The 144,179-nt window shown below is 44.1% G+C and overlaps 2 protein-coding genes across 5 annotated transcripts; both read right to left on the reverse strand.

The window, feature by feature from the left end:
- Positions 1–19,395: 19,395 nt before the first annotated feature.
- Positions 19,396–25,169, reverse strand: MCM5 (Minichromosome maintenance (MCM2/3/5) family protein). 2 transcript variants are annotated; one of them, XM_078583489.1, is made up of 20 exons: positions 24,956–25,169; positions 24,299–24,413; positions 24,081–24,224; positions 23,555–23,734; positions 23,389–23,487; positions 23,187–23,314; positions 23,017–23,122; positions 22,821–22,955; positions 22,377–22,454; positions 22,170–22,274; positions 21,995–22,086; positions 21,792–21,924; positions 21,601–21,696; positions 21,446–21,537; positions 21,250–21,340; positions 21,025–21,134; positions 20,805–20,934; positions 20,628–20,729; positions 19,697–19,799; positions 19,396–19,592 (listed from the first exon to the last, which is right to left on the reverse strand). In XM_078583489.1, the coding sequence occupies exons 1-19, from the start codon at positions 25,111–25,113 to the stop codon at positions 19,716–19,718; spliced, it is 2,178 nt and encodes a 725-aa protein (XP_078439615.1). In that variant the 5' UTR covers positions 25,114–25,169; the 3' UTR covers positions 19,396–19,592; positions 19,697–19,715. The 2 variants fall into 2 exon arrangements, with proteins under 2 accessions (XP_078439615.1, XP_078439614.1); XM_078583488.1 differs by lacking the exon at positions 19,396–19,592 and having other exon boundaries at positions 19,594–19,799; positions 24,956–25,168.
- A 1,944-nt stretch (positions 25,170–27,113) lies between these two features.
- DCL4 (dicer-like 4) lies at positions 27,114–113,805 on the reverse strand. 3 transcript variants are annotated; one of them, XM_078582712.1, is made up of 25 exons: positions 113,641–113,805; positions 113,319–113,496; positions 112,888–112,995; positions 106,264–106,404; positions 106,118–106,190; positions 105,493–105,557; positions 72,173–72,316; positions 71,964–72,092; positions 57,362–57,494; positions 53,364–53,466; positions 52,063–52,249; positions 36,543–36,703; positions 36,250–36,453; positions 35,922–36,184; positions 35,537–35,817; positions 35,028–35,458; positions 34,366–34,466; positions 33,860–34,068; positions 30,753–30,962; positions 30,241–30,666; positions 29,288–29,560; positions 28,887–29,216; positions 28,523–28,760; positions 27,800–27,905; positions 27,114–27,383 (listed from the first exon to the last, which is right to left on the reverse strand). In XM_078582712.1, exons 1-25 carry the CDS (start codon positions 113,697–113,699, stop codon positions 27,233–27,235), a joined length of 4,704 nt encoding a protein of 1,567 aa, XP_078438838.1. In that variant the 5' UTR covers positions 113,700–113,805; the 3' UTR covers positions 27,114–27,232. The 3 variants fall into 3 exon arrangements, with proteins under 3 accessions (XP_078438838.1, XP_078438839.1, XP_078438840.1); XM_078582713.1 differs by having other exon boundaries at positions 33,860–34,065; positions 113,641–113,803; XM_078582714.1 differs by lacking the exon at positions 71,964–72,092 and having other exon boundaries at positions 113,641–113,804.
- Between the last annotated feature and the right edge of the window lie 30,374 nt (positions 113,806–144,179).

Raw genomic sequence — 144,179 nt, forward strand, 5'->3', positions numbered from 1 at the left:
CATATCAAGGTCTAAAGAACCCAATACATCCAAATTAGTTACATATGTCATCATATATATTAATGGTATATCATCAAAGACGTCTGGTGGACATATAATTGTACTTCGATTTCCACCTATAAATTCATATTCTTGGAATTCTAAAGAGTCTTAGTTCGGGTGCATGAACAAGATGGATCATGCACTCTCATTAAAAGATGGGACATCTCAAAAAAGATAATTTGATGCAGTCATTGGCCAGGGTAGTGGAATATTGGGGAAGAGTTCTACGATGATTTTTGACCGCATTACTGACTTGGATGAAGGATTAGGGCTTGATAGGTGACCATATCATAACTCATCCTAAGAGTGTTAGCAGATGGGGGGCTATACATACAAGGTAACTGACCACACTAAGGTCCCATGTGTGAGTTAGTAAACTCCATATCTTCTATTACACAAGGTGTAGCTTGGCACCCTATAAGCAAGAGAGTCAATTGTCAATTAGGCTAAACTAATACATTAACTGATATCTATAACTAATTTGGAAGGCCAAGAAAGGTTATTAGGCTACTAGAGACAATAACTAGACTGATACATTGGTTTAATACCATTCGGGGAATCACACGGATCAATTTAATGAACTATTTCTACTAAAGAGTTTGATGCCCGCCTTGATTCAGCGGGACTCGATAGTGTTATTCTATCTTGATATTCATATTTCCTTTTTGGCAATTTATAAAAGAGAAATAAATAGGCATATGCCTAAGTGATCTCTATATAATGATCTCATCATAATTCACTAATTCAAATAATTTATTCACGGAGTTCATTATAAGTACATTGTATTAAAGAATACATGTGTACTCTAATAAGTACATTGTACTAAAGAATAATGAATGAGATATGGACTCTGTGATTGTGATGGCACGGCGCAGCGCGAGCCCTCATAAACGTCTTCGGAGACGTCACCATCGTCATTGACATCACCGCCAGTTCACGTTCAACCCGCCCAGCACGTCAAGGCGACGGTACGTACGCCTGGATTCAAGTATTCCGGGTAATGGGCACACTATCTTCATTTTTTAGTTCATCGCTTTTGTTTTTAGTTCATCATTCATCGTTTTGATTCCCGTTACGATCATGTTGTAGCGAGGGGAGATCCAATCTATAAGGATCTTCCCCTCCACCTCTAAGGGGATGAACCATCTTCTTTCCCCCCCTTTTTTTTCTCTTATTTGGTTTGTTTTGTTTGTAGTTTTAGGGTTCATCCATGTTCCCCTATAAAAGGAACGATGGATGCCCTAAGAGAATTTACCCTTTGTTTTTGTTGAAGAAGAAATCTTACGAGAGCAGAAGAAGGGTCAGGATCCAAGAGGAAGGAGGAAGGAAGAGGAAGAGGGAGGGAGGGAAAGGAGAAGGGAAGCTGCACCACCAATCGCTGCCATCGCCGACGGAGCTGCCCGCGCGCCCACGCCGTTCAAGTGTGCACGCGTCGCTGAGCACCGCCTGCCATCGCGGATCCGCTTCCCGCTCCACCATTCCGCTCTCACGCAGTGTGAACCTGGCCATTGCGGCCGCTGCCTAGCCGCCATGCGACGTCGCCGCTCGCGTGCACGACTCAGGGACGCAGCCGACTGCAGTCGCCGCGCGCCGTGTGACCTGGCGACCGCCCGCTGTGGGTGCAACTCTGCCATGCCGTGGCTCCGCCATCACGCGCGGACTTGTCGCGTCACCTGCCACCGCGCCCACCCTTCCGTGCACGACGTTGGCCCCGCCCGTCGCGGCCCTTCCCGAGCCGTGCGACAACTGCCGTCCTCGCCCGTGGCCGTTGTAACGTTGCCGCTGTTGTTGCCTGTCGTGCCTCAGCGCCACATCCCGCGCACGAGCTAACGGCCAGACACTGCCAACGCCATTGCCACGCGCAAACTCTTGGCACGACCGACCACCACCGAGCGACTAGCCGTGCCAGCACCGCCCATCCGCACACAGTCAGCACCGCCTTGTTGTCTCAGCCATTCTTCCTGGCCACGAACTCATCCTCCGCGCCTCAGCACCATCGTCGTCGACGACGCCGCACCTGGCCGACGCACGAAATCGAGACGACCATCCCCCGATGTTGACGAGGTACGCCGCTCTGTCCCCATCTCTTATCTTTTTCAGTGCATTGTCTGTCTGCCTCCACCAAGCTCGGGTTAGACGTAGGCGAGCGAAACAGGTTGAGTGAATCACGTCGAAAGATAGAGCGTCTTACCTATTTGGTACAAGTCAGGTTCTCCCGTTCCATGATAGCGACGTCCAGCGGGGTCTCCCCGTTCAGCGCCGTAGTCGTCCTCGTCCCCCTAGATGAGGGTCGAAGGGTCTATCCTACCCTCCCTGTTGGAAGCTAAGAGGGGGGGTGAATTAGCTTATCTACTTTTAATTTGCCTAAATTACTTTTAAGATTCCTTGGATTGTCGCTCACCTTCTTTCTATCGAACACAAGATTTACTTGGTTCTTCGATCCGCTAGTGATCAAGTCAATCCAAGGCCCCCCCCTTCGAGTCCAAATTAGGACTCAAGATAACCTTACTAAGGATCCTCCCTTGTAAGGCACCCTAACCCAACTCACCGAGTTGCCTCTGCAGAGGAGTCTTCCGATGGTACGTCACGTCCTTGGGTGCACGAGCTTCACCCCCGAATCGCCTTCGGGTAGACTGTCACGAGCTCTTCCTTGTACGTCCACTTCCCTCATCACCGTCACATCCTTGGTGCCACCAACGTCACCTCCCTGCCTTCTCGATCTTCAACACCTGTTCAGATTAGTGGAAGAAACGATATACCGCTCCCCGTGATTGATCAAAGGTCAATCACCGCTCTCAATGATGTATGAATGATCAAACACACTAAGATTCAAATGTGATATCAAGATCAATTCTGAAAACCTGTCTCATAAGTACTTTCAAGATCAACAAATCAATTCCTCTTAATCACTTTGAAAAATAATATCAATCCCTTCACTATCCTTAACAAAATCTCATAAAAATCACCACTAACTCAATGATTGTGGAGGAAACTATCACCCTATTCAGTAAATGAATGAATGATGAAAATGAAAAACTTCCCTTGAGAGTCGAGAAGCACAAGCACACTGATTGCAGGGGAAGAACTTCACAAGAGGGAGCACTTTCTTCTTCAAAGAGGAGCTCAAGAGAGATGGTTTTCAAAGTGGATGCCTCAACCCTTGCTCTGAAGGGGTATTTATAGGGCTAGAGGGGTAGATTGTAATTTTCTGAGAATTTCAAAAAAAATTTGAGCTCAAATAGAGCTGTAATTAATTTTTTATGATCTTTCAAAGTTTTATAGAAAGTTTCCTTAATTAAAAAATTAATTATAGTAATTATTGCTAATTAAAGTAGTTAGGTTTAATATAGGAATTCCAAAAGTCGGAAAAAATATAATTTTTAGAAATGACAAAGGAATTTTGGAAAGTCAACCGTCGGACCCGACCTTTGGAATAAATCGAATTTCCTAATTCGATTTATCGGGTCCGAAGTGAGTTAAATATAGAACTTTTATTTCTATATTAAAGTGCACACGTGGCGCACTGGTCAAGCGCCATGTTGCCAGGGCGGAGGTCGCGGGTTCGAATCCCGCCCGCCCCGTTTTTTTTCTTCTTTATTTAAACTTTCTATTGCGGACCCGACCGCGGATAAGTCCGCCCGTCGGGTCCGCCACTAAGGCTAATGGGCTCCGCCCATTTAGGCCTTATTGGGCCCTTTATAACCCAAAATAAATCCAAAAAAAAATGATTAAAAAACCATTTCTCATTCAATAAAAATTCTTTTAATTTCTTTATTATTTTTTTTGACATTTTAAAATATAAATCAATGTTCTAAAGACATTTTAAACCTAAAACGCCCTTTATATTATTGAAAACATTTTCAAAACATTAAAAAACATTTTCAGAATATTTAAAAAGCATTTTAATTATACAGAAGATTTTAACAATTTCTTTAACAATTATATTAATATTTTAAAACATTTTTTTAAAGCATTCAAAAACCTTTTAACTTCAAAGAACTTATTAATTTATAAACTCATGATTAATATTTTAATTTAATGTACATTAAAACACAAAAACCTCAACACTCCCCCCCCACCCCTCGAGGCGACTTCGTCGACTCCCCGGGCGTCAGGATTTCTTGCGAGTCGGCACTTGCACGTACCATACTTTATTGCTTTGCATTCACGTTGATATTCACTCATTTGCATCCACCATTGGACGACTCCCCGCCGTAGTCCGAATTCTCCCTTTATCATCGGCACCGATTCCACACACTCGGTGTCGATTGGACGATGTCCCGACGTCGTCCTGCATCAGATTGGCTTGCTGCCACATATATTTCAATCATAATATTTATCAAGTGAGAAATATCAAAATGATGGAAACGAGGAGAATTTATGCGACGAATCAACTTGTACAATATAAATTATGCCATATCTACATTGACGAATAAACTCATACAATAAATTTATCCTAATTTAACGTTGAACCACATGATAAAATTATTTCCCATCGCATTGATCCCATGCATACCAGATGATGGATATTATGTGGTCGTAAAGCCAATCACACTACCATGTTTATTTGAGTTCATTGAATGAAATATTTACATTTATTATTATTCCGTGTGATGTTTATAATGAAGTTCATGAATACGTGCAATGACTTGTGAATTATGATGAAATCATGATACAATGATCACTAGTCTTTAAAAATATATTCCAAATATTCCTATTCGAGATATAGTCAAGATGGACATCAAATTATCCAGATAGAATATCACTGGCTGATCCTACTTATAGGATGCGTATAGTTGATCTTGTGGCTATTAGTGTGGTGACACTAAGGATAGATAGTGGGTGCTCTTTGGAGAAAGAATTCACTGGATTGATCCATACAAATCCCTGAATGGTATTATACCTAAACGTCAATCAGCTTGATTCAAGTCATAGTTGTATAAGTGATCCACTGACGTGAGACACCAAGGACATCTCGTGAGTGGACGACTTCATTTTGATTATGACTTACGAGCCTCTAATCATGGGATTTAAATAAGTTATAGATCGAATGTAGTAGGAAGATTACGGAGATGATTGAGTATTCAAGACATGATCATTTGTCCTTGGTATAAGAGGAGATTGACTCAACGAAGGTGATGCAAAAAACTCCCTGGCCAGCATTGTGAGGATATTAGAGAAGGTGTTATCCAATGATCCCCATTATGCATCAGTACTAATCGAATAAGGGATTAGGGTTTGACGATAAACCATACCCTAAGTCATTTGAGAGTCTTACGCGGATCATGGATTATACATATACGGTAACTGACGAAGGTAAAGGTACTATAAGAGAGTTTGAGACTACTCGGTATCTTCTAGAGCACGAGTTGTAGCTTGGCACTCCAAAGGTTGGAAACTTAACCTATCGATTCAGTTAAATCGATCCTTATTTAATTAATCTATATGTTGATATAATTAATTAATAAGGTTCGTCAATAAATGCTATTGGGTCACTAAAGTTATTAACTAGAATGATACATGGGCCTTGACGGTCACCACATGCACAAGGTCATAAGGACATTGGTGGATATATTTTACTTTGTGGGTTTTTCAGAAAAACCTTAAGTGAAATATAAAGCGGGAAAGGGGTCTCATTTTAAGCACCCATGCAAGCCTGATTCAAGAGCCCGTCCCTTCCTCCATTCTCTTCTCCACTCATCCAAGGGAGGGTGTCTTCATGGTGAGGAGATCTTCTAGATTTTCAAAAAAATCAAAGAAGCAGACGTGGAGATCCAAGTGTCGAGTGATCACGTGGATACTTCTAGAGGCCGGACGCGTGCATGACTTCGAAACAATGTCAAAGAGGCAAAGTCAAGGGTGGAACGAGTTCCCCACAAGGTACATTCAATATTTATTTTAAAGATCAATTGTGAATCGATCGACACGCTTTTGCATCCATGGAAACGTGTTTTCCATGGACAAATCAAGGCACCAAACCCAACACCAGATTTGTAGCTTTTTACGTTCAACTCCAAACATTAGAGCCCTTAATTTTGGTAGAGATTTGTCCTTCAATCCTAGATCAACTCATGTTATTTTTCTATCTATGTATTTATTTTGCTATCAATTCAATGAGTATAAGAACACAGTATGACTCAGTTTTTACACTCTTCAAATGAAAAAAACAATATAGTCCACCACTGAGAGTGAAAACAAAGGGGGTAGGCAGAAAATTATATAGCAAAATAATCTAGTCATCTGATCAGAATTAGATATCATTGATTAAGAATGTTCTTAAGAGCATGACGGACACATGGATATAATGTTTGGCCACATCACTCACTACCTAAACCTGGATTGACTCAGCTTGGGCTGAAACAACCCTAAAGACTCTTCATCTGGTTCACTTTGCATATCAGACCATTTATGCTTCTTTTGCCATCCTGTTAAACTCCTTCCAGTTCACAATTGTTTCCCAATTGCCAACTCTAAATGAAATATATGATTTGATCTTAGGCACATCAATATCTTAAGCAAAATATAGCTTTTCTTATGTTATGATAGTACTGACATAAAAGTTTTGATAGTAATTTTTTTATAGATATTTCTATATATGATATACATATATTTGAATGAAAACTCTGTGTTAAATTTTATTGTATATTTACCCAACCAGGTGCCTTGATGATAGAGGGGAGTACATTACCCCAAATTGAGTAATACAATTATCTTTTAGTGCCGCTTTAGATTTGTCCATCCTAAGAAACATGATGTGTTGAAGGGTAGCACTAGTAAACATCATTTTATAGAGGAGCTCTTGAATGATGAGACATCATGTCTCTTTCAAGGAAGGTGATCCTTGAGGGGTCGAACAGTAGAATTGATCAAAGACATCATTAGTCGGCTTAGCTATCAGATTGACTTACCGTGGCATTGGGTTGATACTGGTGCGTGGAAGCAGATGTGACAACACATTTCACACACTTCACACATTGTGAATATCACCATTCAGGTCGCACTAAAGAGTTTTGATTTTCCTTGTATGGTGCCCATAGTTGAGGAACAGTGATGTCAACATGATTTCAAACCTTTATGTAGTGATTTAGAGATGGTGGAAGGACCTAACAATGAAAAAGTGTTGTAGATATGCAGTAGTTCTCTAGGGGAAGTGGTGGCTAAAGTGAGAATAGTAATTTGGGCCATTCTTCAAATAATTAAGTGACAAATATAATCTATCGATCTTTGTAGGACACATAAATTAAAGCTAAGGTTATCTACACTTGATTGACTGATGTAGTATAGTAGCACTCACAATATGCTAGAGGAAGTTATTTCAACGCGAGATGTGATCGATGCATGGCTTGCATTCTTCACATCACAAGGGGGGACAAGATGAATATCTCTCATGAAGAGTGGGATCTACTCTAGAATTTTGCCTTCCTATTAGGTTTATTATCATACACAAAGAGAGAGTTGTTGGAGATGTCCTCCTTGTTCTCACATTATTGCAATACATGGGGGATGTCATGTAGTGGGTCTCTCAATCCACTTTGTTCACTGGAAGGAGATTGCCTCAAGATGAATGACCATCATTGACGGATGTATGCATTCCCATGTACTCAATAGTGGCCAATTATGAGAAGATTCTATGGGGCAATGATGACATATTCTCTGTCGTGCTACTTGATCTATTTCAAGAGAGGTTAATGTTTGATTAGGTATCCTACTCAAAGGTTGTATCCTATGTTCGAGGTACTCGCCCCTCTACACTAGTAGATGTATAGGTCAATTATGATACTAACATGCCTCATCGACAACCACCAACAAGGACATGGGTCCATCTGGCCCTTAGCATTGTACATACTACAAGAACAACACTGCCAACTCCTCTTTTTAACAAATTTGAGACTGATAACATGTATTTTTATTACCGTATATGATCATATTTACATGCTTATCAGCATTAAATTACTCATATTTGCATGTTATCAAGCTTAAAATGATTAAATCTATTTTTAGAATGAATTTCTGAATTTTTTGCATTTTTGGGATTTTTCTAACACTATATTCTAAAATAATATAATCTTTGAGACAGAATATGAATTTTCTGTAATTTTTTGACATTAAATTTGGAAAGATATGATTTTTTTGAGTCAATATATATATATATATACATATTTTTTGGGCTTTTATTTTATTTAATACGATTTTTAAGTATTTTAGCTTTTTTTTTTAGCAGGGTGATGTGGCACGCTCACATCTACTCATTTCAAACAAATAAAAGAGAAGAAAAATGGTGACGTGGCGCACTGCCACGCCGCCACGTCAACCTCGAGAAAGAGGGGTTTTATGTTTTTCTCTTTATTTTGATTTATCTTTTTTTCAGGTACACGTGGCACGAAATACAAAGGGTGCTCGCACGGAATACGAAAGGTACAGAATACCAAGTGCTTTGACTTCTTAACGGGATGGAAACCAACGACGTTGATGAGGAGAGAGAAGGAAATCAAGGGCTAGGATTGTTTCAACTTCAAACGGCCATAACGTTTGATCTACAATTCTGATTGAGCTGAAATTTTAAGCATTGCTTCATCTTTGCCTCCTCTTTTTATCCATACCCTCTGATTTATAAATAGAGGCCTGGACTGAAATTCATCTTGAACTTGCTTCCTACTTTTGTGGGCTGATTGAAAGATATTGAGTATTGAGATCCATCAAGAGTGTTCTTGGTGTCCTGAGTGTGTGGGGAGAAGCATTGGAGAAGAGGGGGAGCTTACCATCACTCGTAAATTACCGTGATCCTGGCAGAATGTATGGATCTAAGGTAAGTATCTTCGCCTTATGTTGTCTCTTTCCCGACATCATCGTTATCATAATTATAAATTTTTATCAACTTTTCACGTATCATTTCGCTTACTTACATCTCCATTATCTCATATTTATCTTTACCATCATATAGCTCGCGCATTCGATCACTAATCGTATCTGTCGCATTTTCTACCTTCGTGTAATTTTACTTATATCTTCTCGATACCACTACATCACACATCGTATCCACCATCTAACATGCCGTCGTTACGACCCCATCTCATTTCTCCATCCTCATCTATCCTAAACCCTAATCAGTAGAATCCTAATTAACCATCTCTCATTCACTCTCATCACACATTCACTACCATATATGTAAATTTTCTCATCTTCGAAGTTCACCCAATTGAGATTGCATTTTACCTAATATCCATTCCCCGTGAAGACGACCCGTACTCATCACTAACTAAGTATTCTTAAGTATGGATAAATATATTTTTATTGAATAATCTCAATTACCAGCGACAAATTATAACCCCTAAATCTGATATTATCAGAGACATTCCTATATACTACACACAAGGAGTGTGTGACAATATACATACCTTTTGGGGAAGTAAAGGTGTTCTTGTCTACACTCCACTAGCCAAGATTGTTTGTGAATTTCCATCAAATGTTTCCAACAAGTGCTCCATCGGAATAGTCGAGCAGTTGTCACCAATGAGCAATCACTACTAGAGGGGCAGAATATCAAAGCACTCATCTTTCTAAGGTGATGGTGTTGAGGGGAAAAAATAAAATGGTATGATGTTTGTCTTGATATTGACGTCAACATTGAACACAAAGATCATGTATTAGTTATCTTTAACTATGATTTATGTATATCATATGGATTTAGAATAATTCCCATATTAATAGTTTTGAAAAATTCATTGTAACTTCTAATGTCATGACGTCTGAGCGGGTGATACTACCTTAGGAAGAGGATGTATATTTCTTCTTTAGTCGGTGAAGCCTCATGTTAGAGATGCAATGTTATTTCTAATTTGGAATTTTAATCACCCCTTGGGCGCTGCAAATTATTCTCTATCTTTCATAGCATTGCTACAAAATATTTGTAGAATTTCTGTTATAGTTTAGACCTGGGATATTTGTTACTAGAAAATAAAAATTAAATTTTTATTTTTTATTGAAATGGTACACCAATTTACACAATAACTTGGTTATCTAGGATAATTACATAATAATATTTTTAATGAACCCTCTATATTAAGATTTAAATGATGTGAAGACGAGTAGTCCACAGGGAAGCATGGTTCAAGGATTTAGTTCAAGATAATTAGAATTAATTTTTAATAGATTTAGTATTGATTAGATACGATCTTCCCTTAACAATAATTGTTGGTGAAGAATGTAACGATTTAGAGGAAAGGAAGGGACATATAACTATATAATTTTAGGGTATTTTATGTCTAATAATAGATTATAATCATTAGGTAACTTCCTTCTTCAATCAAGTCATAAGCTAGTTCGTTTCACTCGAACCAAGGCAATTTAGAAGAACACAAATCCAGATCAATGAATAAAGAAACTGAAAATGAAATACAATACCAGGATAAATTTGATTCAAGGGGATCTCCCCTAGAGTGAGTACTATGGTTGAGCATTAAAGAATGAAAAAGAGAGAAAACATTAGGAATTTATATCTAGGATAGAGTGATGAGATAATTTCATTTTTGCCCCTAAGTTTTCCTTAAGTTTCTTTACATTTAGGACTCTGTTGGTCAAACCATCCATAGGGATGGAAAGAAGATACAACCAAGAATTAGCCCTGACAATTTGAGCTCAATCAGATGGTTTGATCTTCAGATATCAAGGTTTGAATTTGGAGAAATCTAAGGTGTTTGATCCTTTTGGTCTTCTCTCTCTACACAAAACTTGCAGAAAAATCCCTCCACTTTTGCAAAATTTTATTATGATGCCTATATTAGAAATATTTGGATATATGCCCCTCTACTCCTCAATCACCTTCATTATATCTCCTATTTCACCTGAAAACTGCAAAAACTTCAATGAAATTGGATATTTATGCCTGCAAAAACTACTGAAAGCAGTTTTGGAGCCCTTTTCTTATTCTTCACTCAATAATTTCCAAAAAAATACTGAAAAATCAGGAAAATTCAGGAGTATATACTAAATATTATAAACTAAATACCTGCTACATGCCAAGCAGTTAGGAAGAAGTGTAAAGAACAAGAGTTGTTGAAATTATCATATTGGGAGATCAATCGGCCAAAATAACCATGAGCAGCTACGGTATTGTAAGTTTCTTCCTCTTGACTCAATCTGTAACCTTTGTCAGCAGACTCGTTTTCAGTGGTTTACCTGATCAAACTACAAGTTACCAAGGAACCATGCACAACACTGAATAGGGAGCGGCCGAATACACTAGCTACACATATCATGTGGAATGGGTGCGTAAGAATGTTGAGTTATGCCTGGAATACAATCATGAAGTTTAAAGCACCAGAAATTCATAGAGGCATACCGTCAAAAAACCTTTCATGACCAATAGGATAAATCAAGAAAACATATTTCCTTTTTACTATGAAAACATGAAATTATAATATTTTTAATGCAAATATTAATGTAATATTTATGAAATTAATACTTTAAATTATATGTTATTACAAAGCAAGGATAAGATTCAAGTGTGCACATCATGAGCTAAGATTCTGAACCTGAGAACAACAACAATGACAGAATTGAATCAATTTGAGAAGTCACTGTCGGGTTCTAAGCTTTGGATCGTTCATGGAAACACGTTTCCATGGATGCAGAAGCGTGTTGATCGATTCATAATTGATCTTTAAAATCAAAATTGAATGTACCTTTTGGGGAACTCGCTCCACCCTTGACTTTGTCGCTCTGAGGTAGTTCTGAAGCTGTTCATGCGTCCGGCCTCTAGAAGTATTCACACGATCACTTGGCGCTTGGATCTCCACGTCTTCTTCTTCAACTCTTCTAAAAAATCTAGAATCTTCTCATCATGAAGACACTCTCCTTGGGTGAGTGGAGAAAGGGAGGGGCTGTCAAATCTGGCTCGCATGAGTGCTTGAAGTGAAAGCCCTTACCCTATTTATATTTCATTTCAATTCAGGTTTTTCTTAAAAACCCTAAAGCTAAAATATATCCACCAATCCCATTATGACCTTATACGTGTGATCCTCTAGGCCCATGTATCGTTCTTAATAACTTTAGAGGCCCACTAATAATTATTGACCAACCTTATTAATTAACTATATCAGCATATAGATTAAATGGATAAGAATCGATTTAACCCAATCAATAGATTAAGTTTCCAGCCGATGGGGTGCCAAGCTACACCTCATGCTCTAGAAGATACCAAGTACTGTTGAACTCTCTCATGGAGCCTTTACTGTCATTGGTTACTGTATATGTATAATCCATCATCTGTGCGAGACTATCGAATGACTTATGGTATGGTTTATGGTCAAACCCTAATCCCTCATTCGATTAGTACTGATGCATAATGAGGATCATTGGAGAACACCATCTCCAATATCCTCACTACCCTGGCCAGGGATTTTTTTGAAACTCCCTCCTTGAGTCAATCTCCTCTTATATCGAGGGCAGATTATCCTATCTTGAACACTCAATCATCTCCGTGAACTTCTTACTACATCCGAGCTATGATTTATTTGAATCCCATGATTAGAGACTCATAGACAAAATGTAGTTGTCCATTCATGAGATGTCCTTGGTCTCTCAGGTCAGTGGATCACTTATACAACCATGACATGAATCAACCTGATTGACGTTTAGGTATAATACCATTCAAGGATTCTATTACAGATCAGTTCTGTGAACTCTTTCTCCAAAGAGCGCCCATTGTCTGTCCTTAGTTTCACCACACTAATAGCCATAGGATCAACTATACTTATCCTATAAGTAGGATCAGTTAGTGCTATTCTATCAAGATAAATTGATGTCCGTCTCAATTATCTAGAAAGATTTGGAATACATTTTTAAAGACTAGTGCTCACTGTATTATGATCTCATTATAATTCACTAAGTCATTGCACGTATTCATGGACTTCATTATAAACATCACATGGAATAATAATGAACATAAATATTTTATTCAATGAACTTAAATAAACATAGTAGTGTGATTGGCTTGATGATCATATAATATCCATCAGTCACAACATCCAATGTTCTTCCATTTTGATCCTAGGGAATTGACCTGATTTGGGCTAGTATGAACCCGATCATTCAAAGCCTAATTCTTATTCTAGTTGACCCCACAATCAAGTTACACATCCCAATTAGCCATGATATGTACTCTGCTCGTGGAATAACTACATTTATAAGACCGTAATAAACCATAAATTAGGATTAAATATGTCGTCTAAGGTTTCTCATTTATACAGATTTTTTATATAATTTCCTTACGAGCATAGAGTGAGTAAAGGTCAAATACATAAAGAACAAGTATTCAATAAGTGAATTTTATCTTTAATTTCTCTTTTGGATTTTACATTTTAAGAATTAAATTAAATTTAAAGAAGGCAAACTAGAGAATTTATTTGGATATTGAAAAATGTTTTTTGAAATCTTAAAATAACTTTATGATAGGAAATACTAATTTGTTATAATTTAAAGTACATTAGCTGACACTTTTCGAGCACTAGCTGACGCTAAAAGGAAATCGGCGTACGTGGAGAGGAGTGGAGTGGATGACACTAGAAAGAGATACCATGATATTTGCGATGTAGATGATGGTGGATACATGCCGAGAAACGCCTTAGCAGGGTCAAGTAAAGATGATTTTACTGCCGCTGGTGAAACATAGATGGTGGAGGATGCACAACGACAAGTTGCAGAATTGAAGGTGGTGTATATGAGAGTAGAAAACTAGGCTACTGGGATGATAACCAAGGAAGAAGGACAAAAACGTGAGTTGGAAAAAAATGAAGAATACACTATCCTTGTTGTCAAGTGCCTAACAAGCTGAGAGGTGCTTTTTGCACATGGGTCTTGATCTGAACATCACTCCTTCATTTTTTTTCTCTTGGAGTACAAGAATTGGCCAAAATAAGATTTTGAATAAGCAAATCACTCTGCCAATCGTATTAGGAACATAATAAAAGGGTATCTTTTTTACAATGATCGGATATTCTATTTCTAGATCCAAGGTGGTTGATGGATAGAGCACAGAAATGCAGAACTACCCTCCAAATTTCACCCCAACAATCCTTTTGGATCATTAGATATCATCCTTTTGATTTCAAGCAATATGAGCCATCTAATTTTCTCTTTATTCCGATTTCCTTTTCCTCTAACTTGTATAGTAGATTGCTAGCAGGGCACAAAATTTTAGGAGTGTAAAAGTCAATTAATTTGTCAAAAATATTTAAATAAATTCAAAAGTATATTTTTATTACAAATTATTTTCATTAAGAATTTAACTTTAGAAAATTTAATAAAATATTAGGAAATTGAGAAAAATCAGAATTATCATTCTACAAATAAACGACATCTCTTAAATGTTTAACTAAAAATAAATAAATATTGTCTTCAAAAAATATTTAATTAATGTCAAATTTATGTTAAATACCATAAAATCAAGAAAATTTGGAAATTGATTCTAAAAATGCTATAAATGATTCAAGCATTAAGAACATGTCTTTATGATCATTTCAATGAAAATAAGCACATGAAATTAATGAAATTATTACTTAAAATAGCATCTAATTTATGATTTTTAGAGTTGTTTTAACTTCTCCCATACAATGATTGTGTTTATGTGGCATCATGTCATCTACAACCTCTTTTGAATGGTGCTTTCATCATGCCAAGTATACTACAGTGGTAATAGGTTTCTTATGGAATGAAACAACATGTGGCCTCAATCAAACCCTAACACGCCTATAGTATTTGATGGAAATATATGGGGCTGGCAAGCATATCACACATTCTACATCTTGTTCCATGTTTATTAATATAACATATTCATTATAGTGCACGTGTGATGCTTATAATGAAGTCCATGTACGGAGAATTATTATGACTTTGTGAATTATTATGCGGTCGTAATTCGGAGATCATTTGTCTTTAAGTATCTGTTATAAACATTCCTATTCGAAGGATACATGAGAAGGATATTGAAGTATTCGGATAGAATAACACTATCTAACCTCACTCATATGATAAGTATGGTCGGTCCTGTAGCCATTAATGTGGAGACACTAAAGGTAGATAGTTGGTGCTCTTTAGTAGAAAGAGTTCACTAACTTAATCCGTATGAATCCTTGAATGGTATAATACCGAATTGTCAATCAGTTTGATTCACGTCACAATTCTGTAAGTGGTCCTTAGACTTGAGACACCAAAGATGTCTTGTGGACAGATAGTTGTACTTTGACTATGATCTACACATCCCTAATCAGGGGATTCAAAATAGTCTTAGTTTGGGTGCATAAAAAAGTTCACAAAGACGATTGAGTGGTCAAGATGGGATCATCCACCCTCGGTATAAGAGGTGACAGCTCAAGGATGACGATACGATGAAGTCCTTGGCCAAGGCAATGAAAGATCAGAAGAAGCGTTCTATGATGATTTCCAAACGCATCAATACTAACTCAGATGATCGATTAGGGTTTGACAGTTGACCATACGCTAAGTCATCCTTGGAGCGTCAAGTGGATGAGAGAATATACATACACAGTAATCGATTGACGAATAGGTTCTAAGAACGAATCGATACACACTCCTTTGTATCTTCTCGAGTACAAGGTGTAGCTTGGCACCCAGCATGTTGGAGACTCGACCTATCGATCAGGTTAAATCGAACACACATTAATTAATCTGTATGATGATATAGTTAATTAATTTAGAAGGCCAATAAAGGTTATTGGGCCACTTGAGTCGTCAACTAGACTGATACATGGGCCTAAAGGGTCACACACAAATAGTCTTTTGGACGTCAAAAGATATACTTAAGTTTTGGGAGTTTTTGTGAAAGATACCCACTTAGTATAAATAGGGGGGCCCTGAATGAGATTCAAGTCGTCCAGAATTGTTCAGGGACCTTCCCCTTCTACTCACTTTCTCCCATGTCTCTTCTCCATACCCGATGCGATCGAGATGGAGTAAAGACGACGATGGAGGTAGAACGGCGTTCCTCAATAATAAGGAACAGATTGGACATGCCGAGAACTGTGTGGATACATCTAGAGGCTGACACTTGAGAAACTCGACTGGTCTCGCTTTGGGATCCAAGAAATCACGAATGCGATCCCTGCACATGTTCTTCATTTTAATGGTTTTATCGATGCCGTTTGATTCTATTCAAGTCTTCTACTGCAGAATGATTTGATTTGTTTATCCATATCAAAGCCTCTAGAACCCAACACTCCAAGCACTCAAGTCACCAATTTGATTCTCTAGGAGAAATAGTCACTTGAAGCATCATTTTTCCTTTGAACTTTTACATTTATTTTATGTATACTAATAAAGTCCCGAAACACTAGAAATAGGTTTGGATGGTATCCATTTAAATAGCTATTAAATACATTGAAATTTTGATTTATAAATTATCATAAAGGAAATAATAAACCTCTCTTATACAAAATACAATATTATAAATGGAGGTTCATTACTTACACCAGTACATGTGTTCTTCGAATGGGTATCCAAGTGATAATCAGATAAATGTGCACACAATTCCATTCATCTCACATGAGTTTTTAAAATAAATATTAAATTTATTATACCATTGACTAGAGTATTCAAACCTTACTTAATTTAGTATGAGCATCGTAAATTATTATTTTTTACATTTTTTACTGACCCTTGCTGATTTCTACATCAAATAATTTTACTAATGGCGAATAAATTCAAGTTCCATACATGTAAGAAATGAAAGGAATTTAATGGGACGATTACCAATGTGTTAGGCATTCCATGGGACTTTTAAATCATTTTGTTTGGGCTATTGGGCCATTGAGTCATATTTTATTGTGGGCTTCAAAAGAGTACATAGAGGACTACATCCTAGAAACTTCCATTAACCCCTCTAACTTCCCTTATGAAGAGGAGCACAAAATTCAAGTCATGGACCCTCAAACAATTAGAAAAGAGGAAGAAATGCCAACAATAGAAATTTGGAATTTATTAAAGGGCATTTTATTAATTATTCCCTTGTATAAATATCATTTCTCTTTCTCTTATTCTGGATGGGCTCTAGTTGTGGTAGATATAAGGATAAGGCTCTCTAAAATCCTGGCCATTCAACTTGGTTGATGCACGTATTTTGAAGTGTTCATCATTTTTTATCATTTTCTTACAGATAAAAATGCCTTATCCTGGAGAAAAGGATCATTTTTGAGGAAGTGCCATGGGAGGCTTAAGACATGATTATCTACATTTTAGGAAGATAGGTATTTGTTTTCTCCATCATAACCCTCCATTTCCTATACTTGAACTTTTGTTTCCTCCAATTTATCTCTATATCCTCCCATTTGAACCATCTTTTCCATCTGCAATTAACCCATTTTTCTTGTAAAGCCCACAATATATCTCTATTTCATCTAAGTAAATTTCGTATAAAATTCCTCAAATTTACCTTTAGAATATGACTTTTGTCGTCACCCACTATTGGTTTGCCATTGACTGCATGCTCATGCTCACACTTGGGGTAACCAGAAGATCCATGACTTCCGCAAACCCCCTAGACCTGGAAGTTCAAGACCAGGTGATTAGAATCTGGTAAATCAATATCAAAACATAAGATGTTATTGGTACTTTTGGTTTAGAACATATTCAATCATGACATGAATCAACCTGATTTAAATTTAGGTATAAAAGCGTCGTGGGGTTCATACAGATCAATTCAGAAAAATCTTTCACTAAATACATACCACAATCTGTCCTTGGGGTCTCCACAAAAATGGTTATGGAATAAAAACCGTTCCCATCGTAAGAGCATGCGAAGGTAGTGATATTATATCCAGATATTTTGAAGTCTTTTCTGAATATCTCGTGAACATGAATGTTTAAGATATGTGTTTTAAGAAAAGTTATTATTGTAGAATGATCTCTTCATAGTTCTCTCATCCCTCTACATATTCTTGGAGTCATTATGAACCTTGCACATGAATAATTATAAATATGATGTTAATTAATAAATTTTGGATATCTGAATGTGCAATTGTCTTGCATTACATATAAATTCATCAGCATGAAGGGACCTTGATACATGAAAAATTGTAGTCACAATACCCATAATTGTTGCACACTTCCTCCTTCCTCATCATGGGTAGCAGACATCATCATTTTAGAAGGATTAGGGATGATAGTTAGTGCTAAGGAAGAGGCAGGGTGTAGAGTGACACCTGTACTGATATGAATTGGTGTTGAGAAAATAGTGGATAGAGACAGATGACCATTTCCTGAAAGGATTTGGCATCATACTTTTCAAGTGTAGGTTTGGTTGAAGCCATTGAGAAATGACATTGCATAGAGCTCCCTGTGATATCACTTTAGGGTAAGCATGCATATGGTGGCAAGTTGGTAGAAAAGTAACTAAAAAATAATGGCCTAGATATTGTTAAAGTGATTTTCTCATTTGATAAAGATCAGCTCATTGATTTTGATCTTCAATCACATTAATGCAGATTTTGACCATGTGTGAATTGTTAATCACGTTTTTAATAGCTCTCAATGGTGAGTTCATTTAAGGTCTTTCTTAGAAATGACTTCAATCGTCTATAAAACTAAGTGCAGCTAAATGCCATTTTTTTCAAAAGCTATTCTGGGTTTCTTATAGATATTCATTTTATACTAGAATTAAATGTTTCATGTCATCTATCTTTTTGATTTTTTTGCCCCAGTTAAGTCTGGTCGGAAACCTTCCCATTTTGCTTAACTTCAGAATTCTCATCTTGTGGTCTCCGAACTAAAGGCCACTTCTGATGGATTATTGTGTCATTTTTATTGTCTTAGGGCTCTAATCATCAAGTTCGATGCGGCCAATGTATACTAGACTCTTGATTTTTATATGAGATCACCCTGACAGTAGAATGCAATTTTGTTGTTTCAAACCACGTTGTGCTGAGATTAGTTTTTGGAATACCAAGCATGAAGGAATGGAGCAGAGGATTCTACTCACCATTAAAAAACTTTGTTATTACCAATATAGACACTTAGTGATTAGACATTAATTATATCATAACATATTCAGAAATTAATTACTAACATTAACAGATACTAAATAATGTAGATCTTTATCATTTGTTTCGACAATTTACAGGGGTTCTTTCCTGTTGTTCATTTCCTTACTTGGTCTGGGGTTATCCAGAAACAAAGCTCTAGACAACTCTAGAGAAACCGAAATTCGAACCAAATGAGTTTCCTTTCATATTTCACAACCGTGTTCGAGAACTTAGTTTTCTGGATCCTGTTACATTTCTGCATACTTCACCACTTTAGGCTATATTTTAATGGCCATAAGGACTCAGCTTAATAACCTCGTCATTAAACTATTTAAATACCATGTTGTATGAAAAATGTGTCTAATAGTAAGGTATCATAACCTTAAACACACGGTAACAGAACGAGAGAACTTCTCACCTTAACTTCACCACTGGGATTCATGGTTTCATGTTTTCGCCTCCAGCAGCCAGCTTTGTGCCACTGAGCAGTCTTGCTGTTCTTGCTAAGAGGGGTTTATCCTTTTAAGTCGAAAAATATTAAAATATTGTTTGATTTCAAAATTCTATTTATACAAAAGCGAACGGTCTACACAACTGTGATAAAAAGTATGATGATTTCTTACTTGAATTAACGAAGGCCAATCAAGCTTTCCTTACTACAATGTGCCTCTCGCGCTTGTACTCTACCTCGTCTCTCTGGGCCATGATCAGTAGTGCCCTTCTCACCTGTTCACATACAAAACAAAAGTATGAGGGGATGGATGGGGTATAATAGTGGGCATGCATAGATAAATAAATAAATATAAGCTTGAGTAGATGACTTGTATGATGATATGGATGCATACATAGAGAAAGAGATAAAGGTACATGCAAATATATGTACCAATTGGAGGGATGGATGGGAATAATGATATGCATGTTCACACATTCATATATATAGAGAGTAAAAGTGTAAATATGGAGAGATCAATGGATGTGTGTGTATATGGTCGCTTAATATGGACAGAGAAGTAAAGATAACTAAAAGTTTGAGGGGAACGACTAAGATAAATATCTTAACGTTTATATATATATATATATATATATATATAAAAAGAGAGAAAAGGTAGTAAACGTGTATCTATGGAGAACGATATAGATGGATGTGTGCGTATATCATAGTTCAATGTGGACAGACATGCATAAAGATGAAGATAAATATCTGAACGTTTATGCATGTATAAAAGAGAGAGATAGTAAACGCATTTATATGGAGAGAGATATAGATGGATGTGTACATATATCATCACTTACTACGGACAGAAATAATAATGAGCCGTAGGGAACAAACAAAATAAATATCCGAGCCTTTATACGCATGTCTACAAAGAGAGAGAGAGATAGGTAATGTGTATCTATGGAGAGAAATACAAATGAATGTGTGCATATATCACATATATATACAGAGAGAAATAAATATGCGACTGGATTTCTATGAAAAGAGATAGAGAGAGTGCAAATGCTTCTTTAAAACGGCATATTTAGATAGATATGTGTGCATATATGATCACTTACGATGGATTCGTTCATGCCCATCCTGGTGAGCTCATCGATAAGGCGTCTTTCAGAGATGTGGCTACCGATGCCCACCCTCCTCTTGATCATACTCTCCGCTTGCTGCTCAGTCCAAATAAAACAGAGACAAGCGATTAGTAAAGTCAACATTGAACTGGAAGAGTCAACGTCTCTTACCTTGATCTCGTTGGCCATCTCTGGAGAGGGGTTCATATGATCATTGATTCCAGATCGTGCGGCGTCCAGCGTTGACACGGTGAAGAGCCGGAAGGCTTCTTCGACGTGCTCCTCAGTTGCCATGTGGGTCCTATCATTTCATCTTTCATAATTCTAATCTAGTCCTTGAGAAAAAATAAGAAATAAATAAAATTCTCATTTCCTATGAATTTTTACTCACAGCCTCATCCTTGCAAGGGACTCGCTCAATCTGATTATAGCTTCCAGCTGCCTAACAGTGATAGGCACTGCAGAAGACCTCCCCGATTCATGAGCTTGCTGTCTCATCCGCTGGAAATCCCACCCAGAATGGATAATCAGCTTAATTGGATCCATCTGTACTTATATAAATGCAGAGCTTGTTCGATGATTTATATAGTTTTTGTAAAATTAATGGAGGCTTCACCTGTCTCGTGCCCACATACTTGGTCCGTAACATTTCTGCTGCCTTCTCGGAAAGCCGAGGATGACATTTTGTCCTGCAGTACTCAATGTACCTGCGCCAGGATAAGAAGATTAGGAACCGTTGCTTACAATAAAGTTGCACCCTTGATATCAACGATAGCTTTAAGTGCAATGGTGAGCATTTCAAGAGGGAATACCTCTTAAGCCAGTTCTCGCCCTCGAGAGGATCGGCGTTCTTGGCGGCAGCAGCTCCACTGGTGTGAACTTTGATGATGTGACTAGCAATTAGCTGGAAATCAAGGTTGTTAAGACAAGAACAAAAGTTAATGGGGGAGATGAGATGAGGGGTCACCATGTCTTCATTGTAGCGTCTGATATCCTTGACGATGAAAATCAGATCAAATCTTGAAAGAATTGTCGTTTGCAAATCGATGTTGTCCTGTGCCGTCTGCAAGTGGGATAAAAACCTTTCTCATCAGCATTAAGTTTGAGCCAAATTTCTGTCTCGAAGAGAAATAATTAATACTGGATTAAAATCTTTACCTTGAGATCGTCGTAACGGCCTGATGGAGGGTTAGCAGCAGCGAGAATCGAGGTTCTGGAGTTCAGTACAGTCGTTATCCCTGCTTTAGCAATGGATATTGTCTGCTGCTCCATGGCTTCATGAATGGCGACTCTATAACAAAAAAATCAGAACAAAACATTTCTTGAGAAAGGTTCCACAATCCGTTCTAAAGAGGGCTGACCTGTCTTCTGGTCTCATTTTGTCAAACTCGTCGATGCAAACGACTCCACCATCCGCTAGTACCATTGCCCCTCCTTCGAGGTAAAATTCACGCTGGATAAAAAATAATAAACCGCTTGATTATCTTTTATTTTTTGATGATAAAATTATCAATCATAATAAGTCAGGGGTCTTACAGAGCTGCTGTCACGAATAACTGATGCTGTCAGACCAGCAGCAGATGATCCTTTTCCCGAAGTGTAGACTGCAACAGGAGCAGTCTTCTCTACAAACTTAAGAAACTTCACAACACGAAGATTTCAGTATTATTATTTTGAAGACTTCAGTACTGCACATTAAATATTTTAGAATGCAGAATCAACATGGAATAAAGAAAAGGGTACCTGTGACTTGGCAGTGGATGGGTCACCCAATAGAAGCACATGGATATCTCCCCTCAATCGAATCCCATCAGGAAGCCGCTGCAATAAAGAAAGAAGAAATTGCAAACGTTTATTATAAACAATTTTTTAGTTCAGGAAAGTATCTGTGGACGACTACTAAAAATTGTCATTGACATCCAAAAATCAATCATCTTGATTAAATGTAGCATAATCTGCAGTGTGATTGAAGATCACGATTTCATCGTCATCATCGTCAGCGGCAATTATAACGCCAATTTTGTCATCTAATCTGGCAATCTTAATGAGGTTAACAAAGGAAAGATGACGACACAAGATATTCATCGACATCACGGGGAGGACAAATAACGTGGGTGATGACAACTCACCATCATCATCGGAGACAGCAAACACGAGTTTGGAGGGACATGACGGAGTATAACATACCTTTCTAGACCCTCCAAACATCAAGCACCCAATAGCTTTCTTCACATCTGCGTGCCCATAAATAGAAGGACCAATCATTGCGCAAAGCCTTTGATAAGCATCAGGCCGCTGAGCAAATTCCTTGAATTCTGTTTCCTAATGAAATCAACAGCTGTCAGCTTCCGGATGTCCTCCCCGAGAAAAGAAAGGATATTACCTCGTCTATAGTGAAGGTCGATGAAGCCCCTGAGTTAGAGTCCCTGGCTTGTTCTAACCCTACAACTCTGATGTAGGGCTGCCGAACACCAACTGCGCCTTTTTGTCTGTAATAAATTTATCAAAACCACGTTCGTAAAAAAAAAACAAACAAAAAGAGGTTGTTCATACGAAGAAGATGCTTGAAACACACTGTAGATGCCCATGACTGTAAGCCTGGTTCCAGGAACAATTGTCTGGACAAGATGACGGTCCACTGAAAGAAGCATGTTCCTCGGAAGTTCCCCCGTAGGGACATCCTATAAATTACCAAAAAAACAAATTATCAGATGTAAAGGAATTCAACACCCGAAGAAGAGTGAAAGTGCATTACTTCAGGATTCTCCTGCAGCTTAAGTGTCTGCAAGTCAACATACTTGCTTTTATCTGGGGTAACGAGCCACGGATCAAGAGGGCATGGCTCCTCTCCCGCCTGTTAATTCAGATAATTAATTAGAGTTCGAGGAAATAAAAAAAATTAACTTTGCTCTGATTATCACCTGAGCAACGTGATCACAAGAACGGGGTATGATGGCCCCACCGAGACCAGGACGGCAAGCTACTGTTTTCATGCTCTTGCAGTTCTTGCACATCAAAGTGACATAAGTGGCCTTTGCTTTGACCCTTGATGCGGCGATGGCAATGCCAGATATCTTGACGAGCTTTGACATGACTTCGGCCTTCATACAATGACAAGTAAAATGTTAAACAATGAAAAAAATACAATAACAAGAACCATGATCATCATTTTGAATGATTGAATCCATCCAACCTATTACAATTATCTACTGGGCCAACTGGCTCGATTGCATAGATTTACTGAACCGATTGATCCTAGTAGATCGATCATCAAAGCCGATCGGCTGGCCAACCAAGATCCAGCCCACAAGACCAATCGAATGATTCAATCAGAAAGATTTTTCTACTTGTCCAATCGTTCGCATTGCCTGATCAAAATGTGATCCAATCTGATTCGATTTGATCACCAAAAGTAAAACGTGAAGAAGGGTGTTTTCAGCTACTCACCCCAAGTGATCGCATGGAGACGGAATTCTCTTTTGAAGAAAGAAATATTTGAACATCGCCCGAGACAGGCTCCTCCATTTCGCCAGAGTCTCCCGCAACTTTGGATTTCAGGCTTGCAAGGACTTCAGCAGCAGCAGTTTCAAGCTAGGCCACGAGAAAAATACAATAATTTGATGAGGCTTCCTGCCATAGAGTTCGTGATTAGATTAAATGAGTACCAGAGGCAGATAATCCGCAGGGGCCTTTCGAATCTTATCAGCGAGCTCGGCATCAAAGGCGTTGATATCCTCAATTGCGACGGAGAGATGTTCAGGGTTGTGAACCAGGCTCTCTCTGCCATAATTTCAAAAACATAAACGTCACATGCTAAAATGATTAAGAAGCTGCGTAGCATACTTGAAATACTGGTCAAAATATTCTCTGGGTTGTTCTTACATGGTTAAAATCCCGTCTTTTAATTACTGCCTCTAATTAGATGGTCAAAATCTCATTTACCAAGAGCATAAAAGTAACAACACAAACATGACGCGGAAGCAGCGCCTCATTTTGGAAATAATTGTGTTCTCAGCCTTGTTCTTGTATCGTTAAGATCCTGCCTTTCAAAACACACTTTCCCAAAGTATCATTTTTTCAACCACAAAACAAATTACAAATTACAAACTACAATAATATAGAAACAGCGTCGGATTATGAAACGACAGTCAAAGTGTTCCCCCCTAGATCTAACATCTTTAAACCATTTTCTTCAGACATATTTTTCTCATGTCTTTCAAACCAGATCACGGAAAACACATCTTTCTCACCACGGGTTAAAAATCATTTCGAAACCAACAAAATAGCCGACCAGAAGAGGGAGAAAAGGATAATCAGTATACCGATACGGATAGTCGCCTTTTTCGCCATGGAATCCACGGATAAACTCCTTGAACTTCCGAAGAGCAGAGTGACGCGTGAGATTGCCCTGATCGGGATCACCGCGTGGAAACTGCGCCTGGTCGCTGTAGAACACCGATCCCTCGTCCCAACCCGACATCTCTCTCTCTCTCTAACTCTCACTCTTACTATCTATCTCTCTCTCTAAAAGAGAAAGGGGAGTTCATTCAGTTATATAGTGATGTTCGATTTTTTGGCGGGAAGACGTCCGTTTGGCGGGAAACTGTTGTGGGTCGCGCTGTGGGCCGGTTGCGAACAGCCCATTAAGAAAGCCCATTAACGTAATGGGAATTTGGCCCATTAATTGTTTCGGATGGCGACGTCCTAGTATTCCATTACTACTTAAAATTGAATCATATAAGGGGTAAAAATAGTGACTCCAAATATTTATTTCTCTCCATTCCAAATATTTATCTGTCTGCCTCTCTACCTCTCTCTCTATCTCTTTCTCCTCCTGTCTCTATTTCTGTCTGACTCTGTCTCTCTCTCTTTCTCTCTGTCTCTCTCTATCTCTGTCTCTCTCCTCTCTCTCTATCTACCTTTTCTCTCTCTCTCTCTCTCTCCCCTCTCTTTATCTATTCTCTCCCTTTCTCTCTCTCTCTCTCTCTCTCTATATATATATATATATATATTAGTCCCTCTCCCTATGACTATGTCTATAACTCCCCCTCTGTATATTCATTTGTCTCTACATTTAACTACATATCTCTACTTCTACATTTGTACATATATCTCTATTTCTATCTCTTAAGATTCCTAAGCGGCCAAAAAAGTCAGTGTGGGAGATTGTGGCATTAAAATGAAAGTTTTAACGTTTCAAATTATTTTCAATTTTATTTCTATTTCTTTGACTTACTAATTCTTGCTATATTGTTTGGCTTCTATCAGCTTTACATCATCAATGAAAGAGTTGGACATGAATAATTCATTAAATTAAGTGCTTTGAATCATTCTATCTGTGCGAATATTCACACATTAACTTTATATTAATCACTGTTTTCAATTGTATAATGTGAAAAAAATTATTCATGTTCCCATGAAAATCAATGAGGAATTAGTAGCCAAGGTTGTTTTGCAAATATTAGTGACTACCATTTGTTTTAATATGCTGGATAATAATATACAACATCATACAAGGAAAAATAATTTTATGAAAAACTTTCAAATTAAAGAAATTAAATAATAAATTATAAATCAAGGACAGACAGCATTTATAAAGTGACAATCACTTCATCACTCTTTTAGACGAATCACTTGCGCTTAAAATTGAAAACAAAACAATGAAATAGAAGGTCAAGAGTAACATAAATATCATGCACTTCGTTATATACACAACATAAGAGGCTATATCATAATAGCCCAAAACATAGAACAGATTCTTAAACATGGTGGATAGTAATTGCAAAACAACATCTGATATTATAGTATCTTGACTTGAATCTAAAGAACATACATGCTATTATCTCAAAAACAATGCTCCTAGAACGAAAGAACGACTATTATCCCTAGCAAAAAATTCTCCTACACTACCATAAACTATTTGGAATAGACAAAAAACTCCTCTACAAATGAGCACGGATATTGTTAGATTCAAGCGCATACCTATTGTGCTAAAATTTGTAGCTGATAGCGAGGGTGTTACTTTTCATCTTTAAGCAGGATGTTGTTCTGATACGCTGCGCTTCTTCTCTAAACAATATCGAAGGAAGAAACACAGGCACGTGTGAGTCGACTCACACGTTGACTAAGCAACCTGCGGACTATCGATTTTGAGAAGTCAATTGCCGTCAGTGGCAGAGGCTGGGAACACACGGAGTATCCCCACATTGTCTTTCATATCTTCTACCTTCTTTTGATCTCTTCCCTAACTCTCCCTCTGATATTGAATGAGAGTGTTCTTAACATTTGCCTATCGATCTATATACGTTTCGTAGCATCGGGACTCCTAATATCATCCATATCTCATATCTAGATTGTGGATTGATATCATGTTCTTCACACTCCCCTATTACACCGGCTGCTGGTCTATTTATAGCCCAAGCATGCAGTGTGTAGATTTAAACCTGCCACGGGGCTATGATACATGTTAGATTCAAGTACGTACCAACTGTGTTAAAAGCTATAGCTGATAGCAAGGGTGCTACTTTCCATCTTTAAGCAGGATGTTGTTCCTCAACAGATATATAAAAGAAATACTATATCATCTGAACTTTCCTTCCTCAGGAGATCAAGTCCATGTTAGAAAGGCACCAAAGGGCGGCCTCAGAGGCACTATCCTTGGCCAATTGCTTCCTGGGCTTGAACTCTCCGAAGCATTCAATAACTGTTCCATTCCCCACGTCCACCTTGATAGAGACCTTACACCTGAACCTGCTGACACAAGATAAAATTAGGAGCTTTACTTCCTAAAAATACCCACGAAGAGAAGTCGTCGTAGAAATGATATTTAGGACATTGACAAAAAAAGTTTGAAGATGATGACGATTTTTCATCCTAAACCGGTCATTGTTGTTGCCACCGCTGATATCTTCTTTGTCCAGTTCTTCCTGTTGGTTTCCGACATTTGTTGTGTACCCAGGTTTTATATTAGATTTGAAGCACATTTTGGATCAATCTATATTTATTCGCTGCCTCCAACATGTTGATTCTAGCAAATCTGTCTGTATTGAATTTTGTCTATTCCAAATAATTCAATATAGTGGGACTTGCTAGCAACAACATGATAGGGTCTAAACATCATCTTATCACTCTCTTCGATAATGGTGAATGTGTCAGAGAGCCACTACCTTGTATTCCCTTCTGCATAACAAGAGAAGGTGGGTGGTTTCCAATAGTTGACAGCACACGCCTCGAACAGTCGTGCTGTCGGTGGCTTTTGGACTGGAGTGAGCTCTGAAACACCCAGCCCTCGTGAGAAATACGAGTTGTATTTTTTTTTTCTAGAGGTCAATGACACTATAGATATGGAGATTGGGATGGAGAAATAGATAAACATGGAGATACAGATCGGAGATGGAGCAAGAGCTATGAGATCGACACAGGTAGTGGGTACTGATAAAGACAGGAAGAGAAAAAGAGATCATGACAGGACATGAGTATATAGATATATACAGATGCAAAGTTGAAAGAAAGATACATTAATAAAGATAAAGATGGGATATACAGATAGAAAAAGAGATTGCGATACAGATGTAGAAAGAGGGAGAGGTAAAAACAAAGCAAGAAACGGGAGATAGAGATGGGAGATACAGATTCCGATAAAGTTCAAGATAGAAATGGAGACATGAGATACATATAGATAGACACGAGATGGAAAGAGAATGGGAGATAGAGATCCAGGGATAGTTGGGATACAAATACACAGGAAGAAATACTGAGAGATAGGAGATGGAGATAAAGATAGCAGAGAGAGTTAGACACAGATTCAGGTAGAGATAGAGAGAGTAGAGAGAGCATATAGAGTAGAGAGAGGGAGAGAGGGAGAGAGAGGAAGAGGGAGATGCTCATACTTGTGGAGGGAGTGATTTCTTCCTCTTTTTCTCCATTTTTGCACTTGGAGGCACCACTGGCAAAGATGAGCTTATGTGCCACGTCTGGAAGAGAAGATGGGTCCGATGGCTCCACCATCTCCTCCATGGAGCAGCCCAAAATAGGAGTTTCATCAAACCCAATCAACCCCGGAGACTTTTTCCTTGTATCTCTCACCATCTCCTCCAAGGACTTACTCTTTCCGCGGAATCCCAAAGCCTTCAGTCCACACAGGAAAATAAAACAGGATCCCTTGTTAAGATTCATGTAATTCTCGTGGTTTCTTTTAAGATTAACTTATATTATTTACAAATCTAATGTAACACGAAAATGTAAAAAGGGTACCTTGAGTTTGGTCAATGCTTTCTTCGATGCCAATGTTCTAGCAACCTTTGAGTTGAGGTCAATGGCAGAGCAAGTCAATGTCCTCTCCGTGGTGGTGACAGTGACTTCCACTAAAAACTTCCCTTGAACTGCCACTGGAGGAGAAAAAGTCAATCCCAAGTGGCGGCATTGACAGAGCTCACGAAGCTCTCGAAGTGGGTTAACTTGCATGGGGTTCAAAGAGAGAATCGGATTCAGGATCTTTAAAACAATTTCCCACACGCAGTTCAAGTCAAACCCAGAATCTAGAAGCACGGCAGCAATGCAGGATTCCACCAAGTCCCCAAGAACCTGAAAATTGCACAACAGAAGATATTAAGATAAAATAGGTTTAAATTGTATGGTTAAAAGATGAGGGTCACCTTTGGGCAACCCGGATCATTGATCGGATCCTTTTCATGTCCAACCAGGTCTGAAGAGAGCTGAAATTTCTTTATGGCCTCCGTCAGGGGAGGAGAGTCATGGATGAGATATTCATGCAGAGAGAGCGAGATTGCAACATGGGCGAAGGAAACATTGTTGACTGTGAGTGACTTTAGGTCACTCAATTGACCTGGCTTGAGATCAGGGTATGTAGAATAGAAGTAAGATATGATCAGGTAGTCCAGCACAGAATCTCCGAGGAACTCCAACCTCTGCCCAAAGGAGGATGAAGAGGCTCAACACAGAAACTGTCCCTAATGAGATTAGAATTTCGCGACAACAATAATGATGAAGAGTGGGGGATGACAATGATGAATCGTCATCCGTTTCATTATCATCATGTGTTCAGAGTTGTTATTGTCATCATGATTTGTCCAAGTCCAAACCTGGAAGATGATCATGAGATTTAAGGATAATGATGGCGATGAAGAATCTGTTCATTGTCCACAGACCATGGTACAGCAACACTGTTGTAGATAATGATTGGACAACGAAGATGAATTGTCTTCATCATCACCATTGCCATCTGTTTATCAAGAGACATCATCATCAACACCATCCATAAGTTGATATCACGTTATCATTGTCATTCATCCAAGCCCAGATGTGGATGATGATGACGAGATTTGGGGAAGGATGATGACAAACTTGTCTTCATTGTCCAGACTTATTCTGTCATGAACAGTGATGATGGCAATGTCATGATCAGCATCCTCATCACTTGTTTTAATGGCCAATCACTGTCATCATTGCCCATCAGTTGATAATGAACCACCATCGTCATTTGTCCAAGTCCAAATAACGATGACGATGATAAAAATTGGGGGATGATGATGATGAAAAATTCAACACTATCTGCCAACCCCAATTGAGATTGAGAGGAGAGAGATACCTGATAGCAGCTTCCCAGATGCTTGTTGAATGAAGGATGGATGAATGCCTGGGCAAGGATTCCTTTATACCGAAAAGTATAGCCGAGTATCTCCTCAAGAGAAGAAACATCTATGTTGTAGCTGGGTGACAGATTCTTAAAGCTCTCTTTATACAATCTGTGGACACTGGAGGCATCATTATTAATTGGCATGCCGATCCACCGGAGAAAAGCGCAGGCCGCTCTGAATCCGCTGTCAATAAGGAACGCTCCAACTAGCGCCTCCACTACATCTGCTATAGCTTTCTCCGTCAAAAAGCAATACATTCTCTTGCCAATTACTCTAACATCGTCTGTTTGTGCCTCTTCATTTGGGAATGTAGCTTCAGAGTAGGGACCCAGAGTGAAAAAATGAGATGGATCAAATGGCTCATTGTGTATGTACACCTGAAAATGATTGGCAAGTGTGGAAACTACAAAGAGAAGTACAAATGAAACTATTAAGAATGGAAAAGGAGCTGTGGAAAGTATACCTGGAGATTTTTCTGGATTGCTAGCCGGCACAAGTAGGAGTTATTTACAATGTTTGACCTCTTGGTAGACAATTGGCCTTCATCAACAGCACTATAAGAAAGGAAAAAATGCCTGCCGACAGCATATTTGAGGAATGCATCACCGAGAATCTCAAGTCGTTCAAGGGAGAAACCTTGTAAGCTTTTCTCTGTTGTCAATGCTTGCAGAACCTGCCAAAGGTTGTTCCAAAACCTTTTAGTGTTTGTTTAACAATAATATTAGTGGTAGATCATCATCTTAATTTGTTAAGCACAACATCCTGCTAAAAGAGGAAAAGTAGCTCCCTTGATCAGTTTTAGCTTTTTGGACGGTTGGTAAGCGCTTGAACTCAACATGGTATTAGAGTCTTCTGCAGGTACTATCTTTCTTCTCTCTCTGCCACAACAGGCTCAATACTCTTTGATTCAGTAATCTGTGCCCTCAATGATGAAGTCTGTCACCTTACTGTGTTCTTGAAAGAGAGTTCCTGTATAGACCCGTAGCCCTCTCTAAGATTGTTGGGTGAGTTCTTGGACAGAGCCATAAGCTGGAAGGAAAATGGATTAGCCACTAGCGCACCATTGATCCACACTTCCTTTGTTTAACGAAGTTGATTTCCCGTACCTTATTTGTTTTTTCTATAAAATGCTTTCATCCAATGTCTTCTGCTCTGCCAATAATATCACCTATTCCAGTCACACCTTGATATGATCCGCTAACGCATCTATGTTCGGAAGAAGCCATGGCAGCGGCCCGGTTCAGAAGCCCAGACCCAGCCCATTTCGGCTCCCATTTAAGCCCTCTCTATTGGGAGAAGAGGGCAGGAAGCATCGTTGTTTCTCCCCTTCTATCTCCTCTCTTCCCCCACAGGTCGTGACCCTCCCTCTCCATGCCTGCAGGTAGACGTTGTCATCCCCCCCCGACCAACGACCTCCCTTCATCAGCCATCGTTCTTCATCATTCCTGTTTTTCCCTTTCTCCCAACGAATCTCACACTCTCCCTCCCTCCTACCTGGGACGCTCTCTTTACTCATCCGTGGTCAATGATATCATTTGCTCAATTGAGATTAACAATTTACAGTTCAAAGCTTTCTACAGAGTTGATCGATCTGGTCTCAACCGGGATCGTATCACACTTTCAACTGAGTATGCCACAAAGTTATTGAACTTCCTAAAATCCCACAGATGTACAAATTAAAGGGCCCCAACAATCTGGAACGGTCCAACTATATTATGACGATATTGCCAGGAGGTGTGCATGCTCAAATACCTACCTGATGTCCCTCCGACTCCATCTAACCCTCTCCATGAAAGCAGGTTTAGAAGTATATTCAACTACACTCATGTAACCTTTGCTCATACTGATAGATTTCATCACCCTAAATGTAATATGTGATTTGTTGTTTTGTTTAGCGTGCATTTGATGCATGTGATCTCATAATCCATGAGCAATGGTAGTCAAAGGAGATGGCTGCGAATTTGTTGTTTTGTTTAGCGTGCATTTGATGCATGTGATCTCATAAATCCATGAGCAATCCGTTCAGGATTTAAGGGATTGAGTGCATCAAATGCACTCTAAACAAAACAAAAAATTACTTGTTACATTTGGCATGATGAAATCTATCAGCCTGATCCTAAGCGACACGCTTGAAGTCCAATTTGCTTCAGCCCTCTCGTCCTCAAATGCACTTAAATTGAAACAAAAGGTCACATATTACATTTCTCCTGATGAAATCTATCAGTATGATACAAAGTGACATGACCCGTTAAGAATCTGTTTCTGCCATGGAGTTCATCTAGAACGAATTATACTACTATTGACCCGTAAAGAATCTGGATCTGAGCAGTGGGCCCACGTGTTGGAATACTAAGTCCACAAATTCATTGTAGGGCTCTCACAGTTCTATACCTCGAAGACTGCACAGCTGAAAGGCCCTGACACAGCACTCCCACTTTTGCTGAAGATGTCAAGATGGTCCTGCTTGAGGAGAGTCACTCTGGCCACTATTGCTTTTGGCTACCGGTTCATTTGTCAGAACAGTCACTCCCAGACCCAAAACTTGCCTTGACAACCTGGCCAGTCTGGAGATTGACATCCCTCTGTGGGGGTTGGCACTCCAATGGACAATCCCAAGGCCATCCTCTAGTACTCACACTGATAGAAATCTAGACGTGTTAGAGAAACATGTCCTGTGTTCTCTACTCGTTAGACACATTGATTAAGTTACATATCATGTCGCCTTGACAAGCGTGAATTCAACACCTCACGGGACTAATAGCGACCAGTGCATCCTGGATTCAAGCACCATTGATCATGACCCTCTGAAGGAAGTTCTTTGTTCATTATATCCCTATTCTCAAGATAAGAATGTCCTTATAGCTAATGGCATTTTAGTTCTTTTCCTGATATTGTTTATTATCCTCAAAATTGGAAAATTTGTGAAAGTACTTCATGTCCCTCATTTATCAGCTAACTTCATCTCTTAGTCAATTAAGAAACTCAATCACCCATGAATTATTAATCACTAAGAACAGCTGTCTTCTTGTGAACAAGATGGCAGGGTGGCCTATTGAACTCTCTCTCACTCTCTCGTCTGGGAATTCAGAATTGACCATACACCATTGAAGTCAGAGATTCCAACATGGTATCAGAGCAGATGGCAGGTCCAAATCGCTGAATCAACACAATTTATGATTAGACCATAAAAAAGGCCAGCAGCAAGTGTTGTAGGGGAGTGTTGAAGCACAACATCCTGCTTAAAGAGGAAAAGTAGCTCCCTAGCGATCAGCTGTAGCTTTTCGCACAGTTGATAATCCTTGAGTCTATGTATTTAGTTCAGAAATAATGGCCTTCTATTTAGCTATAACTAAAACTGTTTAGGCTTAGCAAAGCTTCCTTTAGGCCCCAAGGTAAAATTTCCTATAAGAAGAAAGTAATTATCTCGTGAACCATGTTTACTGAATATTAATATAAGAGTATATGATGACTAATAAAATCACAGATTTGGTGCTTATTATCGATTACACATCTAAGATGGCAAGGTACAACATGCCTTAACTTTAGGATAAAAGCAATGAGATGACCTACATTGAAAGCTGAAACACCGGAGCCCTCTGGAAATGATGAAGCAAAGATATCCTTTAGTTGGGCAGCAAGAAGAAAGTTTTCCAAGCGATGCATGAAAGAAGGGAGCAAAGATAGGGCACGGCCAACGTCTTTTGAAAATCCTTTAATCTTCAAGCAACAAAGTTCTGGAGGTAACTCAACAACTTGCTCCTCTAGTACCCGGACTTCTGCTTTAAAAAATAATACAAAAGTCAATAGTTGAATCTCAATGATAATAAAGGGAAGACTTTCTGGTTACCGAGTTCAAGACAGTATACTTGTTCTGGATTTTAATGTTAAGGGTTTAGAATTGAGACTAAGGTAATTCGGAGTCAGGCATCAAGTGGTTTAGGGTCTAATACATCAGGTTTAGAGTTCAGGGTTTATAGATTTAGAATTGAATGTTTAAGGTGTAGAACATTCATTTTATGGATTCAGGGTAATGGAGTTCGCCCAACTATCCAACATTAAAAAAAAGACATAGGTACCTTTGCCATCACGGACATGATTGTGTAAGAGATTGCGAGTAGGAAAAAGCTCTTTTGCTTTCAGAAGAGGCTGTGTGGGATGTGCGAGATGTATCTTAAACCTGCAATGCATAATTCAGACAACTGAAACTAGAAGAGCTGAAACATGTTTTCATGTGCTTTGCAAGTATATGTTTCACAAAAAAGTGTTTTGCACGCCAGAAAAAGGTTGGTTATCTGATTTTTTTGGTTGGAGACTTGGGCGAAAGCTGAGGCATAAATCTTAGGACGAGTTCCTAGAACAATGTTTTGAATTTAAAACGTCAGATTTTCTCAACAAACGATTTAGTCCATGAAAAATACTTCATATTCTCTGAATTAAAACAGTAGTCATGGAAAATCTCTTGTGATGTGAAGAGAGATATACTGCAGGGTCCGTTCATTTCAACTGATAATGAGCAGAATTTTTCTGATAAATTTGATAATACTGATGTGACGGAGAAAATATTGCAGACAAAACATTCAGTATCTGATTACTAATAGATTATACCATCAGTCATCAAAATCAGAAGGAATAAAAATAAAACTAACCAATTTACTGCTGTGAAATGGATCTCTTCAATGATCATAGTGAATTTTTTATTGAGAACTTCAAACAGACACATGGAATGGAGGGTAAGAACCTTTTTATGTAGTGCGCTTCATAGGTCAATGAGGGACAGCCCCTCATCTGGTTATATGCATTTGTTTCATGAAGAATATCATCAACAAAGAATAATCTTTTGCTGTGTGGAGTGTAAACTAGGCTACCAATCACATTTTTCTTCTCCACTGGGCCATCAACAAGAGTCAAGGTCTCCACAGAGCTCATGGAGTCAAAATTCTTGTCAGGAACTGTTGAATGAAATACAGGCGAAGACAAACAACATTCCACCGATGTCCAATCGATGAATATTTCTCCACCTGTACCTTGGATAACTGGAAGAAGTAGATAATAGGGGCATAAACTTTGCTCAATGTCAATGTCACCCAAGGGGACATATTGGGCAAAGAACTTTGATCTATCAAAGATGACCTTGTGAAACATTTCTTGATACTTCTGTGCAGAACAAATCTGGAAAAAAAAAATATTAAGCACTTAATAATAATTTGGCGCTGGATTTTAGAGAAAAATAAAGTAGGCATTTTTTACCATTTTGTCATCAAATATGACACTTCCTGAATGCACAAGTCCTGCTTCAACTATTCTACGATGGGTTAGACAGAGCTCAACCTTCATACTTTCAACTTCATTTGTCAGAGATTTTGTGACAAAGAGACCGAATCCTTTATATTCTCTATCTGGAGGAATTGGGTTAAAGTTGATTAAGTAGAAAATGAATGTGACATGGTCTCCTGCGTACTTTTGTGGAACACTTAGCACCTCTGGCACTGCTATTTCATAAAAACTATTCCCCACGATCTGGTATTCACCTGAATTAAAAAATACATGATATGAATGTTTTTGAAGAAATACATGATTGAAAATAAATCAAATCGTTTTTGAAAGAGAAATAATCTACAGGACCATACACCACCTTCTTCAGAATCACTCTCCCAAAGACCTTCTTTGGGTACTTCTTTTTTGCCCTTTGTGGCAGGCAGAAGGTAGTCTGTCAAAGCACCAACAGAGTGCAGCTCAATACAAGCTTTTAGACATGCTGCTCTCTTTGCATCTTGCTTTGATGCAGAGGGAGGGCCTTCAACTTGATGAATGGGGCAGTTAGGAGGAAGATAAATACAACAGATGATCCCAGCTGAGTCCTCTCTGAAGAAGAACTTGGGTACCGGAATAAAGAACCTGTAGTTAAAAATATAATTGAAATAAATGATTAGCATCAACAACAATGATAATCATAGACTTACTCGTCACGTGGAAGCTTTGCACAGTAATGATGAAGAAGTGAAACACTACATCCAGTACTAATACATGCTCCTGTTTCAACCCTGTATGTTGTCTCTTCTAGATTATCAAATACTTCATCGGTTGATCTACACTTCACTTCCTCGTTCATGACCTTTTCACCAGACATTAAATTCTCCAACAGTTTCTCCTGCCGCTGGTTTCCCCTGAGACATGAAGTTTGCAAGATATAAAGTGACAAAATATGATGGTAGAAAAAGAAAGTTAATATACGTAAAAGGGTTAAAGACGACACTTTTCTACTAAAAGAACATATTCTGATCTCTGCATCCGAGCACGGCCTCTGGACTGGATATAACTGGCAACTGTTTCTGGCGGATCAAACCTCACAACAAAGGAGCATGTACGAATATCCAGGCCTTCTTCAGCAACCGCAGTTGCAACCAGAAGGTTGACCTGTGAAAAATGAAATAGTAAAATTCTAGATAGGATGACCTCACTGCAAAAGAATGGGCATCTGTAAACAATATAAGGGGCTGTCCACCGCAGAAAAAGCTCAAGACTCAAACAAGAGAACAATTCCAGTTAAAATGTGGTTTCAACATTTAATAATTTTTTCTATTGTCAAGTATAACAAGAGCTAGAAGTAAACAAAACAAGAAGATTCAAATTTACAAAAATGAGCAAAAAAAGCAAGCTGTTAAGATTTGATAAAGTTTGGTTCTATTATCATCCAATACAGCATAAAGGACATCAGTAAGAGTAGAAAAAAGGAGTTAAGCCATCACATTTACGACTTATTTCATCTGGATTCATGTATTGTTCAAGACCTAACTTCCGGTGTGCAGATTGACGAGAGGTTTCTGCAGTGGTCTATGACACCTGACTTGTACACCTCCAGTTTTTGCTACCTATATTACTGCATCACTCAGCATTCACAGTTGCCTCGACGACACGTCGTTGTCAAAGATTTTTCATCCAATATTATCAATGAAAGTCATTAGAAAGTAAAACATGATGAGTAGGAAATACACCGGCAATAGTTTTGGTTAGAGGTACCGTCGTTTAATGAAGTCTCCTTTTGGTCCTAAAAACCTCAACATGATGGACCTTGTAGGGTTCCTGGCTAGACTTGGTAATCTGTGCCTGGTTACCTTTATTTGTGAGCCTTATGCATGCTTTAAATTGATTAGTCTCTTTCCGAAGGAAATAACCACGTGTTCTCATGATGGCCAACTGGAATTAACTTCAATTGGGATCAGTCCAAATTATTCTACTGGAAATAGAATAGAGAAATACTCGAGGGACTAAGAGAAGAACAGAAGAGCTGAGATAGAGAGAAAGGTGAGCAGGTAGGAGGTGGGCTGATTCTTCTGGAAGACAGGAAAGGTCTTCGCAGATGAGAGAATGCTTATATAGCTGTGGAAAGGGTATGGCATGGACCTTCGAGGTTAAGGTGGCTGAGCTTTGTCAGATAGAGATCCTGATTGTTGACCCGGCCATCCTGAAGTCCACTAGACCATATTTTGTTGCTGATATATCGAGTGTAATTATCACTGCCATTATCTCTCATATCCCGAGCCACCTAGGGTGGCATGCTGTGAGGGAAGATGAAATGACGGCTCTTGAGAAAATTCTTCTTGGTGGTGATTCCACGACTTTTGCCTAAGCTGAGTCGTGAGCCATAAATTGTATATACTTTGAAAGCTGGCCTTCATGGTTAGTGGATCAGCTTACGGGGTACCAGCCTCTCGGGATTCCATGTAACCGTAAACTGAAGGTTTTTCTGAGACCTTTTCTCCTGTGGCGAAAATAAAATATGGTTAGATTATGTAACTCTCTCTTGTAACAATGATCAAATTTGATAGTAATGCAGTTCAAGAATTTCCAGAAATGGCAATGTCGATAAGAATCGATGAGAATTGGCTCGGATGGCAACGGCTCCTCCCTCCTGGTAGAAGCTCCTCCTGGATCTTTAGGGCGGTCTTCCCTCCTGATCGGACTCCTCCCTCCTGCGGCAGGCGAGATCCCCTCTCTGCAGCTCCCGAGTCCTCAACCTAACAGCCGAGACTTCTTTGCCAAGAAAAAGATCGGATGGCCATACCTGAGTGGATCACTCTTTATTTATTGAGTCGAGACGACGCGACTCTTCCCCTTCTATAGTCACTTGGTTTGGACAACAGTCCGTTGACCTGATTTGGGTACCCTACTCTGATATTTCTTATAATAACGTCTATCGATACCCTCCCCTTTGAGTTTCAGCTTGACCTCTAGTTGGAAGTCTGGAAAGGGCTTGTGGAATCGATGAACCTGTTCCCAGGAGGCTTCAGATGCTGGAAGGTTAGTCCACTTAACCAGAATCTCCTTCCCATAGGGTGTACGACAAACTTGGAGGATATCCTCTGGATACTGATACGTACCCGACTCTGGTCTCGTATAGTTAGGGGAGTAGACAGGCGAGGCGAGGTAGAAATTCCCGGGGTAGAGAGGTGAAATGGGAAGGATCGAAGAGGAGGCCAAGCAGAGGGGGGTAGGGATCGGCCGGGTACAAGCCACCTGAAGACGTGGTGAAGTAAAGACGACCACGAAGGACGAGGATCGTAGAAGGAGAGAGATCGACCAGACTTAGACGAGGAGAGGGAGACAAGAAGACCTTACTTCAATCAACTTCTTCTTGGCTGCCCTCATAAAGGGAGGGCATCCCTATTTGAAGGAAATACAATAACACAAATGACTAAAATGCCCCTGTAGGTTTTAAATGACAAAATTACGCCAAGGATCCTATCAGATACACCTGCCATTCATAGTCAGCAGTTAGATGCGGATGCACTGCTTTTGCAGCTTTTTGATGAGATCCCAGAGCCCTTTTTAATAAAGAGGCATGAAAAACAGGGTGTAAAGTGGCTTGAGGGGGCAATTCTAATTTATAAGCAACGGGTCCAATTTTTTGAGGATTTTAAATGGCCCATAGAATTTTGGACTGAGCATTTCACAAGAGTTTGTGCCAAGGACTTCATTCTATATGGTCTTAATTTTAAGTGAACCATGTCACCCTCCTGGAATTCTTCGTCTCTTCTATGTTTGTATGCTTGGATCTTCATTCTTGACTGGGCTTTAGCCAGGTGTTGCTTTAATAGGATGAGGGCCTGATCCCTTTCAATCAAAAGTTTATCTATAACGAATGAGTGATGGAGAATCTCTGCCATAGACTGCTCTGAAAGGTGTAGTTTTGATTAACATATGATACGATGTGTTATAATTAAATTCAGCCCAGCGTAACCATTTCTTCCATCGTTTTGGATTTTCAGAGGCAAAACATCTTAGATAGCATTCCAAGCCTCTGTTGGTGACCTCAGTCTGACCATTCGTGTCCGGGTGATATGAAGAGCTGAATTTGAGCTGCGTCCCCTGGAGACGATGTAACTCCCTCCAGAAGTGACTAGTGAAAAGGCTTCCTCTCTCCGATATAATCAAGGGATGCCATGTAGTTGGACTTTTTCTTTAGTAAATAATTCAGCAAAGGTGTCAGCTGAGAACGGGTGTTTGACAGCAATGTAATGGCTATACTTGCTTAAACAATCCACCACTACCATGATAGAGTCGAAACGCCTCTGATTTAGGTAACCCTTCAATAAAGTCCATAGTGATGTCCTCCCAGATCTGATTAGGCATAGGTAGCAGTTGGAGCAATCCTGCTGGGAATAGTGTTGATGATTTTTGCTGCTGGCACACCTGACACTGATTAACATATGATTAATAGTTCTTATCATACCTGGCCACTTGATTTGTTGAGATATTCTTTTGAATGTTCGTAGAAATCCACTGTGCCCCCCCACATTTGAATCATGGAACTCCTGTAGGATTTGTGGAATCAAGGATGAAGTTAGTGGTAAGATGATTTTACCCTTCCAAAGTAGTAGTCCTTGTTGAATCGAATAATGAGGTATATGCTTACAACCTGATTCGACTTTTTGATGATATCACTCAGATTGGAATCTTGTCTGATTTCTTGAATAAGCTTCAATTTGTCTAACCAATGTGTAGTGGAGAAGGAATTGCACTCTCCTTGGGATTCTTGTGGGAATCTTGATAAAGCATCAGCTACAATGTTCTTCTTGCCAGCTTTATATTGAATATTTAAGTCATACCCCAATAGGTTTGATATCCATCTGTGATACTGTAGTGGCACTTCCTTCTGTTCCAAAAAGAAATTTAAGGCTGAATCGATCAGTATATATGGTGAACTTGTCAAACATTAAATAGTGCTTCCATTTATGAACGGCCCACACAACACCCATTAGCTCTCTTTCATAGGCTGATTTGCTCCTGGACTTGCAAGGAAATGCTTAGCTAAAATACGCAATAGAGTGCCCTTCCTGCAATAATACTGCTACCACTGCTTGGACTGAGGCATCAGTTTCTATGCTGAAAGGAATAGAGAAATTTGGTAATTTAAGGACAGGTGTTTCCAACAGTGCTTTTAATCGGAAGGATGCATGATCAGCATCTTCTGTCCATTCGAAGGAATTTTTCTTTAAAAGAGCTGTCAAAGGTTGGGCAATGGCGGCATAATTTGATACAAATCGTCGGTAATAACCGGTCAGTCCTAAGAAATCCCTTAATTCCTTCACTGTAGTGGGTCTTTTCCATCTCTGGATAGCTTCCATTTTGCTGGGATCCGTTGAAACTCCTGCAGCTGATATGCCACGCCCCAGGAATTCTATATATTCACTCCCAAAGCAACATTTCATGGGATTAATATAAAGATGTGATAGGCTCCTAGGGGTAATCTCGTCATGTTAGCCCACAGGGGCGTTTTAGTCATTTGCTATTATGTATTTCCCTTAAAATAGGGATGCCCTCCCTTTAGAAGGGCAGCCAGGAAGATAGAATAAAGAAGTTCTTGCCTCCCCTCTCCTCGTCTAGGTCCGGTCTCCTTCTCTCCCTCTACGATCCCCTGCCCTTGTGATCGTCTCTACCTCACCATGTCTTCAGGCGGCTCGTCCTCAGCCGATCCCTACCCCCTCAGCTCGGCCTTCCCCTGACCATTCCCGTTTCACCTCTCTCTACCCTGGGAATTTCTACCTCTCCTCGCCCTCTAACGTCCTCCCGATATGAACCTAGATCTGGGTTTGTATCAACATGATTTTCAGAAAGTAGACCAAATACGATGGCCAGATGCTTCTCATGTTGTTGAAAGCTTTGGCTATAAATGAGTATATCGTCGAAGAATACGAGTACAAATTTGTGAAGGTACAAGCTGAATACAGAGTTCATGAGTGCTTTGAATGTAGCTGGGACATTTGATAGACCGAAAGGCATCACCTTGAATTTGAAATGTCCATGGAGTGTCTAAAAGGCAGTCTTATGGTGTCATTAGAATGCACTCTTATTTGATAGTACCCAGATTTTAGATCTATCTTTGAAAAAACGGCCATCCCATGTAGCTCTTCCGAGAGTTCATGTACCATTGGTATTGGAAATCTATTGAGTATGGTCATTTGATTCAATGATCTGTAATCAACACACAGCGGATATCCCCCATCTTTTTTCTTGACTAGCAGGGCAGGACTTGAGAAACAACTGTTGGAATGCTGTATCACATAGGTATCTAATTGTTCCTTGATCAATTCCTCCAGGATATTTTTGTGTATAACGAATATCTGTAGGGTCTTTTATTGACTGGCTTGGATCCCGGTACTAAATGTATCTGATAATCACAACTTCTGATGAGTGGTAGATTGGTCGATGGTTGAAAAATGTGTGGGTACTTATTTTTAATCCAATGTAAACATGAGTGTGGAAGTATTTACCTCAAGAAAAGAGATTGTAGAAAAGACCTTGGCTTCATTAAATTGGTAGATAGACTCCTCCCACTCTTGATGTGCACGGTCGACTTCAAATTGTGAGTATCTAAGAGAATTTAGTTCTTGATGTACGCATCTGCCCTTTCTGATAGGACTTTAGCATCAGGTGATGGTAGTTGCAATGGAACCAACCAAGGGACTTCAACCAAGGAATACCCAAAATCATGTCACAACTGCCCAGAGGAAAAGAAATAAAATTCTGTTCATATGTGAGCCCTTGGAATGATATAGGAATATTAGTACAAATCCCTTCCATCTGCCTGTGGTGTCCGTCGCCTAATGCAATTCTAAATTTATGGTAATGATGAACCTGAATATGTAATTTCTGAACCACCATGGGTCGGATGAAATTGAATGTGGCGCCCCCGTCTATCAGAATCCGTACTTGATGATCGAAGAAACTGCCCCTAAGTCTGAAAGAGCCGGGTTTGGGATATTGAAAAAGGCTTGATTTCTTGGATAGACATAAATTCCCCGAAAGTTAAGGGTCCTTCATCCAGCTGCATTTAATCCTCTTCTCTAATGGGCTGTTCTTCTTGCTCAATCTCCTCTTCGAGCATGTATATACTTAGCTTCTTCTGACAACAATGCCCCGGGGTATATCTCTCATTGGAACTATAACATAACCCCCTTTCTTTTCTCTGCATGAACTCCTCTGCAGATAATCTCATAAGCTTCTTCTTGTTTCCCTGCTGGGAATTTTTGTTTCTTGCTGGCACCAGATTTGTCCTCGGCTGTTAACTATGATCAGAACTCTCTCCACGGTGACTATCATTTGTTCTCCAGGAATTACTGTGGACTACAATAGCGGTTTGTGTATTGACTAAGTCCAGACGATCCTGCTCATCCAGTATTGCCAAATTACTTCTTTTGACCTCAATTGAATAGTCCATAATTTCTTGGATTCCAAATGGCCTTTATTTGTTCAATTCACCCTCACCTCAGGTTTTAATCCTCCGAGGTACGCGGTTTCTTGGACATCTGAAGGTATATGAGACAGAAAAGCAGCCAAATCCTCAAATTCAGATCTATATTGTCATATGGTACCTGTCTGTCTGAGATTTATCAGCTGTGTGCATAAAGATTGTGTAGAGACATTATATCTCTTTTCAAATTGTTGGCGAGAATGAGAAGGTGTCACAGAGAGGGATAGGGAGAGAGAAGGGAAGAGGGCTAGAGGGAGATAGGGAAAGGGGAGGCTCACAAGAGTATCTTCCCCCAACCCCCCCCCCCCCACCCCCACTCTCACACGAGTGAGGCTAAGACAGGAATCAAGATGTAAGTTACCCTAGCAGCCACTCTCTTTCTATCCCATGAGGTTATAACTTCTCTCTCTAGTGCTTGCAGTTGGACACTATACTCCTGTCAGACAGTGACCAGTTGATCAGTGATTCTCACTATCCTCTTGCCACTCTTGTCCTTTTCCCCCTGGAACTTCTCTCATTTATCCCTCCCTCTCAACCTCCACCCGCATGAATGAACATGGAACAGTGATTGAATTTCACGCATTTTGCAATCTGCTATTGCCTGATTATAGAGAAGACGATACAACCTTCAAGGAGCTCATTGTCATCTCTAACTGTCGAGGGAAGGAGGAAGATAATGACGTATGTCCAAGGAGAGTACATATGAGGGTATATATACCCTAAGAGAGAGAGAGAGAATGATAATAGGGCTAATGGGCTAATTTTTTTTTTTTGATGAGAAAAGGGAGTCACCCATAAATCGGTGCCCCCGTTGCTATTGCGATGTAAATCATTATAGTGTACGGCAAAAACAAGAAATCAAAACACGGCTACATGCCGCGATGCCACACTGAAGCAATAGCCCTGGCGTCTTGTAAGACCGCCAGAGCTGCCGGTGGGCGACTCCGAAAGATGACCTCACTTCTGTGAAGCCACAAAGCCCATAGGGTGGCAAAAAGTTTTTGCCATTCAGCTTCACTCCGGTATGGTCCTCCCCGGAGCGATGTCCAGAAGGACTCAACTGATCAGGTGACCACACCAGGGACGTCTTCCGTAGTCCACACCTCCCGTGCCAGGGGGCAACGGAAAAAGAGATGGTCACAGTCCTCAATTTCACCCATGCACAGGCTACACTCGACTGATTCCCCTGGGAGCCAGCGCTGCGATACAGAGCGCATAGAGAGGCGACATCTCTGCAGCAGCCAGCCAAATACCTTCACTATCAGGGGGATCTTCCGCTTCCAGACTAGACGGCACCCCCCTGGTAGATCTGGGGCAGCCGTGGACTGGGATTGACATAGTCGTGTGTATGCCATTTTTGCGGAAAAAGCGACTCCCTGCCATACGACTCGGTTGGCCTCGTCCTCATTGGGCGCAAGCTGCCCCAATGTAAGCCGCAGCTCTAGGAGGTCCCGCTGCCGTTGATCTGACAGCAGCCCTCGAAAGGTTGGCGACCATCCCCCGCGCCAGCACTCCCGGACCGTAGCACCCGGATCCTGCGCTAGTGCGAACAGACGGGGGTATGCCTCCTTTAGCCTCTCTTGCCCCGACCAATCATCGAGCCAAAATCGAAATGTCCTCCCATCGCCAATCTGAGGGGCATAGTACTGCCGAGTTACTTGGGCGACCTGTGCAACACCTCGCTAGAATGCAGACGGCCTGCGTTGTCGGCCACCCAGGTTGTGCCAATCCAGGCTGGTGCCGTAGGCATCTGAGGCGCTAGACTTTCCGATGGCTGGAGCAACCGGCATACCCATTTAGATAGGAGTGCCTGATTGGAGAGCTGCAGGTCTCGAATGTCGAGGCCTCCGGCTCTGGTAGGTCGGCATACGTCCTTCCAAGCCACCCGCACCGCTCCCTGGCAATCCCCTTGTTGGCTGCCTTTCCAGAAGAATTGCCGCATAAGGGACTCCATGCGGGTCTGAACAGTCCCCGGGACTTGGAATACTGACAAATAAAAGGTTGGGATGGCCAAGAGCACCACCTTGATGAGAACCAGCCGCCCCCCCTTGGACAACAGCCGTGACTTCCATCCTTCCAGGCGCCTCTCCATGTTATCAATAACTGGTTGCCAGTCTCGGGCCCGGATCTGCCCCCCGAAGAGCGGGAGCCCCAGGTAGCGGATGGGGAGGGTCTCGGTGGGGGTATCGAGGATGGCGGCACACCTTTGCTCCATCTCCGATGTCATGCCAAATCTCACAACCGACGATTTATGCCGATTGAGACGAAGACCTGCAAAATCAGCAAACAAGTCAAGTAAAGTGGAGACGGTCTCCGCCGCCTCAGCCGATCCCTCGATGAAGAATATCGTGTCATCGGCGTACTGCAATTGCGGGATTCCCTGGGCCTGGCTAGGAGATTGGAATCCCCGGAGCAGTCCCCTCCCACAGAGCTGCTGAGTGCATATGGCTAAGGCGTCCACAGCAAGGACGAATAGCAGTGGCGCCAACGGGCATCCCTGTCGAACCCCACGTTGTGGCTGGATCCATCCCCCTTCGGGTCGCCCATCAAGCAGAATGGAGAAGGAGTGGGTTGTCACACATAGTTTCACCCACCGGATCCACATCTCGGGAAAGTTTTGCCGATGCAGCACCGCCCACAAAAAACCCCAGTCCAAGGAATCATACGCCTTAGCGAAATCCACCTTCCATAGGAATGCAGTGGTTCCTCGGCGCTTCCATGCCGCCACCATTTCCCCCGCCAGGACGGTGCTGTCCGTCATCATCCTGCCCGGAATGAAGGCGGACTGACAGGGGCTGATGAGTCCATCAATCACTTCCCGCAAGCGATTAGCCAGTACTTTGGCCATGATGAGATAGATGGAGTTAGAGAGGGAGATGGGCCGAAAATCACCAATATCTTCCGCTCCTTGCTTTTTAGGCAATAACACGACGTGGGATCGGTTAAGCTGAGCCATGTTGGACTCCCCCCTCCAGAATTGTGCCATGGTTTGCATCAGATCCGGGCCGACAGATGGCCAAAACTCTTTGTAGAAGAATACCGGAATGCTGTCGGGTTCGGGGGCCCCTCGGCATTGAGGCCCCGTATAGCCGCCACAACTTCATCCTCCGTGAATGGAGTAATCAGCCCTTGTTTTTGGGGCTCCGTCAGCGTGGCTGCGCCGCGGCCCGACCATCGCCGTACATGCTTAGGTCCCTTCCGAGAGACGGCGAAGAAATGCCGTGCAAGAGCCTGGCCTATCTCTGTCGCCTCCGTGTGTATCGTGCCCCCCACACGGACTCTCGCAATCCGGTTCCTCCTTCGCCGCCCGCTGGCGCACATGTGGAAGAATCTGGTGTTAACGTCCCCCTCTTTGAGCCAAAGTTGCCTCGAACGTTGCTGCCAATCCATTTCCCGCTTGTAGTCCTCTTCCGTAACCACGGATTTGTGTCGGCGCCGTTCCTGCATCTCCGCCCCCGTGAGCGGCCTACTATCTTCGATGTCATCCCACTGCTTTATCTGTACCAAGGATGCATCTCTACGGCGGCTCCGTTCCCCTCTCCTCTGCTTTTGGGTCGCCTTTAGAAACGAGCAGAGGTCGCGCAGCTTGGCAGAGAGATCCCAAGCTACGACTGAGGGGTGCTGCCACGCCTCCCACCAATCCTGGACTTCGGTCCGGAACCCGTTTTCTCGTAGCATTGATCTATCGAGCTTGAAATAGGTGGATTGCCGGCCATCCGTCCGTGGCCGCCACACAATAGGCGAGTGGTCGGACAGCGGTCGTGGCAACGCCACAACCTCGGCCGACGGGTAGGCCTCCATGAGTTCTGTCGAGCAGAGGAATCTGTCCAGCCTCGATAGGGAGTGTGGATGGGCCGAGCTGCGCCAAGTATATGTGCAATCTGACGGGCCCATTTCCTGGAGCCCTTCGGTGGAGATGAAGTCCCAAAGCTGTTGTGACCCATAGTCGTGCCCCCCCCGCGCCATTCGGCCAATCTCCAGCTTCTAGGTGACATTGAAGTCCCCCCCGAAGAGAAGGGGGAGCCCCCGGAATCGCCCCGCCACCGACTCCAGGTCCTCCCATAGCTCTACTCGGTTGGGTGGAGACGCCGGACCGTACACCGATATGATCACCCATTGCCATCCGTCCGTGCGGCGTGTCAATTTTACAGCCACCAGATGACACCCGCTCCATCGATCAGCTTCTTCGTAAAGGTCCTCTGACCATGCCACCATCACACCTCCGGCTCGGCCCGTGGCCGGAAGTGCCGCGAAGCCCTGTAGATGCCCCTGCCCCACGGCATTCCAAGTGTGCGCATCACACGTTTCCAGCATTGTTTCCTGGAGGCAGACCGCTCTAGTTCCCCATTCTCGGAGATACTGGCCGATGATCCTTCGCCTTCGGGCATCCCGGAGACCACGAACATTCCACGAGACGCACTTCATGGAGAAACCGGTCGGACCTCGTCAAGTTGAGGCACTAGGTGTACCCCTGCCGCCTCTGCGATCTTGACCGCGCCTGGAGTTATTGCAGCTGGGACCGTGGTCCCGTTGATCTCTTCCAGGTAAGTGGTGACCTCCTGTCGTGACATGATCGTGCACGGCTTCCGGTTGCTGCCCATCCGTTTGTAGTGTCGATGCTGCGCCTCTAGCATGCGCTTCGCACGCCCCATGTTTACCGCCCGAATGACCCTGTTGCTGTGGTCCCGGTCCTCTCCGTGGAGGCATTCACCTGCATCGGCCGAGCCTGCTGGCTGGGTCAATGCGGGTCTCAGATAGCTGTCTGTCACCGGAGGCTGAGCGTGGTCCGGGTCCCCAATAGCAAGGTCTGAGCTTGGCCCCAGCGAAGATGTCGGAGGCAGCACTAGCGGGGGAGCCGCCGCCGTGCCCCCCTGCGACATTACTGTCCCCCTGGCAGCGATGGGGATCTCAATCTCCAAGGTGGGAGAGGTCGACAGACTCGTGACGGCTAATGGAGCGGGAGTCACCCTCCCCGCGTCCGTGCTATACTGCTGCACCACTTGGACGGGCGGCGACTGGTCCATCGCTAGTGGCGACGGTTCCGGCCAAGGTGTAGGGACTGCAGCCGCTGGAAATGAGGTCGCTGTTGTCGGGGATTTATGGGGCGACGCCATCTTGCTTCGATGAGTTGCCGCAGCGGTAGGATTGGTCCCTTCCCCATTGGAATGGGAACTGTCTGCCTCCAGCGACGGATCCTCGGGGCTGCAGTCTTGGGCTGCTTGAGTTAGATGAGACTGGCGACCGGGGCTTGACCGTGGCGGCGGAGGGGGAGGGGGTACAACAACCCGGGCCATGAAGACGGTCTCATCCCCTTCGAAGACGACAGCCGCAGGATGATCGCCCCCGCGGGGACTGCAATCTCTACTGCAATGCTGTTCGGGTCGCCTGACTTGAGGCCGGTAGAGATGATCCGTCATAGGGAGCCAATAGGCCGTGTAATCTTGTCTAGGTGCACCCATGCCCGGCGTCCGAACGGGATCCCCCGAAGTTCAAGAAACACGGTATGTTGGCTGGATTTGTTCGTGCCATCAGCAGGAGTCGGCTTGCGCCATAGGATTCGGCTGCCTCCGTCGACTTCCTCTTCCTGTCCCCGTAATGCCTGGAAGGTGGCCCTCGTCAGATTGCGCAGGAAGAAATCCCCCGAGGATTGTTGATGAAAATCAGCGCTCTCCGTGTCCGGCCACTGGGACTGGAGGTGTTGCAGCACTTGTTCCTCCTTTGGCCGGCCACTAAGCGCCACCCCAACCAAGCAGAATATAGGCAGGTCTGGTGGGGGCCAAATCGAGACAGGCGCTCGGTTCTCATCCAATGGAAGGCGGGATGAGGTAGAGTTATCCCCAAAGTAGGGTTCATGCTCGGCAAAGGTGACGCTTGCCGAGATGAAGAAATGCCGAGACGGCGGATGATAGCACCGGTACCCTTTTTGAAGGGAAGAGTAACCCACGAACACACACCGGAGAGCTCGGGCATCGAGCTTCGTGCGTGCTGGAGACGTGTCATGCACGTAGGCGGTGCAACCGAAGATCTGAGGCAGGAGTCCCGTCCGCAAGGAAGCATTCGGGAAGGCCACAGTCATCTGGTCCAAGGGGCTGGAGAACTCCAGGAGCAGAGTAGGGATACGGTTAACGAGATGAGTACTCGTCAAAACCGCCTCTCCCCAATAATGCCACGGCGCCTTGGAGTCTACCAGCAATGTCCGAGCCGTAGATGTAACATATCCGATCCGGCGTTCAGCAATGTCGTTCTGTTCGGGTGTGGCCACGCAAGAGGACTCATGGAGGATGCCCCGGTCGGCAAAGTATGAGTCGAGGTCGGCGTTGAAGAAGTCCCGGGCATTGTTGGAACGAAAACGCTGGATGCCCCGACCAAACTGCGTCTGCACCATGGCGCAAAAATGGCGAACATTCTGCGCAACCTCTGACTTCGCATTCAGCAGGTAGACCCACGTATAGCGGGTAGCTTCGTCCACAAAGAGGAGAAAGTAACGGTGCCCCTTCAGACTGGTCTGCGGTGCTGGCCCCCAAACATCACTGTGGTCTCGGAACAGCGGGGTCGAGGAGTGAGACATGGATGGAGCAAACGATGATCGACGTTGCTTGGCTAACTGACAAGCGTCACAAACCACAGTCTTAAGGTCCAAGCCAGAACACAACGACGGAAAAAGACGCTGTAAAGTCGAGAAAGGCGGGTGTCCAAGTCACTGATGTGCCATCAGAAGACGTCCCCGACGCTGCTCAGCCACCGATCGAATTGTCTGGTGCACCATGAAGCACTGGGAACGAACCCCATCGTCCAGCAGCAGCAGTCCGTTCTCCCGCCTAATCGGTGTAGTCCGGCCCATCTTGTTAGACAGAAACATTCCGTCAGGCTGGAGATGGAAGGAACAGGAGACGGCATCAACTAAACGCTGGGGAGACATAAGGACGGCCCGCAGGTCGGGGACATGCAGGACGTTGTGGACCACACCAAGGCCGTCCACATAGACTGCCCCGATTCCGGCCACACGGAGACGTCCACCCCTGGCCGTGAGGACAGTACGGCCACCACTATGCCTCTCGTATGATACAAACCGGGCATTGAGAGGGGTCATGTGTTCGGTAGCCCCCAAATCAAGTACCCAGGTAGTATCGGAGACGACAGGTGAGTGGAAGGCCGTATGACCACAGTACCATTCATCAGATGGAGGAGTATGAAACGCACCAAAACCGCCGAAATATGCCGTGGACGGGTTCTGCAGGGCAGCCATCTGGTCACGAAGACGGGCCAAATCTGCCTGAAGTTGGTCCATGGTCACGGAGGAGGTATTGGCGGAGGACGAATCAGACTGGGCCACCATGACCTTGCCTTTTGCGGCCTCTTTCTTCTTTCTCCAATCCATCAGTTGTTTCTTGCACTTGTTCTTCCCGTGGCCCGGTTTGCCGCAATACGTGCAAATCGTCGTCCCAGCTGGTGGAGCGGCGGAGGTGGGCGTAGGGAGAGTCGACTGCGGCTTTCCTCCTGAAGAGGATGCAGCTGATGCAAGTCCAGTCAGCAGTGCGGTCGACTCACCCGGAGGTCCTGAAGAGGGAGTCCCATGTAGGAGAAAGTGGCTCTCCTCCTCTTGGAGCTCCTTCAACTCTTCGAGAGTTGGAGGGCCATCCTTGCGGTGCAAGGCACGACGACGAACGTCGTCATACTCGCGATTCAGGCCATTGAGGAAGCCCATGATCCGCAGAAGAAGCACGTTCTGGTAAGTCTTGCACTTCGGGTCATCGGGCAGTAGGTAGTAATCCACTTCATCCCACATCTTCTTGTGGGCAAGTGCATAGTCAGAGATTGACATCGAACCCTCACGGAGGCTACTGGCCTGACATGCAAGAGTATAAAGGCGCCACCAGTCATTTTCCCTGCCGCAGAAGGACTTCGCCTGATCCCAGAAGCCTTTCATCGTCTTCTAATGGGGAAAACGGTCGCGGAACTCGTGGGACAGGGTGTACGTATACAGCCAGCCGAGAATAAACTGTTCTTCCACGTCCCAAGCTGCGTGATGCGGATGGTCGGCTGTCAATGGTTCTTCAGTGCAATGCTTGAAGAGCTGACGTGCCTTGAGGTTGGTCTCGACGAAGCGCGTCCACGGAAGGAGATTCGGGCCCCGTAGGAGTGTCACCTCCGGGACCGACTGAAGAGGATGGGCCACCTTGTAGGACAGGGACTTCTCCAGAAAATCAGTCTCGGTGAACGGCATGGTGCTGCGCGTGCGGCTGCGGCTTGCGGCTGCGCGTGTGGCTGCGGCTGGTGGCTGCGCGTGCGGCTGCGGCTGGCGGCTGCGGCTGGCGGCTGCGCGTGCGGCTGCGGCTGGCGGCTGCGCGTGCGGCTGCGGCTTGCGGGTGATGTCAAACCCTAGGCGAAGGTGGGAGAGCTCTGGAGCTCTGATACCATGTCAAGGAGGGAAGGAGGAAGATAATGACGTATCTCCAAGGAGAGTACATATGAGGGTATATATACCCTAAGAGAGAGAGAGAATGATAATAGGGCTAATGGGATCATAGAATAGGGCCCATTAACCCATGAGGGGTACTATCTCACTAACACTAACTCCCGCTCTAGTTTTTGCAGATAACCTTGCCTGAATCATTTAGCATGAAACTATCCTCTTGAATTTCAGGAATGGTCTTGCTGGGAGACCGTCTCCTCCCCTATTTACTCTCTGTCTCTCAGTATTCTGTCGCAAAACATTTTTAATTTCAACCAAGTTTATTGCATTCCAAGAAAGGAGCATTTCATCAAATTATTGATACCACACTATACATCAGTAATTTGAGTATCTTAAATATAACACAAAGTATTTAAACCATAAGGTCCAGGGGTAAAAAAGATCATGGAAAGTATGACGCGGAAATTAGAAATGAGAATAAAAAGCAAAGTTATTCTTAAATTCTATAATTAACATTAAGTTTAAAGAAAAAACTGTACCTAAAATATAGGATTCACCACATGCCACAAAAAATATTTAAGGATTGGAGAATAGAAATAGGAATGATACCTCTCCCCTACAGAATTTGTCAACAGTGTCATTTGTTCCTCTTCGTGTGACTGTTTTGGATCTAACACCCACGAGGAATTCACATTTCCAGAAATCCAGAGATTTCATGCTACTAAGAATGCGAGCAAGTGTACTTGCAACAATGATTCTCTTCACAAAAATTATGCATTTTGCATTAGGCCCTCCACTACAAAAAAGGATAACAATAAAATACAAGGAAATGTAATCTGGTGGCACAGAATTCTGATATCACAAAACAGGATTCTAAAGAAGAGACAAGGTTCCTAATTGATTTAATTAAAATCTAATCAGAATTTGTATTAGGCACCTAAGACTTCATAAGATTTGGAATCCACCCAAATTGGAAAGCGAAGGGTCTCTATGACTATTATTGTTTGAGGACCCTGGGCCTGCCATATGGCCCATGGCTAAACCTGCATCCATGGTTAAACCAGGTGCACTGACGGTGCTTCTTGATGGCGCACGCCATTGTTACCCCTCAAAGGAGTCATCCAAGGCACCACCATCGTCGTCGACAACCGGGTGAATTATGCTCACCGTTATCGCGTTTTTATTTCTTTCACCCTTCGCCTAGTCGCCGCCGTCGTATCGTGTCCATCATTTTGTCCGCGTTTTAGTGTCTGTGTCGTTATGTTGGGAGGGGTCCTTTCCCATGTGGACCGCCTCCCTTTTCCCCCTTACTTTATGTTTTATTTTCCTTTATTTTTGTAATGGGGGCCTATTATAAAAGGGCCCCCCTTAATGGACCACTTCTCCCCCCCCCCCCCCCTGTTGACCTCCTTGGGCCCATTTTGGCTTCCCTTTATAAGAGAAGAGAGTGCACCCTAAGGAGATTCAGACCAGGATTATCGATTTTTGAGTTTGTTGAATCTTGGTCTCACCTTGTAGAAGAAAGGAAGGAGAGAACGGAGAGGGAGAAGGGGCAGGATTGAGGGAGAAGACGAAGGAGATCTGGTGAAGAACTGCTTCCAGTCATCAGACAAGGGCTCCCCTTCGTCTGCGACGTCGTCCTGCATCACTTCTGGCTGCCAATAGTTCAGAAAATGCACTTATTTCAGTAGCATTAATAAACGTTGATATCAATTAGTACCAGATTTAGAGAATTAGAGACTTTGGATTAGCTTTGGTTTTGTGAACTGTCGATATGACAAAGGATTGAGATGCATCTGTATGATGTCAAATAAAAGAAAGTAAAAAACCTTGAATACGATTTATTTCAGGCAAAATAGAGTCAAAAGTAAGAAACCTATTGAGTCATAAAAGAGTACCAGAATACAAACCTAAACTCTTTAAGGATTTGAATGACAACAAACAACTTATTCGAGAAAAAAGGCTCCATAGAGGCGTCTGAAGGGCAGAAATTCCTACAACGAGCCATCTCACCTGAAGGGCAAAAACCAAATAGAAGAAGAGTAACTTGAAATTATATGGAATTGGGGAATGGTCAAACTTACCTACATCTTTTTATAATCATTTAGACATTTAAACCACTTTGTAAAATAAATCAATAGTTAATGTCCATCCGACTAAAGGAGAAATATAACCCAAGATAAGAAGATTGAAATCAAACAGAAAAAAGTAACTGGTAAAATCTTTTTTTTTGAAAGAAATGTAGGGCAGCCCACCCAGAAACCGGTGGACCACCTGTTCCATTACAAAAAGCGACCAATATGTACACATAATATACAGACTTGACCACATAAGGCCTTCCCTCTACCCCCCCCCAAACCCCCAAAAAGATATTAAAACTGCAACGTCCGAGATGATGTTTTCTACCGATGCCGTCCCTCCCTTGAACACCAAATCATTTCGATGCATCCATATCGCCCAAAGTACTGCGATATACCCATGTGACCAGTCTTCGCCTCCTCAGCAGCCACACAAATAGTCTGATACGAACCTACTGGTTCGTATCGGGGAGAAGACGAGAAGGGAGGATGGAGGCGCTGGGATGGTCGTCTGTGTGCCGGGATGGACTACAGCAGGTGGGGGCAGGCGGAGTGGACGTTCCCTACGAAAGGTGTCCGGCGGAATGGACGTCGCCGGAGGGAGCCAGAAACATTCTTTGTGATACTTCTTGGCTGGCTGCCCTCCTCAAGGGAGGGCTGATCTATTTAAAGGAATTACAAAGATGTCCAAATGACCTAAATGCCCCTACTGGGCTAAATGATGAAAAGCCCTAGATACGTCGGAGTCATATCACTACTTCCCCCCTGAAAACACAGCTTGTCCTCAAGCTGGTGCTAAACTTGCAGCGTGTCCACCCGTGGCTTGTGACAGGTCCGCGGGCGGCTCACGATACGAACCAGTAGGTTCATATCATTGGTATCAGAGCCGTTTCCCTGGAGGTTATGGAGTCGCGCCTTCAGCGCCTGGAAAAGCAGGCTATGGAGTCACGCCTTCAGCGCTTGGAAGAGCAGCTCGAGTGGGTGCTCCTTCAGCAGGAGCTTCAACTTCCGAATCCTTCGCTCAAGCCGGCACTGCCCTTGCCGTTCGACCCACCACCACCACTGCCACAGGACCCACCTCCAATGGTGCCGCCTCCACCGTCCAACCTGCCACCGCTGCTGCCTCAGGAGCCGCCTCCGGTGGCGCCGCCTCCACCTTCGGATCTGCCCCTGCCGCTCCCTCGGCGACAGCTCCGCCCGCATCGGCCACCGCGGCGACAGCTCCGCCCGCGTCGGCCACGGCGGCAGCATCTCCACCTCCACCCGCATCAGCCACTGCAGTGGCAGCTCCGCCCGCGTCGGCCACGGCGGCAGCAGCTCCGCCAGCGCCGGCCACGTCTCTGCCAGCATCAGCCACCGCGGCGGCAGCTCCACCCTCGGCATCTGTGGCGGAGGCAGTGGCCGCCGCCCCCCTGGTTGAAGGGTACCCAGGGCGGGCACTGGGCGGCGCCAGTTGGGGCTGCGGCCCTCAGAGTCGCGGCGGCGACCTATGGGGCAGCGGTCGTCACGGTCGCAGCCGTCAGGGCTGCGGCCTTCGGCGTGGTCGCCATCGGGACCCCGTTTGTTGACTGGGCAGCCGTCTGAACCGCGGTCGTCGGTACGGCAGTCGTTGGTGTCAAAGGAGTTGGCTCTTGAGGGAGCGGCAGGGGCAGATCCGAAGGTGGAGGCGGCTCCTGAGGCAGCAGCGGTGGCAGGTTGGACGGTGGAGGCGGCACCATTGGAGGTGGGTCCTGTGGCAGTGGTGGTGGTGGGTCGAACGGCAAGGGCAGTGCCGGCTCGAGCGAAGGATTCGGAAGTTGAAGCTCCTGCTGAAGGAGCACCCACTCGAGCTGCTCTTCCAAGCGCTGAAGGCGTGACTCCATAGCCTGCTTTTCCAGGCGCTGAAGGCGCGACTCCATAACCTCCAGGGAAACGGCTCTGATACCAATGATATGAACCTACTGGTTCGTATCGTGAGCCGCCCGCGGACCTGTCACAAGCCACGGGTGGACACGCTGCAAGTTTAGCACCAGCTTGAGGACAAGCTGTGTTTTCAGGGGGGAAGTAGTGATATGACTCCGACGTATCTAGGGCTTTTCATCATTTAGCCCAGTAGGGGCATTTAGGTCATTTGGACATCTTTGTAATTCCTTTAAATAGATCAGCCCTCCCTTGAGGGCAGCCAGCCAAGAAGTATCACAAAGAATGTTTCTGGCTCCCTCCGGCGACGTCCATTCCGCCGGACACCTTTCGTAGGGAACGTCCACTCCGCCTGCCCCCACCTGCTGTAGTCCATCCCGGCACACAGACGACCATCCCAGCGCCTCCATCCTCCCTTCTCGTCTTCTCCCCGATACGAACCAGTAGGTTTGTATCACACTTGCACCTTTAGGGGGAGTCTTTGCTTCATTCTGATATGGTATGTATTATCGGTAGAGATGTGGTCCCTTGCTTCCCCTCGGATTTTCAAGTATGGATCTTTTACTGAGAATGGCGGCCCCCCCCTACCCACCTGTCCCGGGAAGCTCCCGAGGGGCTGAGAGGTAGGATGGTCTCATGCATCCCCAACAACTCCACGAAACAATCCTCCGATAAAGTCCCAGGAAGGTTAGGGACCCACGCCCCTTCCCAACATTCACTGATGGCGATATTCGGGTTTCTTGCCAGCGCAAAGAGTCTTGGAAATTGCATCTTCAGGTGGCCGCGCTTCGTCCAATTATCAGTCCAAAATCGGAAACCTCCCCCGTCCCCCAATTGGGGGTCAAAAAAATCTGGGATGTGAGGAATGGCTTGCCTCAGACTACGCCAAAAAGGGGATTCTCTCCTCCGGTGCGCCCACCCCCTCTCCCAATCTAATGGCGGGTCATATACGTGTCTTAATACCTTGAAGGCCAGCCCCTCCGTCGAGGACACCAGCCGTTCAACCCATTTAGCAAGCAATGCCAGGTTCATGTATTCCAAGTGAAGAATACCCAGTCCTCCCTGTTTCACGGGTCTACAGACCACATCCCAGGCTACCAGGGGTATCCCTCCTCCATTCCCTTCTCCCTTCCCGCCCCAAAAGAAGCGTCTCATTAAACCTTCCAGTCGACTGGCCAAACCCCTAACGCCACCTTAAACATTGACAGGTAGAAGATAGGATAGCCGAGAGCACCGATCTCAAAAGTACCAGGCGACCCCCACGTGAAAGTACCTTGCTTTGCCAGCCCTCCAATTAGAAAGACACTATGATAAGTTTTTGATACGTTCTTTACAAGATGAATTATCCAACCAGAACACACGTGTGAGTCCTCGCACGTGTGAAGCAGTTAAAATAAGAGGTAACCTGTGCGGGAGGGGTAATCGGGCATTTCTTGAATCTGGGGCTGACGGTTACGACCGCCAGAAAGGTTTGAAGCAGCAGGAGCAGGCCTGCTGGTCCGGAGGGAGGATGCGCCGTCACGAAGGGAGGAGCCACCCGGCGAGCTACCTTCTATATTTTCTTCTCATCTCATCTTTCCTCTGTTCAACTTGGAATGCACCTTGGTGAATTCCTGATGATTTTCGTGAGTTCTAAGTCGAGAAATATTCATTGATACTGCAAGTTGTATCAGTGTTTTATCTACATGATAGCTTTCATGTAGTCTATAATGTGTTTTTATGTAATTGAAAGAAGCCTATATCTTTCTTTGAGTGTTTATCAACATTATACTGTATTCATTTAAAAAAATAACATCAAATTGAAATAGCTGCATAACTTGCGTAATTCAAGCAATATGCAATAGAAATAGTCCTTGAAATTGGATAAAGATATAACTCTTGTCATAAAATATTCTGAAATGTCAGCTTCACAATTTAATAAAACCATTTACCAATTAAGGGGTCAGAACTGAAAGCAGATGTGACACGCTCCAAATACAAAATGACTAAGCTGTTATCCGCCGAATTCTCTAGATCAGTACCAATGGTATCGAAGGTCTCACCAGTGAGGAGAGCACCGCATGCCTAAATAAGAAAGAATACAAGTAAATAAGAAGAGACGACAGAAATTTGCCGCCTTCTCATACAGTGGTAACTTGCACTACCATTTGTTAACTTATAATTTATGTTAGAAATAATTGAATGTTATGAGAAACCATTTAATGTCTACGTTTAAGCATGCTGATAGAAGTGATTAGTAAAAAATCCAAAAGAAAAGTAGTAATAAATGATAAAAGCGTACCGTAACAAATGGAAAATTAGGATTGAAATAATGGGTGACATTCCAAACCTTGCACATTTAATCATAAATGGTTCTTAATTTAGAGAAATCCACTGAACAAGGTAACCATTGAAATAAGAAAGCACACTAGAAAATACAACTGAAGTGCATACACATCCATTTCTCTGCCACCTTCATGGAGAACTACAACCATTCTAGATATTTTGCATTAGTAATAAATTTCTGCAATAAAAACTATGTTTCACATTTATGTTGCTCGTCAAAATCTGTGATCCTACTAATCTCATTAAGTAGTCACCAGTGATTAACTTTGGGTGGCCCCCACACCATCACATGTTGAGCTAGTTTTGTATACATTACTGGCCACCATGTCATCCTTATACGGGCCCTGTTCAAGGGTAATGGGCCCGTCCTAACCCTGGGAGGACAAGACGACAGCCCAAGGCAGCACAGACTCGGTTGACCCCGGCGACCGCGCACCGTTCATGACAACTGGGACGACGGGCCACGTCCTCACCCCGGCCCTTGTCGTCTACCTGCCATCCTTCTGCGTCACGACGCAGAGCCCGGTTGGGTTGAGGAGGATGACGAATGGGATCTGCGGTCAAATTCCTTGCGGCGTGTGACGCCTCGGGTGTTTCCAAGGGGTTGCCCTCCACCTTGCCGTCTACCTGCCGTCCTCCCCCGCCACGACGCAGGACCTGGTTGGGACGACAGGGATGAAGAGTGAGACCGTCGGCCGAACTCCCCATGGCAGGCACCGCCTCGGGGGTTTCCGAGGGGTCGCCCTGCGCGCCGGGACATCATTCACGACCAGGGACGCCCCCGCCACCGCATCGCTGAGCCTCCACATTTCTCGGATGGGGATCCAGACCATTGGTTGAGGCGCGTCCAGCAATACTTCATATCTACCCCGGTCGACGATGTGGAACGCCCACATATCGCCTCTTCGTACTTGGAGGGGAAAGCGTCAGCTTGGTTCTGCTATATTGATGACTGCACGGGGTTCGCGGATTGGGCGGATTTCAAACGGCAGTTCACCCGACACTTCGGTCTCCAACCTCACGTGGCATATCGTCGCCTCATTCGCCTTCAGCAGACCGGGACCGTGGACGAATTAATCGCATCTTTCATGGAGCTCGTGGGTTACCTACCCACTCTCTCTGACAACACTGCAATGCATGCCTTACACGCCGCCATCCGTCCTGCCGTGCATGCCGAGGTAAACCGACTCCGCCCCTGCACTACTGACGAGTTGATTGCATGTGCCTTTGAAGCAGAGTCAACCTTAGCCGAGTTACAAGATCAAGGGGACCAACTGCCGCCGCTTGTCCACGAAGGGGCGCCTCCTCAAATACCCCCTGCCATTCCACCCGACCCTCGAGCCGGGCGAGAACGGGCCTCGCCGACACACCGCCTGCAACTCACGGAGGATGAGCTCCTTCGTCGCTGGGCACAAGGTCTTTGCTTCCAATGCAATGAACGGTTCACGTCGGGGCACTGCTGTAAAAAGGACCTCCGGATCCACATCGTCACCTATCCACCGGATGACCCAGGACCACCCGAAAATGCTCATGCCGCCATGTAGGACGAAGACCTTCCAGGCCCATGAGCAGTTTATAACCCAGCTTGAGGACAAGCTGGTCATCGAACGAGGGAGTATTGATAGGATCCCCAGCCCACGTGGGGGCATTCTCGTCATGTTCGTTTTATGTTCCTTTAAAGAGCACAACCCTCTTCCAAGGAGGGGGGACTGAATGTTGGATCTTAAGTATTAGTGGCTTCTCTTCCTCTCTCGTCTCTCCTACATCTACGCTCCGTCTCCCCTCACAATCCCCGTCCTCGCGATCATCTCTGCATCACCGCATCTCCAGGCGGCTCGTCCCTGGCCGGTCCCTACCTCCTCTGCTCGACCTCCTCTCCTACCCTTCCTGTTTCGCCTCACAATCCCCGGGAATTCCCTTCTCGTCTCACCCTCTTCCACCTTCAGATACGGACCTCGACCAAGGTTCATATCATTGGTATCAGAGCCAACCCGCTCCGCCTTCCGCCACCACGTTCATGGAAGCCAAATCGAAGCCTTCTTCCTCAACGATCCTCGATCCTCGATCTAGGCTCGTATCGGAAGGAGGGTAGAGGACGAGGAGACGCAGAAGTTCCCGGGTAGAGAGGTGAAACGGGAATGGTCGGGGGAAGGCCAAGCAGAGGGGGAGTAGGGATCGGCTGGGGACGAGCTGCCTGGAGATGCGGTGAGGAGGAGATGGTCGCGGGGACAGGGATCGTTGAGGGAGAGAGTGAGGGAAACCCCGGGAGGGAGGTAGGTGAGGAGAGGGGAGACAAGAACTTCTTTCTTCTATCTTCTTGGCTGACCTCCTAAAGGGAAGGCATCCCTATTTAAAGGGAAATACATAACATGGAATGACTTAAATGCCCCTTATGGGCTAAATGACAAAACTACCCCTAGATAGGTTTAGGATCCTCTCAAGGATCCTATCATTACTCCCCCCTTGAAAAACCAGCTTGTCCTCAAGCTGGTGTATCAGTGGCTTGGGCAGTAGGTCCCCATAGGGCAGCCGTGGAGGCAAGCACGGTCGGCGTGGTGGACGGAGGTGACGAGCATTTGTTGCTGGCGGGGATGACGGCGGTGGTGACGGAGCAACCTGGCGGTGGTGGCTTGTGGTGAGTTCGCGGGCGGCTTGCAGGCTGACGCGGGGCAGGTTCCCAGGGCGTGGCATGGCCGGTCCGCGGCATGGCGCAGCGGATCCATGGGCGGTTTGTGGCGGGCCTTGGATGGGACACGGTGGATCCCCAGGTGGCACGCAGTGCTCCTCCGGCGGCATACGGCAGTTCCCCGGGTGGTGCGTGACGGGTCCGCAGGTGGAGCGTGGCGGTCCTCCCGCGGTGCACGGCGGTTCCCCAGGCAATACGCAACTGCTTCGCGGGTAGACCGCGGCGGTCCCCTGGCAGCGTGTGGCAGTTCCCCGGGCGGTGAGTGCAGCTGAGACCCTCCCATGAGAAACAGGCGGGCCAGGGGTTTGGTTGGGCCGGTCTCGGGTAGGAAACCCATGGCCGGCCCGTTCCCCGGGTCACCTGGTCGGTTTGGGTCCAGGGATGCCCAGGGCGGGCCCTTTGTGGGGAGATACCCCATAGTGGGCCCGTTTTCTGGGTAGCCCGCCCAAAACAGGCCCGTCTGGTAGCAGAGTGGGCCGGCCTAGGATGGAAAACCCGTGGCCGGCCTTTTTCCAGTTTGAGCAGGCCCGCTAGCTTCACACTGGCAGGCCTTCTCGTGGCGGCCTGGGCCGGCCCGGCCCGCCACCACGGCCCGAATCGCCCTAGGGCACCCGTCGGGGTCAAGGTGCCCCCAGGGCGAGCCCATGACGGCGGCCGTCAGGGCGGCGGCGGCCGTTCGGTCGGCGGCCATCGCGGCCGGCGGGTCGGCGGCCTTTGGGATCACGACGGCCGGCGGCAGAGCTTGGGCAGCGGCCGTTGCATCGGCGGCCGTCAGGGGCTGGGGCCATTGGAACCGGAATCATCCGGGTCGCGGCGGCCTTCGAAGCAGCGGTGGCGGCCGTCGGGGCTGTGACGGCGGCCATTGGAGCAGGGACTGTCGGGGTCAGGGCAGCAGCCATCGAGGCCTGGGCGGCGATCGACAAGGCCGCGGCCGATGAGGCGGTGGCAGGCCGGTCGGCGGTTGTTGGGGGTAGAGCAACGGCGTTCGCGGCGGCGGCCGTCGGGGTTAGGGCAACGGCCTTCACGGCGGCGGCTGTTGGGGCTAGGGCAACGGCCTTCGGGGCGGCGGCCGTCGGGGCTAGGGCAACAGCCTTCGCGGCGGCGACTGTCGGAGCTAGGGCAGCGGCTGTCACTTCGGCAGCCGTTAGGGCCCGGGCGATGGCCATCGCTGTCGCGGTGGTGGTCGTCAGGGTCGTCGCTGCCGGGGCGACAGCCGTCGAGGCTAGGGCAGTGGCCGTCGCGGCGGCGGCCTTTGAGGCTGCGGTCATGGGGGCTGTCGGCGGCGGCGATGCTGCTATCGAGACTGCGGCCGCCGTTGCCGTGGCTGTGGAGGCTCCTGCCGTTGGAGGCGTCCGGGTCGCGGCCGTCGAGGCAGCTCTCCTCGACAGCAGCATCTCCAGGGATGCCAAAATCTGCGCGGATTGCTGTTGGTGCTCTGTCCTGAGCAATTGAATCTCCGCAATGAGCGGCGCAATCTGGCGTTCCGTGGAGTCCCTTGAGGTGGTGTTCACGCAGGTGGCAGCGGAAGGAGCGGGTTGGCTCTGATACCAAATGATACGATCCTTGATCTAAGCTCGTATCGGAAGGAGGGTAGAGGACGAGGAGAGGCAGAAGTTCCCGGGGTAGAGAGGTGAAACGGGAATGGTCGAGGGAAGGCCAAGCAGAGGGGGGGGTAGGGATCGGCCGGGGACGAGCCGCCTGGAGATGCGGTGAGGAGGAGACGATCGCGTGAACGGGGATCGTTGAGGGAGAGAGTGAGGGAAACACGGAGAGGGAGGTAGGAGAGGAGAGGGGAGACAAGAACTTCTTTCTTCTATCTTCGTGGCTGCCCTCCTAAAGGGAGGGCATCCCTATTTAAAGGGAAATACATAACATGGAATGACTTAAATGCCCCTTATGGGATAAATGACAAAACTACCCCTAGATAGGCTTAGGATCCTCTCAAGGATCCTATCATACGTTTTTGCGTCTTAATTATAGTGCTCCATTATGGGGTTGTTTCTTGATACCCCAGTTTATCACAGAATAGGAGACTTTGTACATGTGTTGTGACGTACAGAATACTGTATAAATAAGGTTACCAAAACCAAATAGCATTATATGAATCTTGGCTGAAGATGGAGTCCCCACGCTGTCAACCCATCTTTGTTCCAATGATGCAGCTCTGGGTTCTTCTGGCCATTTTTGGCATGTGAAGGTATCAACCCAGGTCTGCACATTCAGGCACACTTTATATTTTTCAAGGATTGATAGGGGCAAGAATGGTGATAATTTAGAAAGAGATGGATTCCGTAAAGCAAAGATTTAAGAAAAAAAATAAGAAATAAAATATTGTAAAATATGCTCAAACAACTTTTGGGTCTGTATCTGAACAATTAGGCAGTCATATTTCCCAAGATATGCTCAGAATGATATAATTTGTCATTGCATTAAACCCATTTTGCAATTGATTGAGCTGTGCTCCCCACTTCAAAAGATAGAATGAAATTCCCATTCTTCCTGCCATTGATAAACAAAGATTTTCTCTGCATTCTTAAAAAAATGATTTATTCCGAAATTCCTTAAATGTTCCAATAGAAAGCTTTGATTCATGCATTCTTTGCTTAATTTGAACTAATCTCTCTTCATATTTCCCTCGCTTGGGCACAATGCTAGAAACAACCCTCATAGAAGCCCTTAAGCTTGCATCACAGACCTAATGGTCTGCGAGTGGAATTCTGAACAACAGCTGCCATCACAGACAAGTGAAGCACAAAGAGAGAGGATCCAAAAAAGTTAATAGTAATGTTAACCACTTCTTTTGTAATAAAATTCCGTAGGGCACTGCTGTAAGAAGGAGAATAATATTATCATCTTCACTGATGAACAAAACGAATATCCAGATCTATCAGATGAAGGACACCAATGGAGAAAAATTATAGTTCACTTTTCAGTCTACTGAGTGTCGGGTTCCTTCCACAATAATTCATGAAGCCCTGAGAGGGTATTTATGGTTTCTCAGGACATTACGGACAATAGACAAGGGCCTATGCAGGAATCTGAAGAATTATTCTTCTGAACATTTGAGCTGAAGAATGGTAGAAATCAATGTTCTTGTTGTGCCACCCGATCGGTAAAGTTAATTCCGCGACAAGACAAGTGCACTCTCGGAACGGGGGAGGAAAGTGATAGTGAGATTGAGAGAGTTAGAAGGATAGGATGAGAAAGAGGGACTCGGCAGAGTAGACGACACTGAGTGATAATGACCTTTGCTCTTCGCTTGCAGGGATGGTCGTTTGCGAGAGGAGGCACTGAGTTTGAGCGTAAGGTAACGAAGATACAAGGGGCACTCACATGGAAATCAAACGCCACCCTCCCTTTGGTGTGGAGGGCTTAAGGACTGCTGAGGCCTGGCCTGCCGTGGGCGGGGCCCGCTTGCGCCCTAAACAGGTATGCATGAAATATTGTTCCACACATCACATACAACTGCCGTGGGCGAGGCCAAAGTTCATATATGTGCCTCCGTATCATATCAAAGAATTATGGTATTTTATAGTAAGACAGGAATATTGTATGAGTTATTAACACCCGTAAGGTTGGCTGAGTTCAAGAGCATGAATTAATCATTCCAGACTACATATTGAAAGAATGGAGCAGTATTGATCAAATTGTGGGAGTTCAATGGTTGAAGACACCTGGTTGGATAAATACATACCATAAAAGCATTTTCTCTAAACATCAGAATAAACATCATACAAAAATATAAAATCTGATTCTTGTTAAATCAAGACTTTGTCAGGATTGACTTAGGATCAAGATGATTGAAGAAGATCTAGGAGGATCGAAGAGAAAAGATTGAATCTTGTGGGATAAAGAAAAATAGTTTGTTTCCTTCTTTCATTAGCTTCAAGGTATATATACTGATGCGATACCTGCCAGGGAATGTACCACGAAGGACGGACAACGCCAAGGCGGGACGTCTGAGAGGTAAACATGAATTGTTTTTTTTTTTGAAAACAGGTATGCATGAAATATTGTTCCACACATCACATACAACGCTCGGGATCCCCACGGAAGAAGACCAGAAGGTCGACCATATCATGGTGGGGTCTCAAAGGTGGCTGACCGGTACGTTCCTAATGGCCGCAACCAGGGGTTCCCTGAGGATGATAGAAATGCTCATTGTTGACGTTCCATTTGTAGTTGTCGACAGGGTGTACCTGTTCACACTCATCGCGAGACATGACCAGTGGGAGGTGAGCTGGTTGGGGGGAGCCCCTATGCTGGGCGTAATCATCAATGCAATCGCCCTTGCGTGGGCAGACACGAGTGTATGGGGTCGATCTGATTTGTCCGGCAGAGTGGCGACAAGGGCACATCATAAGGAGCTCCGAGCACGCGGGGCCACTCAGGCTGGGGTTGCTATGGTCGATGTCTAGCCCCTGCCACGCGGGCCCGTAAGGCTAGTTGACTATAGATAAGGTCCATGTGGTGGGTGCCACACCTGGGTGGTGTGGGCCTGTTGATTGGTGCTCATCTACCTTTCGGGGAAATTAGGGTTGCCAGATAGGTCCCTTGCAAGACTTGAACAGTGCCGATCGCCTGATCTGAGCCCACAAGAGCCAATGATGGTTCACCCCGCTTGAAGCTGTCCCCCAACGGTCCCTATTGGAGCAACGGCGGCAAATGATGGGGCAACAGCAGCGGCGGATGGCGCGAAGACACAGGCTGATGGAGGTACAATGATGGAGGTACAATGTGTTGGATGTGCCTTGCCGGCAGGGAAGGCCTCCGACGGTGGAGGGGTTGTTGGCGGCGATGGCTCTACAAGTAGAGGTGATGGACGTGTTGCCACGGCCACCCGTAGCTAGGCAAAGACAGCGACAACCAGATGACTGGAGACTGTGGCCACCAGTGTCTTGAACTGCTCCAAGGAGGCTTCCCGATTTCATTCCAAGCCTTCCTCGAGGGCTTGTATGATGGTGGCCTGGGCGACCTCGACTGCGACCACCTTGGCCACCAGGTCTTCCAATGTTAGCGCTCGATCATTGTTGGACCTTGGCCGACACAAGAGAGAATGCAGTGGGTGATGACCTACGGGCAGGACTGGTAGTGCCAGTGCGATGGAGGCAGTGCGCTAGGGCTCTGATACCAATGTCACAATCCCTGCCAGGCAACGTATCGGGAAAGAAGAGGGAGGAGGAGACCCTGGTGGGATGGATGACGCCGTGGTGGACAAGGGCAACAAAGGAACTGCCGAGCAGCATTGCTGGAGAGGATGGGAACCGACAGAGTGGACATTGTTAAGTGAGATAGTAGCTACCAGGAAAATACTACACCATAACTTCATGTCCTGCCCTTCAACAGGAGGGCTACATATCTAAAGGAAAATACAAGACAAGAATCCCCCTAGTGGGCAGACTAGAGGGAATAGATCACGAGATATACATATTATATCGGGCTCATAAATTTCACGGCCTAATACAATAGTTCACTGGCTATTACAATGGTTAGTCGGTGCCTCAATTTTGTGTTACACATGACCTATCACATGACAGCCCATTCCCTATTCAATAACTACCCTTCATGAGGGCGCAAAATTCAACTTCAGTGCTCAACATAGAGACAACTGATTTGCTTCAAAATACACGAGATGATGAGGTTAGTACATCAGAGGGAAAAATAGCCAGTAGTAGATTTGCAATCTACCTGGGTACCAGAAAAATCTGAAGGTGTAAGGGCTCACTGGTAGAGAATGTGAGTCTAAGGCCAATATTCCTTTACGTATCGACGAATCCAATTAGCTAACTGCCAACAGGAAACTTCAGGACAATGCATAAGTCACAAGAACAAAAACTAAATAAGAGAAGTCAGGCTGTGTACGAGCAAGCTTGATAAGTATACAGGTAAGACAATGATATGCATGAGGATCAATATTAGGACCTATGATATCTGGGTAAAGCTTAAGGTTTAATTCCAAGGAAGTTGAGAGAAGTTGGCACTAGAGATGGCCAGTTTCACTTAGTAGGTCATATATATTTGGGTTGCAATAGAGCATACCACTAGATGAGTGTTCCACCTCAATGCTGAGGACGCTTGTGAGTTGTCCTGAGCTCTTACTATCATATTATATTCCAAATTTATGGCTTAGCATTTCAACACCATTTACATTGACAATAAGAATCACAATGTTACTGGGGGACTGACAATATTAAAAAAAGGTATGATTGTTATTAGATTGAGGTAACCAAGTAGTTACGTTGTATGAGTGGGATTGTTTGAGCCCATAGATTGATTTCTAAACACGAAAGACTTCTGCAGGAGTGCAATTATCTCCAGCGGGGGTTTCATGTAAACCTATTTGTTGAATTCATTTTGAATATTAAAAGGGACAACCACCAAGGAGTCAATGACCCTCCCAGTAGAATCGTACATGCCAATCTCCATGTATCAAAACATGTTCAAAATATCCTCTCTCCATCCACGATCAGAAGATGTTATGCTTCGCAAAGAGCATGATATGAACCTTGTTCTAGGTTCGTATTGGGAGGAAAGTAGAGGACGAGGGTAGAATTTTCCAGGGTAGAGAGATGAAATGAAAAGGATCGGAGAGGAGGCCAAGCAGAGGAGGTAGGGATTGGCCGAGGACAAGCCGCCCGAAGACGCCGTGAGGAAGAGACGATCACGAGGGACGGGGATCTTAGAGGGAGAGAGGGAGACCAGACCTAGACGAGGAGAGGGGAGACAAGAAAACCTCACTTCCATCAACTTCTTCTTCGCTGCCCTCCTAAAGGGAATACAACTTCTTTTCAAGACTGTTTTGAATTCAATTGCTCTTTTCCATCAACTTCTTTTCAAGACAGCTTCACCACTTGAACAATTGCTCTTTTCAAGACTGTTTTAAATTTTGTTAGAATTGGATCTTTTCAAGAATCTGTTCATTGTCAAGAATCTCCGATACGATTGATGATCATATCAAAGGCCCAGGTCATTTGTCTTCTCCCTAATAAAAGCTAGGCAAAAATATGTACCTTCATCAGGACTTTCTGCTGCCAGATGAATTTCCATACCCGAATGATCGTCTGGTTCTCCTCTCGCCCTTCTCGGATCCTCGTGTAAGCGTTTAGGGCAGAAAAAGGGCCCTTGACCAATGTCAAGACATCCTGTTTATTGCATCCTGGGCTTAACAGTGTTAGGGACTGATCCATGTTCGAGAACTCTACATTTCTGGTCTGGCAAGGCACCAACTAGGATCGGGTTCCATGCTCCATCCCGGCAGTCTCGAACCCTGTCATTTGGGCTACATGTGAGCTCATATAAGTGAGAGAATGCTTCATGCAACATGCCTTGTGACAACCATTCATCCGTTCAATATTGAAATACTGAGCCGTCACCAAACATGGTGGAGAAGAAGTCCCATACCTGGGGGAAGATCTGTTTGAGTCCTTGGCAAAAGGGTGAAGTCCCTTGAACGGAGCTGTTTTTCTCTCCCAATTCAAACCCCTGACATAGTTGTGCAGCGATATTTGAATGGTGAGGTCGTCTTAGGGGTTCATAATCCTTTCCACCTACTTCGTTAACAGTGGGGTGTTCATACATTGTACGTGCCACACCCCCAATCCTCTCGATTTGAGGACCACACACATCGCAAGCCCATAACTTTGTTCTGGGCCAGATCCTCTCCATAAGAAGTATCTCATCATGACCTCTTCGTTAGAATGACCATGACGGAAGGCATTTTTGATATGGAACTGGCAAACGGTCCAATTTTGGGCTGCAACCAAAGAAATGATTATTCGTACATCATTCAATTTTGCCATGGGAGCAAAAGTTTCCATTTAGTCAACGATATGCTGATGGGTATAACCTTGGGCTATGAATCATGCTTTGTGAAGTTATAATGGAGCAACAGCACAGCATTTTGTTATACAGACCCATCAGCAACCAATTAGACACTTACCACAGGGAAGGGAAGTCAGTTCCCAGGTGTGATTGGTATGCAACGCTTCCATTTCCAGGTACATATTGTCTTCCTATTGAGATTAGACAAGTGCCTCATGAACAGAGCGAGGAATATTGATCAAGAGAAAAGTTAACTTCCCTGTATTGCGCTACATGAGAGGGAACATTTCTGGAGGTAGATGTTCATTGTCTGCAACTGTTGAGCAGAATTTGGACATCTTCTGAATCAACTACCCAAACTGGCACCAGAAATCAAAGAAAATGCACACTGACAAGTTTGAAGCCTGATATTTGTGTTGGGTTTTAAGGTATCACCCTTTTGGTTCGGCAAAAATTATGGATCTGTCGGTTCAAGCAGAGATCAATCTTGATGTTTTATGGTCTACACGACAAGATACTTCAACAAATCAGAATACTTGAACAAAAATATTTGCTTCTACAAAATATCGATGCACCACTGTGCACCTCCATTGGAATTTTTGTTTAATAGCCATCAAAATCTACCACAGAGAACCGCGAATCTCCTGCTACCCCTACAACTCAGGGACCTCATTTCCCAGCAAGATACACTATGGCAACTTGAAATTGACTGAAGGTTCTCCTATTGCCCCATTGTACTCTCTCATTGGCAAATGAATTCCATTTCCATTCCCCATTTTGAAAAGTGGCTTTCGCACCAAAGCAAGATATAATCATCTGCATTAGTCAGTTCGTCTATCTTCCATCGGTTGACTGGCCAACTCTGGGATTTTCTCTCTTCTCCATTTTTTGTCCTCCTCTTATACCCATTCCATGGAATTGTAACAGTAATGAGGTCTCAGTATCCTGATCGATAAAGCTTGCAACCTCAAACACATTCAGTGACACATGTTACAATCCACAAACCAGTGAGAGGGCCCCGTTTCATTTTTCTTTTACCTTATTTCTTTGCCTTTCCCCCTAATAGTTTGAATCTCCCTCTAATGGAGGAAGCAAAAAATCTTGATCTCTCTCTATCCCTTGTCTATCTTCCTGCAAGCATGAGGCTGAATTATTCTTGTCCTCCTTCAGGATATTGTCTGTCACAACTACCTCTTGTGTCTGATTTCCAAGAGGATCTGAGAGTATTCTACAACATATCACTCAAATATTTGATTCAGTCTTAACTTAGTCATGCATGATTTCTTTTTTGAAAGAAAAGAGGGAAGATCACCTGAAAATGGTGATCCAACCAAAATTAATATTAATATACGTGTCCGTGAAAATTACATGCCCTGCCAGCCTGGCCACTTTTCCCTCCTTTACTTCTTTCTGAAAAGTAGGATACACAATTCTCCACATCATGGAGCACCGAGTCCAGTGACACAGTCTTTCCCTTAAATATCACCTCATTACGATGAAGCCATAGCATCCAGAGCACTGTGCCGACCCGTCCCAATCTCGAATGTTCTCTGCCTGCATTCCCACAGTGAACTCCAGCATGTAGCGTCTGATGTCATGTCCACCTCGCTTAGCTTCTGTGATATCCAAATGGCCTGCACAAAGGACATTCAAAAAACAGGTGAGAACAATCTTCCTCTCCTAGGCCGAACATGGAACACACTGTTGACTTGTCCGCGATCACACGCCTTCGGAGAGCCAATGTCATAACTTGCCTGCTAATAAGCAACCTTCCAAAAATCCTCATTTTTAACGGGACTTTCTGCTTCCATAGGTGTCTGCATGTACAGATAATGGCTGCATCTTCCTTGATCTTCCTATAAACCTCGTGAACTGAAAGCAGTACGCCCTTCCATACCCAACTGTCCCGTATCCCAATGATGGACCATAGATGAACTATGTGGTACGATCAAGATATAGGAGCAGATTTCTCTGGACAAAAACCTTTTGAATCGAAAATAGTCCAAATAGTGTTCCTTGAAGACAATAGAGAAAAACAACACAATAGTTCACTAAAGAAGAGAATACGGGATGGTGAGAAGATGGCAATTGAAGAGCGGGAACTAACTCCCTCTCCCCCCTTTCTGGTTGCGGCGACTCTTCCGCTCCAGCCCCAGCTCCCTGCTGTCAGAAGTGCAAAGGTCGAAAACTGCTTTCCGTTGCTGGGGTGGGTCTTTATTTATAGGATCGCACGTGATAACGTCTCAGCATTGTCTCTTTGGGCCACGTCTCTGGTATGTTCTTGAAAAGAATGTATCACTATGGTCTGTTGCATGTTCAAGAGGTCTTCCAATCTCTGATCCGACAATGCACCCTGCATATTCGGATTCCATGTGTTGTCCCAACATTCTCACACCGAAGCTTGTGGACTCTTTGCCAAAGCAAAGAAGCGGGGGAAAGCTTCTCGCATCGAGCCTCAGGGTGACCAGTCGTCTATCCAATATCTAAAAAATGCTCCGTCCCCTAGTTTAGGTTCGAAGAACCCTTGAGTTTGCTGGTAAACCTAGCTCATGCCGTGCCAAAAACCGGAAGCCCCTTCGATTGGGATCGATCTCAGTTCCCAACTCTACTTTCTGTCGTACATGTTTCTCAAGACATTCGTGGCCATGTCCTCCTCCAGTCCCATAATCTTGGCCATCCGATTGATAAACAATGCCATGCCCATGGCTTACAGATGTGATACCCCCAGCCTGCCGCGTTCAACTGGTCAGCACACTACCTCCCATGAACCCTAGTTGATAACCATTTGTGGACCCAAGCTCATCCCAGACAAGGAGCCTCATCAAAGATCCCAAACGATGCCTGACCCCCTTGGCCATCTTGAAAACCGAGAGGTAAAATATTGGTATTGGTGAGGATACCAATCTCAATAATACCAGTCGACCGACTCGAGACAGCTCCCAGCTCTATCATCCCTTTAGTCTTCTCTCCACCTTCTTGATCACCGGTGGCCAAACCATGGTTGCCAGCCAACCCCTCTTTAGGAGCAATTCCAAGCAGCGCATTGGGAGGGTCCCAATAGGAGTCCCCAAAGCTTTCAAACATTGAACTTCCTCCTCGGGTGTAAGGCCAAACCCCACACAAGCAGATTTGGTTCGGTTGATTTGCAAGCCTGATAAATCTGCAAAGAGATCTAATAGAGTTGACAGATTTTGGGCTTCCTCTATTGAGCCTTCCATGAAGAAAGAAGTGTCATCCGCGTACTGGAGTAGTGGTATACCCGTCGGGAAGCTCGCAGATTGGAAACCCTTCAACTTGCCCTGTGTGCATATTTTTACTGTACAGGTGGCCAGGGCATCCTCTGCTAAGACAAATAAAAGTGGTGTCACTGGGCATCCCTGTCAACTCCCCTTTGAGGATGGATCCATCAGCCTTTTGGTTTACCATTCACAAAGACCTTAGCCATACATGATATTGCACCTGCAGATGATCAAATCAGGAATATTCTAGTGCACTAAGAATCACTTTGATTTCCTGTCGGAATTCAATTCATGAAATCACAGGATGCTTAATCATAGCCTTTAAGAACCCAAGATGAAATAACAATAATACTGAGAAATTTTAATGATTATTCAAATATAAAACAACCACGAAAAATTGGAATTATCTTTAGCAATATAAATCTTGAGATGCATAAACCATCAATGAATATTTATACTCACTAATACTGCACCATATAAGCCAAGATGTTCTAGGCAGAACACCAGATTAGCATGGGTCTTTGATAACAATCTCATTTTCCTCTTCAGACCAGTTAGATCAGAAATTTTCTGTCGTCCCATAGACGTACACTATATCAGATGAATGAAAAACAGTAAGACAGAGCACGTCAGATGCACCATGGATGATACTCAACAAGTAGAAAACTTACAGAAAGTTTTATCTCCTCAAGCCTTTTAAAGTGTCCACTGTGGAAGCATTGTGTATTAATACCAGACGGTTCATAATAGTACACCTTCACATCAGGAGAAGCTATTACACTCTCTAACTCAATATATCCATCAACTGAGCAGACCTGAAATTTTGCAGAAAAAAGAAGAAAATCATTTTCTGATGTAAAAGCTATCTCCCACCTCATTAAGAGATGGATATTACATTAGCTTTGCTGAAAGTAGTTAGTTTTGTTGAATATGTAGTTGGTTTTTTTACTTTTCTTATTTCCTTTTGTACCCCTGCGTTCCTCTCTCGACTTCTACTCTCTCAATATATACTCCTGGAAGAGAACCAAGTTAACCTAATGAAGTTTCTTCTCAACCCATCCTTCCTCTCTGGGTTTCTACATGGTATCATAGCAACAATAGTTCAGCTCGTCAACCCATTCTTCAAGACTCTTGCCTTCGGGATTCGTCCACAGGATTCGCCATCAAGATTCTGCTCTTCTTGGCAGTTGCTCTCTTTTCGGAGATTCTATCTTGACGGTCTGGGATTCTCTATTCGTCGTTCTTGAGCTTCGTTCTTGACGGCGTTCTTGGCAAGGGATTGAGCTTCGTTCTTGATGGCGTTCCCAAAGATTCGTCGTTCAGGCTTCTCTCTTGACGGCGTTCTCTTCGGAATGCTCTCTTGGCTTCTCTCTTGACGGCGTTCTTGGCGAGTACCTTGGGCGTTCTTGATGTTTCTTGAAAACGTCCTTGGCGTTCTTGATGGCGTTCTTGGCGTTCTTGGCGGCTCTCTTGGCCTTTCTACCTTGGGCGTTCGAGATTCTCTCCACTTGGCGGTAGTTCGATTCACCTTGGCTTCTCTCTTCCCACTCTATTGGCGGTCAAGGGCTACTCGCCCGTTTGTTCTTGGCGACTGTCAAGCATTCCTTGGCAGTCAAACTTCCTTTGGAGGTCAAGGGCTACTCACTGATTATCAAGCATTTTTTGGCCACCCAACTTCCGTTGGAGGTTGTTCTTGGCGAATCTTTGGGAATCGCCTTTGCGAGCTTCGGCCTTCTACTCAGACTTCGACTGGAGATTATTTGGCGCCGTCCTTCATCGCCATTACTTCGACCTCGTTCAATTATCTGTGTGGACCTATTAACTCAGATCAAACATCGTTTTTGGCTGTTCTCTGGGTTGGCTATTTCAGTTGTTCTTCGCGATTCCGTGTTAATCGGGCAGTATATACTATGGCCTCCACTGATTCTACTACTTCTACTGTCGCTCCTCCTCCGGGGGTACTATCTCACTCATCCAAATTGAGCTCCATACACTACTTGTTGCCACGTATGCCTACTGAATTCCGATTCACGGGGTTGAACCTTCTTCAATGGCGTCAGTATGTTCAAATTACGTTGAAAGGGAAGCTCATGAAGCATCTTGTGGAAGCTCCGCCATCTCCTAATGCTCCGCATTATGAGCAATGGCTTGATGTCTAAGGTGTAGTCCACAGGTGGCTGCTCGACAGTATCAGCTCCTCATATGCTGCCGAATTCCTGTCCTTAAACTCAGCGAAGGAGATCTGGGACACCGCTCAAGAATCCCACTCTAAGCGGAATAACTTGGCCATTATCTATGACCTCAAAACTCGCTCCACGAACTTGACCCAGGGTCCACGCTCTGTTCGGGCCTATCATTTGGAGTTGTCGTCTCTTTGGGCTGAATTGGACAACTACATGCCTCCCGACCCACATTCGGTTGACCGTGGATATGTTCTACAGCTTCGGGTGTTCAAATTCCTAATGGGATTGAATCCTGAATACGACTCTTTACGCGGCCAACTACTTCATCAGGAGAAGGTTCCTACCTTGAAGGAAGTCTTGGTGGAAGTTCAGATGGAGGAAACCCGCCTCGGCGATGGCTGTTAAGCAGCTCGGGAGCTCACGACCTACATCTGTTCCAGCGGTGTTGCCGTATATGTCCTCTTCTAAGGTGCTGTCACCGAACATGAACTCCCCGGTCCAACAATCGGCATCTACAGGCCATGGTGCTCCAGGTAATTCCTCCATTTTCTGCAACTATTGCAAGAAGCACGGTCATACCAAGGAGACATGTTACAAGCTCCAACGGAAGAATGCCCATCAAATCCACTTGGTCTCTCATCCTACTTACATGGGCATATCTTCTCAAAAATAAATCCGACCTCTCCCAAACTCTCATCTCTTTCCACGCTTTAATTCGAACTCAATTTGCTACCTCCTTCCAACGCTTCCACTCCGATAATGTCCGTGATTACGTTAATTCCACCCTTTCCAACTTCTTCACCACTAATGGCATCGTTCATGAAACTTCTTGTCCATACACTCCTCAACAATATGGGCTTGCTGAACGAAAGTTTCGACATATAGTTGACACCACTCGTTCCCTTCTTCTTCACAAGGACATGCCCAAATTTTTCTAGGGGGAGGCCTCTCTCACTGCCGTCCATCTCATCAACCGTCTCCCCTCTCATGTCCTCTCTCATGTTTCCCCGATTGATGCTCTCCATCACGCCTACCCCATGGTTTCCTTGAAAACTCACCTCCTTCCCCGGATCTTTGGGTGCACCTGCTACGTCCCTAACCATCCTACTCCCGACAAGCTTGACGCTAAGGCGCTCAAATGTGTCTTTATGGGTTACTCTTCTCATCAAAAAGGGTATAAGTGCTATCATCCTTCTACTAATAACTTTATTATCAGCAAAGATGTAACCTTTGACGAATCCACTCCTTTTTATGATTCTTCTTCGTCTTCCTCTCCTTCTACTTCTCCTTCTTGTGCTGACTCCCTGGATTTCCTTGTACCCCTTCCATCTTTCTCCTTGTCTCCACTTCCTGTACCATCTTCGACTTCTTCTCCTCCCTTGGTTCCTCCCTCTAAATTTGATGGCACCACGTACCATCACCGTCCACGTTCCCTCTTGCCTGTTCCTGCCCCGACACCATCATCATCCACTCCTGATCAGACCCCCCTTCCCTCGGGTGATGATCTTCCTATTGCCCTACGCAAAGCCACTCGCCAATGCACCTCCACTCCTTTATACCCATTAGCCAATTATCTTTCTTCCTCTCGCCTCTCTCCGTCCTACCGTGCTCTTCTTACCCCTCTGGATTCCATCGCCATTCCGAAGACTGTGGCTGAAGCATTGACTTCCTCTGACTGGTGACGTGCTATGGACGAGGAATTAGCTGCTTTGGAGAAGAACCGGACGTGGGATCTGGTGTCTTTACCGTCCGGCAAGCACTTCGTTGGATGTCAATGGGTCTACACCGTCAAATATCAGTCCGATGGCACTCTTGAGAGGTACAAGGCACGTCTTGTGGCTAAGGGCTATACTCAACAATTCGGTGTTGATTATTTGGAGACATTTGCTCCCGTGGCTAAGATGAACACGGTTCGTCTTCTTCTCGCCCTTGCGGCTCATCCCTTCAGCAATTCGACATCAAGAACGCCTTTCTTCATGACGATCTCCATGTGGAAGTTTATATGGCCTTGCCTCTTGGCTATGTGGCTCCCCCTTCGGCATCTCCCTTGGTGTGTCGTCTCAAAAAGGCTCTCTATAGCTTGAAGCAATCTCCTTGAACTTGGTTTGGCCGTTTCACGCACTCTATGACCCTATTTGGCTATTCTCAGTGCAATGGTGACCATACACTTTTCTACCGTCATTCCCCGTCCAGGGGAGTCACCATCCTTCTTGTGTACATGGATGACATCATTGTCACGGGGAATGACTCACAGGCCGCCGCTCAATTGGCGACTTATCTCGCTGGTGAGTTTGACATTAAACATCTTGGTGTACTGCGGTACTTTCTTGGCATTGAAGTCGCCTACTCTTTGACTGGGATTTTCCTTTGCCAACGGAAATATATTATTGACCTTCTTCAAGACCTTGGCAAGGCGGACTCCCAACCTCTTCCTACTCCCATCGAGGTGAATCATCGGCTCTCTCTAGGTGATCACAAGGAGGCTGTTGATCGAGGGCGGTATCAACGCTTGGTGGGGAAGCTACTCTATATCACTCACACTCGTCCTGACATTACTTATGCTGTTGGTGTCTTAAGTCAATTTATGCATTCACAAAAGGCCTGTCATATGCATGCTGTCAACCGTGTACTTTGTTATCTCAAAGGTACTCTGGATCTTGGTCTTCAGTTCAAGTGTAAGTGTGGCCTTCAGTTAGATGTCTATACTGATGCGGATTATGCTGGCTCTCACGTTGACCGCCGCTCTACCACGGGTTACTGCACCTTTATTGGGGGGAATATAATCACATGGCGGAGCAAGAAACAATCTGTTGTCTCTCGCTCTTGTGCTGAAGCTGAGTTTCGCGCTCTGGCACAAGGCATATGCGAGGCATTATGGATCACCAATCTTCTCAAAGAGTTGAAGCTGTCGTGTGATCAACCTACTCAACTATTTTGTGATAACAAGTCGGCTATCAGCATCGCCCATGATCCGGTACAACATGATCGTACTAAACATGCCGAAGTAGACCGACAAATTTACATATCACATGTTCCCTCCGCCCAGCAGTTGGCTGATATCTTTACCAAAGGCCTGTCTGCTCCGCGTTTTCAAGAATTGTGCGGCAAACTGGGCATGGATGATATCCACTCGCCAGTTTGAGGGGGACTATTGAATATGTAGTTGGTTTTTTTACTTTTCTTATTTCCTTTTGTACCCCCGCGTTCCTCTCTTGACTTCTACTCTCTCAACATGTACTCCTGGAAGAGAACCAAGTTAACCTAATGAAGTTTCTTCTCAACCCATCCTTCCTCTCTGGGTTTCTACAAGTTTCAATTTTTTCTGATTGGAAGAAAATAGAGGAAGATTTTGGGATGTTACTCATCACCGTGATAATTCTCAGGAATGCCATCCTTCATGCTCATCTCTCATTTCTCTTTTCATTTTTCTTTCTCATTTTTTTCTTCATGTCCATCTTTCATCTCATGTCCCACATTGTTTTGTCTAATATCTTCAGTGACGATGATGCTGAAAAATCTTTGGATGCAATTCCCCTCCCCAAAGAGTAGTTGAGGAATCAAGAATGGGGATAAAAAGAGGCCATGCACAATGTAGACCTGAAAGATGCAAGACGTTGTTGTGAGACAAGTGAGAAATAACCAAATGCAGATTGAGGTCTCCTGATAGAAGGAATTCCCATGCACAACCTGCTAAAATATGGCCTCTCGATCACAGAACTTCCCCACTCCAAGATTCCTCACAGAACCAGCCATCAATTCTTTCTTTAAAAAAACAACAAGCAGGGCATCTGATACGATCCTATACCCCAAAGGGTATCTTAGGAAGTTAAGCCCGCTAGGGGCATTTTAGTCATTTCATGTTGTGAGACCTGGAGATTGGAAGGAGATTTGGAAAGTGGTCGTAAACAGAAATAAACTCGTATTTTTCCTTATAGAAAACCTAATTCTTACACAGTGTATTACATTGGCTTTTATAGCCACTTAGACACGAAGAGAAAATACCCGTTGGACTCCAACGGTCATCTCATGACCGTGGGAGTCCAACGGTCACATTATACTTGGGTTTATTAGCAAGCACTTACGGGCCCAATGGGCCTGTGGAGCTAACACCCCCCCTCAAGTTGGGTATAGATGTTGAACATGCCCAACTTGGACACCAATGCTTGAAAGTGAGGGCCAGGAAGGCCCTTGGTGAAAACGTCAGCAACTTGCTCTAGAGTAGGGATAGTGTGGGACAATAAACCTATCATCGATGCTTTGCTTAATGTAGTGTCCGGCTACTCTGGCATGCTTGGTCCGTTCATGTTGGACTGGATTCTTGGCCATGGCAATGGCCGATTTACTGTCTGAATAAAGATGTATCCCTGTCCCAGGGAATAGATGTAAGTCTTGTAAAATGTCTTTGAGCCACATGCCCTCACAAACGCCCTTCTTCAAGGCACGAAGTTCAGCCTCAGCACTTGAGAGGGAGACTTCTTTCTGTTTCTTGCTGCGCCAGGTAACCAGGTTACCGCCAAGAAAGCTGCAATATCCCGAGGTGGATCGACTATCCTCAAACGAGCCAGCATAATCAGAATCGGTGTAGATAACTACGCTCGGGTCTCCTCCCTTCCGAAACAATAGACCTTGCCCAATAGAGCCTTTAAGATAAGCAAGAATTCGATCAGCTGCTCGTTGATGTGACTCCCGGGGTTCACTCATAAACTGACTCAGTGAGTTAACTGCAAATGCGATATCTGGACGAGTATGGTTGAGATATAATAATCGTCCAATAAGTCTCTGAAACGACGTCTTGTTGACGGGGGCATCTTTGTCATGCTGTTCAGCTTTCAGCTTAACATTGATGTCAACAGGGGTAGCAGCTGGACGACAGTCCAATTTACCTGTTTCCCGCAATAGATCCAGGATGTATTTGTGTTGTGACAATAAAATCCCCGTCTTAGAATATGCCACCTCGATACCGAAGAAATAGGTAAGAAGGCCAAGAGCCTTAATATCAAATGAGCTAGTGAGATATGTCTCAAGACGCTGAATTTCATCCACATCATTTCCCGTGATTATAATGTCGTTAACATAGACAATAAGAATAGATATCTTCCCTTGAGCACTATGCTTGATGGATAAAGTATGGTCTCCTTCACTCTGAAAGAATCCAGCAGAAAGCATGGTTTTGGAGAATTTTCCAAACCAGGCTCGAGGAGATTCTTTGAGGCCATATAGAGATTTCTTGAGATGACATACATCGCCCAAATTTTTGCTTAAAGAATACCCAGGGGGAGGTGACATATACACCTCCTCTTCCAACTCTCCATGTAAGAAGGCGTTTTTGACATCATATTGATACAACTTCCAATCAAACAACGCTGCCATTAAGACTCGAATTATATTTAACTTGGCAACAGGAGCAAATGTTTCATGATAATCAATACCGTATGATTGAGTATATCCCCGAGCAACGAGACGAGCCTTATATCTTGCAATTGAACCATCTGAATGATATTTGATAGTAAAAACCCATCTGCTGCCGACTAGCTTTTTTCCAGCTGGGAGAGGACCTATTACCCATGTTCCATTTCTCTCAAGTGCTTCCATTTCCTCATCCATAGCCTTCTTCCATTCGGTGGACGACATAGCTTCTTTAACAGATTGTGGAACCGACACGGTCATTAGTGCTTGAATTATTTTATTATACTCAGGAGAAATCTGAGTATATGAAACATAATTGCCAACTGGATACCGCTTTGGCTGTGTGCATGCCCGAACACCCTTGCTAATAGCAACAGACCAGCCATTGTTGCTGGGTATATCTTCATCAATTGCTTCGTCAGTGCTTGGAATACTCTCTGAGACAGCTGGCTGTTCCTCATCCTCAATATGACTGGAAGACGGATCTGCAGTAGGCCGTTGACTCATGTTGGATGGTACAGAGATCTCTTGACTCCCATTGTCTCCGAGCTCCTGAACCATGGGGTCAAGATTTCCATCCAACCTGCTCTCTGAATCATAGAACATCCTTGCCTCATCGAAAAAGGCGTCTGCTGTGACGTAGAGTCGTCTTGAGCTGGGATGATAACATCGGTATCCCTTTTGAGTAGAAGAATAACCCAGGAAGAAACACTTTAAAGCCCTGGGATCCAACTTTCCTGCATGATGAGCATGTACATACACAATACAACCAAATATCTTGGCTGGCAGATTAGTCCTTAGACATAAATGAGGAAATTCAGAAGACATAAGATCAATCGGGGCAGAAAAATTCAGGGTTCTAGATGCAGTGCGGTTTATGAGATGTGTGGCCGTCGCAACTGCTTCACTCCAGTATTGTTTGGGGCAATTGCCTTGAAATAAGAGGGCTCTGGCTGCAGACATGATATGGCCAATTTTTCTCTCAGCGAGACCATTCTGTTGATGACTCATGTTGGACGGCGGAGCCCTAGCCAGACAGGAGAGAAGGGGGAGCAGAGTCGGACGGCGCCCTAGCCGGACGGGAAGGCAGAGCACAAGCTGGACAGGCGAGAAATCGAGTGCTAGGGCAAGCAGCAAATTCAGGTACGCACCTTCTACTATCTTATTGTTGTTTCAAGGGGGGTCAGGAAGGTCAGGAAAAGCAAGCGAGTGTAAGGGGGGGGGAATTTTGATTGATGTTTGAATCACCGGGAGATCATCAACATGAAGGTACATTTTTCCTTATACTATTTATAGTTTCCGTGTTAGTATCTTGAGAAAAGTCTTGGCCGGAGTCTGGGGGCGAAATTGATACTCACAGCTGCTGTGCTTGGGAACGGAGTCAGCCGGAATCGGGAACAGAGCTTGCCAGAGCCCAGTTCACGGCGGGATTTTGGCTGCCGGAGTCAATAACTAGTTAGGAGAACCAAGCCGCTTTGGAGGGCGGCGAGGACAACTGGGGAAGAACACGGTTTGCACTGCGAGCAGTGAAAACAGAATGGCAATGGTCATCACTCTGTGACGGCCTAGGTGTGAACTAAAGGAAGTCAATTGGTCAGCGCTCCCCAACCCAGGGAGTGGGCATGCTGGGCGTTAGCAGTTAGCTAAACACCCAACTTGAAGCAGGCTAAGGCCCACACAGATAGTCATGAGGGGACGCGCGAGAGAGCTAGAGCGCCGATATGTGATCCCACAACAAAGATTAGGGCGGTACCCCACCAGGGACAGAGGAGAAGACTGCAGAACTCCAGACCATAGACAGGTTTCTTTTCAACTGCAACGCCAAAGCTTTCATATGGGGAATGCACGAGGCAGATCTCCAAGCGGTCCCAATGGAAGTATCTTTAACCGGGAAAGAAACCAAATGGGCTGGGGTCCTACATCCAGAACCACTACATTTACACGAGAATCCCAGAATCAGAACTTAGTCCCTAAAAGAGTTGGAAGGAGGGTCGTCACTCCAGCGGCTGGACATACAAGGACAGATGTGGGCAGGCTAAATTTCGAAGGGGAGCTTAGATGTTTCCAATGTCTGTTGCGGAGGCACTTCTCTCAGGAGAGTCGTGAGCCGGTCATTTGTCGAGGATGCCAAGGAGTGGGGCACCATCAATCAACGTGCCCCCAAAGGACAGTTAGGAGACAAGATCCGTCAAGTAGATCAAAGGGGAAGGCAAGCTCAGGACACGGTCAAGGATTGAGAGACTATCCAGCGGTGGGAAGAGGAAGTGAGCCTGAGTCGACACGCCTTAGTGGTTGCCTGCTAAGGGAAGTAGTCAGCGATTCTCCAAATCTAGCAGAGGTTAAGCAGGATCTTTGGCATCGATTTCCTGCAACGAAGGCCGTCGAAATCTGGAATCTAGATCCAGGGGTTCTATTTATTAGGGGAGCATCTATGGCAACATATATTGCGATATGTGGATGGGTACAACATCTCAATGGGGGCTCAACAGTCCGGTGGCGTCGAGTACTTCCCGAAGATGGAGCTTGGGAGGAAGGTAATAAAACCCTCATATTAGAAGCACAGGGAGTTCCGATGGGGTACCGAACATGGGAGTGGATGGAATCCACCATGCAATCGTTTGGACGTTTACGGTCTATCATTTCCACAGGTATAGTCTCTGGGGACCCAATCGTTGTTTTACTGGAGGTGGCAACCACGGCATCAAAGCAGCTGCCAAGGCACATCAGGCTCAAAAGCCCACATCGCAACTTGTCAGGATCCCTCTGGAACCTTTTTTTTTTTTTGAGAAAAATAAAGAGGGTCACCCAGAAAAGGGGCCCCCCGTTGCCATTGAAATAATGACTTAGAATACAAGTCATGCATTACAAGGGGAACGAAATCAAGGTGCCACAGCCACCTCTCTGCCAAAAATTTGCTAGTCCCCTAGCGTCGTGCAAAATAGCATCGACGGAGGGAGGCCTCCCCTTGAAGGTGACTTCATTTCGGTGTAGCCAGATCGCCCACAGGTGGGCGAAGATCCGTTGCCACTCCAACTCCCGACGGAACAGCCCACCGCTGATGGAATTCCAAAAAGCCTCTTCAGTAGCGGGGTCAACGCTACCCAACCCGGCCACCTGCCACACAGCCTGGGCCGTCGGGCATCGGAAGAACAGGTGGCCACAATCTTCCACCGCCCCGGAGCATAGGACACATTCGGCGGTATTCCCCGGGTACCAGCATTGTCGGAGCTGTCGCGTCACCAGTCCTCGCCTCAGGAGAAGCCAACCGAAGATTTTCACCTTCGGGATTCGCCGCCTCCACAATAGTCGACTTCGGGGTATGATGGAGCGACCTGTTGGACTTCCCTGTCCCCGCAGAATGTGGTATGCAGCTTTGGCCGAAAAACTGGCTCCCCGCCACTCCCAGGTGTCCCGCGCCCCTTCTTCCGGCTGCAAAGGGGCAATCAGCTGCTGTAACTGGAGGAAGTCTTCCATTCGTTGCTCGGAAAGCTGGGCAGGTAATGTTGGACACCACGTGTTGTCCCACATCACCCGAACCGGGGCACTGGGGGCGGACGAGAGACCATATAAGCGAGGGAATAGGTCTCGCAGGGGCCCAAGACCGGTCCAATCGTCCAATCAGAATCTGAGGCTGGTCCCATCCCCTAGCTTCGGCCAAAAGAGAGGATGAACCTTGGCAAAGACCCCCCTCAGCCCCCTGATGAAAGCGGAATCCCCTCGGAGCGGTGTAGCCCATTGCTCCCAGTCCATTCCCCTTCCGTAGCTGTCGTGCAGGACCGTCGTGACCTGATCTGATGGAGGCTGCATCAGTCGACGTACCCATTTGATCAGCAGAGCCATGTTGGTGTGCTGAAGGTGCCTGACACCGAGGCCCCCCTGTGACGTGGGGAGACATACAGTGTTCCAATCGACGAGGGCCACGCTCCTCGATTCCCCTTGACTAGGCCCGCTCCAAAAGAATCGCCGCATGCAGCTTTCAAGCCGTCTACGAATGCTCACCGGCATCCTGAAGACTGACATGAAATGTAGAGGAATCGCGGCTAGCACAGCCTTCACCAAGACCAGTCTCCCTCCTCGAGACAGAAGACGACCCCGCCAGCCTCCTAGCCGCTGTTCAACCCCTGTAGAACTGTGGAAATTCGGAGGAGAGAGAAAGTAGAGAGAGAAAGTAGAGAGAGAGAGAGTGCACAAGATTGGGGCCAAAAGGATCATCTTTGCTTCACCAGAGTTCCCCTTTTTATACATATATTTTTTTATCAAAAAAGTCCTTCAGAAAGTAAAGTTAGGGGGCTTACTTGTAAAACAAGTAAGCTTACTTGTTTTACAAGTAGGCTTCCAACGGTCCTCTTTTTAAAAGGGACCGTTGGAGGGCCTGTCCAACGGTTATAAAAATAACCGTTGGATGCTGGGCCTGTCTGGAACAGGCCCAGACAATATCAGACCCACTAATGGGCCTGATATCTCCGCCCCTAGAGGGCCTGCACTAAGAAACCAGTCTAGGTTTCTTAGTGGGCCAGTAATGGTCCTTAAGGGACCATTACTGGGCTGCTAATGGGCCTGCAGAGGGTCCATTTGCAGTCTACTATAGGAGTTAGTAATTTTATTATTCCCCTAGGTTAATCTATTACACATTACATGGCTTTGGGTCCATGGTTAGTATAAGATAATCTCATCAAACCCTATCCACCACCTGTTGCCATTCCCGCGCTCCAATTCGGCCATCAGTGAGAGGCAAGCCCAAGTACCGAATGGGCAGGGAGCCAATCGGCGTAGATAGAATTTGGGAGCACTGACTCAAATCATCTGGAGATAGCCCGATACCGACGAGTGTAGACTTGGCCCTATTCAGTTTGAGTATGGAGAAATCTGAGAAGATGTCCAGCAAGATCGAGAGATTCTCAGCCTCCTCCACCGATCCCTCGATGAAAAAAGTAGTGTTGTCGGCATACTGATGAAGTGGGATCCCGCTTGGCCAGCCAGGGGTGTGGAAGCCTCTGAGCAGCCCCCTTGCACACAGCCGTTCCGTGCACCGCGTCAAAGTGTCCGCCGCCAATATAAATAAAAGCGGTGCCAATGGACACCCTTGTCGGATTCCACTTTGGGGGTGGATCCAGCCCCCTTGAGGCCGGCCATTGACTAGGACTGCAAAAGTGCTGGTCGCTACACAGAGCTTCACCCACCGCACCCAAACCTCAGGGAAACCACGCCTGCGCAGCACATTCCAGAGATATCGCCAGTCGAATGTATCATATGCCTTAGCGAAGTCCACTTTCCACATAAATCCAGTGGTGCCTGTCCGCCTCCAGGCCGCCAGGATTTCCTCTGCCACAACCACACTCTCCTCCATGTGTCTGCCCGGGACAAAAGCAGACTGTAGGGGGCTCACTAAGTTGCCGATTACCTCGCGGAGTCTGTTGGCGAGTACCTTGGCGATGATCAGATATATCGAATTCGAGAGAGAGATGGGCCTGAACTCTCCAACTTGTTCCGCTCCCGGACACTTCGGGATAAAAACAATATAAGCTTTGTTCAGCCGGTCTATCTCGCAGGTACCATTACGAAATTCTTCCAAAGTTGCCATGACCTCCGGACCCACCATATCCCAGCACTCCTTGTAAAAGAAAACTGGCATACCGTCCGGTCCCGGAGCCCCTTCAGCATTCAGCCCGTGGGTGGCCAACTGAACCTCTTCTGTCGAGAAAGGCTCGATAAGCTGTGTTCATTGCGCTTCCGAGAGCCTGGGGGCGCCGGCCCCAGACCACTTCCATTTGTTACGCGGCCCCCGATGGTAGAAAGCCCAAAAGTGGATAGCCAATGCACGTCCAACCTCCGTCTGGCCGCTGAACACTGTCCCCTCCACCCGTAAATGGTTGATCCTGTTCATTCGTCGTCTTCCACTTGCTGCTTGATGGAAGAAGTGGGTATTTGCATCCCCTGCCGCCAGCCAAAGCTGTCGTGACGCTGTCGCCAGTCCATTTCAGTCTTTAAATCCACCTCCGCCACCGCGTCCCGTTGGGCCCTACGCATCGCCAATTCCTCCGCTGACAAAGGGCGGCTGTCCTCTTATGTGTCCCATCGTTGTATCTCAGCTAGAGCAGCGTCCCTGGTTTGGTTCCGATCCTCGCGAATCTTCCGGCGGAAGTCGATGAGGTGTCGCCGGAGCCCTGTCAGCTTAGTAGCCAGCCGTGCTGACGCCGATCCGAAAGCAGGAACGGTGCCCCACCACTCGGCAACCCGCTCATTGAACCCCTCCTCTCGTAACCAGGAGCGATCTAGCTTGAAATAAGGAGGCTTGGCAATTCCCATTTGTGCCTGCCAGAAAATAGGAGTATGGTCAGAGATAGGGCGGGGTCGGGACGTGACCTCTGCGAGCGGAAACATTTCCAGCAGCGCGATGGAGCATAGGAACCGATCTAGCCGAGAGCGCGCCAGAGGGCCTGCTGCGCTTCGCCAGGTGAATCATCGGTTCGAGGGCCCGCAATTGGCCAGTAGGTTCCTGAACTCCGCCGACCCTGGGTCCGGCCCCCCCAGGCCATTCGGCCTGTCGTCTGCCTCCACAGTCACATTGAAATCCCCACCGATGAGAATCGGGAGCGCCTGGAATTTGTGAGTAAGGGAGTAAATATCTTCCCACAGCTCCCCTCTTCGCGAGACCGGTGGTCCGTAGGCAGATGCCACCACCCATATCCGCTCGTCCTCACTGTTGGACAACCGGGCCACAACCACATGCCGCCCTTTCCACTCCTCCAGCTTGTCAAAATCCTCCGCCCTCCAAGCCACTGCAATACCCCCCGATCGGCCAATTGCGTCACCGGTTACGTGTGCTCCATCACCCCCCCGGCCGAGGGCGCCCCACACTTGGGGAAGATCCTGCTCTAACATAGTCTCTTGGATGCAAACAACCTTTGCCCCCCATTCATTGATATATCTTCCCACTACCCTTCGCCTTTGCTCGTCGCGTAGGCCTCGCACGTTCCATGAAAGACACTTCATGGGGAGGCTACCGTGTCACCCTTGGCTGTCGAATCCATCAAAGCTCCTGCTGCCTCCGCAATCATTCCCGTCTTGGGATGCCCATTTCGGTCTGGTGCTGTCGCCTGGACGTTGGCCTCAGCAGCGACAGAGGCAGCTGGAGAAATGGCCCCTTCGTCTGTTAAGACACCCTCCCTTGTCGCCCGAGTCCATGCTTCTATCCCCTCCAAAGAGTCGCTCTTGGCCGATTGCTCGAGAGCTGCATCGCGCAATGCTGGAGGATTCCGCTCCAATATTTGATTGAGCGACAAGGCGCTCTCGGGACCGACCGTGGACACCGCCGCAGACTTTTGCCTCCACATTGTTCGGCTTGCCCGAGGCCCTGAGCTTCCCTTGGTAGACCGTCCGTCCCCTTCGGTGCGTGTGGGGGGGTTCCCAACCATCACAAAGTCGGCCGACCGAGGAAGAGGAGGAGGCGGTGGGACCACCAAGAGCTGGACAGCCGGGGCCCCTGGGGCCGCCTTGCATAAGACTGATCGAGGAAACATGCCGACGTTATGAGGTTCCACTTCCAGCACTGTGATCAGAGGGTCTCCGCTCTCCAGCCCGGTGGATACAATCCGGCGAAGGCGGGCAAATTTTCGCACCATATGGGCTGCGTGATCCACCGAGCGATATCCGAAAGGGATGCCATGAGCCTCCACCAAGATCGTACAGTTCTTTATCTTGCATCCTCCGTCCGTCTTTTTGACTCCCCGCCATATGACTGTTCCTTGCGCCGGGATTTGTTGGTGCCATCTGCAAATGTTCTCTCTTGCTGCCCGAGGCAGTCGTCTGAGTAGGAAGTGTCTCTCGTCCACAACTTGTAATTCCGCCTGGAACAGCGGGGCATAATGCTCCGCCAAACCTTCAGGAACTGCTTCCAATGTCGGAGCACCTCTTTGGACCTCTCCGATGAGGAAGGTGACTCTGAAGTCTGCGAGACTTCCCGATTCAGCAAGACCCCCCCGCTTTAGATTCATGGGGCACGCGAATTGACGGTGACCTATGCGTCGGCATCGGCGGCAGATTACTGGATCTCTGCATTCTTTTGCCAAATGTCCGCGACCCAAGCAACGGAAACAGCAGTTCTCATTGATTCGTCCAAAACGCCGCTTCTGTTGTGTGGGATGCTCTTCTCGCTGGGCGAATCGGGCTGTCAAAAGGTGCGCGCCAGAGCCAGCACCACGCGACGCTCCTCGTAGTATGTCTGCAAATGTATCCCGTTTGCCAGCGTCGGCCTCCGACCCCGCACCGCCTGCTTTCTGCCTCTGGACCGCCCGATCAGTCGGTCCGTGGCACGGGAGGCCCCGCCAGGGGGGGCTAGACCCAGGGTGTCCAGCCCCCTGAACAGCCCCTCTTGAAGCCTCTGTCCCAGTTCCGGAACCCCGACGGAGGAGCCTTCTCAGAGGGGGGCCTAGCCTAGGGTTTCCGACCCCTTGGGCCTCTCGTCGGGATGGCACGTGCTTACCCTTACAAGGATGTCGCCGGAAGTTCTCCCGAGCGGCTGGCTCCCGGCGAGAGGAGTTCCTCCGGGGGGGGCCGGAACTAGGGTTTCCGGCCCCCGGGGTTGTCTGTCGGGGGTTCCTTCCCCCGTACGGCGGATTTCCGCTGCCGCCCGCACCTGCACTCTGTGAGAGCGGCAGTCGGGAGCTCCGACGGGATTGTTGTGTCATACTCCTCGCTGCATAGTTTTCGATAAATTTATCTTTCATCCCTCTGGAACCTGTAATCTCCCTCTCTCACTCCTGGCAGCTAGGGTTTGGAAGAAGAGGAAGACAAAAAGCCTCATCTCATTAACTTGCAGGATCTGTATAAATACAGATCCAGTAATAGTTACATTCGTAATGGGCCTGGCCCAGTAATGAGAGAAACAGGAAATAGTAAGAAATAGAAAGAGAGGAATAGGAAATTCGAAATAGAGAAATAGGGAAATAGGAAATAGGGCATATGCTAACACCCCCCCCCCGCAAGTTGGGTATGTATGTTAGTCATGCCCAGCTTGGTGACTAGCCTGTGTACTCCTCGGCCAGGTAGTCCCTTAGTAAAGATGTCTGCTACATGATCAGCAGATCCAACATAGTCAATAGTAACAAAACCAGCTTCAATCTTCTCCTTTATAAAATGTCGATCAATCTCAATATGTTGGTTTTCTCATGTTGGACAGGGTTGTTAACAATGGCAATTGCTGACTTATAATCACAATACACTTTAATTGGGTCTTCTTGCTTGATTCGTAGCTCTGTCAAGATGCACTTAATCCACAGTCCTTCACATATGCCCTGGGAAAGTGCTCAGAGTTCTGATTCTGCGCTCGATCTCGCAACAACCTGTTGTTTCTTACTTCTCCATGTTACCAGACTTGCCCCAATAAAAGAACAATAACCAGAAGTTGACCTTCGATCAATCACTGACCCTGAAAAATCTGCATCTGTATAGAAATTTACTGATATATTACCAGTCCATCGGAACAGAAGTCCTTGCCCCACTGTCCTCTTCCGGTATGCCAAGACTCGATGAGCTGCCTGTAGGTGAATCTCTCTTGGATCATTCATATGTTGACTCAATACTCCCACAGCAAAGGCAATATCCGGGCGAGTGTGATTGAGATAAATCATCTTCCCAATAAGTCTTTGATAAGCTTCTCGATTAACGGGTGCACTGTCCTCTCCTCTTCCAAGTTTCACATTAGAGTCAATGGGATTAGCTGATGGTTTGCAGGCAGTCTTGCCCGTTTCCTTCGACAAGTCGAGTATGTACTTGTGTTGTGAAAGGCAGATACCTTCCTTGGAGTGAGCCACTTCTATTCCCAGGAAATAACGTAGGGTCCTAAGTGATTTAATTGCAAATTCCTGAGATAGACATCGACCCAGTCTTCTAGTCTCTTCTATGTCACTGCCAGTGTCTATGATATCATCAACATATACTAGTAGAATATCAATTTTCCATCTGTACTGTGCTTGAAAAACATAGTGTGATCTGCATTACTTTGAAGATATCCCAGCTGCCTCATAGACCTTGTAAACTTCCCAAACCAAGCTCGAGGTGACTGTTTTAGTCCATATAGAGCCTTCTTCAGTTTACAAACCATTTGTCCATCAGTAGACAGATTATATCCAGGTGGAGGGGATATATACACCTCTTCATCAAGTTCACCATGCAGGAATGCATTCTTCACACCGTACTGAAATATTCCCCAGCTGAAATGAGCTGCCAGTGCAATAAGTATCCTGACTGTAATCAATTTTTCCATTGGTGCAAATGTATCAAAATAGTCTATCCCATATGACTGAGTAAAGCCTTTTGCCACCAGCCGAGCCTTATACCTCTCCAATGTTCCATCAGAGTTGTACTTTGGTGAATACACCCATTTGCATCCCACAACTTTCTTTCCCGCAGGTAAATGTACTAGATCCCATGTGTGGTTGTCTCCCATGGCCTGCATTTTGAGGCCCATTGCTGCTTTCCATTCTGGCATAGACAAGGCCTCCTCTACAGATCATGGGATCACCACATCCACCAGGTTACTCAGGAAAGTCTAGTACTGAGGTGACAATCTGTTATAGGCCAAGTAATTGGACATTGGGTAAATAGTCTTCTTGGTACAGCTTCTTACACCCTTTCGAAGGGCTATAGGCCAATAATACTGATCTGCTGGAGTTGTTTGATCACTTGCTTTCTCAGGCTCAGGTTGTGGATTATAGTTACCTTCTTCAACTTCTCTGACGCCATCGTCCACCGATGTAATCTCAACAGGTTCAATCTGGCCAATATCAGCCTTAACACGTCCAGTCTTCTGGCCCACCACCTTATCATAGAAATAACAGTCATCATTGTCAAGTATAAATCTGTAAGGAAGCTCTTTAACTAAAGGCTGAGGTGAAATTAAGTGTGCCTTCAGCAGTGGAACGTGTAATACATTCCTTAGCCTTCCTAGAGGATGAACCTCTAGATCACCGATACCTGTAACCTGCAATGCTTCTCCTCCAGCTGTTAACACCCTCCTTTGACCATCAATAGGTCTATCGTTAAGAAATTTAGAGACATCAGGGGCCTTATCGTTAAGAAATTTAGTGACATGGAGCTCAACATGCTCTTCAGTTTTTCAAAATCCTCCTCCAACTTCTCCAGCTCGCCCAGCTGGCCAGAGGAAGTAGGCTTCACACACTCAGCTGCTGAAGATTTTTGGGGTTCAGTTTGTGAATGAGCGGTTGTATAAGCCTTCCCCTGTTGAGTTGGTTTCCCATGCAGCTTCCAGCACATGTCTTGAGTATGTCGCCGGCGCTTGCAGTAGGTGCAGAATAGATCATCCTTCTCATCTCCTTTCTTCACACGTCCCTGCTGAGTTTTGAATTGGTTACCCTGCTGGTTGGAGTTGCTGTTTTTAGTCTCTCATACAATAGGGCGTGGAAGAACTCCATCTTTTTTCTTAGTCAAGAAGGCTGTAGCCTCTCCCTTTCCAGTCTCCACCAGCTGCTGTAGCCTCATCTCTTCATCTAGAACGATACTGATTGCCTCTTCAAGATTTGGAACTCTCTCTCTGTGCAAGATCTGGCTCCTCCACGCCTCATACTCCATGTTGAGGCCCATGAAAAACTTGTAGAGACGATCCTTCATCACATACTGCCATTCTGGTGACTCAGGATTCAGAATTGGCCTGTAGTGGTCGATCTCCCGCCAAATTGCCATTAATTCAGTTGAAAATTCGTCCATGGACCGCTCTCCCTGCACCAAGTTAGCAGCACGAGTAAGTAAGCTGTAGATGCGCCAGTCAATACCTCGTTTAGAGCTACTCCTCTGTGCATGGTCCCATAATCCTTTTGCAGTCTTCAGGAACAGACATTTCTTGAATCTTTCCCCAGCCATGCTGCCCAAGAGCCAAGCATGAACCAGGGAGTCCTCTTGTTTCCAAACTCTGTAGTTCGAATCTTCAGAATCGACCACCCTAGTGAGGTGGTCAAGGAGTCCCAGTCCATCAAGAATCAACTCGACATACTGACTCCAGTGAAGTAGGTTTAAGCCATCATACTTCACCGACTCCGGAACTTTGAGAAAAGTAATCTGTGGAGCTCTCTCCCGGTCTTGAAGAGACACCATCTTTCCTGATGAAGCTTGGCTTACTCCAGACCTTGTCCTCATCTCCGCATTGGCCATGACCAGGCGCTCCTTCCTCCAGGCAGGCCGAAATCACTGCTGGTGAACACAGCAGAATGCCCCGGATTAGGGCTCTGATACCATGTCAAGATCCCTTCTGGAACCTGTAATCTCCCTCTCTCACTCCTGGCGGCTAGGGTTTGGAAGAAGAGGAAGACAAAAAGCCTCATCTCATTAACTTGCAGGATCTGTATAAATACAGATCCAGTAACAGTTACATTCGTAATGGGCCAGGCCCAGTAATGAAAGAAACAGGAAATAGTAAGAAATAGAAAGAGAGAAATAGGAAATTCGAAATAGAGAAATAGGGAAATAGGAAATAGGTCATCGGCTAACACAACTTTATGATCAGTTTGAGGGAGCGGCTTCCCCCGACAGCCCCAAGAGTCATGAGAAGCTCGGGGGCACAATACGGAGACCAATTGACCTCTGCTCTTAAAGATAAGCAAGTGGAACAGGAGACGAGCTTCAGCTCACCGCCTTCGCACAAACAAAGACCCCAATCTGCAGCACAAGAGAAGGTATCACAGGTGGAGTACTCAGGGGAGCAATCGTGAACCAATAAGTTAGACAAAGGCAAAGGGCAGGATGGGTCCTGTAGTGGCGCCCACAAGGCTTCGAGCGCCCAGGAGAGTAGTGTCCAAGCATCACCAGCGACGCCCCTGCCAGTGGAAGAAGAAAGCGGCCAGCCAGGGCTGACAGGGCCGACAACATCCGGGATCAGTTCACTGATAAGGGCAGGCGTGGGCAGGATGTTGCAACAGATACAGAGTAAGAGGCATGGCGAGACAGCGGATCCCCATCCCAATGCAGATCAAAAGGGGGTCCCCATCCAACCTAGAACAAGACTAGGGGCACCACAGAGGTTGCGTAAACTCTCCATAGGAGATATAAGAAGAGATAAAGGGTTGGTTTACAAAAGAGGAAAACTCCTCTTACCAGAAGATGCAGTGGGAAGAGCTTGGATTAAGGTGGGGAAGAGCGGAAAACTCTCGCTCGTGGAAACAGAAAAGGAGAGGGCAGATGATACCTCCACAGGAATTACGGCCGGGAAGGAGAGGCCGAGGATCACACACCAGCACACAAGTGGAGAGCGGAGCATGGAAGACGGATCAATGGGTTAAGATATGGTTCAGGGAGAGAGTCACGTGGAGAAGGAGGTGAGCGATCCAGTCATGGCCCATAGGACATGTGTGTTGGCCATAGACGCAGAGTTGCGGAAGAGGCTGACACAGTGGGGGGGAAATGGAGACCAAGAATGAATTGCATCTCATGGAATGTACGTGGGCTCCGAGATGCTCGTAGGCGTAGCATAGTGGGACGATATCTTCGAGAATGGAGCGCCACAGTGGTATGCCTGCAAGAAACCACAGAGGAGTGGGAGACACAGGAATGGCGTATGGTGGGGGAGGGATATCTGGATGGGTTCATAGCAGTGAATGCTGTCGGGCGAACCGAGGGCCAAGTAATTGCATGGAACGGGACAGTTCTATCGAAAGAGGCTGAATGGTTGGGTCAATTTGTGGCAGGAGTGAAGCTACGACAACACACTGATGGATATGAGTGGGTTGTAGTTTCGGTCTATGGCCCTGTATCAACGCCCAAAGAGCTTCTCTATGGAAGGAACTATACGAGGTGGTAGCCGCGTTTGCAGGACTCCCACTATTAGTCGGCGGAGATTTCAACGTGACGCTGTGGACAGGGGACTGTCCAAACGGTCGTGGTGGTCTAGACCAGGGCTCTGAGGATATTCGGACGTTCATATCAGAGGTGGATCTTCAGGAAATCAGTCCTCAAAATTATATCTAAACATGCCGCAGCACAAAATCCCCTAATGCGCGCTCGCGTCTAAACAGATTCCTCTGTTCCATGGAACTGTTGGAACGATTTCCCCTGGCAGATGTCATCGCACTGCCACGTCCTCTGTCTGACCATACACCAATTAAGTTGCAGAGCCAAGAAGGCCGAGACCGATCTACGTACTTCAAGATTGATTGCTCATGGTTACACGAGGAGGGATTCAAAAACAAAGTAAAAGAATGGTGGGCATCTCAGGTCATACCGGGGTCAGGCACATTTAGATTGGCATCGAAATTGGAAGGGCTTCGAGCACACTTGCAAGTCACCCGGAAGAGAATTCAGATGGAGAGAAACAAACGTCGCTCGGAGGCATTGGAGGGGATCAAACACTTCGATAGCCAGGAGGACACTTATCTCATATTGGCCAAAGTACTGGCGAATCGACTTCGTTACGCCCATTACTAATCCTAAATAGAATGTCACGACATAGGGATCCATATGTAAACATAGTATCTATTTACATACGATCAAATGACCCCCTCTCTCTCATAATGAGAATGTACATAACCCTATTAAGGTCTGGTCCGGCATGGAATGAACTTATAATCTGATGATCGAGTTGATTCTATGACTTTAACCTTTATTTTCTCGAATCCTTGGGTTTAAACATTACTTTGGTGATCTTACTTCTTTGAAAATGGCAGCAACATACCTTTTCTAGGAAAATGATACGAAAAAATCATTCTCCTGTAATACACTTTTGATCGAAATAGTTTTACCTTATTTGGCAAGTGATTGGTGATTTGGTGGGACCTTTCCAATCTGCATTCATCCCGGGGCAACAGCTGATCGACAGTGAGGCAGTTGCAGGGGAAATCATAGCAGCTTGGCAGAGAGAGGGCAGGAAAGGATTCATGTGGAAAGTTGACTTCGCTAAGGCATATGACAGACTTGATTGGGAATTCTTACGGGCTTCGCTTAGACAATGGAACTTTCCGGGGGAGTGGATACAATGGGTGCGAAGGTGTGTGACGTCACATTCTTTTTCGGTCCTCGTGAATCGTAAACCAGAGGGAGGTTGGATCCAACCTCAAAGAGGGGTTAGACAAGGTTGCCCATTGGCCACGCTCTTGTTTGTCCTTGTAGTGGATGCCATGGCCATCTGCACGGTAAAGATATGCGCACGGGGCAAGCTAAAGGGCTTTCAATCTACAAGCTTCCCAACGGGTATACTGCTACTTCAGTATGCAGATGACACTACTTTCTTCATAGAAGGCTCATTGGAGAAGCCCGAAACCTGTCAACGCTATTAGACCTCTTCGCGGACTTCTCTGGCCTACACATCAACCGTTCCAAATCCGTATTTGTGGGGGTGAGCCTTAGACCAGAGGAGGAGGTCTAGTGTTCAGAAGCACTGGAGACTCCCATTGGAACACTTCCAATGCGTTATCTGGGTTTACCCCTGAAGAGGGGCCGCTACAGATTGGTCCCCTCGGATCGAGAAGGTGGAGAAGCTACTTGAGGGTTGGCAGAGTCGGGTGTTATCACAAGCGGGACGTCTGATTTTGGTGAGGTCAGTCCTATCAGCAATATCAATATTTTATCTCTAAGTCTTCATGTTAGTGATAGACTATCCCTCATGGGCTAATGGGCCCTATTCTATAAGCCCATTAGCCCTATTATCCTCTCTCCCTCTTAGGGTACATATACCCTTACATGTACTCTGTTCAAGTTATGTCATTATGTCATTATCTTCTTCTTCTCAAACCCAACATGGTATCAGAGCTCCAGAGCTCCTTCCCTAGGGTTTGACATCGCCCACCTATAGCCGCCGCGCACGCACAGCAGCCGCAGCCCGCAGCCGCCGTGCACGCACAGCAGCCGCAGCCAGCAGCCGCCGCGCACCCACAGCAGCCGCAGCCCGCAGCCGCCGCGCACGCACAGCAGCCGCAGCCGCAGCACTGCCGTAGCAGCGCCGTAGCAGCACCATGCCGTTCACCGAGACCGACTTCCTGGAGAAGCCACTGTCCTACAAGGTGGCTCATCCGCTTCTGTCGGTCCCGGAGACGACACTCTTACGGGGCCCGAATCTACTCCCGTGGATGCGCTTCGTCGAGACCACCTTGAAGGCGCGCCAGCTCTTCAAGCATTGCGCTGAAGAACCCCTTACCGTCGACCACCCACATTATGCAGCGTGGGACGTTGAGGACCAGTTCATCCTCGGCTGGATGTATGCGTACACCCTGGCCCCAGATTTCCGCGACCGTCTTCCGCATCAGAAAACGGTGAAAGGCTTCTGGGATCAGGTGCGCTCCTTCTGTGGCCGGGAAAGCGACTGGTGGCGTCTTTATTCCCTTGCAAGTCAGGCCAGCAATCTCCGTCAGGGGTCGTTGACGATCTCTGAATATGCACTTGCCCACAAGAAGATGTGGGATGAAGTGGATTACTACCTACCGCCCGACGATCTGACGTCCAAGACGTTCCAGAATGTGCTTCTTCTGCGGATCATGGGCTTCCTCAGCGGCCTGAACCGCGAGTATGATGACGTACGTCGTCGTGCCTTGCACCGCAAGGAAGGTCCTCCTGCCCTCGAGGAGTTGGTGAAGGAGCTTCAAGAAGAGGAAAGCCACTTCCTCCTCCATGGGACTCCCTCCTCCGGCCTCCCGGGTGAGTCGACCGTACTACTTTCTGCCCTCTCTTCAGGCGGCAAGGCACCGTCGATCCTCCCTACGCCCACCTCCGCCGCTCCTCCAGCTGGGACGACGATTTGCTCGTATTGCGGCAAACCGGGCCACGGGAAGAAGAAGTGCAAGAAGCGCCTGAATGACTGGCGAAAGAAGAAAGAGGCCGCAAGAGGTAAGGCCATGGTGGCCTATTCTGATTCCTCCTCCGCCAGCCCCTCCGCAGTGACCATGGACCAGCTTCAGGCAGATTTGGCCCGCCTCCGTGACCAGATGGCTGCCTTGCAGAATCCGTCCACGGCCTACTTCGGCGGCTTTGGTGCGTCTTCCTCTCCTTCATCTTCAGATGCATGGTACTGTGGCCATACGGCCTTCCACTCACCTGTCGTCTCCGATACGACTTGGGTCCTTGACTCGGGGGCTACCGAACACATGACCCCGAGCAATGCCCGGTTTGTATCATATGAGCGGCATCGTGGTAGCCGCACTGTCCTCACGGCCGGGGGTGGACGTCTCCGTGTGGCCGGAATCGGGGCAGTCTATGTGGACGGCCTTGGTGTGGTCCACAACGTTCTCCATGTCCCTGACCTGCGGGCCGTGCTTATGTCTCCGCAGCGCTTAGTTGATGCTATCTCCTGCTCCTTCCACCTACAACCTGACGGCATGTTTCTGTCTGACAAGGTGGGCCGGACTACACCGATTAGGCGGGAGAACGGACTGCTGATGCTGGACGATGGAGGCCGCTCCCAGTGCTTCATGGTGCACCGAACTCTTCTCTCGGTGGCTGAGCAGCGTCGGGGACGCCTTCTGATGGAGCATCAGCGACTTGGACACCCACCTTTCTCCACTTTACAGCGTCTTTTTCCCTCGTTGTGTTCGGGCGTGGACCTTAAGACTATGCTTTGTGAACCTTGTCAGTTAGCCAAGCACCGCAGATCCTCCTTTGCTTCATCCTCGTCTCACACATCGACCCCGCTGTTCCGAGTCCACAGTGATGTTTGGGGCCGCCCGCAGATCAGTCTGAAAGGGCACCGCTACTTTCTACTCTTTGTGGACGAAGCTACCCTCTATACGTGGGTCTACCTCCTGACTGCGAAGTCGGAGGTTGCGCAGAATGTTCGACACTTTTGCGCCATGGTACAGACACAGTTTGGTCGAGGCATCCAGCGTTTTCGTTCCGACAATGCCCGGGACTTCTTCAACGCCGACCTCGCCTCCTTTGCCGACCGGGGCATCCTCCACGAGTCCTCTTGTGTGGCCACGCCCGAGCAGAATGGCATGGCTGAATGTCGCATCGGCTATGTTACCTCGACGGCGCGGACATTGCTGTTGGACTCCAAGGCGCCGGGGGGTTATTGGGGAGAGGCGGTTTTGACGAGTACTCACCTCATTAACCGTATCCCCACCCCACTCCTAGAGTTCTCCAGCCCCTTGGACCGGATGACTGTGGCATTCCCGAATGCTTCTTTGCAGACGGGACTCTTGCCTCGTATCTTCGGCTGCACCACCTACGTCCATGATACTTCTCCCACACGCACGAAGTTTGATGCACGCGCACTCCGGTGTGTGTTTGTGGGTTACTCTTCCCTCCAAAAAGGGTACCGGTGCTATCATCCGCCTTCTCGGCGGTTCTTCATCTCGGCAAACGTCACCTTTGCCGAGCATGAACCCTATTTTGGGGACTACTCTACCTCATCACGCCTTCCGCTGGATGAGGCTCCCTCGGCCCCCCCTTGGGGCCAAGTCCGATCGTGGAGTCCACCACTCCCACTCCACCCTCCTCACTTCCGGATCTTTCTCCCCTTGATTCCTCTTCCTCACTTCCTCCTGTGGGGTCCTTGGACGTGTCCTCTACCTCTTCTTCGTTACCTGCCCTTCCCCCTTCGGCAGCTCTCCCTCTCCCATTGGTCTCCGTTCCTCCTTCCGGCCCCCCATCCTTGTCTACCCCGGTCGCCACCCTCCTCCTCTCTCGGTGACCAACCTCGTCACCCCTCCCGGTCTACCCTCGCCCTCCGGTGAGTCCCCTCCGACTCCCGGTGTGTCGTCTACTGCTCCTCCCGGGGAGTCCCCCATTGCTTCCGCTCCTTCTCCTGTCGATGGTGACGATCAGTTGGGGTGGCCTATTGCTTTACGGAAAGGGGTCCGTCAGTGCACTAAGGCCCCCCTCTACCCTCTCTCTCATTACCTCTCCTTTGACCGGCTAAGTCCTCCCTACCGGTTGTTCCTCACCCGCATCGAGTCGGATCCCGTTCCTCGACGCTTAGCCGATGCTATCGCTTCTCCCCATTGGAAAGCGGCGATGGACGAGGAGATGCAGTCTCTCCTCAAGAACCACAGGTGGGACGTCGTTCCACTACCTCCGGGCAAGAGGGTAGTGGACTGCAAGTGGATTCATGCCAAGAAGCATCATGCGGACGGTACTCTCGAACGCCTCAAGTCTTTGCTGGTGGCTCGGGGGTTCACTCAGTCCTATGGCGTGGACTACTTCGAGAAGTTCTCTCCCGTGGCGAAGATGGAGACTGTCCGGCTTCTTCTGGCGCTTGCAGCGCACTTCCACTGGGCCATCCGCCAGTTTGACGTCAAGAAAGCATTCTTGCACGGCGACTTGACGGAGGAGGTGTACATGCAGCAACCCCCGGGCTACTCACTCGGCCCCCCCGGTCACTTGTGCCGACTGCGGAAGTCCCTCTATGGACTCAAGCAGTCCCCGCGCATGTGGTTTGGGAGGTTCTCCTGTGTTCTGAAGACCGAAGTGTACACTCAGAGCAATGGAGATGCCTCTCTCTTCTTCCGTCACCGCCCGACCGGTGTCTCCATTCTTGCCGTGTACGTCGACGACATCCTTATCACGGGATCTGATGCTGCCGAAGCTGTCCGCCTCAGCACTGCCTTGGCTAAGGAGTTTGAGATCAAGGCCCTAGGCCTTCTTCGCTACTTCCTTGGTCTTGAGGTAGCCTACTCCCCCCGTGGGATCTTCGTCTCGCAGCAGAAATACGCCGTCGACTTACTGGCACTGACAGGGATGACCGATTGTGCGCCGGTGAGCACTCCCATTGATCCCAATGTGAAGTTGGGCAAAGGGGAGGATTCGCCGCTGACGAATTCCCACAGGTATCAGCTGCTGGTGGGGAAGCTCCTCTACTTGACGCACACTCGGCCCGACATCGCCTTCGCCGTCAACCTGCTCAGTCAGTTTATGCACTCCCCACGGGAGATTCATCATCAGGCCGCCCACCGGGTCCTTGCGTACCTGAAGGGCTGCCCCGGAAAGGGCCTGCTCTTCCCTCGCAGCACTGACCGGACAGTGAAAGTCTACACTGATGCTGTCTTTGCCGGCTCCGTTGTGGATCATCGGTCTACCACGGGCTACTGCACGTTTGTTTTTGGCAGTCTCGTCAGCTGGAAAAGTAGCAAGCAGGACAAAGTCTCCCGCTCTAGCGCCGGCCGAGTACGCGCACTCGCCGATGGGGCCTCTGAGGGCCAGTGGATCTACGGCATCCTTCACGATCTTCGCGGAGTATGCTGGCCCGATTCACTTCTTCTGCGACAACAAGTCGACGATCGCGTTGGCCAAGAACCCTGGACAACAGGGCGCATCAAGCACATGGAGCGCAACCGCTACTTCTTCAAGGAGCGAGTTGGACGGCGATCTTTGACCTGGACTTTGTTGCATCCGCCGACCAGGCAGCGGACGCCCTACCAAGGGACTCTCCTGCCCTCTTCTTCAACGCAGTGCCGTCTCCAAGCTCGGTATGGAAGATATCCATACTTCGCCATGGGGTGTTAGTGATAGACTATCCCTCATGGGCTAATGGGCCCTATTCTATAAGCCCATTAGCCCTATTATCCTCTCTCCCTCTTAGGGTACATATACCTTTACATGTACTCTGTTCAAGTTATATCATTATGTCATTATCTTCTTCTTCTCAAACCCAACACTTCAAGTTGCCTATGGGGATTGGTCAGCGGTTACAAGCTCTGATGAGGCGTTTCTTCTGGAACGGGCCTGGATCGGCAGTTGGCTGGGTATCGACAAGGGTGTCATGGGAGGTGGTGTGTAGACCAGTTGAATATGGCGGATTAGGTGTACCACATCTGCAGTCCATGAATGTAGCACTGCTAACTAAATGGGCGGCCAAGATTATGGGTTCGGAGGAGGACATGGTCACAAAAGTGCTCCGAGATATGTACGGCACGAGTTTGAATTGGGAACTGCGATTGAGGCCAATTAGAGGGGCCTCCGGCTTTTGGCAGGCCTTGGGCCAAGCTTTCCAGCAAAGCCAAGGCTATTTATACCCAAATTGGGATATGGAGCATATTTTCGCTATTGGCCTGGACGACTGGTCCACAAGAGCTCCGATGCAGGAAGTTGTCCCCCGACTATTCGCATTGGCTAGGAGCCCACAAGTCGGTGAGAGACTGTTGGGATGGCACATGGAATCCATGCTTGCAGGATGCACTATCTGAACAGAGAGTGGAAGATCGCTTGAATATGCAACAGAAGATAGCAGACCTAAGGCCCATGTATAGAAAAAGGGATAGTTGGGTATGGAGGGAAGCTCACTGGTCAGTTCGAGAGACGTATAAGCAGATTCGGGGGAGTACGTCAAAAGATGCAGGACTTATACACACATGTAAATACCTATGGAAACAGAAGGTACCGTTGAATATCAGAATTTTTGGTTGGATGCTTATTAGGCGTCGAGTTATGGCACGTACTCTCCGAAGGCGCATGATCCCCGACACGCCAATCGCGTGTCCCATGTGCGACCTCGGAGAGGAAGTTTGTTCTCACCTGTTTTTTGAGTGACATTTTGCGCAGGCCATTTGGAGAGCACAGCAGCTGAGAGAGGTAGATGTGACGTCAGATGAAGCGTGCTGGAAGTCCCTAAGGAGGAGGGCGGGTAGCGGATGGACGAGCTGGGGAAAGGTTCTTGCGGTGCTTTGGTCGTTGTGGCTTCACCGCAACAAGGTGGTATTCAAAGGGAAAGCTGCGTCGCTGGAATCGGTGCTACATGATATAGGGAAATGTATATCCTACTGGTTTGGTAGGACATAACAGGGGAAAAGGGACCTGGTGGACTGGGCATGTACTATGTCACGATCACATATGTTAATAATAGTTCTGGGTTGACCACCGAGTTCCGGGTGGTCTTCCCTCTTTTAATTTTAAAAAAAAACAACAATAACCTCCACCTGACTAATTTGTAACCTTATCTCTCATGCCAGGAAACTAGACACATTATTCCCATTGCCAGAAAACTTGATACATCACTGCACGTGCTGGCCACTCTGGCCATCACTGAACCTATCTATCCTCTTCAGGCTTCTGTCTTCTTTTCATATACAGTTCAGTTGTGGTATTGTAACACATTCATCAGCATTGTTTTCTCATCATGCTGGCATTCATGAGAACAAAGACAAGTTAAGGACATCCTCTACAAAATGTTAGAGATCACGACTTGGACAAACCTTGCAAGCAGGCTGCATCACTTTTGACATCTCCACCAACTAATTGAGATATACAAACGGCTAGTTGGAGAAATACGTGCCGTCCATCATATCTTCACTGTCATTCCTCTTCTACCATTCGTGAGTAGGTTCACTATCTCCCATTTCTTCCCTTCCAAGTGGCAGTGGAGCTGGCAGAAGGAGATCTTGGAGGTCCAGGGTTTTAGGGTGAAAAAATCACTTACATAGTGGACGGAACCCAATTATAGGGACACATATGGGCCAAGCATAAACGAGCCAAGCATACATGAAACAAAAAGGCATAACACAACAGGGAAATATGTGACGATAAACGATACACTATAGAAAATATGTGATGAGGTTTCCCTGGCTGTGACCCTCCCCTCAACCTGGCGAGCAGCTGCATCTGATTCCCAGCTTGCTAAGTAGCCAGTCAAAGAATGTCTTCACCAATTCCTTAGTAAAAATGCTGACAACTTGGTTTGTTGACTTGATGTGTGTGAACATAAGATGTCTCTGGTCAATCATCTTCTTGATCCAGCACGTGAGAGAGTTTGAATAAAGGCAGGAAACGAGCAACCAAAGAGAGGCTATAAATAAAGCTCGGGATAATTTTTCCAGGCCATCAAGAAGTTGTTGATTCAAGAAGGGTCAAGGCTGTAGATTACCCCCCCCCCCCACGGAGCAATTGTCGTCTGATCCAGCCACCAGACTCCATCTCGCTTCAAGATCATCGTATCTCGTCGATCCTTGTATCATTGCCTACATACAAACTATTGTATGTGACTTCTATTACCTGTTGAACGTTTGGATCTCTATTTCATCGAATTGGTAAAGTGGAGATCAACATTCCAATTCCGTAGCAGTGTCAGCTCTAATACTTCAAGATCTAGTTTGTTGATGTTACTATAGTATCTTAACAAATGATAGTAACCTCATCCATGGATTTCAATAGGTAAACCCATTTCAGTCGTGGAGCTTATCATAGTCCTCAATTTTTCATTATCTTCTATAGGTATATTTCCTCCACCTTCTCTGTATCCTTCCCCAGTTCCAGATTCAACTTTTTTCGCATCAGCCACTAACAAACATTTGCATCTTCCACGTTTTGTATTGACAACTTTGAAGATCCAACAAGAGAGGATGACAGAGGTAGATAAGATAAAAGAGGTTAACACTTTCACTAAAACGGTAAAATGTAGGAATATTATCAGTACAGCAATTAGCAAAATGTAGGGAGTATAGTATTCTCTTTGATAATTTGGATGCTTATTTATGTCATAAGGAGCTTGGGTGGACTGGACTAGCTAGAGTCCATCAAGGACTTTACTACTTACCCATAGAATGCCCAGGAGATAAATCCAAGGTGGCCGCAGTGAAGATATCTCCTGAGGAAACGATCATAGAGACTCACCAACGAATAGGTCATCCGTCCTATCACCTTCTTAAACATTTGACCCAAACCTATTTGAGAACATTCTTGTTGAAAAATTAGTTTGTGAAGCATGTCAATTAGGCAAGTTCAAAAGGGGAACATATTCCCCAAGTCATACTTGAATGAAAAGGCCTTTTCAGATCATTCATTGTGATGTCTGGGGGCCATCCCCTCGAACCAACATACTAGGAAACAGATATTTTCTAGTATGTACTGATGACTACAGTAGATACAGATGGGTTTTCCTACAAAAGCATCAGTATGAGGTTACTAAGAACCTAAAAGGGTTATGTAATATCATCAAAAGACAATTTGGTGATCAAGTCCAAGGGCTGAGAACAGACAATGCAAAGGATTTCCTCAATAGTGAACTTGCTGAATTTATCATGACTGAAGGAATAACACATAAAACATCATGTCCATACACTCCACAACAGAATGGAGTGGCCGAAAGGAAAATAGGGGACATTGTAGATAAAGGAAGAACACTCTTAATCCAAGGGAATGTTCCTAAGAATTTATGGGGTTTTGCTGTCATGACTTCTACACACCTTATAAATCAGCTTTCGTCAAGTAACCTGTCCTTTAAAAGCCCACTTGACTTACTTGAGTCCTATTATCCAAATGTGAGATTGAAAACTGGATTACCTCCTAAAATCTTTGGTTGTGTTGGTTATGTGTATAATCATACACACAAACAGAATAAATGGTCTACCAAAGGACTAAAATGTGTGTTTGTGGGATATTCTGTTACACAAAAGGGATATAAATTTTATCATCCTATCACCCACAAATACATTGTCACCAAGGATGTAATATTTGTTGAGAAATCATTTTATTACAAACCAAGAGGAACCGAATCACATCTAGACACTAGTTCTATACTCAATAATGAGAACACACTACTTGAGCCGCAACATGAACTTGAATCTGAACAGCCTAGGTACCCGATATTTGAAAACGAAGTAGAGACATTTTTTAGGATAATTTGCTAAGGACAGAACAGGGACACGAATCTGTAACAGAGCATGTAGCTGAAAGAACCGGAGAATCATCTCAACTTACACCATATCCGAAGTATTACCAAAGGAAGAACAAGGGTAAACAGTCGGAAGTCATGGATTTGGGTGAAGGGGGAGAACAACCTAATGAGGGGGAAGGAGTATCCACTGAAGGGGGAGTAGTATCTGAAGGAGCAACTAAGACTTCCCCTATATCTGAAGAAAGTCATTGGCCAATTGCTTTGAGAAAGGGTACTCGAAAATGTGTGAAACTTCCACCATATCCAATGACAAATTACCTAAATTATGCGGAAGTGTCACCCAAATACCAAGTGTTTCTGACGAAAATTCAAGTAGTAGTTATTTCCCGAGTCCCCACAGGAAGCACTGAAGAATATCAGCCGGAAAGAAGCGATGGATGAAGAAATGAGGGCCTTAATACAGAATAATACCTGGGAAGTCGTGGATCGACCCAAGGATAAGAAATCTGTGGGCTGTAGATGGGTTTACACCATAAAGTGTAAATCAGATGGAAGCTTAGACAGATATAAAGCAAGACTTGTAGCTAGAGGATATACTCAAACTTATGGGATTGACTATCAGGAAACATTTGCCCCAGTTGCGAAGATTAATACTATTAGAATCCTAATATCATTGGCAGTTAATCTAGACTGGCCACTAAATCAATATGATATCAAAAATGCCTTTTTACATGGCGACTTAAAGGAGGAAATCTACATGAATATTCCTCCAGGATATGAAAATCAATACAACAGAGGAAAAGTATGCAGACTTCGAAAGGCCTTGTATGGGTTAAAACAATCACCTCGGGCATGGTTTGGAAGATTTACCTAAACCATAAAAATGTTAGGATATAAACAAAGTAATGGAGAACACACTATGTTTTTTAGACATCATTCCAAGGATTTACTAAATATTTTAATAGTATATGTAGATGATATAATAATTACTGGGAACAATCTAGAAGAAATAAAGAATCTGGAAGAACATTTGAGTAGGAATTTTCAGGTTAAACAATTAGGACCCTTCAATTATTTTCTAGGCATAGAGTTTGCAAGATCAAGAGAGGATGACAGAGGTAGATAAGAGAAAAGAGGTTAACATGTATTTTGAGTGACATAGATCCACCTCATGTGCAAGGTGGTCATCCAACCATCTGCTCTCAAGGACCATCTCTACATACTTCAACCAAGTAGATTGAAGCCACTGAATTTGATGACTTCTGGTACAATAGGGAAGATCACCTTATAAATAGTCCCCGTCAACTTTCCTTGATCTGGGAGACGACTCTCTGGCTCCCTTCATCAGCCATATTGTATCCAAGCACAACTGTCAAGTCTTGGTCGTACCTCCAAGCCTCAAGACTTGAGACAGACTAAATCTTCCTTAAGCCATTTTCTTAATATGGACTTTCTGGCCCAATAGGTCGGTCACAACTGATTTCATCAGGCCTTTGTTGCCTTTGCTTTAGCTGAGGGCCACCGTTACCAGAAACCCGTCTCCCAAGTACCATCACTCTTGAACCTCTGTAGCCACAACAAGAGTCCATGTTGTCATTGATGAATGCAGGAGGAATCTTAATTATAATTGAGTTAGGCATGTTCCTCATTCGTCTGTCCAACTCCTCAAGCAGTGGCCTTCTTCTCTCCTCCGTTTACTTCTTTCATCACAAATTTGAAAATAAAGTTCCATTAGTGACATCCTGCATGGATGCAATCTGGAGCATTGATTCAATTTGGAATTTAAGAATAAACTAATAAGAAGCGTATAACAATAACTAACATAAATTGCAACAGTTACTAGCTGAACTCGGAAATAATCACCCACCTTGGCATCTAATAAAGTTTCAAGGCTGTTGACACATTTTGCATAGTTAGACTTGTTTGATCCACCTGTCAACATTTGAAATAAGCAATACGGAAAGAAATTATTTATTCAAGTTCTTCAATGCATCTTTTTCTTTGAACAAGTTCTTGAATTTCTTGAATGCGTCTTAATTGAGTCTATTTTATTTTATGAGATTATCTCACTTTTTCTTCAAAAAAATGAGGTTATCTCAATTCAACATTGAGAAACTACACCACCAAAAATCAAATCTAGTCATCATTCTTTTGATTTTTGTGCAAATATATAACTTGATGCCCTAGATCCCCCTACAACCTGCGTCACTATATGATCTGAGATACAGGAAAGCTTTAAGTTTCAAAACAGGACTTAGATGAAAGCTTTTTAGCTGATAATTAGATACCAAAGGCTTGATAATAAATCTTTTGACGCCTCTTCTACTAGTAATAGATAACAAGCAATAGAATCTAGTTTAAAAAGCTTAGTCAGGATCATTAAAATAATGAGAGTTTCAGGAAATGAGAAAAACAGGACCACTAAATACCTTGAGATTGGGAGCAAAAAATTAGGGTAGAAAAGAATGACGTGAATGATTTAAATAATTCACCTTTGCCAATAATAGGAGAAGCAGTCATTCCGAATATGCGAGGTCTCTTTCTGCTCTCAGTCTCATAAAACTCCTGAAAGCAAACATGCAGATTTGGTAAAACATTTAAAATGGCATGTTAGCATGCTGAACAGATGGCGGCGAACCTTCATGATTTGTGCATAAGGATGCCTTTTATCCAGTTGTGCATGATGACATTCGTCAAATATCAACAGTGCAACCAGCTCCATTTTTATGAAACAATGTCGCAGCTTATCTATAAGTATTTGAGGTGTCATGACAAAGACCTGTGAAATTCAATGATACAAACATTAATAATCAAAGAAGAAAACAAATGCATGAAAGACAGATGCATCAAAACAAATGTTTGGCTGGCTCATCCTTCGACAAAGACTAGTGACAAAAAATTGTCAGGAAGAAGTGGTCCCAGAAGCTTCAACGGAATGTGTTATAGGTGCAAGCAGCAAAGAAGTAGGCAGTAGGACTCCATAGCTGGATCACACTTGGACAGATTCGGGCCAACGAGAAGTTGTGATACCACATCCACAGATGTCACTGAACTATTGGAGATATCAGAGCAGGTTCTACACTCCCAGAAGGAGTTCCCACCAGTAGTTCCCAGAAGTAGTTGAATCACTCCCCGATAATATGGTGGGTGCATGGGGGCCAGAGCATGTCCACATATCATCTCTCAGAAAAAAGAGACAATGGAACATGAGTGCAAAGAGGTGGTGGCAAACGAAGAAAGAAAAAAAATGGAACCAGATTGGAGATAGCAATCAGGATAATAGTGGCTAAAAGATCGTGACCATAGGGAAACGGCTCCATGTTCAGACAGCTTTCTATTGCGCTTGGTGCTGCTGCGCTTTGTCCTTTCCACAATACTGATGTTCTACTGCTCAGACTATGAGATACCTAAAGGTGTCGGAAAGTATCTGGAAGGCTTGACAAGGAGACCTTTTTCTAAAAGATTCGAGTCGATTAATGAGGGTGAATACCGTTGGTCTCCTGAACCTGATATGCAACCTGTTGATCAGGGGCTGGGGGTTCTTCAATTTACAATCAACAAAACTGGCACTGATTATAAAATGTGTTGGTAGAATTATGAGGTCAGAGGAAGATCTGTTGGCAAGCATCCACTATCCTTCACATGTATGTGGGACATGTGTGTGTAAATGGACTCACATGCCAATCATCGTTCAATCGCTTGTTTTCCCACCTGAGAATAAGTGACTTAAGACAACTGGGCCCATCTCACTTTTTTGTATTGGCTCTTAATTAAAACAGTAAGAAGTTTATTATGTAAACCATACCCACACAAGAAAAGGTTAGGAGGAGATGATTAAGAGGAAGAAACAGAGCTGCTTAGGGGGAGCTAAATCCAACTGGATCTGGTCTTGAACATCTGGAAGGACAGTTATGGCTCGGGGTTAGATTGGGGAAGGTCTACTTTGAAGGGAATCTACCCTGTAGCGTGGCATGAAACAAATCTTCCTTGAACCCCGGAATATTTTGGCACCAAAGTCAGTAATAACTCCTCATTTGATTTTGGTTGGATGACTGGTGGACTAGAGGATTGCCTCAATTTACAGCATTATTCATGACGTGGAGAGTATTGCTTCATATTGGTCTAGAAGGAAGTGAGGGAGATGGGCATTCTGGTCATTGTGCACATTTAATGCATGTATAATTTCGTAACATCAGGTTGACCACCGCTCTTGGGTGATCTTCCCTATTTTCTTCCAAAAAATAAGAAAAACATAATCCTAAAGTATCTAAGATTCTGGCCCTACTTTTGACCCTAATCAGACCTCAGTTTGGAATATAACGTTGCTGAACTCGAAATGCAAGATTGATTTTTAAGCCCTTTAGTTTCTGTATTTTTAATTTTTTTTGAAACAAATAAAAGGCAGTCACCCGACGAGTCGATAACCACCCGAGAAGTACATCGACCCTAGAGCCCGTGCGATACATACTTAACCACTCCTCTCTCTATTCCTACCCCGCGGGAACCATGCCGCAATGAGGTTGTCGACCTCATGGGTGAGTCCGTCCAGTGAGGCCTGCCTCCCCCTGAAAACCACATCGTTTCGATGTAGCCATATTCCCCAGAGCACCGTCAGTGCTCAGCCCCTTTCCACTTTTTGTCTATTTCCATTTATTTGCATGGATTCCCAAAAGGCCTCAGCTGATGTCGTATTGATTCCCAGATGTGTTTGAGTAGCCCAAGTTGATTGTGCAAAAGGGCATGCAAAGAACAGATGGTCACAGTCCTCTTCTCCTTTCATGCAAAAGATACAAATCGTCGGTATCTCTGGGTACAACCGTTTCAGGAAGGCGCGAGTTACCAGTCTCTTGCAGTACAGTAGCCACCTGAATATCTTTATCTTTAGGGGGGTTTTTAGGCGCCATATAGCTCGGCACGTCAATATAGCCATTTGGTCCTCATTCCCTTGGCGGATCTTTGTATAGACATCTTTGACTGAAAAGGGGCCATTATTCCAAACCCAACCGTCCTTTGCTCCTAAACATGGTGGGATCTGGTGCAAGGCCTGCTGCATGTCCATGAATTCAGCGACCCGTTGGTCTGACAAAGCGCCGTCAATTACCGGGTTCAAAATGTTGTCCCAACATTTGCCTACTGTGGCCACAGGATTTCGGGCGAGCGCAAATAACCGCGGATATGTATCACAAAGGGGCCGCATGTTGCCCATTTGTCTACCCAGAAGAGAAATATAGCACCGTCTCCTAGCATGGCTGAGTAAAACTCATGAACTTCGGAGAAAATTAGGCGAAGGCCTTGCCAGAAAGGTGATACCCCTCTGATTGGGGTTGTTTTATCCTCCCAATTCAAACCTTGACCGTAGCTATCCCGCATCATCTGGATGACGAGGTCCTCACTGGGTTGCATGAGCCTTGTCACCCATTTAGTTAGTAATGTCGTGTTCATACTTGGTAAATGCAAGACTCCTAGCCCTCCTTGACTGGTGGGTCTGCAGACCGTGTCCCACGCCACCAGTGCCAAACGCCGCTTACGGTCTAATTCTGCGCCTTTCCAGAAGAATCGTCTCATCAGGCTTTCTAATCTTTGACTAATGCCAACTGGCATTTTGAAAGTGGAGAGATAGAAGATGGGGATTGCTGACAGTACTGACTTCAGAAGAACCAACCAGCCCCCCTTAGACAGAACCTTGGCTTTCCAACCTTCCAGACATCTTTCAACTTTCTCTATCACTGGCTGCCAGTCTGCTTTTGACAACCTCCCATTGGTCATTGGCAAGCCCAAATATCGCATAGGAAGACTGCCGATTGGTGTACCTACCGCCCCAGCGCACTGTGTCTCCTCTTCCTGAGATAGACCACTGCTCAAAAAAACTGACTTGGCTTGATTGATTTGCAGACCCAAGAAATCTGCGAATAAGTCGAGTATTGTGGAAAGATTTTTTGCTTCTTCCTCTCCGCCTTCTATAAAAAAAGTGGTGTCGTCCGCGTACTACAATAGCGGTATCCCCTCTGGAAAGCTAGGTGTCTGGTATCCCCTTGGGAGGCCATGTGCGCAAGCTAGATTCGTACATGTGGCGAGTGTGCCCGCCGCTAACACGAATAGTAGAGGTGCAAGAGGGCATCCATGTCTCACCCCCCTTTGTGGTTGTATCCACCCACCTTCCGGCCTTCCATTCACCAACACTGAAAAGGAATGTGATGTAATGCATCTTTTCACCCACCTGATCCATTCACTAGGGAAGCCCCGCCATTTCATTGATGCCCAAAGAAAGCCCCAATCTAGTGTGTTGTATGACTTAGCAAAATCAACTTTCCACATGAACCCTTTGGTCCTCTGCCTTTTCCATGCCGTTAATATCTCTCCTGCTATGACTGCGCTATCGACCAGTAAGCGACCTGGTATGAATACTGATTGGGAGGATCCAAAGAGATCCCCGATCACCTCTCTCAGCCTGTTCGCCAGAACCTTTGCAACGATTAAGTATATGGAGTTGGACACGGTGATTCACCTGAAGTCCTCAATTCTTTCTGCACCATTCTGCTTTCGCATTAGGAACAAATATCCCTTGTTTAATTTTTCCATACTACCTGACCCATGTTGAAACTCATCTAGCGTGGCCATCACATCAGATTTCACCACCTCCCAAAACTCTTTGTAAAAGAAAACTGGCAGGCCGTCAGGGCCTAGCGCCCCTTCACTGTTGAGGCCAAAAATAGCCTCCTTGATTTCTTCTTCCGCAAAAACCGAATCAACTCAGCTTGGTGCGCGTGTGCTAGAGTCTGAGCTCCCTTTCCACACCACATCCATCGGTTGCGTCTACCTTTCTTATAGAGCTCAAGAAAATGATCCACGGCTGCACGACCCACTGCTTGTGGCCTATCGTGGACTTGGCCTCCCACTGTTAGTTTCCCAATATAGTTGGACTTGCGCCTCCCATTTGCAACTAGATGAAAAAATCTTGTGTTAGCATCTCCGGCATGTAGCCACAACTGTCTGGACCTTTGTCTCCAGTCTGTCTCTAGTTTCTTATCTTCCACGGCTACCACCCCTCTCCATTTCCTTCTATCGAGAGCTTCCTCTGCTTCTAAGCACCGTGTATCCTCTAAATCATCTAGTTGCTTGATTCTACTTAAAGCCTCGTTTCTAGCCTTCTTTCTTTGCATATGTATACATTTTTGGAACTCCACAAGATGACGTCGTAGCCCGTGGCTTTTTGCAATTAATGTTTCTGTCACTGATCTGAGTTTGGGCTGTGACCTCCACTTTTCCATCACCTCGTTTTTGAAACCAGCCTCTTGGAGCCACAATTTGTCTACCTTGAAGTATGTCGGCCTCTTGATCAACTCATTTGCAGTCCACACAATGGGCGTGTGGTCCAAAATCTGGCGCAGAAGTGACCGCACGTCTGCTAGTGGGAATCTTTCCATGAGCTCAACGAGCATAAAAATCTATCCAAGCGCGACATCTTGTTTTGGCCCGATGTGCTTCGCCATGTATAAATGCAGTATGTGGGCCCCATTTCTTGAAGTGTTGACTCCGAAATGAAGGCCCAGAAGGCTTCCGAATCGGCGTCTCTCCCTCCAGTTTCATTTGGCTGATCTCTTGCTTCTAGTGTCATGTTAAAGTCCCCACCAAACAACATGGCGCACCCCTGGAATGTGTTTGCAAGGTCAGCGAGCTCACTGCATAGTTCAATTCGTCGTTGGACATTTACAGGACCATATACCGAGGCTATAACCATCTCGAAATTGTCTTGCAAGCGCTTTAGCTTCGCTGCCACAGTAAATCGCCCCTTCCACGCGGCCACTTTTGAAAACCGTGTTTCATTCCATACTATCACCACTCATCCAGATCGCCCAACCGCATCTACCGCAAGGAACCCCTCCAGGAAACCTCTTCCCACTACATTCCAGTCCCTTAATTCACAGCTTTCCAACATGGTTTCTTGTAAGCATACCACTGATGCCCCCCATTCTCGTCTTATATTTTATGGCAATCATAAACGTACCAGAGAAGATCTGCACAGGGATTGAATTTAAGGATTCTAGACTCCTAAGCAAAAATAAGAAGACTTTTGTCTATTTGTCTATTGTGTTCTGCGAGCAAGGAATTGAGTAGGCAAACCAGAAGAAGAATGAGAATCAGTCTCCAACATACCAGAGATTGTGTTACGGTTCCATGATTGAGTTATGAATAGAAAAGAAAGAAGTCATCTTCAGTGTTATGGGCGTTATGGCTGCACAGGAAAAAAATCATCTTTGATGAAGAGAAAGCATCGACAGATGCTGGTACAAACAGCTGCAGGGTTGTACCGTTGCATGGTGTAAAAGCCCGGGGCCAAGTCCCTGCCTGCCTTGTCTTTTAGGCCCTACATGTACTTAACAATTAGATATTTTCATCTCATTGGGAGGATCACTGACTTTGTGTGATCTTTCCCATCTTTCTTTCAAGAAAATGAATAGAGAAGAAAGAAGAGTACGCAGTAGACGAGGAGTGGTCCAGCAGAAGGGAAAGCAGGTCAGCACGTGCAGTAACATGTGCTGACCGAGGGGAATAACCACCAACTTTTTTACCACAAAAGGGGGTTTTCAATAAACCCTGTAACAAGGACAGAGGGAGAGGTGGTTCTGGCACCATTGAAATTATTGAGCTGTTCTTGACACATCAAGAACCACAAATGTGAGAAACTGGATGGGTCAGAACACATGGTACTGATAAAATCAGCAGCCAATACTCTCAAAGGATATCACAAAGGGCCCGTCAGCTGGACTACTCTCCTTCCCAATTTCTTTCTACATCATATTTCCATCATTTCTAGTTCTTATGTTTATTATTTGTTACCTATTTCCTTTTTAGACGAGTGGGCCTAAATATTAGCCCAATATGTGTATCTCATGACCTGGTATTTAGACCAACGCTCGTGCAGTGAAAAGTGTGAGGGTTATTGTGAAAACCCGAGTTTCTTTCCCTTCTAGGGTTTCTATCGAAGTCATCAAGAGACACCTGTCTCCATTGACAACAGCCCTCTGCCAATCAATTCTACTGCTATATGAAGCAAAGAGTCACAAATCTGAAAATACCAGGAGCAGTCTTTTTAGTGAAGACATGGAGGAGAAGCCCCAAGCTTCTTGAATCCTTTCCCGTGGTTTTCTACTCTTTCTCTGCTAATGTACTCAATGGTTTTTTTATGATGAGTCGCCATGCAACAACAGATTTGAAAAGATAAAAGATTCAGATATTTTCTGACGAAAATGATGAGTCGAACCTCTGTGTCGTCCATCTCCTTCTTCCAGGAATCATGAGTCCACCTCTTAGAATTTCCAGAGCAGCATCTCACCTTAAAATTGGTCGTATTCCGGATGTAACTAGCTTGCTGCATTATACAGGAAACGTGAACACAGTGGAAAAGAAAACTACATTCATAGAGATAATTTTTCATTGAGAAAAATAAAAACTCATTCATTTTTTATGAAACGAACCATACGCCCAAAGAATTCACGATAAAATCAATCAAATCAACGGCCCATCTATACTACTCGGATCACATCATACAACAAGTATGGCATTGGCCAGTCCACATACCTTGTCAAAATATGGCGAATTTGAAAAAAATTTCAGCACAAATACAAGACACGTGGCTCTAACCTCACAAGAGTAGGCAGAATCCACACGAATAAGGTGTCATGAGATTCAAACCTGTTCAATAAGGGGCAGAGTCGGAGCCAAGAAGACGCAAACATCCTTACTCGGCTTCTTGATCGTGTGCCTGAGCTCGTACATGAGAAGCACGGCAATATGCGTCTTCCCGCTGCCCGTCCCCAAGTGCACTATGATGTTCTCCTCCACTGCTCTCTTACTCAAATCCAGCTGATACCTAAACGCAAATCAATCAACAGACAACACTCAACCTAGACAAAAACCAAACGAATACAGACTGATTCCACGGAGAAAATTAAAACCAAAAAAAGTGATCAAAACGCGAAATCTGGACTGTTTCAGAAGTCCGATCATCGAATACCTCCTAGCGATTACTCTGGGATCCTTAATCATCGTAGAGGACTCCGTCTCTTCGGCCATCTTCCCTCTCTGTTCTTCCTCAATCAAATGAAAAGTTAAAAGCACGCGCGGGAGTCGTTTATAGAAGGTCGTTTTAAAGCAGAGAGTACGGAAAGGAATATTTTCATTTTTAACAGAAAGTTGTTTTATTCGGACAGATGTAGCAGACAATTTGATAGGGTTCTCGGGTGGGCCACCCCTAAAGACTGGCCCACAATTGTAAAGTAGGCAAGGGGGGCCCATCTATGGATCTTTCCTACCTATAGATGGAAAAAAAAGTCACATAAAAAGATCTTAGAATAATGTTGGAAAATTCTTAGACATTCAGGAGAGAAATCACCTAGAGATGGGAAAAAACGAAGTCACATAAAAAGATCTTAAATATATTGAAAAAACTCTTAGACAGTCAGGAGAGGAGTCATGTATAGATAAAAAAAAAAAAAAAAACAAGTCACATGTAATGATCTTAAAATGTATAGAAAACCTCTAAGACAGTCAGGATAGAAGTTGCATAAAATGATCTTAAAATGTATTGAAAAGCTCTTAGACAGTCAGGAGAGAAGTCACATAAATATATCTTAAAATTTATTGAAAAGCTCATGGACAGCAAGGAGAGAAGTCACCTATGCATGGAGAAGAAAGAAGTCAGATAAAATATCTTGAAATACATTGAAAAATTCTTAGACAGTCAGGAGAGAAGTCACCTATAAATGGAGAAGAAGGAAATTCAGATAAAATATCTTAAAATACATTGAAAAATTCTTCGACAGTCAAGAGAGAAGTCACCTACAGATGGAAAAGAAAGAAATGGCATAAAAGGATATTGAAGTATATTGAAAAGATCTTAGACAGTCAGGAGAGATAACCCATTAAATGAGTATTGCATATCATGTCTATCTATTGGATGATCAGTCATATTACCTTCAAGCATGTCAGCGCTCCATGGGAACCATTTTATCAACATGTCTCATTACGAATATTGTAATACTTTTTGGGTTCAGGCCCCTTCAAAAAATTCTAATCGATTTATGAAACAGAATAAATATGAATAAAATTATACCTTCTAAAAAGACAAAACCAAAATGTAAAAATGAATTAGTCACCTTGCGCAGAGTCAAATTTGGTACCATTTGATTTGGAATGAGTTGTCTCAAGCTACTTGTGTTTGTCCTCTGAACATAAGCACACAGTCATATGCACTTAAGATCTCATTGTCTTCTTCTTGATCAGCATTGCTATAGATCCAAGAAGGATCTTCACACCAATCCAATCACACTATGTGGGGTGGGTGGGTGTGAAGCTTCGCCGATTGAGAAAACCTTTGTGAGACTTCTTCGATTGAGAACACCTCAGTGAGGCTTTCGTCGATTGAGAATACCTTGGAGGCTTCGCCGATTGACAACACCTTACTGAGGCTTCGCCGATTGAGAACACCTTGGAGGCTTCGTCGATTTAGAACACCTCTAGCTCGTTTACTAAGGGTTAAGCAAAACCCTTATTTTTACAAGGGCAAGCTTCGTCATTTAATCAATATAACTTCGGGTGTATCTAGGAAATATGCTTGCCGAGAGACTTAACAAAAGTAATAGGGAAGCTTAATGAGAGACTTGCATGGATGTTTCTCAGTGGGAACTTTTGGTCTGAGTGGGGGAAGTGTTATGGAGAAACTTGACAGAGTTTTTGTAAAAATCTTGTAGAAAGGCATATGTATCCCTCTGGGGATATGTACTTGACTTTTTAATCATTCCCTAAGCCAACTAATTTTTTTTGTCTAATGAAAAATATTTATTTTGAGTCTTCATCATTTATTATACCCAACATATAGATTAATTAACCATATTTGAGTCTTCATCACTTAAGGTGCCGACAAACTCTATTTGTTTCATTAGATGAAAAGGATTTCATCAACTCATTCATACAACCTAGAATATACATATAATCCCTAACTTACTAAACTCCTAGAATGACTCAAGCCATGCTCAACTATCAAATCCTGATTGCCCATCCTAAATAGTTTCTATGCATTTAAAAAAAATTGGAAAAAAACCTTTTTGATATTTCTTCCATTGTCCAATGACTACATTGCATCATACTCCTTGAGTCTGCATTCTCTTACATTAAAGCTAAGATATTTTTTCACATTACAGTGGTTTTTATCGAAATACAACCACAAATCCACAATATGTTCTCGATGTCTCAAATTTTGAACCGGTTACGTAATTTTGACATGAATCAGCATGGTTGACAATCAAGTATAAAAAATCTAGGGATTCATGCAAATCATTTATTTGAAATATTATCCTAAAGAGCACACTGTCCCTCTCTAGTGTCTCCACATAAATGTTAATGGGATCAGTCATCCTCGACAGATGAACATGAGTAGATAACATTATTATGTCCACATATTTAATATCCTTATAAAATATATTATGAATAGAAATTTTTAGGATACGAGTTTAAAAATATGTGATCACTGGATTCTCCCTCATCATAATTCACTTATTATAACACAGATCATTTTACTTCATTAGATATGATTAATAAGTCACATAAGTGTATTAATGAATTTAAAACAATGCATGGCTTTTTTCTTCTATCCCATAAAATTCCATCATTAGGGTCACTGCCCCTAATGTGTTAGACGACTATGCACAATATAGTGCATCCTCATTGTATGTCAAGCAAGGGACCATGCATCAAGTCATGGTGTGTCATGGTGACAATAGAATGTGCCACAATGACCATGGTTGTACCCCTTTGGGTTATTGGTGCATCAGGATGGTAGATATATCAAGGCAGTCAAATCAATAACACTTTCCCTATCAAATAATTACATTAAAATAAATATTTATTCATATTATTATCGTGTTTATACTGCAGTCCTTGCTTATTAGTAGGCTTTGACATTTTGGACCGGGGACCGGTCAGACCAGACTGAACTGGGACCGAACAAGACCGGACTGGAACTTGACCGAACTTCAGGTAAGGTTTAGGTCCATGCCAAAAAACTGGACCAGACCAGACCTTGTCCCACGCACTAACCATCCCCCTCACCGTCACCCTTCCCATCACCTGCCCCAAGCGCTCATCACTGCTGCTCCACGCGCACAATGCCTCCGCCACCCCGTGCTCCTCTGGCACCCCCCCCCCCGTACTGAACCGGCCCGGGACCGAAAAAGACCGGACCGGGACCGAAAAAGACCAGACCGTAACCGAACTGGAACCGGACCGAACTTCAGGTAAGGTTTAGGTCTTTGCCAGAAAACCGGACTGGATTGGGACCGCCAAACCCTACTTATTAGCAATGACTTGGTGAATAATCATGAGATCATTATACAATCATCAATAATTTCTAAAGATGTACGCTCAAAATTCCCATTCAAAGGGAAAGCAGATATAGAACTATGAAAAAAACTGCACTATTTGATCCTACTTATATGATAAGTATGGCTCACTCATATGGCCATTAGCGTACATACACTATGGATAGATGGTGGATGTTCTTAAGTAAAAGGGTTCACGGATTTGATCCAGATGAATCAACTAAATGATGTCATTAAAATGAATTTTTATCATGGTGGTGTAAGCAATCCGAGGACCTGACACTCAAAAGACATAGTGCGTATGAATCGATGTGTTTTGACTACAACTTATTTAAGCACGGATATAGTGTGAATTACACAAAGGTGATTGAGTGGTTAAGATGGGATCCTCTGCCCTTGAGTTAAGAGAATATCAATTGAAGCAATAAGATGCATTCAATTCCCTAGCCAGGGTATTGGAGATATATGAGAAGGTTTTCTCTAACAATCTATTTTAGGCATCAAAATTAACTGTATTGGCAGATTTGGGTTTGGAGTTAATCATACCTAGTAATTTGGAAGTCTTGCGTGGATGAAGGATTATATATGTGTTGAAACTGATGATGGTAAATGTCCCATGAGAGAGTTCATCTATTACTCTATATCTTCTTAAGCTCAAGATGTAGCTTGGCACCCCTCGCGTCAGAAACTTATATATTGATATAATTAATTAATGGGGTAGTCAAAAAAGAATATTGTTCCTTTAAATTTATATTCTATACTCAAACATGGGCCTAAAGGTTCACGCACATAAGATATATAGAGATAGGTGGATCTACTAAATTTTTTACTTTTTATGAAAAATGTCCAAATTAAGTATGAATTGAAAAGGGACACCCATTTCAGGTGCCCATACTGATGATATCTGGGAATCCACCAGGTACTATCCCTTGCTAGAAATTACCCTTCTTTTGAGTCTTGATTGTGGGAAGATTGAATAGATGTTTGAGGAGGATTAAAAAAATTTAAGATGAGATGCATCATTCCAGCAATTATGTGGATATGTTTAGAGGTTGGGCGAGTGAAAAAATTTATGTTACTCTTCCAAATAGTAAAGTGAGAGTGGAGTTAATTCCACACAAGGTGATACAATCATGTCAAGTTTATAGTTCAATCATAATCATCTACATTTCAAACAGTCAATCTGACCCATAAAATCCAACACATGGTTCATCACTTAACATAACACAATATATTACATTGTCAAGCACAGCTGACGTACAAAAAGGTTCCATATATGTAGCAATAAGAGGTGAGAACTGATGTATGTATTGCTAAATATCCATAATTTTTTGAAAAAATAGAAACTAAAATAAAAATTTCCTACGAAATTTTGTGATGCTAAAAATATTTGAGTTAGTGGAATATGCATTTTGAATTTCACCCCACGCCTTGGTGTAGTAAAAAAATAAGAATGGAAGACATGTCATTTTTGATATATGAGGCATTGCAAATTTAAAACAATATATTTAAAATTTTAATAAAGTTTTACTGTCGCCCTGATAAAATTATAAATGCCTTGGTGTTAGATATGGGCTGGATGCACTTCTTCAATCTTATATTTGTTCAGCTGTGATCCACGTAGGTTCAAGGCCTTGCATAGTGTATCTTCCAAAACTAATATGATTGCCTCTATAGGATGTTCTTTTCATTCATCCTCTATGTTGTTTACGAAATTTGTTTAGGATGTGAGACAGAAAATATAAGTATTGAACTTCATAACTTGAAATTCTTACCAAAGACTTTAGTAGAGATGTGCAAATTGTGCAATTGCTCTGAATTTTTGGCAGAATGCAATCTAGTTCAACATTCAAACCACACACTGCACACCCCCAAATAAACTTTATTGCACATTAGATTTATGTGCAATGCAAATGTGTGATTGTGTGAAAATTGAAAAAAAAATGACTCTCTCCCTTGAAAGTCTCTCACTCACTCGTTTCTCTCTCTCTCTCTTAATCACTTTTATCTTTCTCTCCCAATTGCTTTTCTCTCCTTCTCTGTATATCTCGCTCATTCCTCCCTGCCTCTCTCTCTATCTGATTACTCATGTCTCTTTCTTGTCCTATCTTCTCTTTTTCATCTCTTTGCTCATCTCTGCCTTTATATCTCAGTCGATTATCCTGCTTCTCTCTGTCTTTATCTATTCATTTCTTATTATATCTCTCCCTATCTCATTTTCTCATCTCTTTCTGTCTATCTCACTTGCATCTATATCTTTATATCTCTCTCACTGATAATATGATATAATTTTCTATAATTCCACGAATTTTTAAGAATTTAGGCATTTAAATATTGACTTTATCATGTTATTAAATATATTATCTGAATATTTATGAATTTCAATATGAACATCACTTTATGCACATTTGAGCTTCAAAGTAGGTGTTAGAGAAGTGTGGGCCACTTCTTCAATCCCATCACAATTCCCTCTAATTTCCTTTTTAATGAGGATAAATTTTAAAATGGAGAAGTCCCAGAAAGTACATTTGAAAGAATGAGAAAAGAGGAAAGAGTGGGAAGGAGAGAAAATAGGAAAAATGTGGAAGGCATTTTATACTATGAGCTATATATAAATATTATATTCCTTTCTCTCTCTCTATTTACCCTATTTGAGACATGCTTTAGTAGTGGCTGGCCATTAGGACAACGCTCACCAGAATCCTAGTTGTTCGACCTCATTAAAAAGTATTCTAAAGTGTTATCCTTGGCCACTCCTAAGTCTAAATTTTTATTTATGTTTAGCATTACAAATAAATAAATATTAAAAGTTATATTAATTCTTTAGAGTTGTTTTATCCTTCAAAATAATATCTATTGAATTCCAAAAAATAGCACTTATCATTTAAAAGATTTTTACTTGAATTTAATTATAGAAAAATTATAGAATCTTTAAAAATGTATATACTTCCTTTCTTTAGGTTTAATTTAAAATTACAGTTTAGAACCTTTAATTTTGGGCTTATCACTGTTGGGTTATGGGGCTAGACTTTGGTGCATGAAAACATATTCAACGCAGCCAAAGCTAAAGATCAATTCAGAATTTATCTCTAAAAAAAATCACATATGAAAACATTGTGGGGAAAATTTAAACTCATGGCTTGCTTCATGGGAGAGCTTCTCCATGTTGTTCAATTACTTAACCTCTAGAGACATCCGCGAGACTAGAGGGTTGTTGTATCTCCTCTCCTCATTCACAAACTCTTCTTTAAAACATTGTGTATCTTACCACCATCAAGGAGTGCTTGTAGAGTGAGTGTACAAAATAGAAATATAAAAAAGGGGAACCTAAATCTGGCTGGCATGGGTACCCGCAATGGGTGCCCCTTTATTTCTACTTATTAAGATTTTTTCATAAAATCCTTATGAATAAAGTTTATCTTCCAACGCCCTTTAAATCTGGGAATTACAACTTGTGTCAATAGCTAAATTTCCTCATGAATTGGTTCCTAAGAGAAAAACAGTACAAGGATAGAAGAAAGCAAACAATAAAGAAGAAAGGTTCCAAATCAACATTAATTTCAACCATCTTGGAATATCTCCAATGCTGGCCCATAGCTCTAGAATATCAGATTTTCAAAGAACAGGCTATCTTCTTTTTGGGAGGCTGCCTCTTTATTTTTAGCCACTGTCATTCACCCTTCTTTATTGAAATTTACATTTACCTTTTATCAGGGCTTATGTGTTGTACTTCTCTCATTGTTCCTTTTCTACAAAGTTAATAGGCGATAGATGATGGGGGACCATCCAGCTTCAATGATCCAATCTCGACTAGTTCGTAAAGTGAGGGATATCGCACACAATCCGGCCTTCAACGTTCTCGGTCTAGTCAAAAGGCCCTGAAAGTTTGACTTTATTTTTTTTTATCTTTCTTATTTCATATGCCTTGTATGTGTAGACACGAATGTGTCGTGTGTGTTTGTTCACACGTGTTTGGGCCCCCGTATGGTCCTACATGAGAGAGCCCATGTGTGTGTGTGAACGCCTGTTTGTGGGCATGTTTGTGGGCCTCTTTCCTTTTAGGGGCCCCTAGTACCACATTATTTGGACCTAAGGGGAAAGGCCCATATTTACCCATCCAAGGAGGGAGAGAAGAATTTTGACAAAATGTGATCTTTTGCCTTATTTCCTTTAAGTTTTAGGTAATTATTTAGTTATTTTCAATTACACATATTTACCATAATGCCGTCACGAATTTAAAACCTAAAAAAACCCTAGCCTTGAGTCACTAAAACTGCTGCCGCCTTCACCGGAGCTTTGGCTTTTGTTGTGTGCAAGCGTTCCCGCTCGTGAACGCTGCTTCTGCGGCTGTCGGTGCCGCCCTGCAGTCACCTACACCACCCCGTAGGCCCCCGCCCTATCGCCCTTGCACCGCTGCTCCTTGTCGCCACACTACTGCCGCACCCTACTGTCGTCGCGACACCGCCCCCTGCCAATGTCACGCCGCCGAATCCTATCGCTTCTGTGCCCCAACACCCTATTACCTCCTAGCCACCACGCCCTGAAGCGACAATGCCACCGGCCGCTACGTCGTGCCACTACCGCATTGTCGCGCCCTTTCACCACCGCACTGTCATGCTGTTGTACCTGTCGCCGCGACTCCCTGCCGCCACCGCACCACCGCACTTGATGCTACCGTTTCGCTGTGCTGCCTTGCCCTTGGCCACTACCACACCGTCGCGCTGCCGCCATTGTGCCGCTGCACCGCCGCACCCTTTGCGGCACCCTGTCGTCGCACCCATTATCGCGTCCATTGCTGCGCCTGTCGGCATGCCTACTCGCACCGTTGGGCCTACCTGTCCCATCATCGTGCCTACCTAGTGTTTGCTTTACACTACTATTGAATCATGCATTGACCCGCACCCCGCTGCTACTAGTGCACTCATAACTTCTCTTTTGGCAATTAAATTATTTATTTTATTGCCTTCGAACATTTTGTCCACTGCCTAGGTTAGATTACTTATATGTAGGAATAATGTATAGTGGGATATTTTTCTATTGGTATGACCTTGGCTGGCGCATCGAAGGTGTACTCACTAACGACAATAGTCTTACTCACATCATCGGCCTAAACCTGCCGTCCGGGTCATTGGGAGCCTAATGGCATTCCCAGGTCACGCTTAACGTAACCTAGTGGTCGTTGGTGTTTGTCAACATCATATTTATACTTCTCATCGATCTGTTGCATTCTTGTTTGCATTATCATCACCACTGCATAACATGACTGTCCCCAGCCTCCCTATGGTGTGACACAAGTTATTCGATATCAGTTCTACCATCTGTTTGGGAATGCAATTTGGGGCTCTCTTGGTCGTAGAGGTTTGAGATTGGCTTAAGTGGAATTTGACTAGAGCGAGGATTTGGTATCAGTCTTTGAATAGTATGTCCGATGAGTCAATAAGAATTGGGAGGAAGTTCTCTTTTTTATACTGCTAGAAAATGAGTCATATTGGCTGAAATGTGGTTGTAAATATTGTAATGAAATTCCTCCCATGGAAACTCACACATTTCTTAGGACACCTGAAGTAAGATAGAGATAAATAGAAAGATAAAAACAGAAAATGGTTATTGAGATAGAGACAGCAATTCTGATAAAGATAGTAACAGACGAAAAAGATAAAGATGGTGAAAGCATAAAACAAGGGATAGAGATAGTGAAGAGATAGCGATAGAGATAAATATAGAGATAGAAATAAATATAGAGATAGAGATAGAGATAGAGTTAGAAATAAAAATAGATATAGAAGTAAAAACTTTAGGCTTTGTTCTTTTACTTTGGGTTTCCCATCTAAGTCTGGGTGATATGAAGAGTTAGAATTCCTTTCATCTAATGATTTCCATGAGGAACTAGTGAAGGTAGCTCCCTCCTCTGATACTAAGGATCTAGGAACATTATGTAGGTGCATTATTCTGATTACAAAAAATATATGATGATGTGTGTTGTATAAGGGTGCCTGTTTGGGAGGAAATGTGCATATTTACTGAGTCAATCCACTAAGCCATGAAAATATTGTAGATAGAAGATGTTGGAAGGCCTTCTTTGAGTTCCATTCAAAGGTTTTTCCAAATCTAGTTTTGGATAGTATGAGGTTGGAGTAACCCATCTAGAGTTTAATGTCAATGCCTTATGTTGTCAAAATCTTCTCAATGTATTATAAACCTCATAAAATATTTTTTCATTTCCAATAAGTATATGTGTAAGTAAATATGCTTCAGTTTTTAAGTTACGATATTCATGAAGAATAACAAAACAGTGAGGGTCCTATAGAAATTACCATGTGATCCTTGTATAACGTCAATTTTTTGATCTAGTGATGAACAAAATTTTATGATATTGAATTGCTGTTTTATTTTTTTAATCATTAAAGTTTTTAAACCTTATATAGTAAACTAGTTTGACTTATTTGGTGATGAACAAATACCATCTCTGTAGGGAAAAACTGGGTTTAAAATGCCTTTAATCTGGAGATTAGGAGATAAGAAGAGACATGTATGAATTAAGAATACGATGATATGAGGAGGATGGTTAGTGAATATAGTATAATGCAATTACTAATAATTTAATATTATCGGGGGCCGTGGTGATGAGACCTGTGTGTGATGGTTGAGATGGAAGTGTATTGATAGACATGATAGGATGGATGTGAATCTCTGTATGACGTTCACAGGTATAAGAAAATTGAGGGAAAAAATACTTACAAGAGGTCCTTACATTCTGCCAAGATCAAGGCGATTTACAATAGCAGGAGAGCCCCTCTGTTCCTCTTTCACATTCTAAACTCATTCAATGACCACCACCAAGAAAACTTAATGAACTTGAAATTAATTTCTTTCACTCATTCTATTAAAGTATAATTTTAATATTATTTTTGCACTAATATGGGGATCTAATTTCAGCCCAAAACTCTTTCAGGATTGGTATATATCTTGAAGCTGATTAGTTCTCAATTTTTACTCTCTCTTCCCGACATGTTGGATCATCTGAAAATTTGAAAATTTGAAGATTCCGGATTGCTTCATGCATTTTATCTTTAATTCAATATATGAATGACACATAACTACCAATAAAAAAGTATTACTCAGATTTTTGAAAAAGATGATGTCATAATCAATGCTACTCCTCTAAAAAATGATACACGTTTTGTTATCATTGGCTCACTGATAAGCCAAAAATAGGGGTGAAAATTACGCAAAATTTTTAGCCCTTGTCGTTGTGAATTTTTGGCTTATGCAATAAAATTTATAAAACTGTACTTAATATGTATAGTGATAAGTATGAGTGTCGTCCAAGGGAGGCAAGTAGGAATTTCAATTGATTTTATTTTTGGTGTTTTAGATCCTAATTAGAGTGAATTTGATCTTCAATGATGATCAAGTCACCCTAATTAGGTGAGAATTTAGAGAGGGGGTAGAAGAGATGAGATGAAAAGAAGAAATGTGGGCTCTAGATTGAATTAATTGATCCAATTGGATGGATCAAAGAATTCAATTAGAGAGGTTGGAAGAAATTTTTAATTTAAGTTTTGGTTGGTTTTTTAGTTTGCTGATTCAGAAATAAAAAGGGAAATCTTAATCTCCTAAGAATTAAAACTAAATTTTTTAGAGTTTTCTTTTGGAATGCAATTGAATGCCAAGGTAAATCCCTCAATTTCTCCTCTCAATCCTAATCAGGGCTTGTACATGCCGCTCAAGCCAAACGATTTAGAAGTTCAGATCAGAATAGAGATGAAGAAACAAACAACTTAACCTAATTCATTCAAAATGCATAAAAGTTCAAATACAATCAAGGAAAAAAGTACCAGATAACTTGATCCAAGCTAGAGCTCCTCCCTGTTTTGCAGCTGTGATAGAGCACCATCCAGAATGAGCTCCCCCTCTCGAAATTCAGCTTTTATACTTAGGTTATAGGGTAAAAATCACCATTTTACCCCCGTTTAGTACTTAATATTTATCTATCAATGTAGGCTAGATCTGAATGATATAACCACACATATAGAAAGAGGGGATCAAGACGAACAAATCCATTAAAAAATCATCTCAATCGGACTTCAGGATCAAAAGTTATTAATAAATCAATTTTAAACCAATTTAATCCATTGGGTTTAAAATTGATTTATTTATTAGTTTCGTTTATAAACACGCAATGACGTGTCGCTCTCTCATTGGCTGGCGCATTTTGAATCCTCCTTTTTGGAGAAAAGTCCTTAAAAAGCCTGGAATTGCTTTTGGACGCCGCCCAAAAGTAATTGCGCATATGCTCCTGGCGCAGTCTCTCTCCTCCGATTTCTCCTAAAACATTAAAAATATTAATTAAAAATTGCAATAAAACCCTGAATGATTTTAAATAGGATCTTTACGCCTGCCGTGGCGACCGAGAGCTATTTTCAGGGTCTTTTTGCAACGAAACGTTGCAAAAAGGCCCCAAAAAGTTTAGAAATTGCATAAATACATTTTTTTCTCCTATAAATATGCCCTTTTTTCATAGAATAAATGCATTTCTTCGTGAAATAAATCCCAGAAAATTCCTAAAAATTCGTAAAAAATTCTAGAAAATTCCCTGATTAATTCCCATGTTGATAAATGTCGAAATAAACTTTTTAATGTGCCATTTTGATCCAAAAATAATTATTTCGAGCTTCAATAAATCCTTAAAAATTCATATAATTAACATAAAATTAGGGAAAAATCAGAAATTACTTGGAAGCATTATTTTTGTGTAAATATATGATAAAAACCCAAATTTAAGCCTTTTAAATGCATAAATCATGATAATAACATGAAATAAAGACCGAAATTAGGGTGTTATCACTCACATAGAAAAGGGACATTCTAGTTTACCACATTGTAATAATGAATTATTCTTTTGTCTTGAGTCGCAAAGTACCACATGTACACATTTTCTCCATCACAAAAATGAGATTGATTCCTATATAAGTCATTCTTATTCCTAGTAGTGAAAATTCTCTTTGTTTCTCATGATTCAAAATCACATTCATAGACACTTAAGCCAAGGGATTTTTTAATGTTTCACATCATCCTTCAGAATAAAAAAATAAAATAATTTCTCAAAAATGATTGGTCATTGTGGCATTCTTGATTTTTAATGCCATACTGAGACTTAATTTGGAAAAATCTAGGGGCTAATCATCTGTTGCAGCTAACATTGGTTGAGACCACTGATTAGCCGCAATCTAATTTCAACATAGAAAATTATTTATTTACTAGTAGGATGTTAGGATATTTAAAAAAAATGAAAAGTAATTTGTCATTACAAAATAAATTTAATCATTTAAAGTATGATAAAAGCCAAGTATTTTTTTAGTGGTGCTTTAATTTTGATATCATAACGCACTGAAACATGCCTCTAATCATTAGTAAGATTCAGAAATCCCCTAAGGTTTTTAGTTGTGGTAGTGCTGGCCAGTTCACCGTAGTCTAAATCCAGTCATAATATTTGGATACTCCCATATGGGATACCCAATGCCCCAAGTACTCTATTTTTGGGGATTGATGTTAAAGTGATGTTTAATGAGTAACCCTAGTGAACCTACTTGACTGTCATTTTCGTATTGAAATTGGATTATTATGCTTAAATCATGAAAAAATAATACTGCAAAATTTATCAAGGGTTAAAAAATGGAGTTCATAATAACATGGAATGCTTTAGGGACATTTCTCAACCTAAAAGCCATTAGCATAAATTAAAAAATGGAAAATGTATTTTGAAAATGATCTTATGAGTGTTATCCTGATGGATGTATATTTTCAAATAATCCGATTTCAAACTAGTTAGATAAAGATAGTGGATCCATTTAATCATCCAAATAATGGACAGATGGTGGGAATGTGATATATGTTGGGAAAGGTAACCCTTCTAAGAGCTCAATAATTAACATACATCAATAATACTCCATTTTTAAGGCTAACAATGCCATTCTAGAAAATAGGTTTGGGGAAGGTCTAAAGACATGAGAATCCAAAAGTTCTAGAAATTAATATTCCAACTTACCCTTGTGGGTGTACTATTATGGTCTGAGGTACATTGGGTTTGTGTAAGGTAAGAGATGTATCTGTGATGAATTAGTCTTTTCTTGATTTTAATTAAGAGAAGACTAAAAAATAAAAGGGTACAGTTTTTCATACTTTTCTAGGTCTTGGGTTCTATGGCCTTAATTTGAGATAATTTAATTGTCAAGACACTTAAAAACTGTGTTTTGTTTCCTGTTATGCAATCCTTAACCTTTATTTTATCAAATCCTTGGGTTTAGACAAGATCATTTTGCCATGCGGGTTCTCTATAATAATTTTGTCCCATCCCTTTAGGCAATTTAGCTCTTAATTTTGGATCATTCAAGTCAGATTTCTTTGTTATTGGGATAGTTGAATTCTTAATGATACACCCCCGAAGGAACCGGACATGAGAATTTTTCATCATTCGGCTCGAGCAAGAATAAAATTAAAGAAAGGTCACACTTTAGGCAAGTCCAGGCTGTCTGATGTAACATGACAGATGCCAGGATCGACCGGCTCATGTGACACCATAGGGGACAGGGAAAAAATGCGAGATGCAATGGACCAAATGATGTGTAAGTTTAAACCCCAAAAAGAAGTATGACAGAAACCGATAGATCCAGGACGATTGGACAAGTACGTGACAATAATCATGTCAGAGACCCGGGTGATCAGCTTGAAGGTAGACAAAGTGGGGAATGATCTCCTCTCTGAGCGTCCACAAAGTCATCGTGAACGAAGCAGATCGGAGACCAAAAAATAAATGCTAATACGAATACATCGGCTATTCCTAAGTACGTACAAAATCACTCGATGCACTTGAACATTCGGTGGCTGGCACTAATGGAGGTGCCAATACTGAAAAGAGAGGAGCAAATTATTGACCTGTGGGCCTGGCCTTGGGGATCGTAGCAGACCGTGTCCGTCGTGTATGATGTAGGAAATCTGATGGGTAGCTCCAAGCACGTAGCAAGACGATAGAAACCGATGGAAACCCAAATATTGTATGTCCACACCGTCACCACAAACGAAGAAGATCCGAGACAAAAAAGAATATATCTTAATACAAAGATGTTGGTTATTCCTAAACACGTACAAAATCACTCGAGGCAATAGAATATTCGGCGGCTGGCAATGATGGAGGTAACAATACTGAAAAGAGAGGAGTAGATGATGACCTGTGGGCCTGGCCGGGGGGATTGTAGCAGGCTGCATCTGTCATGGGTGATCTAGGAAATTGGGTCGGTAGCTACATGCAAGTAGAGAGACGATGGGTCACGTGTAGGGGCAACGGAGGCAACAACGACACCTAGGAGGGAGGTGCATGACTGTCTTCACCAATAGTGCGGTACCACAGCAGGCAAGTCGGCGGGCGGCCACAAGTGCAATTTGCAACGAGTATCGAATGGTGTCCGGCTGGGTCCATGCGCTGTAGTAGTGACCAGGGTGAGTAGTGCACGAGACCCAGACCGAGAGCCAATTATTGAACCAGATGAGGTTGTAGCTGAGGAGAAATGATGCGCGCCTGGCTCTCGCACGTTGGCTGTCGACTGTCAATATCATTACTGGCAGGGCTTGGGCGAGGGCAGGAGGGGTCTACACCAAACAAGAGCTGGACACAGAGGTCTTGACTGTAGGCATCAGGCCCGGATGAAGATCACCAAGGGTCATGGGATGCAGGTTACCCGTGGTGTGGTTATTAAGGAGACACTGGTAAAAATTTGTTTAAGAGAAGCAACAGACACCTTGAGGGCTATAATACCTGTGTAATGCACTAGTTTAGTGAGGCTTTTCTTACTCTATTATGTCTCCCAGTGCGGCGGCTTCGCCCGTCACCCGGTCCACCTTCTACTCCCTATTTCTATCTTCTGTTCTGTAATAAATCCAGCTTGAATGCCATTTGATTGAAGATCGTGAGATGCCCTTCTCTCTTCTTCTCTACTTCTCTCCTCTTGGACATAGGGCATCTCACTTTCCTTAACAGTAGGAGCGCTAGTAGTGACTTAGATGGCAGCAGTAGTGGAGGTCCTCCGCGAGGGGTCGGGATCCCGATAGGGCAATGGGTTGTGCCATGGGAAGTAGGGGAAGAGACCATCGGTTAGACATGTTTCATGGATGCCTAGGGAGGAGACAACATGGGGACATCGTAGAGAGCGTATGCAGCTTGGCCAGTTCCTTGGGAGCAGTTTCACTGGCACCGACGTTTGGGTCATGAGGATGAGCCACCGGTAGGTTATGGAGTCCCTAGGGTGTGGTAGGCCTAGAGACAATCACAGCACATGATCATCTTGTCCAAGGAAGAGGAATGGGGAACGAAGGACAGGAACCCTAGAATAATGAAATGTAAACATTCATATTTTTTTCTTCTTTCACAAAAGTATCTCTAAGTCAATAACACTCCCCTCCTCCTTTTATAGTAAAATGGGGGGGGGGGGGTTATTGTGCCCTAATTGCTCGTTTAGGGGAGTGGACTCCCCCCTAAAATATATAACAAAACACAAGACACACACAGGAGGGGCCTCCCTATAGTCAACATGAACGAGTGAGATAAATCCAAAATGATGTGAGGAGGAGCCCGTACACGGGAAAGGCCTCCATAAAACCAAAAGAAAATATGAACACAAAATAAAATGACATGAATGCAGTTTCTCAAACCTAGTAGCAAAAACTCGGGTTCTTCATGTCAGCCCGGGCTTGGCGACATGGTTGATGATGAGTTTGGGCGTGCTCGACTGGATGGTCCTCCATAGCTGCCACTAGATCGGCCTGAGCTTGCGCTGGGTGATGTTTGACTGGCCAAAGACTCACTCACGCTCTGGCCATGGAAAATTCAGCACTAGGCCAGCTATACCCATGGAAAAGCAAGCATTAGGATAGCTCATGAAGCAGCAGGGATGCTGCAAAACCACTACAACCTTCCAATACCTAATTGTTGCCGAACGGCTCCATTTAGGTCATATTGAGACTCCATTTAAGACCAGAACAATGTCCACCAAGCCCTTGTCAGAGCCATAACAGAATGGGATGGAAATCCCTAACTCAAATAACTAAAACATGGATAACAAAAAATATTGTGCCCCATTTTTTGATGATTTTGATGTCATTTTTTTATCCAAGTTAAGACAAAAACTTTTTGATACTACTTAAATGGCCTTTATTTGGATGAAATAAAAGGGATTCATGCAATAGAAGACTTAAAATGGAATCATAATGGTAATGTGAAACCAATTGATCACTCTCCTATGCTCAAATCAAATGAGTGATTTCTCACTTTCTCGAGTGAGATGTGTTGTGTGGCTAATGTATATAGCGTCTAGATGTATCTACATGATCCTTGGCACGTCAAATCACCTCATTTATATGACTATCATTGTTCTTTCTCCATTATCATCGTTATGCCATCCCAATCAAACCGGGAATTGAGAGAAGCAAAAGGAAGAAGAGAGAATAATGATAGGTGATAAGTCAATATAAAGGTATTAAATAAGAATGAGCTAATAGGCATCCCTCTTGAGAGAAGACCCAAGAAGGAGCTCCAAGAGAGCCTTTAAAAGGGTTCAGATCTTCTATATGTGTCACTAATGGGCCATGGGATTGGCCCAAATCTCACCCATCAAATTATCTAAGACATGCCTATAAATGATTTAGAATCCTTTGTAAAATACATCACGAATTTTCATTTGGAATTTTAACGAAAGGGTAAGAAGATTCTTTCTTAGATAATTCATTGAGGCCCACGTGGAAGGTGAGCTGACAAGGCCTTGGTGGGAGAGAGAAATCCTTCTCTCTCTACTCCCTCTCCCTAGGGTTCCCTCCTCTCTCTCTCTCTACGTTGGAGCTGCAAAAGGGTACAAGGAGAAAGTGTCTAGGGCTTGTGGAGGTGGAAGGAGAGGCCTACCAGCGAGGGTAAACACATTCTTTCTTGACTAATATTGATTTATTATAGTAGAAATCAAGATTAGTGGTTCTTTCTCTATCTAGACAACTTGCCTTGTTGGAATTGGGTGTCCTTGGCCAAAGAGCACACCAAATTCCATTCACAATACTTGATAGATCCCACAAGTGTGGGTGAAACAGAATCTTGCAAATCTTGGCTGAAATTCATTTTTGACCAAGATTTGTTCAACAAGAACATTTTGAAATTCATTTTATTCTAAATTTCTTCTCGATTTAACCCTAGTAAATTAAATCAGGTAAAAAAATCTAGAAAATACCTCAAAATCACTAAAATGTAGTCTGAAATTACCTAAGTTTTTAAAACTCTTTAAAAATCATTTAAATGGATAAAGTCATAATTTACTGTTGTTTACACTCCATTTACTCAAAATAAAATTGGATATAGTTCCTAAAATTTTTACGCATCTGTTTTTAGCTTAAATCTACTTAGATTTGGTTTAGTGCTCTTTATGGTTTGACTCTCACTCCCTATTGGTGAGGAATACAAACTTATTGCTTAATCAAGGGAGCTTGATAATCTCAAATTTAGGGGTTTAATTCATTGTTGGTAATTTATATTATTTAATAAAACTATATTTAACCGTACTGAAGAACATTAAGTTAGTGATGAGTACAGATTATCTCCACGGGGAACGATGATTAAGGATTTAATTTTCTCTCTATAGTAATTATCGGTGCAAGAAGAGATAATATGAGAATAAAATAGGTGAGATAGAAATATGGAGGAAATATAAATAGAATGAACAAATCAAAACATTCCAGAGTGAAAGACTTAAATGGAATCAAAGAGTATCGATAAAACCATGAAATGAAGTACCTTTGCATGGATCGCCCGTGATTTCTTGGATCCTAGAGTGAGACGAGTCGAGCTGATCAAATGTGCAGCCTGTAGATGTATCCACATGATCCTTGAAAGATTGAATCTCCTCCTCCTCGTTGACGAGCTCCGTTTAATCTCCATCGTCATCACTACGTCCTCTCGATCGCATTAGGGATGGAGAGGGGTTACGAGGAGAAGGTAGAAGAATGGAAAATGCCCCTGAACAGTTCTGGACTGGGTGAATTTTGTTCAGAACCTTCTTGTATTTATACTAAGCGGGAATTTTTCATAAAAACCCCTAAAATTAAAGTATATCTTCCGACGTCCAAAAGACCACTTGCATGTGACCCTCTAGGCCCATCTCTCAGTCTAATTAACAACTCCAGCGGCCCAATAACCTGTATTGGCCTTCCAAATTAATTAACTATATCATCATATAGATTAATTAATGATGGATCAATTTAACCTAATCAATTGGTTGAGTTTCCAACACATGGGGTGCCCTCTCATGTCCTAGAAGATACAAAGGAGTGTGTATCCTCACCCCCATCACCATTCAGCTACTACTTGTCCATTGGCACCCACCGCTAATTGGCAACCTCAAGTTGAATGTGGATGGTGCGGCCAAAGGGAACTGGGGACTAGCTGAAGGGGGCAGTATCCCCCGCGATCACACAAGGAGTATTCTCTTTGCCTTCTTGTCCTTTTATGGTATCCAAACTAACACGCCAGCTGAGGCTATGGCGATACGTAATGGTTTGCTCCTCTACGAGGAACAAAACCTGCACAATATCGTCGTAGAATCAGATTCACAGATGTTAGTTGGCATGCATCGTGAAGGTTTATGCTCTCAGTGGCGGCTGCAACGCGTATGGCAGGACATCATGCGGTGCCACCCTCGCTTGACTAGTGTTCGTCACCAGCTGCGCAAGGGCAACCAGACAGCGGATGCCATAGCAAACCACGCGGAATGCACACGAACTCCCTCTTCTCTTTTTCTCTCTTGGCAAAATTTCCTCACGCAGCTCGTGGATGCTATCGCATTAAATGCTTTATTGAATGCTTTTTCTGACACGCTTCCCACTCTTATTGACTTTTCCAAGTCATCTTAGCCACTCGATGCATCAATGGCACACCGATCCGACGACTCCAATATGTTGGATCCCCAACGAGCTCAAGAGGGCCCACACATTGACTTAGTAGAGTTGGGCCGAGTTGACTCGGCCTTGCCTGGCCGAGTCAACTCGGAAAGATCTGACCGGGTTGACCCGGTTGGGTCCGATCTGGTAGACCCGGCTGAGTCCGACTAGTTCGACCGGGTCAAACCGGTAGACGTGATCAAACTGGCTGAGTTTGATCGGCTTGGCACAATCGACTTGGCCAAGTTTGACATGTCCAACCTGGTTGACTCAATCGAGTCAACCCAGGTAAAACAAATCAAATCAACCTGAGTTGACTCGATTGACCTCGCTAAGTCTAATCCAATCGATCTGGTCGATCCTAATCGGGTGGACCTAGCAAATTGGCCGAATCTGACCTGGTTGACACGGCTAACCCAGACTGGGTCAAGTCATTCAAGTTGATCATGTTTAATTCAGTTGGCCCAACTTCCTCAGACCCGATTGAGCTGGTCGAATCGGTTGGGTCCAACTCAGTTGACTTGGTCGGCCCCGGTTGGATTTACATGACCGACCCAATCAGGCCAGACGCGGTCAAACATGCCAACCTCGACTGGATTGACATGGCCGCACCAGTCAGGTCTAACGTGGATGAACAGGCCGCTCTTGCGACTTATTTAGTTGTCCCCTTTGCTGAGCTTGTCGGACAGATAAGTAGACCTAGCACATGCCAAGATAGGGAGAGATGGACATACAGACAGATCGACACCACCGATGCCATGGGCGGCAAGGGTTGCTGGACCTACACAAATTACTATTGTACAACCATTCCCGAGGATTGTACTTCCTCCTCATTATGATGATACGACCCCGATGCGAGGTTATACCAAATCTAAGGGAGTGCATTTTGTTGCATTCACCAAAGAGGAGGTCACGAGAATGGCCGCGGCATTCGCCTACACCTTGATATGGCAGTTTGCTACCAAGCGCCCTTTTATAGATGATATCACATGGATATATTTAGCACAAGGACACTTCCTCAGATCGGTGGTCATCAACATGCGCAACTATCGGAGTGTCTATATCCGCTTCTAATTGGAAGCCAATTTTAGTAAAGCTTAGAGCTATACCACCTAGAGTATTAGTGTTTCCATTATGCATACGTACAGATGGATGGCAGAGCAGATGAGCACCTCACGTGATCATTCCCCTCCTTGTGTCCTAGTGTGGATAGGCTTCTCGGGACTACGACCCCATCTCTTCACGCCCACAACTGTGGAATCCTTGGTCAGCGTTGTTGGCACATTTATGTCTTGACAAAGACGTACATCTGTTCAACCACCCTCAATATGTGTGGGTTTGTATGGAGATTGATCTACTAGCCCCTATTCGTTGCATTATACTCATTAGAGATAGGGACGAGATGATCCACCAGTCCATCGTGTACGAGAAGCTCCTATAAGTTTGTACACACTGCACACTTTTGGGACACACCATCCACACGTGTCACCAAAAGGCGATATAGGCCACCACAACCCCACAGATGGGGTACCTTCCCTCATTGCCCTACGATGATTATATTGTAGAGGTAAAATCAATTACCCAAGGGCATCACCTTAACTAGAGTGCCGCTGCCTATTGCACAGTCCACCCCCACACCACATGATGTGCCGCCCACCCTAGCCCGGGGACCCGTGTCGATCAAACCAACTTTGGTTCGGCCTACACCTTTAGCTGCACAATGGGTGAAGAAGGCTTCTGATAAGTGCCCCAAAACCCCACTTTCGGCTAGAGATCCCCCATCTACAAGCCACTTATCGTGCAAAGGGAAAGAGGCTAGGTCCCTTACACCAACCTTGAATGCATTTTCCCTTTTAGAGGTAGCAGATGAATCTGATACTCTAGGTCGTACTGAGGTAGGAGAGACTCACATTAGTGCCCCACATGCTGCCCCGATATCCTTCCCCCTAGTTCCTCTCAGCCTATGTCCTCATGCTCCACACCACCCTCTATTCATCATCCACCCCCCTGCCCTCTACCCCCATCGTCTGTTGTTGGTAGCCATTCCCTTCTTACACCTTCCCCACCTTGTCCTCTCTCTCTCTGATGCTTGCCATTTTCCACCACACTTGCCCCTTGTCACCCATTTCCCAGCCAACCAACTCCTTCCTCTGGCCACCTGACCTCCAATGACTCTTGCCATTCCCACCACCCACCTTCCCACTCATGCCCAATCATTGATCCACATCCCCACCCTCTTGACATACCCACTCCCCCCCCCCCCCACATACACACCGCCCCCCCTCCCCACCCACCCTACCCACCCACTCTACTTGGTCCCCACCCACCCCATATACCACTTGCTATGGAGGAATGCTTGACTAAACGTCAAGCCTCTCTCCCTAGCGATGGCACATGTGGTGGCACTAGTAGACTTGCTTCCACGGGCGAGGAGGAGGACGATTGATGTAAAAAAATGCGACATTGTCATCAAATTGGATTACACCATAGAGTAGATGAGGGTGATTCCGGGAATGAATGATGCAATGTTTAAAACAACAGAAGGTAGTCAATTGTTTCCAATTAGAACGATGGACAGAGGGGTGACACGAGAGGTCTAGGATTGGGAACGCTCTCGATGACCCGATAGACCTGCAAGAACATCGACAAGGAGGGAAAGGCAATCACTGCCTGAGGGTGTTCACAACTGACGACGGCATCGGTTCTACTCCGACACCATATACTATCCTACTCTCAACGATGAAGTAGCTTGTCATGAGTATAACTCTATGTGGAAGAGGAACGAAGAGATCAGAACTGAAGCAAATAATTAAGCTAAAAAATTAAAAAAGATCTGTAAGCAAGATCTGATGAAGAATTACCGATGAAGAAAGATCTGTAAGCAAGCTTTGGGCATCGAGCACCAACTCTTCACCAGCTCGTTGTAGTCAATAGGTGCTCCATAATGAGTCCCGTAGAAAAGTCCAAATGGTCTTCACTAGGAAGAGATGGCCTTCGGAATCACGTGTCCTTGGGCAATTAATGAGACCACATTGAAAGGTAAAAGGATACCAAAGTTTGACGGTTGTCCCTTGATAAGAATTATTGGCCGGTGATGATGATCGATCATCCGCAGATGTTAAAAGGTAATCAATCTTGGATCATGATCGTGAATCAAGAATCAGAGACAGCAATCATAAAGATGACAGTCGCAGGTCGGCGGTGAGTGTAATTCTTAAATCGTTGTATATGGCATCACTCAGATACACCTCACACTCATTGCATGTATAACACCGACCGAGGATGCACCACGTTAGCTGATAGTTCTACGATTCCAAGTCTCATTTGGAATTGTGGAGGGATAGGTAACCCCTTACCCAATCTCGCCTCGCGTCACTCATCAATAAGCACAAACTAGGAATAGTTGGGCTCCAACACAATAACAACGATGAGCAACCTTCCCTTAGCTGCTTATAGGTACCACTCATGTATTTTTTCTTTTTTGCATCAAGAGCGTGGGCGAATAGGGTCCGTGTATAATTTGGACATGTATGCTCGCTCCACGCCTATAAACATTGTTGAACACTATATTGAATAAATAAAATCTCCCTAGGTGGCATCCAAGGCACGGCTGAATTGGTCGACGAGCACAACCCTAGGGTTGGTTTTACCCGACACCGTTTATTTCATATGCATAGATTGATGTCCAAGGAGACTTATCAATCCTTGGTGTCTTACGCTATTTTTTGTATTTATTTATATATATTTGGATGTTTTTATGGCACAAGTGTGTTTCATCATGATGAAGTGTGCCAGCCCGCCCCACAGAAAATGTCTTTGGAGTCACCATCTTCATCATAGACAGTCCCGCTGGTTTGTGTCTAGCTCAACCGGCATACCAAGGCAAAGGTGAAGACATTCGGGTTTAAATACCTTCGGTGAAAGCATGACCATGAGTTTGAATGTTTTATTTTTTGCCAGTCCGTGCTCATCAGTTTGATGTTCATTAATATAATATACTCATAATAATGATTGTGTGATGCTCATGATAAAGTCTATGGTTACATGATTCAAACCAATCACTTATGAAGAGATCATAATATGTAGATCACTAGAATTTAAGTATGTGTTCTAAATATTCCTATTTGAAGGATACTAAAGAAATATATTAAAGCATCCAAATAGAATAACAATGTATAACCTTGAGCATATGATGAGTATGGCCAACCAGTGGAGACACTAAAGATAGATTGTGGGTTATCTTTCATGCAAAGAGTTCACTGAATATATCCATTAAAATTGCCAAATGATATTCTAACAAAATATCAATCATGTGGATTCAATTTATGATTTTCTAAGTGTTCCTTGGACTTGAGACACCAAAGACATCTTATGGACACACAATTATATTTTGACTGTGGTCTACAAGCACCTATTCTTGGAATTCCAAATAGTTTTAGGTTAAGTGCAACAAGAAGCTCACAACAAGGATTGAGTTTTCAAGATGAGATTGTTCCGTGTTTGGTATAGGAAGATATAATTCAATTAATATGATGCCATGAAGTCCTTAGACAAGGTAGTGAAAGATAGAACAACAGTTATCTAATGACTTCTCAATGCATCAATACCAAATCAAATGATCCATTAGGATTTGATAGTTGATCGTACCATATGTCAACTTTGGAGAATCAATCATGTGAGGGACTATACTTTAATGAGCGGGCCAATACAATTAATTGTATTTTCTGAGAATGAGATGTAGTTATGAACTTCATGGTTTGGAAACTCAACTTATCAATCGTGTTAAATCAATTTTGTGATTAATAAATTTTTATGATGATATAAAAAATATTCCTATCTTAATTCTGCATACGAAGATAACTGACTTCATTTGGTTGAAACTATGAAATTCATGCATGCATTGGATGACTACCTTGATGTATATAAAAAAATGTGTTGTTTAACCATGTGATCAACAAGCCAACTCATTGAGTTAGGACTCCAATCCTATTACTGGTCAAATAGTTATATTTAATAGACATCGTTCAACCAATGAAAAATGATCCCCAATTAGGACCTTTTTACCTACTTTAGATATTTATATAAATGAGTAAAACTCAATATCTAAATTACTTTAAAATAAGATGATTTTAATATGTAGCATATTTTTTAGTATTTATTTTAAAATTTAAATTCATGAAGAAAATACAATACATTATTTTACCTCCTATGGCTCATGAAGTGAACGACAAGTTATAATTACGCCAATTCAAAATAGAAGAAGTTATTGTGTCTCAATTCAAAATATAATTACGCCAAGTGAACGACAAGTGAATTTTATATTTTTGAAATTATTGACCAGCCCCTTTCAATTTCAAAGTCGATAGAGAAAGATCTATCCCTAACTTTTAATTGCCCTTTCTCTCCCCCTCTTGGTGGAAAATCTGACTACAAAAATCAAGCATCAAATCTGGCCTTCTATAAAATTTTACATCCAGTTTCTGAGAAACTTTTTAATGTTATATCTGTTTCTAACAATCGATAGGATTTGGAATTGCGTCTTATGGTGCAGGTTTTAATAAGTCACAATAAGAACAAGAATGTACCTTAGAGCTCAAGCCAATGGCAACCTTAGTCTAAAGATCATATTTGGAGATTATTGATAATTATTTTTAAAATTTCTGCTCATCATTATTATTTTTTTAACATCCATAAGAAGGAGCATGCTCTAGAATCCTACCATTTGATACATGATTGAAGAAATTATGAGGACAATACTGTGACTCAAAGTTATTTGTAACATTCATACAGATCAATATCATCTAGAATCATGACGTTCGATACGATAAAGAAGAAGTCTCAGGAAAACAAACGAGATTACTACAAAATCATATGGAAAAGGATGTTCATGATATCAAATGTCAATTTACATTTATTCTCTGGGTTCTCATGATTTACACTTGTTGTGAAGTATTTTTAATTTAATGGTAAGAGAGGGAGAAAAATCCAAAAGGCTCCAGCTAGATTTCAAACAAAGAATATTTGATTTTCACACATCTTCAGGTAGCTGAATAAGATTAAACCTACATCTGCAGAAGAAAAAATAAATACAAACAAATTAAAGAAGAGAATCTAGAGAAAGGTAAAAGTAATGTATATTAAACCATCATGTCATACTTGATTGCACACTCAAGAATTTTGTCATTGAAATATATTAAATGATTATTTCCTATTGAATATACTTGAAAGTCTATTTGGTTGAAAGTATTTTTAATATCTGCGAGTTTTCATAATTATGAAAACATTTACTAGACGTCGGGGGTGAACTAGGTAACTGATTCGAGGGTTGAAGAGAGAGGGCTGTTAGGGCTGAGTCAAGCATCATTTCTTTGTGGAAAACTTGGGGGGTCACAGACCACACGTCTTTACCAACATTTCATTTTTTTGTGTTTTTTAGGGTTATTGACACAAATGTCGTAAGGGGGCTAAAGACTGAACACCCCCGACCAACATTAAGAATAATCCTAAGCTGTAAAAAAACTTGATGTGCTTTATATTCCATCCCATTCCCCTCTGGTGAGACGAGAGAAGCAATAATGCAACCATATATTCTAGCTGAATAAGATTTTAAAAGGGAATCAACATTAAATTAATTTTTCTAATGACCCATCTTTTCTAATCGATGTTGTATTTTTAATTTATTTTCTCTTAATTATCTAGACCTAGGAGAGCTGAGATGGATATACCTACATTAGTACATTAGGCCCAATAGTGATGTGAAGAGAAAAAGTTTCCAAGCATAGTGATGTGAAATCACATGATCAGTCTTTTGTAAAGCTCTGACTGGCAAGGAATTAGCGATAACTATTACATTCATTCCCATTATGATAAAAAGATTAATAAGAAATAATATGGTGTTTTGTATGGTATGGAACCATTATACCCCTCATGCAATTATTTTTCTTTCTCTATGCATATGTTTGGCAAGTTATTAAAGTTTTTTAAGAAAATTTATTTTTTTAAAAAAATTTTGGCAAAAAACACGGTGCCAAGTACGGCCAACTTTGGTGTTATGCCCGTAGACCAATCCATCCGTGCCGTGGATGCCACCTAGGGGGATTTTATTTATAAAGTGAAGTGTTTATCAATGTTTGTAGGCATGGAATGAGTATAAATATCCCAATTACACTCGGATCCCACTCGTCTATGCCCATGTGCAGGAAAGGAAATGATACATAAGTGATACCCTACAGGTGCTCGAGAAGTGCTTGCGTCGACGTCTCCCACGAGCCCCCCGCATGATGATGGTGGAGAGATAGTGGAGCTGTCCTCGCCTTTAACAAGTGCATCGATGAACTGCGTGGCGAGGACCTCATCCGAGGTGGGCGCAATCCACCCCTTTATCGTGATTGTCGGATCAGGGGTGAGCGCTCCCACCTCGAGTGCTCCACGCGATCCGCCACTCCCTTGGGGCCTCTTTCGAAAGTGTGCGACGTGTGTAGAGGTTTGGCAAGCCGAGAAGTTCGACGTGATAGCATCCCCTAGTGGTCGGAGGGAGCGCCTGCCAAGTAAGGAAAAGGGAGGAAGGGAGTCGTGTGTGTACTGTGTGGTTGGTGAGGGCATCTGCTATTTGGTTGCCTTCTCGCGGCTGATGACGAACGCTAGTTATGCAAGGGCAGCATCCCATGATGTATTGCCATACATAGTGTAGTCGCCATTGGGAGCATGTACCTGCATTAAGTATGTCGACTAACACTTGTGAGTCCGATTTTATGGCGATATTATGAAGGTTTTGTTCCTCGCAGAGGAGTAAACCATCACGTATTGCCATACCTTTGGCTACTGTGTTAATTTGTACGCCATAGAAAGAGGAGAAAGCAAAGGGGATATTCCCTGTATGATCTGGAGGATATCACCTCCACCTATTGGCCCTAGGTTCCCTTTGGACGCACGATCCACATTCAGTTTGAGGCTGCCAATTGGCGGTGGGTGCCAATGGATGACCTGTAGTTGAATGCGGATAGGGGCAAGGGTCACCGGGATGCCCCAGGCATGAAGGAGATCACATCTAAGTGCTGAACTACAGTCGCGAGTGGGGATGAGATGGTGGGTGCATCATATCCACAACTTTACGCGACGCATGATATCCACGGCGCGCATGGGAGACCCTGCAAAATGAGAAGAATTTCGCCCCTTCCATATCTCCCATGGTAAATAAGCTATGTTGATGTGTAGGATGGGGCTCCATTTAGAGCATATTGGGAAGAGAAATATCTTGCCAAAACCCTCCAACGGGGTTAGTGGAATATGAAGGAGTGGGCGCCAAAGGTGCGTGATTTGGCGCCAACATTCTATGACTGTCTCACTATGGAAAAAAAGATGTTCCATAGTCTTAATATGTGGAAATGCGGGACAATAGTTGCAACATGAGGTGAGAGAGTGGCCTAGACGGATCACCCGATCATCAGTCGGGAGGCCACGGTGTAGGAGTCTCCAGAGGAAAAAAGAGACGTGGGTAAGGATCGTCGGGTGCCGTATGCGATGACCCTAGTGCTAGATGGGGGATTTCTCACGACAATAGTTCCAAGAAGAACTGCATGAGTATGCGCCGTCGAGTGTGAGCGTCCATATAGCACAGTCAAGAGTGGACCCGATTGAAGTATTCTGGACCTGGGATAACATGGCGGACGTGAGGCCATGTTGCTCCCATAGGTGTGGCATGTTACCCACAAGCAGTTGGGCCATTGTGAGTTGCACTTGATGTGGTACAAAGCGGGATGACGAGCGAAAGGCTCGTCAGCGTGCCTAGTGTCAAACCAGGCGCCAATTGTACCTCAGCCTATACGCCAACATGTGACCTGGGCAATTGATAACTTGCAAATTAACATGATTATGATGAAATTTACATTATATTTATGTGTTTTAATGACCATATTTGCATGTTATCATATTAAAATGGAGATAAATGACTTACACTTTGATTTTACTATTATTTTTAATTTTTATCATTTTTTATAGGATATTTAACCTCATTTCATTGAAGAAATATATTTTTTTACAGGGGTTTTAAATGCTTGGTTAAAGGTTGATAAGGGATTTCCTATTTTTTTAGAATTTTTTCCATATTTTTATATAATTTTATTTATTTAAATAATACAAATGCTATTTATTTGGCATTTTTTATAATAAAATATCAAGGGGGCATCCACGTCATTCGTTCGAAATTTGGGCAAATATGTGGATGCGTTTTTATATATATATTTATAAAAAGAAGAGCATTATTAGCTCATTATCGCATCACAAATTGTGATGCCATAATGAGGAAATTATTAGATGAAAAGTCAAAAAAATAGGCGGCGTCGGCGAGAAGGTATGATTTCATTTTTGATATAATGAATACCTCGTTGGTTAGCCGTGTGCATTGAATGCACAAGCTAACCAACACACGTGCAACATTTTTTTTTAAAGTTTTTTAGTTTGTTAGCGCGTGCATTTAATGCACGCGCTAACTAACACACATAAGTTCAAAAATTCAATAATTGTGCCAGAATTTTAATCGTGAAGCCGCAATCGGTTAGCCGCGTGCATTTAATGCACGCGGCAACTGACACACGTGGGTGAAAATTTTCAACAATTGCACCTACTTTTGTTTTTTTTGTTTTTTTATATACATAGGGCGACGTGGCTTCTTTATAGCCGTTCAAAGGGGCGAATTATTTACCAATGATTGTGCGCTGACGACGTGGACTATCACGTGTCAAAACGTGATCCAAGAAGGCGGAAAATGAGAAAAAATCATGCGGCAACCAATCATAAAGCGCCATTTCCAAGCTTTTTGGAAGAGAGATAAATTAATCCAATGGTGGAGATTAAGCGCTAGTAAAATGACGATACCTTGAGATCTAACCGTCCGATTGAGCTGAAATTTTGAGGGCATGTTCGTCTTTTCTCCCTCTACAATCCAGATGGATCTTTAAATAGAGTCTGTAAAAAGGCAAATTTTACTTCTTGAAGCTCTCTCCAAGGATTTGGCTAGGAAGGACACAAGAGTTGCTTTGGAAGTCGACAGTTCTTGATTATGCACTAAAAATTGTAGGTTTCTGAACTGTATTTCAATCTTCTTCTTGAACGATTCTATAACGCCAAGGCATAGGCGAAACGTACGTGCCCAAGAAGTGGTTTTGAATGAAATTAGCACTGCATTTTGGTTCTGATTCTAGATCTGGTTTTTGATCTTTAATTCTACATCAATTTTGAACATTTAAGCATCATTAGATTTTTAATTTAGGGTCAGATTTCATCTTTTCCCCAAAATTTTCACTTTCTCTCTCTAGGTTAATTTGTCTAACTTATCTCTCTAGATTTCAATTTTTAGTATTTGAAAATTTAATTGAATATATAAAAAACCTAAAAGCAAAATTTGATTCGAAAATTCAATCATCTTGAAGTCCAATTTTAAAATCACTTTGTTGATTATTAAATTCCCAATTTAATTCATAAAAATTGTCTTAAAATTTTATAATAATTGGGGAATTAATAATATGAATTAGTCTGATCTTATAATTGAAATAATTATATCTTGAGCTTTCTGACCGAAATATTTAAATTCAAAATTAAGTTTTTTACTTGATATTGATTAATTAAAAACACTATTAAGCATAATTATGATTTATTAATTGCACAATTAATTCATTTTTTGAAGTAATTCATTAAAATTGGTTAAAAATTCTTACTTGTTGCCTCCTTGTGGTTCGACCCCTTGCTTGCTCTATATTCTACATTTACTGATTACAGGTATTTATAAATTTTATTGTATAAGTCTAAACATCAAATCAACGATATATTTACACACATTTTTAGGCTTGTCAACAATCTCAAGTGACTGTCGCTGCCACATCTGCCATCTCCGATGCCCCCGGATATCCATCTCTCGACGGGCCCACTCGCCATACTTGGCAGAAATAAGACTTCCCAATAGGGAGTGTGTGGTGCGCACGCGCCATACAATTTTCTTTTGAAGCATGTCCTGGACGTCTGAGAGGCGTCTGATCCCTTAACCCCCTCGCTCGTCGGCGGACATGCTTTCTCCCAAGAGACCCTATGATGGCGACGCTTGCCCTCGAGGTGGCCAGACCATAAGAAATGTGCGCATAGTTGGTGCACTGAGTGGAGGACTGTGAGAGATAGTGAGTGGACCGCAAGGTTATGCAGCGGGATACTCATGAGGACATGT

The sequence above is a fragment of the Wolffia australiana genome, chromosome 11 (genome assembly GCF_029677425.1).
Source record: "Wolffia australiana isolate 7733 chromosome 11, ASM2967742v1".
Classification (NCBI taxonomy): Eukaryota; Viridiplantae; Streptophyta; class Magnoliopsida; order Alismatales; family Araceae; genus Wolffia; species Wolffia australiana.

Bases quoted from the DNA above. Each gene is read 5' to 3' on its own strand.
- MCM5 (XM_078583489.1), bottom strand. From the start codon at position 25,113: ATGTCGGGTTGGGACGAGGGATCGGTGTTCTACAGCGACCAGGCGCAG. The intron at 22,275-22,376 runs GTACCCTTTTCT...CGTGTTGTGAAG, and splicing joins CATCCACTGCCAAGTCACAG to TTTCTTAAGTTTGTAGAGAA. The intron at 21,538-21,600 runs GTGACCCCTCAT...CTTGATTTCCAG, and splicing joins GACGCTACAATGAAGACATG to CTAATTGCTAGTCACATCAT.
- DCL4 (XM_078582712.1), bottom strand. From the start codon at position 113,699: ATGGCCGAAGAGACGGAGTCCTCTACGATGATTAAGGATCCCAGAGTA. The intron at 36,454-36,542 runs GTGTCGTCTTTA...TTCATGTCTCAG, and splicing joins TATGTTCTTTTAGTAGAAAA to GGGAAACCAGCGGCAGGAGA. The intron at 34,467-35,027 runs GTTCTTACCCTC...TATGCATTGCAG, and splicing joins GAAGCGCACTACATAAAAAG to GTTTAAGATACATCTCGCAC.